We start from the raw sequence: 142,546 nt of genomic DNA, 5'->3' as shown, positions 1-142,546 counted from the left end.
TCTAGAGATAAATATAGTAACTAATGGGATATTATTCAACCCAGAACAGAAACACAGAGAGTAAAAGGGCAGAGATAGACTGAATCACTCCAGGTAGTTAGATAGCCTGATTCAGCTGATTCAGCTTGGCCTGATTCCTTCCCCATTTAGAAGAGAAGTTAAGAAGCACACTCCAATATTCTTTTTTTTTTTTCAAAAACACACTCATATCACCTTTTGAAAATTAATCTTCAGTTTACCTTGTATGCAAAAGATTTCAGGGGTTAGAAGCAAGATGTGATAGGAGTTGCCAGTGGGGAAGAGGTTCCTCAGTGGGAATGAAAGTCAATTTCCTGGAGTTTCCAGGGGAAGATACATCAGAATAGTAAAGACTATTTACCTTGGATGGCCAGAGATCTGGTAGACATTCTTAAATCCAGAAGGATCTTAGAAGTCAGATAAAAAAAGGAGTATATCTTCATACTAGAGGCTCAGTTTGGACAAGGGACGTTTCTATTTTGTTTCGTTTTTAACTTGTGACGTTTGGTTTTGCAGTCCCTGGGTAATGTGGAAATTTTCAGGAAATGAAGTTCTCAATAAAGCATTCTCTCATCCCAAGGGATTTGGTCTCTATCATCATTATATCCTAATTAAAACAAGGCAGAGACTATTTATTCCTGGATAGAATGGCCTTCTCTTGTCATCTATAACCAACACAGAGTGCTAAAAGCTCCTGGCCAATCAATTACATATTATTAAAATGTAATTAAAATTTTGTCACTGCGTTTTTTCAGACCTCTAAATATCCTTAAAATTAATGCTTTTTAGTGAGGTAGATGAACATTATAGTTTACTACAGACAATTTTCTTCTGCCTATTTCAGGGCAATTTAAAGAAAAATCATATCAACAGGGAACATATCTTTGCAGACATTAATTTCTTTTTAGTTTTTTTCTCGGTGTGGGATTCAGTCTAACAGGTTATCTGAATATATACATAATACTTCAGTTCTGAATATAAGAGATGGGATAATTTTATATCCATTTGTGGCTGGGTAGAGGTTTGGCTTGAGATCCAAGTATTGTAGTTTTGTACAGTATATTGATGTAAAAATTAACTAAAATTTCTGTATAGGTAATATATGCACATGGAGCAAAATTCCAAAGCAGTAAGAGAGTGTATACTGAAAATTCCCACCCTTATACAAGTTCTCCGGTTTCTACCCCTGAAGGCAAGCACTGTTACCAGCCTCTTGTGTTTCCTTTTATAGATCTTTCACAGTGCATTGATGGTGAAACAGATCTTTCCCCTTCTCTAGCTGGCATTCAGTACCTGGCAGCATGAAAATGCTGTGCTTTGAGGTGGAAAGTGATGCTCTAAGTAGTAGCATGGAATGGTGACTGCCCGTGCTCCTTCTCATATCCCTCCTTGGAAACCATACACTCAAAGCAGATCACATTTGTCCAAACTACTTCTAACTGGACATAACACTAACACAGATGCATTTATCAGAAATACACAGCAACAGAAACAGCTAACAGATTCATATATTAAATATTTACTTAGTTATGTATGTGAACAAGTAGATGCTTTTGCTAGCTGTTGAGCAGCTTCTGTTTTTATGCAGTGTGGACTCAGTCAGAGGTTGTTCACTCTTTTCCAAGGGATGGAGAAGGTGTCATCAGAGAGGTGCTGTGTAAATGACAGAAGGGAGAAACTTGCCTCGAAGGTGCAGAAAAGGCATTCCAGCAAGAGTTGTGGTCTGGGGGAAATCTTGAGATTGGAGTTTGGGATAAAAGAAAGAGGGAAATGTTGAATGGTGATTTGTGAAGAGCCGAGAAGATGGATTGAACTGGCTGGACAAGGCAGTGCAGTGAGAGTGAGGAAATATAGGATAAATGGCCATTTGCGTTTGTTTGTAGTGAAGTTTTTTTTTTTAATATTTATTCATTTATTTGGCTGCACCAGGTCTTAGTTGCAGCATGTGGGATCTAGTTCCCTGACCAGGGATCGAGCCTGGGGCCCCTGCATTGGGAGCTCAGAGTCTTAACCACTGGGCCAGCAGGGAAGTCCCTGTAGTGAAGTTTTATATAAGGATCTATGGGCAGAGGTCAGTCAGTCCCTCTATAGTTACTAAGCCCTCCATGTTACTAGCACTGCCATCATTCAGTCCAGAATTTTTCTCTCACAGAGGTATCAAAGAATAGATTGTAGAATAGTATGGTAGTTTCCCCCCAGTACGTTCTTCTACCGGTTATTTCTATTAACATTGTTGAGGTTAATTCTATTTCCTTAGCAGCCATAATTTTCCTTAATAACTTGTTATGGATCTATCACCCACACATTTATGTAAACAGTTTCTCATTGTCAGCACTCTTGGCACTCTGGGGGCAATAATCCTGTTAGGAGGCACTGTCCCTTGTATCGTAAGATGTTTGGCAGTGTCCCAGGCCTCGTACCACTTGATGTCAGTAGCACCCCACCCCCACTTGTGACAACTAAAAATGTCTTGACATTGACAAATGTCCCCTGGGGCAAAATCATCACCAGTGGGGACCCGATAATATAAAGCCTCATGAACTTAACATCATTTTTTGTTGTTCTGTAAAACCCCCCTTTTAAAAATTACCATTTATAAATGTTTATCAAAGTGATACATTCACGTGGACAAAAATGAAGTAGTGCCAAAGGACTTCCTTATAATAAAATGCAACTATCTCCTGCCACACTCCTCCCCGCTGTGGTCCTGTCCTCTGATGGTTACCACTCTAACTCTTTCTGGTTTGAGTTTTTCTAATGCTCCTGTTGTATCCATCAGCCTGTTTATCCATTCACTCAAACCGCATATTTATTGAACACTGCAATAGTGCTGGTATAACAACATACTACAGACTGGGAGGCTTAATCAGCCGAAATTTGTTCTCTCACAGTTCTGGAGCCTGGAGGTCCAAGATCAAGGTTCCAGAAAGCTTGGTTTCCTCTGAGGGCCATTTGGGAAAGATACGTTCCAGGCCTCTCTCCTTGGCTTAAAAATGGCCACCCTCTTGCTGCCTCTTCACGGGATTGTTCCTCTGTGCATGTGCACCTCTGGTGCTCTTCCTCTTCTTATAAGGATACCAGTCATCATGGATTAGGACTCTTCCAACAGCCTTGTTTTAATGTGATCACATCTTTAAAGACCTTATTTTCAAATACTGTTGTTGTTCAGTCACTAAGTCATGTCTGACTCTTTGCGACCCCATGGACTGCAGCACACCAGGCCTCCCTGTCCATCACCGACTCCCGGAGCTTGCTCAAACTCATGTCCATTGAGTCGGTGATGCCATCCAACCATCTCATCCTCTGTCGCCCCCTCCTCCTGCCTTCAATCTTTCCCAGTACCAGGGTCTTTTCCAATGAGTCAGCTCTTCGCATCAGGTGGCCAAAGTATTGGAGCTTCAGAATTTCAGTCCTTAAATATGGTTACATTCTGAAACAGTGGAGTTTGGGAGTCCAACATGTAAATTTTGGGAGCATGCAACTGAGTCCATACCAAGCACCTTCTGTGTGCCAGTCACTGTTCTCAGTACCTGGGATAGAGCAGTGAACAAAACACAAAACTCCCTGCTCTTATTGACTTTACATTTTGGTGGCAGAGAGCAACAATAAACAAGATAATTAAGATATACAGTATGTTAAATGACAGTAATTGTTGTGGAGAAAAATAAAGCAGGAAAAGGAGCTAGGGAGCTCTTAGAGGCAGAGTCTGCAATTTCAAATAGTGTAGGCAGGGAAAAAAATCTCTCTGAGAAGGGGACATTTGAATAAGGACCTGAAGGAAGTAAAAGATTAGGCCAGGCAAGTATCTGAAGAATACCCACTCCAGTATTCTTGCCTGGGAAATGCCATGGACAAGAGGAACCTGGCGAGCTACAGTCCATGGGGTCGCAAAGAGCCAGACACAGCTGAGTGACTGAACAAACAACAAATGCAAATATCTAGGGAAAGAGCAGACAGAAGAGCTGGTACAAAAGGGTCCTGCAGGAGGACATGTCCAGTTTGCTCAAGGAATGGCAGAGAGAGCTGACACAGCACCAGCAAGGGGTGTAGCAGGAGATGCAGGGCTTGGGGAGTGCTGAGACAGATGGCTGGGTGAGGTCTAGCAAGCCTGTGTAATGACTGGCTTTTGTTCCAAGTGAGATGGTGAGTTAGAAAAGCCTTTTCCCTCCCTGTGTTTCTCCTTTATTTGTCACATGACTGCCACACTCACAACATTTCTGACACCAGTTGTGTGCATGTGGGTCTCCCTACAATGAGCAACGCTCTGTGCCATTGTCTGGGAGTCCTACCCTTGAACTCAAGACCACACTTTCTACCTGGAGAGAGCATCAGATCCCACAGGTTAAGGGCTCAGTCCCGCAAAACTGCCGCCCTCCCCCGCCAAATTCAGATGGCGAGTCCAGGTTGTCACCTCTCCTTCTGTCTGTCGCTGCTGCTGCTAAGTCACTTCAGTCGTGTCCGACTCTGTGCGACCCCATCCCTGGGATTCTCCAGGCAAGAACACTGGAGTGGGTTGCCATTTCCTTCTCCAATGCATGAAAGTGAAAAGTGAAAGTGAAGTTGCTCAGTTGTGTCCGACTCTTCACGACCCCATAGACTGCAGCCCATCAGCCTCCTCTGTCCATGGGATTTTCCAGGCAAGAGTACTGGAGTGGGTTGTCATAGCCTTCTCCGCTCCTTCTGTCTGATGGGTTGTAAATCTGAGGTTCCTATGACCCTCTCCTTGGGTTCAATTAATTTGCTAGAGCGGCTCACAGAACTGTTCTAGCAGTTACAACTCATGTTCCTTATGTTTACCAGTTTATTATACAAGTATGTGATAAAAGATACCAATCACATAGGCATGATTGATTACTAACTCCAATTTCAGCCCTTCTCCTTTCTCAAGAGAATGGGAGGTGATGCCGAAAACCCCAAGTTTCTAATCATGATGTGGTCTTTTTGGTGACCAGTCGTCCTCCAGGAGCCCCCCAGATTTGCCTCATTAGAGCAAAAGACATTCCTATCACCCAGGAAATGACAAGGGTTTCAAGAGCTCTGTGTCAGGAACTGAGGTCAAAAGCCAAATATTAAAATGAAAGATGTTCCTAGTGTTCTTACCACTTAGGAATTTACATGAGTTTTATGAAGTCTTTGCCAGGAACTGGGAGACAGAGACCAATAAAAATTTTTCTGTTATTTCACAGATGGGAAGCCATTGGACAAGCTGCAGCTGGCAAGGTCTGAGTTAACTTTTAAAAGAGCCTCTTTAGCTGCTGTGTTAAATAGACTAAAAGGAGACAAGGGTGAAAGCAGAGAGATCAGTAAGGGGGGTGTAATCCATTTTCTCTTAGTGATATGCCTTTCTTTGATTTACCAGCTCTAGACATCATCTATCTAGTGACTTCCTGGTCTAACAAATGGGAATTTAGTTCACTTATGGGCTTCCCTGGTGGCTCAGATGGTAAAGAATCTGCCTGCAATGCAGGAAACCTGGGTTTGATCCCTGGGTTGGGAAGATCCCCTGGAGGAGGGCATGGAAACCCACTCCAGTATTCTTGCCTGGAGAATCCCCATGGACAGAGGAGCCTAGAGGGCTACAGTCCATGGGGTTGCAAAGAGTCTGACACAACTGAGTGACCAAGCACACACACAACTCACTTAAACTGCAGCAACCCCTTCTCTCTTTTCTCCTAATACATCACTCTTTTTGGTTCCTTTATTTAGTTCCCCTCTCAACTGACAACCATTTTAGTGTGTATCTTTGATGTTCACATATCTTTTTTGGTTATCTTTGTGCCTTTATATAAGACACATAAATATTTCTTGTTCCATCATCTATAGATAATATCTCTTGATTCTACACTTTCTAAAATTAGAATATTAGTGCCTCTATGCATCCTTCCACCTCCCCTAAATTTGTCTACTTTCCAATTTCTGTATACTGTGCTTTTAAATTATTTGTTAACATTTATCTTACATTTTGTAATTATAATTGTTTCCTGTGATTGTCTCTAGATTGGATTCCAAAGGTTGAAAAGCAATAAAGATAGTGTTTGTATCATTATGATTGTATACTTTTCAGTGTAGAGCTAAGAAATGGGCCTTGATTATATTTTCATGTTACAACTTCCATCAATTATTCTGTATCACTCCATGTTCTAGTTGGTCATCATTATTGGAAAATGACATTTTTAAACAGTTTTGTATTTTCGTTGAATTTTTTATGGCCCCCATTTTTTTTTTTTTTGCTGTGAGTTGACTAAACATGTGCTGTCTTTACCATATCTCTATTCTCCAACTTTCTCATTTTGTCTAGTGCTCAGAATAAATTCTATTCATCTAGATTCCCACTTTCTGTGTTAATTCTATCTGATTCTTCACATTTGATCCATGACTTCTTGTACAGATTTTATTTTTCTTGGATTTCTTCATTGCCTGTTTTTGGATTACTTCTTACCTTCTATGGTTTTATTGTATCCTAAATTTTCCTAGCTCTTAACCATATTATCTCTTTTTCCAACTTCCCTTTTCCCTGGATGCCTCTTTTTCTGTTATCTATGGTGTTTTTCTGGACTCCTTGGTTCCAAATCAGCGTGTATTCAGTCAATATCCTTTCCTCCAATTTCTGTCTTCCAAACATTTGTAAAATACAGTGTCATCTGAGTCCTTCTCTTCTTTGTTATGAGCTTATGCCTTTTCAATCCCTTTATTATAATTATAATAGTGTCTTAGGAGAGAGTGGATATAAATGCATGTGGTCTTTCTGCCATATTGAATGAGAGGTATACAGCCTTATAATATAAATCTTTCTTTTGTAACTAATTCAGACATGAAAGACATGTATAAAGTAAAACTTAGAAGTTTGTTCACCACTCCCACTTGCCAGGGACAACCACTGTTCAGTAAATATCCTTCCAGACTTTAAAAACTATACATATGATATATAAAGTCATACACATACAAAATGAGTTTTTTATTTTACAAAGTTTGTATTTTAGAAAAGTTTAGATACTTGGTTTTTAAACTTAATATATATTGGGCATTCTTGCTAGTCAGCAGATGCTTAATTTTTTAATGTAAAAATTGTTATTGAAATATATATATATATACCTACAGAAAGATGATAGTCTCCTCTTTCCTGTGTATACAGTTAATTAACTTTTGGTTGCTGCTAACTATTTCATTGACAAGCAATCTTATAGTGAATGTCTTTGTACATATATCTTTGAACACATGTGCTAGTATTTCTTAATAGAAGTAGGATTGTTGGGTCAATGGTTATACAATACGAAAATATTAAGAGACACTATTGAACAGCCCTACTGAAAGATTTTTCCAATCTATGCTTCTATCAACAGTATATGAGAGGGTACATCCTTCTGAGGCAAGCTCTCCTTAAAAGGTTGGAAACTGTGGTGCATGGTTGAGAATTGGACTCTGCCCTGTTTCATGTTTATCTTTAATGACTTCACATGAGCTACTCTGTTCTCCCTTAGAATACTTGAAGTTCTTTAGGGCCTGGGATCATGTCATTTAGTTCTTTGGTATTTCCCGTTGTGCCTGGTATAGGCTGAGCAAACTGTGGGTGCTTGCCACAATTTAATGATTGACCATAAACCAGTTTATAGTTTTAGGCTAACACAATCCCTTGAGGTCAGCTCGTGGAATGAGAGGGCTGGGCAGAGCAGGAGGCTAGGGCTGTGCTGGGTTTGTATCAGATGCTCTCACTTAGACATCAAGTTTAGACCATAATCTAGGGACCTAAGCTGTGAACACCTAGCACAATCCTTGGCTCAGAGGAGGTCCTTAATAAATGGTCTCCATTGATGTGATTATGACTCCAGTTTAGTGAAAGGGGGCTCAGCAGTAAAGAATCAGCCTGCCAATGCAGGGGACATGGATTTGATCCCTGGGTTGGGAAGATCCCCTAGAGAAGGGAATGGCTACCCACTCCAGTATTCTTGCCTGGGAAATCCTCCAGGCAGAGGAGCCTGGTGGGCTACAGTCCACGGGGTCACAAAGAGTGGGACACGAGTGAGCAACTAAACAACAATAAGAAGTCTTAGGATTAGTGTTGAGGGCTCTGGCCCAGCATCTAAAATCATTCTGGGTGGAGTCAAAGACCCAAAATCTAGAGATGAAATAAAATTCAAAACCAGCAAGAGCAGACAGGCATCAGAGGCAGGAGCAGAGACTGGGTTTGAGCAGTTTAGTTGCATTGTGATAGGATCTTCCTGGCACCCAGGCAGTTTTTACTGGACTTTTTGTATTGTATTTGTTATACAAATATTACCTATTTGTAAAATGTTTGGTTTTCACATGGTGGCATCCTAAAGGTGCTTCTCAGTCTCTGATAGGAGCCAACAATCCCAACACAGTGATGTGAAACACAGAAGGTGTGTAATGACAGAGATACCAGTGGTCTCTTACTAATTGAAACACAAAATATTCAGGCAATATTGAGGATTCACTGGAGATGATGGTGCTACAGAACAGCCACTCTACTAGACCAAGATTATAGCCCAAGCTTTTCCCAAGCAGTAGTAAGGTTCCCCGGGGATTGGGAAGCCAAGGGGCCAGTCAGAGATGGATTAATTTCAAGTGACAGATTTAGAGGGTCTGTAAACACACAGCACATGGATGACAAGGGTTCGACAAAGTGAAGAATGGGTCTGTTTCTTCTTACAGTTCTACCCCCAGTCATCAGTGCAGATAAAGGAGGGAGGTGGGAAATGGCAGTTACCTACAGATAAGATTAGAACATACATCATTGATTGTGTTTCTCCTATATGCCAGACATTTAGCATACATCATCTCCCACTCCCTTTATAACTCTGAAGTAGGCATTAGCTCTGTTTTACAGCTGAGGAAATCGACTCAGAAATGAGAAATTACTTGACATAATTTACACGAGCTCCTCAGTAGCAAAGTCAGGATTTGAACCTAAGTCCATCTGGCTATAAAGCAGAAGGGGACTTTTTAGTTATATGTGTAACACAGTCATTGAATTATCACTGTTTTTCCTAGGACAACATCAAGCCTAAGTACTGAACAAAATGAAGATGCTTGGCCTTTCTTTGTGTGGATTATGTCATATATAATAATGATTAGAATCACACCTACTTGGCTTTAAAACAGATGTTTTTCCAGTTTAAAAAAAAAAAAAAGCTTTGGAGCTTTCTACTATGCATACTCTTCTGCGTCGGGGAGAGCAGCCCAGCCCCCAGGGAAATAGCTATTGCTTAAGAACACTAAGTTGGTCCCTGTGGACAGGATGCCTGTGGTTCTTTCCTTTGTTCATCAATTCATTCTACAAATACATGTTTATTTATAGCCAGAAAGTAAGGAGAAGAGAGCAGGCCAGGTGGGTGAGCTGGGAAGGGATACTTGTGTGGGTAGGAGGGCAAGGCGGCCTGAAAGGGTTGAAGCTAAAGTAAACAGACAAAAAAACAAAAATGGGGCCAACAAGAGCTTAAATGCAGGATGGGAACTAAGTTCGGGGATCTGTTTTGGATACAGTACTGAAGGGGTCTCTGGGTGTTCACAGGAGAGATGTCTGGAGCAACACTAAGAGGCAAGCTGCAACTCCATGGAAGCACTCAGGATCTGAGGCCGTTGACACCTCCACACCATGAACACACGCAGGAACTGTCAATATGGAGACAGGTATTTTTAAAAAAGCACACCAGAATGTGTGTGACCACACAATGGAGGCCTACACCTTTATTCCATGCCGTTTCGAGTGCTCACCATGTGACTGCAACTCCGCTTCAAAGAAGCCAACACCCCTTTGGATGCCTAAAGTCTAGACGTTTGTGGAAAAGAGAAAAAGAGAAAACAATCTTCATTTATAGTCACACGGTAGTTAGGGATATGTATTAAGACCTTGGGGATAACATGAAACGATGTAATGATATAGAAGGAATTGGTATGGAGGGTTTGTTCATATCCATTTTCCTTATTTTTCTTTCAGAGGTGAGCACAAATGATAACAGATTGTAATAAAGCAAGCCTGACCTATACAGTCACTTGATAATCCCAGAGGGAATGTGACCCAGAGCAGGGAGGGGCAGAGCTCAGGAATGTGTTGCTGTGACTCATTCCAGGTCTCCCAGGACTTTACCTATACCTGAGACGTTTGGGTGCTGTGGAGGTTTATTTTTGTCCACTCCCCAATTGGAAGGATGAAAACTGGGGTGACTGTGAGACTCCTAAAGGCCTCTGGTACACACAGGCTTGGGAACCCAGGGCCTGATGGGCTGTTCCTCTCCTTTCCATACCAAGTGAATGCAATACCAGCAGCCTCCAGGATTTAAAGGGGAGGACTGGAGGCAATGATACTGACCACACGGTTCATAAAAACTACACCGATGATTATAATCAGCATGAGTGCTGGGGAACAATAAAAGCTTTATAAAGATGTACTTTCTCCTACAAATGAATTATAACACATCTCTCATAAGAGAATTACCTAGTGATTTTTTAATCCCTTAAAATTTTTGATTGAAGGGTACCATGAATGTGTCAAATGTAACTATCATTAGGTAGAATTTTGCTTCATAGCACACGGGATCCAAATCCCATAAAAGGAGAAATAGTTCTTGACCAGGCACGAGGTCCTTCAACTAACACAAAAAAATACTGCCTTGGGAAGAGCTTTGACAGTCTCTTTTGTATTCATTGCAAATACCTTCACCCCAGAGAAACTTTATTCAAGATTAGGAAAATAGCTGGCAGTCTGGGCGCTCTCCCCGACGGTGTGACAGGTAAGGAAAGACCACCTTCCACCCTCTCTCATATTTCCCCTTATATTTGGAAGCCAAGAGCCACACTAGCGGAAACAGACCCAGTGTCTTTTAAAGTCTGTTGTAGAATATCGATGCCGTGGTTTTCAACTGTTTTCCCCACTCCAATCTTATGCTAAAGGATGCGACTCACTCAGAGCAGTAGCAGTGGCTCATTGTGGTAATTAACTGCCCTGTCAGAGAGGTGGCAGAAAGATAGAATCAATGTGGTTGGTGGGTCGAGTTTCTGCCGCTCCCCTCTGAGCCCCACTCAGCACCTCATTATCACAAGCTCTTCAAATCTAATAGTCATTTACAAGCTTTTGAAGCAATCTTTACTTCATCACCTACCTGAAAGAATTTATGTCCTGTCAGCAGAGTTTCAGAGTCAATTTTTTGTTTACTGCAAAATGATTCTACCTTCTTGGGGACAGTTATCCCTTTCAAGTTCCGTTTTACATCTGTTTTGTTCCTAAAGCCAGAGATGCAGGCCAGGGCGACTGGAACAGAGGTGGGACCCCTACCTCGTGAATAGGACTTGGGAGGCAGAGGACTTATTTTTACGCGGGTACAGAGTAAAATCCCAAGTCGCAATTGATTTCATGTAAGTAAGGCTGGAGAGGCCCAGGGAGGACCCAGTTTGGGGTGAGCACCGGGATCTGTGAGCCAGGATTCCTTCAGCGTCTCATGGTATGTGTGGCGGGGAGGGGTGGGGGGCGGCAGGTCCCCCGTTCCTCCTAGTCCCATTGACACCACGCTTCATCCCAGTCCCTGCTGAACTATATTAATAGAAAGCGACACTTCACACATCGGTGCTCAGACCCCAAAGGGAGGCTGGCAAAGGCTTGGCAGGTGGGCACGAAGCGGGGAGATGGGTGGGGGAATGGGGCGGGGGCATCGTCGAGTGGCGTTATGCGCAGCCAATGGTAGCTCGGGGCAGGGGTGGCAGGGGCGGAGGCGCCGAGGCGGATCAGCCAATAGAGGGCTAGCAACTACTGGAACGACCTGGTGACGTGAGGAGCGTTCCATTCGGCCAGCGGTGGGCGGTTGCCACAGCTGGTTTAGGGCCCCGACCATTGGGGCCCCTTGTCAGGAGGAGGCAGCCTCCGGGCTGGGGAAAAGCCGCTGCCACCTCTGGCGGCCGACGCGGTCCCCTGGGACAGTGCACTTCCTGGCTTCCGTTCCCGGCCGAGTTCGCTCTCCGGGGTTCAGGTAACAAGGGGGTGGGTGGGGGTGGGGGTCTCTGGGGCTCGGCCGCGTGGTGGGTTGCAGCCCCCTCGGCTGCACCCGGACGCGCGGAGCCTGCTCTGCCCTTCTCGGCTCGGCGATTGCCGAGCCCCTGGCCGGGGGTGACTACACGTGGCGGGGCGTGTGTGAGTGTGTACGAGCGTGCGGAGGTGGCGCGCGTCCCATCCTGCCCGGGGCGGTGGTCGGCGGCGTGGCTGAGGCTGGGCGGGCCTCTCGAGGCCGCGCCCGCCGCCCGTCCGGGACTCGGGACTCGGGCCTCGGGCCCCGGGCCGCTGGGCTGGTCGCTGGTTCTCGACGGATTTTGATCTTTGTTCTCCCAGGCCCGGCTCCCCTTCCTGGTCTCTCCTCCCGCTGGGGCGGTTTATCAGGAGAAGATTGTTATCCAGGTTAGTTTTACACAAAGGAAGTGTTCCCTGCACCTCCGATGCCCCCTCCCCTTTCCCAAGCCTTCCACTTTCTCCTTTCCCTGCTCAGCTCCTAGTCTCTCTTTGGACCGTTGCCCTCTCCAGCCCAGTTGGTTATTTCTCATCAGTCAGTCGGGCTGCAGGTTTCCGCCTCTCTCTTGCCAGCGTGAGGCATGTGGTATCGGTAAATAGAGGCCACAGCACCACACCTGAGAGGAGACGGGTGACAGCGGTGAGAAAGGCTGGGCCTGGGGATTCAGGATGCTAAGTGGAGATGGTACTTCTGAAATGTCCCAGAAAGCACCCTTATGACTTCTCTTAACTGCTGCCACCCCCCACCCCCTGTCGGGCCCCTCCTCCTCCCAGCCATATCACAATCTCTCTGGCTTAAGTCAGCCTTTCACCTACAGGTCTGTAATGTGGTTTCATTAAGATTCCCACAAATGTTAGGCTAGGCCAGAAAAGTTGGTTCATTTCCCAGACTCAGGAAGTTAGGAGGGTTTGATTGGGGGAAATCTGTTTTGAGTAAATACAACCTGGGTTTGTGTACAGTGTCCAAAACCTCCTAGCTCTCCCAAAGGATGACTTGTTCCCTCGTGTGATTCAGATTCCAGTGGCTGATTGAAGAAAGAAGGTGAAGAAGTGGAGGAGGGGAGGGAATGGCCAGTAAGGATAGAAATTCCACTATTATTTTTAGAGTCTTCTTCATGATGATTATACAACAGTATGGTATAGTGGAGAGCGCCCTGGACTGAAAGTCAGCAGACCTGTTTTTTTGGCTTAGCTTCATGGCTTTGTTACCCAGAGAAGTGATTTCCCCCCTTCAGTCTTCAGTTTACTTATTTCCAAAACAAAGTAATTGGGGCTGTCACCTATAAAATCTCTTCCAGTTCCTAGTTCTGTGCTAATCAAATCATCAGTATTATACTGGAAGTAAAGGGATATATTTAAGATATACTAGCCTCTTTCTCTTTTTGAGACTCTTTAACCTTTTCTTCTTTTAGGGGACAAAGACAGATTGGAAATAAACTCTTCCATTTCTTCACTCTCAACCCTTGAGGCAGTGCTCATCTGCCTCTGGGAAAGGAAGATTGAACTGCATTTTCTTGTTCCTGCCTCATTTTTTTTCTTTTTGTGTTTTTCCTTAGGGCTAGAAATTGGACTTCTGATGATGTTTGACCCAGTGGCAGCAATAGCACACAACGTGATTTCAAAGCTGGGCTCAGCTTCTGTTTCTTCCCTCTTATAATCACAAACCCATTTTGGACCAGGAATTCCAATCATGTCTGTGATGGTGGTGAGAAAGAAGGTGACACGGAAATGGGAGAAACTCCCAGGCAGGAACACCTTCTGCTGTGATGGCCGCGTCATGATGGCCCGGCAAAAGGGCATCTTCTATTTGACCCTCTTCCTCATCCTGGGGACATGTACACTCTTCTTCGCCTTCGAGTGAGTTTCCATTGAGTATTGTTGCCTGATTATGGTTATTTCGGGTCCAGGGGAAGAACCTTCTTTCTGGGGAGTTTGTGGCTAGTCCTTGGATGGTTGTCACTGTCCTCTTGAGCAGTGTCTGTAGATCATGTCAACTGAATTCATTGCTTTGTATGTGCCTCCTTAAAAGACCAAGATGTTTGATAACCAATTTTATAGCACTGATTTGGGGCCACCCCTGGAACACTTAGAAAATAAAAGAATTCATCTTCATCACTCCCCTCCCCTTTTCAGTGGTCTACTTAGGTGGTTAGTGACAGATTGCCTCTTCTCCACCCCTCCTGAGCCTAGGAGCACTCCCTGTAGTCGTAACTCCACCCCATGATACTCACCTATTCTGTTATTCTGGGTCCTATTTCCTTAGGGCTCAGCTCTCAGCTAGCTGTTAAATTGAAAAGCCAACTGAATTGGGAACCTGCAGATTGGTTCCAGCCTCAGCTGTGCCACAGTCTAGCTGCGTATGTGGCACATATGTGCTTATTAAATGTGAGTTGCTCTTTCTTTCAGTCAAAATCACTCAACATAAACAACTCTCTATTCTGTGTGTGCCCGAAACCAGCCTTGGAGTTATTTTTTCTGTGATGTAACAGCTAGTACTAGAGGCAGTTTGAAATCTGTGTTGATCACTGCTCTAGGGAGGTGACCATTTGGCTACTGTGGTAGGACTCCTGGGTGTGCTGAGAATGTGGTACACTCCAGGGATGAGAGCAATGCTAATTGGTTTGGGATTATTATGAGGAAGGCCTTGAAGGAACCAAGAGATGTGTTTGTAGACTGTGAGCCACACCTAATATGAACCTGCTACAGTTCATGCACTCCAGTGACCTGGAAATGGAACTCCCCTCAGGGGGCGTGGCCATGGGATGGAGGAGGGGGCTTCTTGGCTTGCCTTTGTGGATAATTAAAATCAGCTCTGATCTTTGGGGGCTCATTTTTGTCTTTCTTCTGTAAGGGCTTTAGGCTTTCCCAGTGCATCAAGAGTGATTTTTGGGGGGCTGGTTTGCCAGACTTTGGGATAAGTGCAAATGGCTTGAGTAACAGCAGGGGAAGGAGGGGGATGTAGTTTATAACAGGGCCAGGAAAGTAAGGTCAGAGGACCTTTTTGTCAAAGGCACTTTTTTTGCTGCTGCTGCTACCAAGTTGTAAAATATTTGGCAAAATCAGACAAGTTGATCATGGCTTCTTAGCTGCTTTCCAGTCAGAGTTTCATGGCTGAAACTCTGTGTGTGTGTGTGTGTGTGTACTTTATGTGGTATAAGTGAGCGTGTGCAGGCGGGCAAGCATAAGTATAACATTTAAAAAAATATTTCCCCACTCCTCACTCTTGTCTCCAAGTTAGCTTTGTTCCTTCCTTGCTTGTTTATGGAAATGCAGAGCTGAACTCTGCTTTCTGTCATCCTCACTCCGTCCTCTGCTAAATCACTAGCTTTTTTTGCCTCTCTCCCCTCCCCAACTTGGGGCTAAATTTTTGTGGTTGAAACCATTCAAAACAGAGATGAGATTTGTTTCCAGGCCCTGAGTGAGCTGGTAATTCTGGGCCCAGGAACTCTCTGGTTTGACTGGCCAAGGCAAGTTGAAATTTTGAGCTACTGGCATTTGGCCATTTTTGTATCTGGGAGCCAGACAGAGTATGATTTGGATGTGTTCCCTTCGACCCTGAAGGCCTCTGAAGAAAACTGCCTATGGGATGAAGCTTATAATTAACCAAGTTACTGTTTGACAGAGGCAGGTTGGGTTTTCTGGTGAGATGACTTTTTTTCCCCAAGTTATTTCTTGCGCTTTGCCCTCAGATATGAAGGGTGAGGTTGTTTGTAAACTGCCTTGGGTTCCAGCTGTGTGTGTGTTAGAGTAAATAGTTTTGAAGGTAGGGCTGGGGGAGGGAGTAGGAAAGGGGGAAGGGAGAAGGAAGTAAAAGTGTTAGCTGAGAAGTGGAATGGGGAAGTTTACATCTGACCAAAGGGGAGAGGGCCCCAACAATGAATCCTTACTAAGAATGGTGGAATCTGTGTTTGTGAGCGTGTATGTGTGTGTGCATATATGTGTGCACATGTATGTATCTGTCTGTCAAATGTAGACACATGGGCACTCTAGGTGGCGGCTGCCTTGAGCCTAGCCACTGACAGGCTGTACAGAGGACACCAGCCTGCCTCTGAGGAATGAAATCTCTTTCTGGTCGACCTTTTTCTTTGGGGTCTATAATTTACTGTCCACCACACGGTGGAGGATAGGGTTTGGGGGCAGAATATGGGCTCCTTTGCTAGTATGAGAACTTACGGAGACCTCAGGAATTCACCTGGTTTAGTCCCCTGCTTTCAGGCAGTTGAGGGTGTCTGAACCAGCAGTGACAAAGGACTGTCTCTTTTCATGTTTAAATTGTCTAGGAGCATAGACTGTACATTCTCTGGCTGCTGCATTTTGGCCTTGAGGAAGAAAGTTCAGATCTTGAGGCACATCTGGACCTGCATTTTAGTAACAGGGTCCTGCTTGCAGCAGGTGTGGAGGAATGAGTGAGAGGTGATTTATAACCCCCTGTGGCACAGCCCTGGGTCGGCCAGATGGCTTGAGAAATCTGGTCAGGCGTGTGTGCGCCCCTTGATGAAAAACATGCAGTGTTAGTAGTGTCAGTGGACATCTTTTTATTTTTATTTTTGGATTTCACTTTTACATGTTTAGATTTCTCAAAGGAGGGACCTGTGATTTTTCAGTGGACAGACAGTAGGTTAACTACATAAAATGAGAAAAGGTGGTCCATACAGGTGCTCATTAGCTCTGTATTTTTAGAAGTGTTTCCAAAGAAGCTGGGTAGCCATCTCTCAGAGCTGCTGTCACAGAGTGAATTCCTGCCCCGAATGGGAAATAGGGCTAGATTATCACTAAGCCTCTAGCAGCTCTGAGAGTCTGAAATTCTATATAACTCTTGTGTCTGTCTGGGAGATTCTAATACACACATAGAAAAGGAGAGGATAGAAGATTACCAGTAGATAGCTGTATTTTAAATGTAATTGTATCTATTGTATCTATAGTAAATGTATTTGAATTTAGAAGCAGAGTATACATTGTACAGTGCTTAAAAAAAGAATTTCCTTGCAAGTAGAGATTATCATACTAAGTGAAGTAAGTCAGAAAGAGAAAGACAAATACCATATGATATCACTTATATATGTATACTCTAAAATGTGACACAAATGAACCTATCTACAAAACAAAAACAGACTCAGGGACATAGAGAAAAGACTTGTGGTTGTTATGGGGGATGGGGTTGGGGAAAGAATGGAGTAGGAGGTTGGGGTTAGCAGATGTAAGCTATTATATATAGAATGGATAAACAACAAGGTCCTACTGTATAGTACAGGGAACTGTATTCAATACCCTGGAATTAATCGTAATGGAAAAGAATGTATATATAATGGAATCACTTTGCTGTACAGCAGAAATTAACACAACATTGTAAATCAGCTATACTTTAATCAAGAGTATTCTAGTTAGAAAAAAAAGAGGAATTTCCTAATGTATTCTTAGGATGAGGTATTTAGGAAATGTGAGCTTTAAGCACATGAAGCATTCTCCGTCCTTTCTGCCCAAACTCTGTCCAGCTTGTGTGATGAACACATAACCAACAGCTTGGCCAGGAATGTCAGGACACTATAGCGGACTGACACTGACAACCTGTGAACTGTCCAACTACCGAAAGGCTATTGTGGTATTTAGTCAAATTCAACTTTCTGATAAAGCTTGGGGAAAAGACCAAGTGCACTGTGTTCTGAAAGTGGCTTCCTAGCTTTCTCTTTTAACTGTGTGACCAGATCACTACTGGGGTCAAGGTCTCTTGTGGCATGAATGATTGTGTGACTCTTGACCCCTGAAGTAGGAAGGCGTTTACTGCTGTGATCAGTGCTTATGCCTCACTGTGCCGTATCTAGCGGAAATTGTATCAAGGCATTATCAAACCCTGTTGGACTGACCCTCCTGGGTGCTTCTGATGTACAGAGGAGTCATTGAATTGGATGAACTGAAAAAAGCTTTGTAGCACTGCTTAGTAATTGTCCCACTTCTAGCCTATTCAGACTCTACCTCTTTTTCAAGTCCCTTCTTGAGTCTTCCTTCCTGAAATTTTTCTAGTAATTTCTGCATTCATAGGACTAATTGTACATACCAGTCATTTAACACATAATTACATGACATTTTTATATTTTTTTAATTCTGTGGATATTACAGTTTGCGTTCTTTCAGGGTCAGGGACTATCCTGTGTGTGTGTGGCCCCCACAGTGCCTTCTACTAGGCCTTACTAGAGTGTGTGATCAATAAATGTAGCTGAATCGATATATTCTGGATGCACTTAAAATGTAGCAGTCTTGACTCACAGAATCATAGAATGATAGATCTGAAAGGGGCCTTGGAGACCAACCCCATCCTTTTGCGAGTGATAAAACCAGGTCTACAGAAATAGATTTCATCAAGGTCAATCGGTCAGCCAGTGCCTTTATACGACACTACCTTTCATCTCATTGTTACCTTTTGAGTACGGAATCCTGAAGACATGCAGATTACTAAAGCTGTGCATAGTGCCAAATGCTGGGCTGGCATACTCTGGGGTCTTGCTAGCTGGTGTTTGTGTTGCCTTAGTGGATTCTAGGTTACCTTGGCATCCTTAACTCATGCTTCTACTGGCTCAGATGGTAAAGCATCTGCCCACAATGCTGGAGACCCAGGTTCAATCCCTTGGTTGGGAAGATCCCCTGGAGAAGGAAATGGCAACCCACTCCAGTATTCTTGCCTGGAAAATCCCCATGGACAGAGGACCCTGGTAGCCTACAGTCCATGGGGTTGCAAAGAGTCAAACACGACTGAGTGATTTCACTCACTAGAAAATGAAGGCATGTTTGTGGAAAACTGACTGTATTCTAGTATGGCATTCTGGTAGCCTTGCAGGAACAAGGAACTCCTTCCTTTAAGTGTGAACTTAAGGGAGTAAGCTTTTGCGTTACAAGGGATCATCACCCCTGTTGCTGCTCCTAGTCCCTGCTTCCAAGATGAGGACAGCTCCGAGAAAAATTAGGCAATGTGTGCTCCCTTACCATGTTACTCTGTGGGTGATGGTGATGAAAGGGGCACCGTGTCCCCATGGTCAGACAGAAGGGAAGAGGCAGTCTGATAACAAAGTTACCAGGTTTGAGGAGACACAGGGCTAGGTAGACCAAGGCCAAACTCTGACATGGAGCAATATCCCTGTCTATAGTGACAAAGTCCAGGTTCCTGAATTCCTTAGGTGAGATTAGAAAGAGCAAAAAGTGACTTTATCATGATCTCTAATCAAGAGAGTATTCTCTGAAGAATTGCCCTGTGGAGGTTCAGTCTTGTGCTTATCTAGCCCTATTCTGTGACTCTGCCAACCAAAGACAGTTTTAGAAAGGCAGTTGCCTCTTTGATCTCAATCTGTTACAGTACTTAGCCAAACTCAACTTCCTGATAAAGCAGGTCTCCTGGAGAAGGATTGGGCTGTGTCTCCTGAACAATGTGTTTCCCTTTAACAATTCTTTATGCTTCTGTCATTCAGAATTCATCTGTGTGTTTTCAGCCTTTACTACGTTTTGTGGTGATGAAGTTCACACCGTCAGTCTCCACTGAACGTAACTCCCATCTTTTGAGAATGTCTTAGTTGAGTATAATGATCGTCTACTTTGGGAAAAGTGAGCACAAAGGACAGGGGTGTCCCTAGCATGCCAACAACAGCTGAGATGTTTATTGAGGGAAAGGAGTCTTAAATCTTCCTCCTCAGAGATGCCAGAGCTGGTATTGTGTTTAACAAAAAAAAAGACCCTTTATGCCTCCTCCTGCGGTAGCAAGAGGCTAATGAATTCAGGATAATGAGGAAGATGTGTCTGGAATGGAGCAAGGAAGAGGCAAGAAAGAACCTATGATGATGATTAGATAAGGCCAGTTAAAGGAGGGCCTCAGAATACTGGCCTGAGGAGGTGGGGGCTTCCTATAGTAGGTAGCAGGGAACTGTTCTAAGTTCTTTATCAGAAAGATATTACAGTTGAAATTTGTTACTTGTTATTTTTGAAATTGGTTATATTTGTTATAATTGAAATGTGAAATTTATTATTACAACTGAAATTTGGCAACTACTTAGCAGGTTTGACTCTATAGATATTTTGGCCTTCCTCAGTGAGAGGATGGCTCGTTGCCTCAGAATTGAAAATGTCCTTGTTTGCTTAATTTTCCCATTGCTGCTGGAGCAAAACAGGGTTATGCATTTTCAAAACTCTGACCTTCACATAGCAGTAAATCTTGAAGCTGTTATTAAATTATGTTTTTAATGTCCAAGGAAACTTTGTCCCTCTTAGCAAACTCTGAATGTCATCAGCAAGAATGTTGAACTGGTCCTATGGGTGGTTCTACATGTTTACTGTGCTCTAGAGATAGAACATATGTATAAGGACAGATGGCTGCCCCTGTCAGGGAGGACTTACAGCAAAGGCTTATTTCTGTTATGTGGGCTCAAGGGCCATTGTGGAGCTCTAATCCTTGGAACTTCCTGCTGTGCCAAGCTTCCTTAAAGCCACCCTTAATGACTGCTATGGGAGCAGTTTCAAGCAGCCCCCAGATTCCCAAGAGAGCTCTTCTCTGACCACTTACAGTCCTTAGAGTCTGACTCACCATCCGTACACTTGATTATTGGTCTTATCTTATTTAGCTGTTTCATATGTTAGTTATGTTTCCCCAACAAAATTAAGTTCCATTTCTCTTGTCCTTCATTTGTTAGATCCATAAATACTTGTTGGCTGATTGTGCTGATAAAAGAACAGCAGCAAAAAACATAGCAAGTAAACCATTAGGGAGACAGAATCAGAGTACAGACCACTAGTGCACACTGCTGGTCTGTGAGGCAGCCCTGTCGTGGAATCTGTCTGGTTTCTTACAACTTCCACTCATGAATCTCTTTTGAAGTTTTTTGTGTGAATTGAAGTCTATGTCGTTATGATTGTCCTTCCAATGAACTCTGGTGTGCTAGAGATGGGGGATGGGATATGGCACGCCAGCCCAGCCTGGCACTGCTGGTTACTGCTGGTCAGTACCATCATGTGGCCCATGAGACATGTGGGAGTCCTGTCATGTAGTCCAGCTGTGGAAGCCTGAAGCCGATCAAGAGGTTGAAAGAAGATGGCTTAAAGTGATGATGTCTCTGCAGGTGGCAGAAATGGAGATTTGGTGGGGACATAGTTGCATTTATAAAATTCACAAGGGAGAAAAGTCACTTCTAACTGCCTGGTATTCTGAAGACAAAGGAGAGTTCTGTTTCAAGAAGTGTATGGATATCATTATTCATATCAATATAGATAGAAAGTACCACAGGGTTTCAAAGACAGTTTATATTTGTGGATGATAGATCCAGTCTTTTTCTAGGACAAATTAGTGATGTTTGAGGATACTCCTGACTTTTGAGGTTGATACTGGGAATTACCACCAAATCTTTGCATAGCTTATTCCTATTTAAGAGAGATCGCTAGCTTACTGCAATTATGGGACTAACCCAGGTGGGTATTAAAGGCAGACAGATGGGTTGTAGTTTGTGGTGGTCTTAGCCTCTGGCTTTCTTATTTCCTCTTATTCTGGGTAGAAAGGCCTGCTGGTCCCACATCTGCCTTCCCAGTCACACCCACTCACTAGTGACAACTGGCTGCCAGTAGCCTTGTCTCCGAAGAACAATACAATGGGCCTGTTGTGTACTTGTTGACACACAGAGTGGATTGTTTTAGCAGGTGCAGAAGATATTCTGTGTGGAGATTACAGAGACCTTTATCCTGGATGGTGAAGCATAATTCAAATCTAAGTTGTCCTTTGTCCGGTCAACAAGCAGGTGTTGAAATGAGACTTTAGTTAAGCTCGGTCCTTCAGGGTGTGGGGGCATCACTAATGTGTGTGTGTGTGTTCTATTCTCTCTGTATCTTTTCCCTCGAATAAAACAGTTTAAACTCCCTTTGATGGCCAATCAGATGGCTCTGATTTTTCTAAGGCTTTTCATTGGCAATGATACACCCAGGGCAGTCTGAATTCTGGAGATGTCACTTCTTTGTTTTCAAGAGTGATTTTAGAGATGGGCAGTGATGAGGAAGATGGCTATTTTCTGCCAGTGTGGTAATTTCACTTGGCTTGTCTCAGAGATGGAGCCTTGTGTTTCTCCTGTGTCCTTTTGGGTCCCTGATGAGTGCAGATGACTTTTCTGAATTCACTTCTTGATTATCTGTACTAGTGAAGGGGAGCAGTGGAAAAGAGGGTAAATCCACAAGCTCGTGCTCTGCAAGGACCTTCATTACCCTGAACTCAGTTAGCCAGACCCTACCCTTGGATTTTAGGAGAAGAAAGAAAATCATACAAAAGCAAGCTGAGAGCAAGGATTTTGTTAAAAAACAAACGAGCAGGCAAGCAAACAAAAAGCCACAGAAATCATTTGCAAATTCACTCCGTATGTTCACCTTCATGGCAAATTGCTCAGCCAAGCAGTACGGTTGGTTCTCACCCGCCATGCAGTTGAGTGTGTGGCAGGGAGGCAGGAGAAGGATCTCATGGGGATTGTTCCAAACGTGCAGTGAAGGTACAGCCTGGGGTTAAAGGTCTACTCCGAGTGGACAGCGGCGTGCTTAATTAATCCCCATGCTGATGAGGTAAGCCTTTTTCCTTAGCTTACTTTCTTCACTCTCCCTCTGGTCCTTGTTCATCTACTTATAGTTAGCTTCCAAGACAAGATTTCTGTGTTGAAGGAGGAAATATGCATCAGGAGAAGGAGAATAAAAATAGGTCAGTGATAACTCTCATCACATATTCCCATTTATTTGGTTTGATATTCAGTTCAACTGGACAAGTATTTGTTGATAGCTTCTTTGTTCCCATACTTGTATTAGGCTCAGGGAGATAGAGATCCATGATGATAATGCTAATAGCTGACATTTACTTAGCATTTACTATGTGTCAAGAGCAGTTCGAAGCATTTTATTTATATTCATGCTTTTGAGTCACACAACCACCCTATGAAATACTACTATTATCATCTTCATTTCATAGGTAAGGAGACAGAAGTTAACTCAGTTACCCCAACTAGGAGCTGGTAGAGCCAGAATTTAAACCCAGGCGTTCCCACTCCTAAAAGGCAAGGTTCTTGCTCTTTGGAAGTTTAATTGGGGGAGATGAAGTCAACGTAGTGAAAAACAGTGCAGTTTAGGATAGGCCTTTGGAAGAGGCAAGACCTCACTAAATCTCAGGTGCTTCAGCTATCACAGATGTAGTGTGAGAAATAGATGCTACAGTGCATCTGAAGAGCCAAGTGCATATGGTGTGTGCTCAATAAGTTGTGGTTGTAATGGTGACAGTGATGGCATTGCTGGCTTTGGATCGGAAAGGCCAGTAGAGCTGGGATATCCAGAGAGGGAGAGGAATGGCCTTCCAGGTGAGTTAAGGGGAAAGAGGGGAAGAAATATGATATTGAGAAGGGGTGCTAAAGAGATACAGTTTTCTTATTCACTTGCTTATGGTCACTGGTCACCTACTGGCTGAGCTAATTGAGGAAGGAAGAGGAGTGAGTGGATGTTGCAGAGTCAGGCAGCATCTCTGAAGCTTTTCAGTGGCCTTTGAGCATGCTGGACATACCATCTGTTTGACACTGGGACTCTGCTTCATGGCTGATCCTTATCTTTTCTTCCCCCTCCTTGAGCTCAGGCCCAATGTCAGATGAGTAAGTACAAAAAGCTCTAGACACTCCCAGAGTGAGAGCAACCTATGGTGCTTACAATCCAGGTTCAGTTACATGCCGGACCTTAACAAGTATGAGCCTTTGCTGAAGTGCATAGGAAATGTGGCTCCCAGCAGGCTGATGGGAGGGACTGGGCTTGGGGGTATCAGAGGTCCCTTAGACTATCTCCTGTATATTATAGGTAGCATCAATCAATGATGTATTTGTTGAGCTCCTAGTATGTGCAGAACTATATGTTAGGAGGTTTTGGTAATTTGAGAAAAGTAAACAATATGTCCCTGCCCTTGAAGTACTGTGATTTTGTTGTGGAGACCAGAGTGACATACTGGTAATAATTCGAGGTCGGTATTGGGTAGGAATAACCAAGTGTTCAATTGTCTGCTTTCTTCAGATGCCGCTACCTGGCTGTTCAGCTGTCTCCTGCCATCCCTGTGTTCGCTGCCATGCTATTCCTGTTCTCCATGGCTACCCTGCTGAGGACCAGCTTCAGTGATCCTGGAGTGATCCCTCGGGCCCTACCAGATGAAGCAGCTTTCATTGAAATGGAGATAGGTGGGTTTTCTGACCAGCTGGCAAGATGCTGTACAATGAGTGGCTTTGATTGGTAAGGGAGTGGAATCATAATTATAGTTGCAGATTAACACTCACTTCCAGTCATTTCCCCCAGAGATCCTGAATCTGAGATCATTACCACTCAGTAAAGAATGTGAACTTCATTCTTCCCTCTTTTGGGTTGCATTTCAGGAAGGATTTCTTACCAAGGTCCTGCTACACTGTTTCCAAGAGGATTTTATTTTTAATTAAAAAGATAAAAACTTTTTGGGGGTCATCAATTCATTTGATTTTTTTGAATGAAAACTATAAACCTTCTCGTCATAAAAATATTCTTATATGCATCATACACATACAGTTTTTTAATATTTATTTTTATTTATTTATTTGGCTGTGCTGGGTCTTAGTTGTGGCACATGGGATTTTTGTTGGGGCGTGGAAGATCTTTTTAGTTTTTGGCATGTGGGATCTAGTTCCCTGACCAGGAATTGAACCTGGGCCCCCTGCATTGGGAGCTCAGAGTCTTAACCACTGGACCACCAGGAAAGTCCCTGGATATAATTTCAGGACTTCATAGATCTTTTGAAGCACTCGCACAGGTTTCTAACTAAGAATTCCTGCTTTAGGGAAACACAGGATGAAGGGGGACATTTATGGTGCCAGGAACCATTGAGAATTCTAGAAATGGTAAAGGAAGTAGTTACAAGCTCATCACAGTGCAGTCTGCAGCTCAGGGTAGGGCTCTTTGGGACAGAGATGAAGTGCTGTACTAACCAGGAGCTAGCCAGGGTGCCTTCATGAATTGAAACAGAACATTCCAGAACTCGAGGAGGGGATATCCTAGGAGCTCACACTGCAAAAGAAGGCTCTGATGCCAGTACTCAGAGAGACTGGAGCCCACCAGATCCAATAGCAGTCGGTGCCTGCCTAAGTTGTTCTCAAGTCTGATACTCAAGTAGCTAGAGTCAGCATCCAAGTCACGTAGAGTAGAAGAAAGGGACCCAGGACTTCTAAGACTAAAAGCTGTGGCAATCCATGGTTAGCCTTTAGTTCCTTCTGGTGCTTTGTTGTTATTGTTGCTTGTTTGTTGGGATGTTATTAATAATAATATTATTTTATTTAATTAAAAAGATACAAACATGTTAGAGTTCTAATAGGTATTATATTGCATTTATATATTATTTTTGAGAGAATTTATATTTGTATAAATATTATATGCCTCTCCAAGAGGATAGTATATTTTTCTGTATTTTCAGACTGAATTTGTACCCTTTGATACAATTTTTATTGTTTGTAATTTAGTTTCTGTACTTCTCATCCTGAGTTTATTCCTAATGTTTATATGCGTGCTGTTGTCAAGGAAATGTTTTCTCCCAGTTCTAGTTGGTTTCTTCCCCACCCCCCCCCGCAGTTTTATTGAGATATAATTGACATGTGACATTGTGTAAGTTTAAGATGTGCAATGTTTTGATTAGATATTCTTGCTTGGAAAGCTTCCAGCTTTTGTATTTCTTTTGTTTATTTAACTGTGTTTATCTTGCTTCTTAGTGGATTTCTTTTCAAAAAATTTCAGCCTGTTTTAGTTGTGCTAAGGGGACATAGGTTTGCGCACATCTGCGCTCAGACTACTTAGGGATGCAGTGAGGGTGGGAGCTGTGGGAAGGAAACAGGTGGGGTTTGTTGGCACAGCTGGAGTTGGGGAAGACCTGGGCTAGTTAGCAGCAAGATAGGAAGGGACAGTTGTGAGTGTAGGGTTTGCTCTCTCTGGGTTATTCTTTTATCATCCTCTTTCCATTCACATGTGGAGAAACTGAAGGTCAAGGCAGTGCTTTGACGTGATCTTGCCTCTCACAGCAGACGGTTAGCAAGGTTAGCTCTGTTTTGCCAGATTGCTGGGCCCAGGGCCCAGTCTTGAGCTGTCAGGTTGTTACCTCTGCATTTAGCATGTTTCTCTCAATAGTAGAGTGTATTCTTGAGTTCATACATAGGTTTATGTTAACAAGTTTTTGTCAGCTTACATTTGGCCCTGTATTAGGTATGCGGTGAGTGGGGGCTGGGTAGGGGAGAGAAGAAGACATGTGGTCCCCTTGCATAGTAGCCCGCCTCACGGGGAGGGTGAGCCATGAACTCTGTCTCCCAGGTGCCTTCATGCAAAGCACATGCAGAGGAATGTTAAGGTGAAATGCTGGTACTTATATCATCCTCTAATGAATAGCTCTCCCCATTCTTTTAAGACTTATGTCACACTGTTATTGTTTGATTTCACAGCATCCACCCCACTCTGCAAAAAAAGGAAAAAAGTTCCATATGGCAGATATTTTTAAAATCAAAGTGAATTGAAAAAAATCTGTTTTTAGAATTACCCTGCACAGCAAGGGTGCAATGAGATAGGCACTCTCACATGCTACAGATGGGTGGGCATGCATTAAATTGATACAATCTGTCTGGGAGGCAGTTTGGCAATAAGTGACATGAGCTTTAAGGGTTCTTACCCTTTGACTCAGTAATTTCACTTCTCTCAGGATTAGCTAAAGGAAATAATCTGGGATGTACACAAATAATCGTAGAAGGATTTTTAATGCATCATTTTTTTTTCTTTTTCCTAGCTATTTTAATGACAGCAACTTAATATATTACTGCTCAGACTTCAACATGTTTTCCTTTTTTTCTTTATGCTTTAGCAATAAATTTTAACTCGTAAACATATTCTTGAGGAAAAGGAGGAGATTGTGATTAGGGTGGAGATCAAAGGGAACAAGCTTTGTCTTTAATGTTTTAAGTTTTTGCATACAACATCATTTAAATAGCAAAATTCCAGAGACAGCTTAAATGCCCAATAACATGGATTGGTTAAAATAATTGCAGTACATGCATATGATACAATATAGATAATGATGTTTTCAGAAAAAAACAACTGTGGAAAAATGCCCATTGTATAATGTTAAGTGAAAAATACAAGGTATAAAATTGTATCTATAATATAATCTCAAATTTAAAAAATTATGAATGTTTATCTGTTGAATAGAGGGAAATACACCAAAATGCATAAATATCCCTGAGTTGAGAGATTTTCAGTGATTTTTCTTATCTCCTATTTGTATTTTCTGTTTTTTCAAATTTTTTTGCAATAAGCATGTATTTTTAAATAATTGTTTTTATGATTCTAAATATTGCCAGTTTTTTCATGCATATATTTACTTTTGCAGTATGTTGTGAACATTTTCCTGTGTCATTTAAAATGCATACATCATTTAAAATGGCTACATAATATTTCATCCCATGTGTGTATCATAATTTACTTAACCAATCTACTACTATGATATTGATGTTATTTTCAGTCTTTCACTATTAAAAGGGAGTTCTGTGACAAATACTCTGCATTAACATCATTTGTACATCTCTTTGTAATTTGGTAAGTTCCTAAAAGTTGAATTGCTGGGTCAAAAGTATACACATTTAAAATTTTGGTAGTCACTGCCATATTGCTTACTGGTACCTCCTCCCCATCCTTGCCAACACTGAGTATTTTTCTTTCTAATATTTGTTAATATAGAAAGTGAAAATGGTAACTTTGTGTTAATTATTTATTTCTTTGGTTATAGGTAAAGTTGGATATTTTCATTTCATATATTTTTAGCCATTTTTATTTCTTCCTATATGAATGTTTTTCTTTGTTATCAGCCAAAAAGCTTGAAGAAACACTTTTTAACATGTAAACAAAATAATTGCATGGCACTCAGTGGAGTTTTGGGAAGATACTCTTGTGATGTTGAGAGTCTAGTCTGGAGATGACAGTGGGCCTAGGGAACCTTTGATTATTCTCATTGCTCTTGGAGAGGTGATATTAACTGTCTTTACTGATCTACAGAAGCTACCAATGGTGCAGTGCCCCAAGGCCAGCGACCACCCCCTCGTATCAAGAATTTCCAGATAAACAACCAGATTGTGAAACTGAAATACTGTTATACATGCAAGATCTTCCGGCCTCCCCGGGCCTCTCATTGCAGCATCTGTGACAACTGTGTGGGTGAGTAAAACCGAAGGGGCTTTGCCTGGGGAAAAGGCTGAGTTGAAGAGGATCAGAGTGATTTTTCTCAGGAAAAATCAGTGGAGATGGGAAGATAGATTTAGATAGAAAATGAGCTAGATTTAGTTAAGAAACTTGAGATAGGAAACAAGCTTCTGAACAGTTGTAAATCAACTGTACTTCTGTAGATCAGATCATAATTTAAATATCCTCTAGTCTAAAAATTAAAAAAAAAAAAACCTCTTGTAAATGAAGAGATAAACTTTACCTGTTTTTCAAATCTGAATTTTCCTCTGCTGAATCTGTTTCAAGTGGAGCCCACTTTACAGAGGGGGAGGAGAATCCTAGTCCACTGGAGGGCAGCATCGAGGAAGGAAGGGCTAAATAAGAAGTGGTGTTCCCAAGAAGAAAAAAGTTGCTAGCACTGATTGAATTTCTCGTATATATTAGGCACTGTGCTAAGTGCTTTCCCTTTCTCTCATTTAAGACTTATAAAAACACCATAAGATAGATATTATCCCCATTTTACAGATGAGGAAATAGGTGAAGCACCTTTGTGTATGTTTGTATGAAGCTGGAAAGGGTCTAATTCCAAAATCCTCATTTGTTGTTTCTCTGCTTCTGCTTCAAGTGTGGCAGGTGTATGTGTGCATAATATAGGGGTCTGTGCTTCTGCCTGCATATATATGTGACTTAATTGTAATCACTGCCTAGTGTATGCTGAGCCCTGGGAAAGATCAAAAACAGACAGTAAATACGTGTGTTGAAAGGCAGGTGTGTGCAGTTCCTTATATTATCAATATCAAATATTATCAATTATCAATATTATCAATTCTTCCAGCATTCTTTGCATGTGCCATGGAGTATGCCTGAGTACATTGCTTTCCTCTTATCAGCCAGTTCTTTTTAGATTAAGGGTGGGAAGATGTATCTTACTTTAAATGGTAAAAGCTATATGTAGATAGGATTTTTAGAAATTGAAACATTTTAAGTGAACCAGGAAACTTGATATTTCAAGAAAGTCTGATGTGACGGTTTTCAGAAAGAATTTCCTCTCCTTATTAATATTCTTAAACATAAAGAGCTCATGCAAGTTGATTTTTTAAGAACCCCTAATATTTCAGTAGAAATATGGACAGCGGATAAAACAGGAAATGCAATTACTTAGTTAACCTGAAAAAAGTGTTCATCTCTACTCAACATCAAAGAAAAAAATTAAAACAAGATCTTTTTAAATCTAGAAATTCATCAAGGATAACTTGATAATGCTTCATCCTACACTGGTGAGAGTATAAATTGGAACAAACTTTTTGGAAGGCAACCTAGTAAAATTCACGCCTTAGAACATGTATACTCTTTGATGCCACTAACTTCTTTTCTAGGGATCTGTCCTAAGAAAAGTAATTAGGGATATGGTAAATGATTTAGGTATGGACATATTTACCTCCAGATTATTATAATAATGAAAAATTGGAAAGAGCCTTATTGTTCACCAGTAGATAGATGGTCAAATAAATTGTGGGACTTTCATACAGTAGACTTCTGTCTATGGGAAAAGCTCATCCTAGAGAGAGGAATGAAATAAAATAGAAGATAGGCTACATTTATAGTGTGATCTCAGTTACCCATTGAAAAAATATAAGTATATATAAAGAATTATGCATGGAAGTACTCCAGAATGCTTATTGTCTATTATCTATAGGTTGTGGGGTTATAAGGGATTTTGTTTCCTTCATTAGAAAAAAATTATTTTCAAGTTTTCTACAATGAGCATGTACTAGTTGTATTATTAAAAAAAAGTGTGATTTTAATATAGTAAAAATATATCTGTATAAATATGTATTTTCCAATGTTTTTTATATGGCAGGTTTGTTTAAAGTAAGGCTATCTTTATTCCTTTTTCTGAAAAGATACTGCAGCCCTTTAATTAGGAGATGCACCATTCTTAACACTTATTTTTTTGACTGGTACACAGCTCATTGTGTTTTTAAAATGATGTATTTTATTCTTTGTGGGGTTTTTTGATTCATTAAAATAATACACATTCATTATAGAAAAGATGGATAGTACAGGTGTAAATAAAACTTAATCCCAAACTCACTCTCCATTTTGTTGTATTTCCTTCTAGTCTTTCTCTCATTTGTAAAATTGGATCATACATGATAGAGTTTTTAGTCCTGCCTTTGTCACTTAATGTTATATCCTGAGCATTTTTCTACATCTTTAATAAATGTTTTTTGAATATATTATTGTTATTATTTTGGCTTCACTGCATGGCCTGTGGGATCTTAGTTCCCCGACTAGGGACTGAACCCACATGACATCCCTGCACTGGAAGGCAGTGTCTTAACCACTGGACCACCAGGGAAGTCCTGGAATATGTTATTTTAAATGACTGCATAATCCATCATATGGCTATATTCTAGTCTATTTAGGCAATCTGCTATCAGTATATATTATTCACAATCCTATTTCATTCATTATTATAACACATTAATCAAAATTATTAAGTTTAGGGATGTGGTGAAATTGGAACCTTCATACTTTTCTGGTGGGAATATAAAATGGTGCTGCCACTGTGAAGAATACTTTGGCAGTTCTTCAAAAAGTTACAATTATATGGCTCAACAATTCCACTCCTGGATATATACCTGTATTAGTGTGCTTGGGCTGCCATAATAGAATACCACAGACTGAGTAACTTAAATAACAGAAATTAATTCTGTCATAGTGCTGGGTGTTAGTGGTCCAAAATCACAGAGCCAACTGGGTGGATTTCTGGTGAGGATTGCAGGCGGCCCCCTTCTGGCTGTGTCCTCACCTGGCCTTTTCTCTGTGCTCGCATACTTCTGGTGCTTCCTTTTCTTATAAGGCTACCAGTTGTATTGGATTAGGGCCCCACCCTTATGATCTCATTTAACTTTAGTTATCTCCTTAGAGGCCATATCTCCAAATACAGTCACACTGGAGCTTAGGGCTTCAACATGTGAATTTTAGGGAGGGGGGGATGACACAATTCTGTCCATAGCAATACCAAAAAGAATTGAAAAACAGAAACTCAAACATATTTGTACATCAGTGTTCACAATAGCCAAAAGATGGAGGCAATCGAAGTGTCCCTCAACAAATGAACAGATAAGCAAAAATGTGGTATAGCCATATGGAATATTTTCAGTCATAAGGAGGAATGAAGTGTCGATACATGCTACAACATGGATGAGTCTTGAAAACATGCTGAGTGAGAGAAGTCAGACGCAAAAGGCCATATATTGTATGATTCCACTTAAGTGAAATATCTAGAATAAGCAAATTCATAGAGATCGAAAGAAGATTAGAGGTTACCAGGGCTGGGAGAAGGGGAAAATGGAAAGTTACTACTTAATGAGTACAGAGTTTCTGTTTAGGGGTGATGAAAATTTTTGGAAATAAGTAGTTGTGATGGTTGCACAACACTGTGAATGTAATTAATGCCAGTAAATTTTACACTTAAAATAGGTTAAAATGGCAAATTGTATGTTTTATATATTTTACCACAATAAAAAATTTAATGAAAAAGTATTGACCCTAAATTCCTGTGCTCTTCTCTAGTTCCTTATGAGAAATTACTGAAAATGGATTTATTCTGCCAAAGGGATGTGAACATTATTAAGGCTCTTGATACATATGCCCAAATTGCTTTCCAGAAAGGTTCTATCAATTTGTAGTTCCACAAACAGTATATTATACATTTTACCCTGTTTTCACTAGCATTGAATATTATTTTATATATCCTTATTTTGATAGGCAAAAACTTTCTTATTGTTGTATTAGTATTGCACTGGCTTATTAATGAATCAGAAGACTTAATATATATTTATGTGGTATTATTAACTGTTTTGCTTTTTGACTATTTTCTTGAAGGAGTATTTGTATTTAATTATTGATTTATAAGGACTTTTAATACACTAAGTTACATAATTCAAATATATTCCTGTTGGGTTTTCTTCCTCTTTAATTTTCCTGATAGCATTTTTAACATATAGGAAATATTTTTTAAAGTGTATGAAGTTAAACCATTTCTTTGTCATCTGTGTTTTTTTCTGTTACTTTTATGCTTAGAAAGCCCTTCTCCATTCAGGAGACAAATGTTCACCTAGTATTTTTGTTTTTTTTAAGGTTTCACTTTGTTTTTACATTTAACTCTTTAATTCATCTAGAATTATTTTTGATAAATAGCGTGATGGGAAAAGATTGAACCTTATTTTCAGTCAAGTAACCAATTGTTTATGGAATGGTACTGCCTTTCATCGCTTTCACTTTCACCACTGGTTTTGTAGCACTGCCTTTCCCAGACAGAAGATTTTTATATATTCTATTTCTGGGCGATTTCCATTCCATTAAGCTATGCCACACCGTTTAAGGTGTATAATTTTTTACTAACTGGAGTTTAAGAAAAACCACACTACTCATTTTTCAAAATTCCCTTGGCTATTTATACTGATTTATTCTTCCTGCACTTAGTAGACTCATATACTAAGACTTTTCTTTGGAAAAACGAGCTCTGTGCTGTTAACTGACAGTGAGACAGATCACTTAACCCCTCAGTATCCCAGTTTCCTTATCTGTAAAATGGAGAAAAGATTATCTTCTTTTGCCCATCTTCCAGGGTGGTTGTGGGGATCGAAGGAGATGGCTGTGAAAACATTGCGAAAAATAAAAACCAGTATTTTTTACAGTTGCAGTACGCAAGGATCCTAGGGGTCTGGGAATTAGGTATGAAGTGGATGGTGGATGTTGTGCTTCGTTTTGGAGGCTTTGGCACTGGACTGTCTCTTTCTCCCACAGAGCGCTTCGACCATCACTGCCCCTGGGTGGGGAATTGTGTTGGAAAGAGGAACTACCGCTACTTCTACCTCTTCATCCTATCTCTCTCCCTCCTCACGATCTATGTCTTCGCCTTCAACATCGTCTATGTGGCCCTCAGTGAGTATACAGGGTAGTGTCTGTTGGAAGGGTGGGTGGGGGGAGAAGACTTGAGGACAGCTTAGGGGAGTGGTTCCATATCCTGGGGGCACTTTCCCATTGCAAAGGCACCTTAGGACCAGTTATAAGTGAGCACTACTGTCTGCTCCTGAGCAGAGCTCCAAACCTCAGGATTTACTGAGCATGTTGGCCTTCTCAGTGGCCCTCTGCTGGGTATCGGGACCATAATTACTGGTTTGTCCCTAGAGTACCTGGCATGTCCCAGGTGATCCCAAAGGCTGGGGATGTATTTTTGGTGTATGTGTCCTCTCTTCTGCCTCATAAGAACTGCTTGGCATCACGTGGTAGAAGGGGTTATACCAGAGAAATGTCTTAGTGGCTCATGGTCTGCTTTGGAAGATAGAAAACATACACTTGTGCACGTCTGCACATGCACACATCCCCACACATCCAATAACCCAAGGACAGACAGGATGTGGAGTTAAAGGAGTGGTCTTTCTCAGGGTAGCTCCCTGGGAAGAGATGAGTGCTGAGCTGGATTTTGGACAGTGGAGGGATATAGATTGGTGAAGAGAGGATTTTTCTTGGATATTCCTGGTTTCTTTCACCTATGAATGCATTTCCCCCTCCATGCCCATAGCTGGAGGTTAGGGAGAAGGGAGGGGAGCCAGATGCTGGGCTTGTGGCTGACTCTCTAGTCCAGTATTGGGTCCTGCGTTGGAAAGGTGAACCCTTTAGTCAAGAGAGCACCAACTTATAGGTGAGTCCCTTAACTGAATGAGGGCTTATCTCTTGCCAGCTTGTAACAAGGATGGGGGGGGGTGGAGAAAGTGAGTAGGCACTAGAGTATGTGGGTATTTTTTACTGAAGTTACTAATCTTTCTACTCCTCCTCCCAATTTCACAGAATCCTTGAAAATTGGCTTCCTGGAGACATTGAAAGAAACTCCTGGAACATATCCTCCCCTGGCAGTAGGTCCCTGTGCAGCCCTCTTAAACTACTTTTCAGCGTGCTTTCTGTCTGCAGTTCTCCACCATCTCATTTTTCAGACGTCAGAGACTGCCAATGTCTAAAATTGAAAAATGTAGTCTTAGTGGTAGCAACCAGAATGGAAAATGGCTGGGGCTGAAAGGGAGGTCTTTTTTTCACCCTTGCCTCCACTGCTTCCCTCCCAAGTCCTTCTGATCCCAGGCTCAGCCCTGCCTTCTCTAGTGGGCTGTACTTTGCTCTCAATAGACCTCTTGTGTCACTAGAAGTCCCACCTTCCTGTTACAGCTAAGGCTTATTTTGTACAGCAGTTACATTTTAGAGAAGGAGGTTCAACTGGGATTTCTAGAAATCACATTCTGGTTTTTTTTCCCACCAATTTTTTGTTTATAGAGTTTGTTTTCTGGTGGCAGAGATGACCATGGTTGTTTTGCTTTGGACCCCTCCTAAATGTCCCTTTCAAAGAGCCAGTGATGAATAAACAGACAAACATCTAAATACACTAAATCTGTTAGAGAGCTCCTTGTAGTGTATAAACAGGAGTCTGTTACTTTTCATGAGGGATACAGCCAGTGAGTTTAGAATTCATCCATTGTTATAAGTGGATATATATTTGTGATGTATGTTCCAAGGGGTAAAGATGGTGTGATTGGTGCCATGAGCATGGGCCGAGGCATTAAATCCCCTGGTGTGGCGTCTTCAACATTCCTTAACAACACCTCACTGTTCTAGAAGTACTCATTTGCTTCTTCACGCTCTGGTCCGTCGTGGGACTGACTGGATTCCACACTTTCCTTGTGGCTCTCAACCAGACAACCAATGAAGATGTGAGTCAGCTTTTCCTCTCCTCATCACATATTCTTCTACCAAAAGCCTATTCTCTAATTACCGGCTAGAGAGCTGTCTCCAGGGTCTGGGAGGTTGAGGCAGGCAGAAGCCAGGTGTGGGAGATGGTTAAACCAGGTGTGTAGAAGAACAAGCACACTGGTTTTTTGGGAGCTGAATGCCCATAGGGAATGAGGAAGAAGAGACTGAATGGTTGGGTAGGCACAGGTCTTCAGATGTTCATACATCCTTAAAAGTTAACTAACTGGGTTTGGAATGGAGAGGGACAGTTGCATTGAATTGCATCCTTGCTTTTATTTTATTTTTTTAAAATATTTATTTTTATTTATTTAACTTATTTAGCTGCACAGGGTCTTAGTTGCGGCACATGAAATCTTTTAGTTGTGGCATGTGGGATCTAGTTCCCTGACCAGGGATCGAACCTGGGCCCCCTGCATTGAGAGCTCATAGTCTTAGCCACTGGACCAGCAGGGAAATCCCTACATCCTTGCTTTTAAAAAGTTACTGATTAATCCATATTTATTGTAGAAAATCAGAAACTAAAGATAAACAAAAAATAGCAAATAAGTCCCTGTAATTTTACCTCCTAGGCCTCACCATTGTTATGATATGATCTGTAGTCTTCTAGACTTGTCTAGACTTGTTCCCATGTTTGTTTATGTGAGTATATTATGTTTTTTTTTCAGTCTGGATTTCTTTTTTTTCTTTTTTTAAAAATAAATTTATTTATTTTTATTGGAGGCTAATTACTTTACAATATTGTGGTTTTGCCATACATTGACATGAATATTATGTATTTTTAAATGGAAATAATATATAACGCTCAGGTATCTGCATTTTCAACTCTATTGTGAATACTTTTCCAAGGCTATGCATATACTTCTTTTTTTTTCTATTGTGGTAAAAGACATGTAGCATAAAATGCACCACCTTAAACCATTTTTAAGTGTACAATTCAGTGGCATTAGTACATTGACAGTGTTGTGCAACCATTGCTAACATCCATCTCTAGAACTTTTCCATCTTCCCATGCTCTATGTATTTCTTCAACCTAATGTTTAATGTAAGCCTTGGCTTTTATCTTTCAGATCAAAGGCTCATGGACAGGGAAGAATCGTGTCCAGAATCCCTATAGCCATGGCAACATTGTGAAGAACTGCTGTGAAGTGCTGTGTGGCCCCTTGCCCCCCAGGTACTCAAAGGACTGGAAGGTTCTGGAACTCTTGGGACAAGCAGTTAGACCCAATCCTGTCACCTGGTCTGATGCGTTCTTCTGAACATGGCCTCTTGGTGTCAAAAGAGGGCTTCCCAGGGATTGTCCCTGGGTGCCATATCTACATGGACCATAGACCACAGGCTGGTTGTTTTGAAGGAATGACCTTTCATTCTTATTTCATCTGTTTATTCCTTTGTTAATGTGGTATTCTATGATTTGTGGAAGAAAGAAGTGAATGGAAGGCAGGAGATGTGTGCTTGGATCAGGCTAGACTGCCGAAGGGCACACAGAAAGCAGATGTGGGTGGATGGACAGGTGGATGCAAAGTGTTTTGTTAACTCTGCTATCTCCTTCAGTGTGCTGGATCGAAGGGGTATTTTGCCACTGGAGGAAAGCGGAAGTCGACCCCCCAGTACTCAAGAGGCGAGTACCAGCCTTTTGCCTCAGGGCCCAGTAAGTGTTCCTGACTTTTTTTTTTAAAGCTTTTAGACTTTAAGACTGATTCTGTGGTAGAGGGTATAGGCTAAATTTATACCTTAGCGATATAATTAGGCAATTTTGTGTCCAATCATTCCAGCTTCCCTGTGTCTGCTTCTGTGCTGACATTTTCTTAAGATATTTTTGCCCTTGACATAGATTAAGATCTAGTCGTTTCTCCAACATTTTGTGCCAGCCAGTGTGCTAAGGATATACCAATGAACAAGGCACGCGATGTCCCTGCTCTTACAGACCTCATTGTGTAGTGGGGATGAGAGACAATAAAACAGGCTATTGGTACAATGACAAGTGTCTTGATGAGGGAAGAATAAAATGCTATAGGAGCAATGATAGTGGTCAGGGGAGTGGGTTGGAGTTAGTGGTGTGGTTACCTTGATAGAAGGGGGCTTCTTCTCTGGAATATGCAGGTGTTATGGAAACTCTCCCAGCTATGCTGCTCAGATATGCTTTAATAACGTATGTTCCTAAGAAGTTATTAGTTGAACTTTCTTTTTAAATAGTAGCTCTATTGAGATATGATTCAGATACCATAAAATCTCAGTTAAAAATGTAGGATTCACTGGTTTGTGATATATTCACAGAATTTTGCTATCATCACAGCAATCAATTTTAAAACGTTTTCATTGCCTTTCCCTCCCCCCCCAAAACCCTGTACCCATTAGCAGTCACTGTTCCTTTCCCCCCAGTTCCCTCAGCCCCATCCCTAGGCAACTGTTAATTTGTTTTCTTTTCCTGTAGACTTGTTTGTTCAGTATATTTCATGTAAATGCACTCGTATTATATGTGGTCTTTTGTGACTGTCCTCTTTCATTTAGGATTGTATTTTCAAGGTTCATCCATGTTGTAGCTTGTGGCAGTACTTTTTTCCTTTATATGGCTGGATAATATTCCATTATATGGATAGACCACATATTACTTATACGTTCATCAATTGATAGACATTTAGATTGTTTCCACCTTTTGGTTATTATGAATAATGCTGAAATTAGCATGTGTATGCAAGTTTTTACATGGACATATGTTTTCATTTCTCTTGGCTATATGCATGAAATTGAAATTACTGGGTCATATAATAATTTTATGTTTAACCTTTTGAGGAATGGCTGCACTGTTTTCCAGAGTGGCTGTACCATTTTCTCACCCCCACCAGTTGCATATGAGGGTTCCAGTTTCTCCATATTTTGGGCAACACTTGTTATTATCATCCACCATTTTGATTCTAGCCATCCTTGTGTGTGTGCAGCCATATATCATGGTAGTTTTGATTTGCATTTTACTGATGCATAATGATATTGAGCATCTTTTCATGAGTTTATTGGCCAGTTGTGTATCTTCTTCTTTGAAGAAGTGTCTATTCAGATCCTTTGTCCATTTTTAAATTGGATTGTTTGGGTTTTTTAAATTGTTGAGTTGTAAGAGTTCTTTATTCTGTATGTAAATCCCTTAGAGATTTGATTTGCAAAGATTCTCCCATTTTATATATTGTCTTTTCACTTGATGGTGTCCTTTCAAGCACAAAAGATTTCAGTTTTGTGTAGTCTAATTTATCTATTTTGGTTGTTGTTTTTGCTTGTGCTTGCATTGTCAGATCTAAGAAACCATTGCCTAATCCAAGGTCATGAAGATTTATACTCTGTTTTCTTCTAAGAGTTTTATAGTTTTAGCTCTTATATTTAGGTCTTTGATCCATTTTGAGTTATTTTGCATATTGTATGAGGTAGAGGGTTCAAGTTCTTTATTTTGCATATGGATATCCAGTTGTCTTGGCACAGTTTGTTGAAGATTATCCTTACTCTGTTGAATTGTTGTGGTACCCTTGTCAAAAATCAGTTGATCATAAATGTGAGAATCTGTTTCTGGACTTTCAGTCCTATTCCACTGATCAATAAGTTTATTCCTATGCCAGTATTGCACTATCTGGGTTACTGTAGCATTGTAGTAAGTTTTGAATTTATGAAGTGTGAGTCCTCCAAATTTATTCTTTATTTAATTGTTTTGGTTGTGGTTCCATATGACTCCTAGAATCAACTTATCAATTTCTGCAGATGTACCAGCTGAAATTTTGATGGGGATTGTATTGAATCACTCAGTCATGTCCGACTCTTTGCAACCCCACGGACAGTAGTCTGCACCAGGCTCCTCCGTCCATGGGATTTTCTAGGCAAGAGTACTGGAGTGGGTTGCCATTTCCTTCTCCAGGGAATCTTCCCGACCCAGGGATCGAACCCAGGTCTCCCGTGTTGTAGACAGCCGCTTTACCGTCTGAGCCACCAGGGAAGTAATTTGGAGAATATTATCATCCTAACATGATTAAGTCTTCTGAGCCAATAATATGGGCTTTAATCTCATTTATGTAGGTCTTTTAAAATTTCTTTCAACAATGTTTTGTAGTTTCCGGAGTATAAGTTTTATATTTCTTTTGTTACCCTTATTCATAAGTATTTTATTCTTTTTGATGTTATTATAATATAAATGGGCTTCCCTGGTGGCTCAGGTCATAAAGAATCCGCGTGCCCTGCGGGAGACCTGGGTTTGATCCCTGGGTTCAGAAGATCCCCTGGAGAAGGGAATGGCTACCCACTCCAGTATTCTTTCCTGGAGAATTCCATGGACAGAGGAGCCTGGCGGGCTACAGTCCATGAAGTCACGAAGAGTTGGACACGACTGAGAAACTTTCACTTTCACATAATATAAATGAAATTATTTTGGAGACTTCCCTGACTGTATCATTCAGGAGATATTTTTAAAGCAGATATACCATCTGAAGATTTAGCCACCCTACCCTCTTTGGTTTAGAATCACTGTTCTAGTGAGCCACCTATTAGGGCCCAAAAAAGATTGAGAGCCACTGTGTCAGACCTTGTGAGACATGTATGTTATAATATTCTGTTGTGAAAGAGGGAAGGTGATCTGTGTAATTATTTGTGGTCCTGTTTATTATTATCATGAATAATAATGGAAACATCTGTCCACAACAGGCAGTTAAGAGTAGAACTCAGACTTCAATTGCCTTCTGTTGAGAAGACAATAGTCTAGTTTTGGTTCTGAGTTTCGGGCTGGTGGGAGCATATCTCTAGCCATCAGTGTGGTTAATGGGTTCAGAGGATGAGTTCAGTGTCAATGGATTATCTCCACTTGGATTCTGTGGGAGACCTTTGTATTGACTTTGATATCTTTTCCTTCTCAGGCTCCAATAGACCATCTAAGCAATGAGATGCCAGAGGACACCAGCACTCCTGAAGAGATGCCACCCCCAGAGCCCCCAGAGCCCCCACAGGAGGTGATGGAAGCTGAGAAGTAGCCTATTATGGAAGAGACTTTTGTGTTTGATTAGGGCTGTGAGAGATTTAAGGGGAGAAGGTAAACCTGAGACAGAGAGAGAGTAAGCTGTTCCTCTCACTGTTTTTCTTTGGTCTTTATTCACCCTGTTGTAAACTGGCATTTTCTTGCTGCAAGCTTTTTTAATTTCTGGACTCTAAGCAGTCGCAGAAGATGTCAGTCACCTCTGGTAACTGGACAAATGGGTCCCTTGGGCCCTGGCACTGGTTTTCCATGGCCTCAGCCACGGAGTCTCTTTGGACTCCCCTCTCTTCCCTCCAGATCCCAGCTCTCTTGCTTGGGGTCACTGGCCCAATCCTGGGGTAAAGTTCCTTGAGACTGGCTCAAATCCCCTCAAGTTGCTGCATGTCACGAGTCCAGAGGCAGTCACAGAGACTGCTGGCCAGGGCATTCTACCTGGATTCTCGAGGCCTTCAGAATGGAGGAGGATGGAGAGTAGGGTTGGAGGATTCTCACGGCTCCAAAGTGCCAACATTGCCAGCAAATCCTTTCAGGAACGGGGCAGGTAGCTTCCAGTTGTTGTATTTATTCGTGTAGCTTCTCCTTTGTCCCCTGTCCACTCTCTTAACACCTAAGCCCCACTCTTTTCCCGTGAGATATATGTAAGTAGTTGCAGTATAGATAACAATTTACATTTCTTGTAGACTACCCAGAAACTTTTTACTACCTGTGCCATTCTCAATAAGAACTTATGAGATGCCAACGGCATGGCCCCTCGCACTCTCTGTCTCATCTCTCCTCCTCTCTCACTAGCCCCTTTTAATTTGCTTTCCTTTTGACTCTTGTTCCCGTTGGGAGCAGGAACGGCAGTAATAAAAGTCTGCACTTTGGTGGTTCCTTTTCCTCAGAGGAAGCCTGAGTGCTCACTTAAACACTACCCCCTCAGACTCCCTGTGTGAGGCCTGTAGAGGCCCTGTATGCACAAATGGGGAAACCAAGGCACAGAGAGGCTCTCCTCTCCTCTCCTCTCCCCCTGTATCCCCTCAAAACAAACAAAAAAAATAATACAAAAAAGAGGATAACAAGTACTTCCATTAGGCCTCGGCTGAGCGAGGAGGGAAAGCCCCGCACTGCTGCCCTCCCGGGTAACCCACTCCAAGGCCTTGGCCCATCTCGGGCTTGGTAACCACACCAGGGGCTTCCTCCAGGCCCCACTCTTCCAGCACTTCCACCGGCAGAGTCCCAGAGTCGCTTCACCCTGGGGGTGGGTTGTGGCCCCCAGTCAGCTCTGCTCAGGACCTGCTCTATTTCAGGGAAGAAAATTTATGTATTATATGTGGCTATATTTCCTAGAGCACCTGTGTTTTTCTCTTTCTAAGCCAGGGTCCTGTCTGGATGACTTCTGGGGAGGGGGGGAGTGTAAACCAGAACTTTTAATCTATTTGAAGGTGATTAAACTGTGTCTAATGCAAACTGCCTGCCTCCTCCTTCCCCTTCCACTTCAGGAACCACTGTGGGGTGTAAGTATCTTTGTGTGGCGGTGTTGAGGGGGTGGGGGTTGAAGGGGTTGCTTGTTACTACTACCCATACTTCCCTTTTCCAGGGGACCCTTGGGTTGGAGAGATTGCTCCCAAACTCTCCACTGATCGCTTTTACACTCTGGGTTGAAGTTTACCTTATTCTGAACTATGAAGAAAAGCCTTTCAAGGCCATGGACAGTGTTAGAAAGATTGGGAGGGTCAAGGGTTATATTAAAGTAACAGAACAAGTTCTTTATTAGGATATTGTTTTTATGCAGATGGATGGTTTTAATTGCAGATGAATCTTGGTTATTAAAGCAGGCTCATCAGCCCCCTGCCCCCGGAAATATTTTGTTAGTGATCTTTTACGAGTGATGGTATATATTTCTTTTTAAATGGTCTCTAATCAAAATTCCTTACCAATTCCTGTTTCATTCTCCCCAGTTAATCAAAAGTAATGAAACTTGACTGCTCCCAGATTTTTCTCTGTCTTCCTATTTTCCTTGTAGCAGGGTTTGAGGTTAGCAGTCCTTGGAGAGACAGAGAGACTGGGACTGTGACCGACTCTGATTCCTGTCCTATCTGCCTCTGCTTTCCCATTCTTTTTCTGGCTCTCTCGGTTTTGTCCTTGTAGTTAGATTTTAGTCAGTTCAAAATAAAGCCAAGCCTGGAAAGTTGGGAAGATACTAGATTTTTTTCAGTTAGCTTGCCACTCAGATGAAACTGTTTTTAGTCAGTTCTCAGCCCATCTTGTCTCAGCCCATGTCTTCTCTCCTCCTCCAATTTACCTCAGCCACTCTTCTGTTGACCCTTGGGTCCATTAGAGAAGCTGTCTTTTCCTGTGGTGAAGGGTCAAAATGGAAACCCCTTATCACTAGTATGAAATGATTTTTTTAAAGCTTCTGGTTTTCCCTACTCCCTGCCCTTGTTCTTTTCCTTTATAAATCTTCTATATTTAAGACCTTGGCCTGAAGATCTGTCCATTCATACCATGCACCAGCTGGGACTGTTCCTAGTCTGAGTTCTGATCAGAGTGGAGATTGATGAATTGGTCCTTCCCAGGGGAATAGGCTTTAAATTGTTTACTCTTTTCAATGGCTGACATTCTTTCCACCTCTCCCCTTCCTCCCCATTCCTTAAGTTCCTATGTTCCCCACTTCCCCAGGCCGGGATGGTTGGAATGAATCCAAAACCTCTGGGGGCTGGTGGAATTTGACCCTTTCGGGCCTTTTTATTTTTCATGTCCCTTCGGCCCTGGGGCCCCCTTCGCCCTAGATAAGAACACCATCTCCCCCTTTGCTTTTTTCACCAGTGGCAGCAGTGGGTTCTAAATCTATAGCAGCTAAACTCCATTCTTCCTGTCCTGACCTTCCTGCCTTTACCCATAAGTCCCTTTTTCCTGCTGAATGAATCTCGTTACCTTGTTGAGGGAAAAATAATTATTTTGTTTTTAAATCTGTTTTCTAACTTAAATGCAATTTAATATGTAAATCTCAGCACTTTTGTGTGAGCCTACAAATGTGTGTGTGTGTGTGTGTGTGTGTGTGTGTGTGTGTGTGTTGTGTGTGTATGGTGGGATTTTCACTCTCTGGTTTTTCTTAATAAAGAAATCCTTCTTTCCGGGGGGAAGCCAATTAATGAAGGAGACCTGAATAGTTGTAGAAATAGAGGGATGTCTGTTTCTTTGTGCTTCTGCCTCATTTCTTTACTTGTGCCTAGTGTGAATGACCAGACCCCTCCACCACCTTTTGACCCCCTCCCTTTTAGAGGGCCCTCAGCCTAGTGGGGCAGAGAGAGGGACCTGTACTGTGTCTGGTGCCCCTCTGGGACCACTTGGATTGGCTCAAGCGGTAACCTAGCAACCTAGCTCCCCTCTCTCTCCCCAAGGCCTGGCCCTGTTAGTCCTTTTCTTCCAGCTCAGTTCACTTTATACCTCTGAAGCTTGGGGCTGGGCTAGGGAAAATCACCAAGGGATCACAGTAAATGTTGTTTTTTTTTTTTAAAATAATTTTCTCTCGTGCCTTGGTGCTACTAAAGAAGACCAGTGCTTCCAATGATTCAAAAAGCATTTGTGTCACTTTTGAGAACACATTCTAGGAATTGCTTGCTGTTCTTTGGCAATATGCTTTAGAAATAGTTTCAAAGGCTACAACTGCAAATATCATTAGCTTTAAAGGATGCAAGGCCTACTCCCTAAAAAGGGAGTCATTGTGGATTTCATATTTTGGATAAATATGAAAGGGAAATGGGAACTAGAAATCTTCTGTAAACCGTCAGATGCCCTATAGGACATCAGTATAGGTAGAAAAACCTAGTACAACTATCTGGGCCTAATCATTACACAAATAAACACAAAACATATTTTTACAGCTTTAATATTATACACTGAATTTCCAGTAATGCAGCAATTGTGTAAATTGAGTAAAGATGGTCCTTTATTTTATTCAGAAATTTACCAAGAGTTGTGTCTTTTGAAAATCAGGTCACCAACAGGAGTGCCATTCATGGTTTTTTAAATCTCCAATATTTAGTCTTCCTTTGTAGCACTTTCATTTGCAGTGAATCTGCATGTGTAGTGGAAGCATTGGACTATTAGATCTTTTAGTATAGTCTTATGCAGGCATTTGCATCTGAAGTATAGTTATCTGATTCTAAATGACTTTCCTTTTGTTTCTTCTTTATACTATAGTTAGTGTATTATATTACTATTCTGGAAATTATGTGTATAAGCAGTTTATATTAACTATGAAATGCATTTCAGGCTAAGGGTATATTACAAAATATTATATATACCAAGGGAGGGTTGAAAACCCCTGAATTAGATTGTCTCAAAGGTCCCTTTCTACCTCTAAATATTTGGAAAATTTAGAAAATCAACAATGCCCCTCATCCCCTTATACCTTTAATGTGCTTTTTAAATTTTAAAAGTAACACATGTTGAAATTTTGAAAGCACAGGAATGTAAGAGGATTGAAAAAAATCACTCATAAACTTATCACCAAGTATATTAATCACTGTTAATGTTTTGGTTTATTTCTTTCTGGTCTTTTTTCTTGTGCATATATATATATATATATATATATACATACATACATATTTTTGAACATAACTGGAATTCAACTATCAATATAGTTTTGTAATCCAGCTTTTTTTACTTAGTATTTTTCATACCATTATAAATTATTTGAAAATGTTTCTTAATGACTCCATAATATAATATATATACAATCTTTCCCCTATTATCAGACATTTTTAAGGCATCTCCAATTTTTCCTTATTATAAATATTGCTATGATGAACTTCCTTATATATGGGCATATCTGTGATTATTTCTTTAGGATAAATTCCTAAAGGTGGAATTAACTGAGTTTGATGGCTCTTGATGTGTGCTATGCTCAGTCACTTTAGTTGTGTCCAACTCTTTGTGACCCCATGAACTGTAGCCTGCCAGAGTTCTCTGTCCATGGGATTTTTCCAGCAAGAATACTGGAGTGAGTTGCCATTTCCTCCTCCAATGGCTGTTGATTAAATATGGCCAAATTACTTTACAGAAAGGCTGACCCAGTTTGTCCTACCACCTCTGTATCAGAGAGCCTCCTTCAACACACCTTGTTTAAACATTTGATCATCTGATAGCTAGTTATTAACTGGTATCTCCATGCCTTCATTTCCTAATTCTTATTTCTTCCGTTAATAATGAGGTAAAACATTTTCTGCACCTCCCCTCTGCCTTATGTTTCTTGCCATTTTTATTCTGTGAATTGGCTAAGTCCTTTGTTTATCTTTCTTCTGCCATTAGGGGTTTTTCTTGTTGTTTAGTCACTAAGTCGTGTCCAACTCTTTTGTGACTCTTTGAACTGTAACCCACCAGGTTTCTCTGCCCATGGGATTCTCCAGGCAAGAGTACTGGACTGGGTTGTCATTAATAAATGGAAGCTTGGAGCTCATCATCCACCATAGGCCAGGAAGTAAGGGAGCCTTGAGTTAAAAGTGTCTTTACAACTCTGGAACACAGCATAGATTTACCACCCTAACATTCTATGTCTCTTCACTTTCTTCAAGCCCTCCCCCCCACTACCTTTTCTGCCAGCCACTGCCTGTCTTCAGCTATCTGACCATTCCAACTTGCCTGCATGGGTGGTAGTTTTGTGCCCCAACTAGAGACATGGTTGTCATAAAACCTGGCCTCTGTCCATGACATTCCTGAAAGGAAAACACAAATCAGTCATTGTAGTTCGTATTGCTTGTGCTCACTTTTGTGTGCCCTCTCTCTCTCAGCCGAAAGTACCATGACTTATCTAAGGTCACACGGACAGTTACTGGTAAACCAGAATCCAGATGTCCTCAGTCCCAGTCCAGAGAGTTTTCCAACATAACCCCCTACCCCTCAGTCGAGCAGGTGTAGACAGAGAAAGCGGCTTGAATAATTCCAAGTGTCACTGAAATGAAATGAGCCTTTCCTTTATTTAACATTCAATAAATACTTATTGAAAACTGACCACATTCTAGGGCTAACTTTGAGTGAGATTGCATTGTTGACCCCATTCTCTTGAGAGTTGAGAAGCAGCAATGATTTTAGGATTTTTTTTTTGCCATTTTGGATGAATTTTACCAATGATCTCTCTATTTTAGGCAGACAGAGGGCTGACTATATATAGTCGAGCTGGTCTGGGGGTAGTTGTTGGGTTTTTTTTTTAAACTTAAATCTCTTAAATCTCTCTTCAGACACCTGCACTTAGGTTGAACTGATGGTGGGGTTTCTTTAGCACAGAAAGTCAGGAAGTTGCCTAGTCGGGTTCCCACAGTCAAATCGCCTGTCCCTTTGTGAGGGCCATTGCCCCGGGCCCTTTCTGACGCTATCCCTGGCAGGTCCCAGAGGCAGTGGTATACAAATGCTATATTGGTAACTGTGAAGTTATAGGAAAAGGTGAAGTCTCCATATCAAGTGCTATAGAATTGCGTTTATTTAGGGCCTTCCTGGAGGAGGAGTGTCGGCTGGGTCTACAGGGGAGGCAGTTCCTTCCCACTTGATTGTGTTGTTTGTTGGCCAAGCAACATAGAATGTGGCTGACGTTGTGTGAGAAGTGAAGGTAGCCTTTATTGTGAAGGCGGGGTGGGAGAGCCACTTCTTTTCCCCAGCTGGGAAACCTCATACCTCATCCTGAATTTCCTGCCTGGGAGGCTGGTGGGAAGGCGGTGAACCTCACTGAGACTACCGTGATCAGGACCCGTTTTTCCCTTAACAGACCTCTGTTAGCTTGGTTTTATTGCCCGTGGTCTCCCATGGCTCCACTGAGGCCTCCACTTCTGTGAAAAGCCTTGGCAGGGTTCCTGTGAGTGAGAGTCAGAAACAGCAGCTGGGGCCAGTGTCAGACTACCTTGCTCTAGGGTCTGGGCAGGGACAAAAGAGGGAATTTGTGGAGGCAAGAGCTGTTGTGGGGGTAGGGGGTAGCTGATCAGGACCCACCTTGGGAAAGAGAGGTGGCGAGTGACAGGGGAGATGGTTTAGGAGGAACGTGCTGATACCCCCGCCTGCTTCCCCTAGCTGTTCAGCCTCTAATCCTCAACTAAGGAGGAGCTGGCTGGACTTGATGGTCTTTCTTTTTGAATCTGGCTTTTATCCACTTCTTTCTGGCAGCACATGGACGTCCAAGGGAGTTGCCTAAAGTAAGGCTGGTACCCAGGGCTAATCATCTTCCTATGGGCTGGGCACCGCAAGGGTTGCCCCGGGCCTCCCAGGTGGACTTTCTCCCGTCACCAGCCTCTCCACACACCAGAGCTGGAACCCCCTACCCTGAATGCTGGCACCCTCTGGAAGCTTCGAGATAGCTTGTCTCTGAGCTACAGCAGTTAGCCTGCAGACAAGCACATGTCAGCATGGCCTTTGTGCCCATTCTTGAGCTCAGTACCTTGATGGTTACAAAAAAACTAAAACTCCACGATTTATTGTCACTATGTGCCAGGAACTTTATACACTATCTCATTTCTCTCTCTGCCAACCCCAAGAGGTAGGTATTATTAGCTCACTTCTTTTTTGTTAAATTTAATTTTTATTTATTTTAAATTATTTTAAATTTGAGATTTAATTAACACGTAGCATTGTGTGAGTTTAAGGTGTATAAAATGTTCACTTGATATATTTATCACAATATAGATCATTATTTTTATTTTATAGAAAAGAAATATATGTGTATGTAATTACCTCAAATTGTGTAACTAACTAGTAAGTGGTGGAGCCAGGATTTGAAGACACTTAAGTAACTCCAAAGCCTTTGCTCTGGGTCACTGCACTAACTAGGGGTCCAAGGAGAGATGGGCCTTAAAGGGAGTGAAATGGAGGTCACAGGATGGTGACATGATATCATTCATTGTGCATTAATTTTGTGTGCAACACTATGCCAAGTATTTTGCATACACTACTTCATTCAATCTATATAACAGCCCCATCATGGGGGCTAGTACTATTATCCCCACTGTACTGATGTGGAAAGTAAGGTTCAAGGAGGTTTAACGATTTGTCCAGGATGATCCAGCTAATGAGTAAGAGACCCAAGACTTGAAGTCAGGTTGGCCAGAGCTGCTAACTACTAGTACTCTCCGTTCTGCCCTAGAAGAGCCTCCTCTGGCTGGAAGAACCCCATTGCCCTCCTTGGCCTAGGCCTCCCCCACCTTCCAAGGGGAGCTAGAGGCTATGGTTCCCTTGGCCTTTGACATCCTGGGCTGGGGTATCTGCTCTCCAGCTGTGAAGACTCCGTCTCCTAGACACCAGCCCTTGGTTTGCTGGGCCCGGGGCTCCACTTGACATCTTCTAGATGTCCCTGGGGCTGGACAGGAGCTTCCAGCAGCCCTGCCTGGACAAGGGGCTGCAGGCTGTGGGCTGCAGACCTACAGAGGTGCACTGCCTTTCTCCCCCACAGGCCCTGGCCTGTAGTCTACATTTCCTCATTGCCCTACTTCACGGCCCGCTCCCTAAATCTGATGATCATTGGAGCCCTTGCACAACTACCTACTTTCAGCCTATATTCGGCTTACAGACCAAACTGAAGCCCAGTATAGCTGTGAGACACCTTCCCATCCCCCACTCCAGGGCGGGGCAAGATTTCAAAACATCATGTTCTCAGTCATTCCTCTTTTTCTGAAGTTTTCCTTTCCCCAGATGGGAGTTAATAGGGGGTTTGAAAACTGTAAGACTCTCCTCTGATAGGCTCCCCTTGGTGTATATGGATTTTAAGTACTTTGGGTCTTATTCACCCCCACTCCCCATCTTTCCAAAAGCCTGCAAAGAAAGGCAGCAGGGCAACGACTTGCTGCTACCCTAAATTGGAGGCTTAGGCCTGTTAGTTCCATTGTTTTCAAAAATTAAAATATTGGTCCTTTTTTATAGATACAAAAATCATTGTTTTGAAATTCAAATAAGACAAGAATGTATTAGGTGAATACTCTCTTGCTCACTCCCCTAATCCCACCCACCCTCCTCACAAGATCACCACTGGTTAACCATTTGGTGCAGATTTTTCTGGTCTTTATTCTTGTGTATATTTCCTTTTCATAAATAAAAATGGAATCACTCTATAAATAAGGTTTATTACTCACTTTCCCCCCATGATATTGCACAGACTTCTTTTACAAGAACGTTTGTACGTTATTTGTATAATTTTAGCATTTCAAGTTAAACAATAAAAAAAAATCACAGATTTTTCCTGTGTCATCATATTTTTCTACATTGTGTTTAATGATGTTGTAATGAATGAACCATAATATATCTAACTAATTCCCCATTTGCATTGTTTTCAATTTTTTACGCGAAGCTGTCATGAATATCTTTGTCCATATATCTGTGGCACTCATGTGGCTCTTTGGAATCCTAGGAAGGGAATGGCTGGGTCAAAGGATGTCAGAGGCACATCACAGAGGATAGACTGCCCTCTGGAGGGCTGGTGAGGCTTTGAAAGCTTGTTGGGTTTCCCACTCAACCTGTTTCCTCTGTAAATTGGGAAGATGATGGAAGATATCCCCTCAGAGGGAGGGGATAGCAGGAGGATGCATGCAAAGCCCGTGTTGCTTTCGAAATGACAGCAACTATTCAGTACCCCTCGGGCAGTGAGGCCATTTGGGCTGCCCAGCCACTCACAGTAGTTGGATGAATGTAACTGGGAACAAAGCATGGAAGCAGAGTGGCCTCATCCTCACTCTGGTGGGAGCTCACATTCCAGTTTGCCGTCCCTAAAGCAGTTAAATTTGGAGAAGCAAAGCCAAGGGTCCTATTCTCCAGTCCACCTCCCAGGGGACAGTGGAGCTTCAGTGGGTACATGGTAGGACCCGAGAAGAGGTGACGTTGGAGAAAAGGCCATGCTGACTGCCAGTCTCCCCCTCTTGGACCCTGGACAGCCCCCAGGACAGGCTCCTCAGTCACTGGGGGTGGGGAATGAATAGTTCTAGGAAGGAGAGAGCTATTGCCCCCCACCCTCAGACCTGAGCAAGGTTGGTGGCCACAGGAGCCTGGGCTCTGAGGAGGGTTGGTTAGCCATCAGCAGGATCAAGGGCATGAGCATCTTTGGGGCAGGGACAGATGGCCCTGACAGTGAAGGAAATTCTGCTGAGTCCAGCTTTGAAGGAGACTGATCTGTTCCATCCCCCGACACCCTGCCCCTTACCTTCCCACCTCCTCCATAGGAAAGACAGCAGGAGACAGTAATTTAGTTCTACCACTTTATTGCTACCAACCCATTTCCCTCCACCCTCGTGCACACATGCTCAGTCATGTAATCCCATGGACTTCAGCCCTCCAGACTCCTCCGTCCATGGACTTTTCCAGGCAAGAATACTGGAGTGGGTTGCCATTTCCTTCTCCAGGGGATCTTCCCAACCCAGGGACCAAAACCCGTGTCTCCTGCATTGGTAGGCAGATTCTTTACCACTGAGGCACCTTGGAAGCACCCCCCTCCCACCTCCCTCATATTTACACTGAAACCGTCCCCCCAGGATGGCTTCTACCAGAGTTTCTGGGTCCAAGTGGGTCTGCTTTGCATACAGTTCAAGACATGGTGTTTGCTCTCAGGCCAGCTGGGCCCTGGGAAAGTTATTCTGGGAATTCTGGGCACAAACTTGGTACTGGGGTCAAGGGAGGCCCCCTACCAACAGACACTCTCTCCCTTCTGGAGCTCAAGGTCCATCAAAACCTTTAGCAGAGTAAAGGTGGAGTAGCAGACTCCACAATATTAAGCTTTGTGCTTTCTTTGCTTGTAAGGACCCAAGTGAGAGGCCAAATCTGGGCCTGGACCTCTGAGGGGCCAGTCTGTCCTTGGAAGCCAGGTCTGGCTCAGCCTTGGGGAAGTGTCATTTGAGGGCCTGGGAGGGTGCTTATTGGGGTGTGGGCATTGACTTAAGCTGGGGCAGTTGCAGCTTGGTTTGAGTTATATGGGAAGGTATGGAACGGATGAGCTGGAGCCATTTCACTTGGGAGCCCAAAGCCCCTCCAGCCCTCTCAGTAAACCCCACCGGTGTCCTGGGCCATAGTAACAGGACAGCAGACATTTAACCATCACAGAATGTCAGATTAGCAAGGCCCTCAGAAACTATACATTCTCATCCTGACCCATCCTAGACCGAGACTGAAGAAAGCACTCGGTTCAAGTGGCACAATGATTTAGTGGCTAAACCTGTAAGAAAATTAAGGTGAAGGAAAGTAGGAAAGATACATACATGTGGCTTTCTTCAAACCTTTGAGAATCTGGATTCATCTGTGATCAGTTAAGAGTCCTTTGCAATGGTCACCTTTCCCAGGGTGTTGAGATTGGACCTGAACCACTGGCTTGGCCCCCTTTTCAGGATCATCACAACAAAGGAAAATGGTGTGGAGGCAAGGAGAGTTTGGAGGCCTTTGTGGCCTCTTGGTCCCCCCCTCCTTGCCTTGGCCACAGCTGGAAGAGCTGTGCTGTCAGTAGCTGGTGGAGGGAGGCAGCCAGGCTCGTGTGGCCTGTCATGCACTCCAGTTGCATCTGTAAGGCCCGACCAGCCTCTGCTGCCCTAGGGGCCCCTGGGGGAGCAGGGCAGGGATCAGTGCCAGTCCTCCGGCCTAGGGCCACCACGGGAGGCCAGGTCCATCCCTGCTCCGGCCTCAAGGGGCCCCAGACAGGGAGAGGCCATGCAGTTGCTCCTCAGTGCCCGCCAGCTCTGCCTCATCACGCCCGCTCTCGGAGCCCTCGAAGCAGCCAGAGTCGCGTGGGATGTCCACCTTGGGCTCTGCCACTGTGCTCACCGCTGGCTCCTGGCCACTCTCCATGCCCTCTTCTGCCTCCTCGCTGCCAGCTGCCAGAGGCCAGGGAGGAAGAGGAATTTGGGGGGGTTGCTCAGGCTTTAGTGGCGAGGGGGCTTCAGAAATCCCAGGGGTCCCTTGTGGGTGGAGACCCTGGGAAGCCCACTGGAGGCTGTCTCTCCCTTTGGGGGCCAACCACCACCCTCCCCCTGCCCCGAGTACTGTCCAGGCCAGCTCTCCTGTCCAGGAGTGCAAACGTTTTAAGCACTGAGCTAGTAGCCAGGAAGCCTGCTCTTGCATCCTGGCCCCATCATTACCCCATGCTGAGGCCTGGAGTCTGTGCCTCACCTCTTCTGGCCCCAAGTCTCTCCCTTTGATCTCACAGGATGTTGTAGAGGTCGAGAAAACTCAACTGTTCCTAAAACCCCTTCTCCTCATAAGCTCTGCCCAGAGATGGGAATTCAAGTGTAGAAAGGGCCTGCCCACTGCAGAGGGGCACCAGGGCAGGACTGGGGCAGGCCTCCCCGCCCCCCACCCCCCACTCCTAAGCCCACTCACTGTCGTAGTCCAGCAGCAGCTCGGCGGCCGTGAGCAGCTTGGCCCGATGCTGCGGGTCCATGATGTTCAGCTCATTGAGGTGTGTTTCCCGTAGCTCTTTGAAATCCTCCAGCGTCTGGTAGCCATTGAGCAGCAAGGTGGATGTGTGCTCCTGTGGGCAGAGGCAGGCCACTTACCAGCCACCCCCACCGAGAACCCATCTCTCCAACTGGAACTGACTTGCCCTGGCCCCCATCCCTTGCTCCTAGACATGCACACAGGCCCCCCATTCAAACCTCAAGGCCGATGCGCTCCAGCAGCTCATGCAGAGTCTTGGGCTTGGGTCTCTTGCCCTTGCTCTGTCGGCGGCTGGGGCGGGCAGGTCCCACAGCCTCCTCGGGCAGCACATCCACGTAGATGAACTTGAAAGAGCCCAGCCTGCCGTTGAGCAGACCCAGCCATGTGCCCACGGGCGGCTTTTCAATGATCTGGATCACGTCTCCTTTCTGTGGGAGGAAAAGAGAGTAGAACGGATGGAGGATGAGGAGGCCCCTTGACCTCTTGCTGACACCACCTTACCCTGGCTCATTGCAGCCTCCTGTATGGGTACAGCCTGCCAGGTTCAGCAGAGGCCTGAATGTTAACCTACCTGCAGTTTCAAAGAGTCATGGTCATAGGGGCTGGGAGTGAAGTCGGTGTGCACTCGTGCCCGGCCACAGAAGGGGCCCGTGTACTGCGGTGCGGTCGATTCCTCCCCAAGGTTTCCAGGACCTGAGCTGGGGCTGCAGAGTTCACTGCCTGCAGGAAATGGGGTGGGGAGGAAGGTCATCTTTGTCCCCAGGACAGCTGGGGCAGTGCCCAGCTGGTACCTTCCAGGGGGTCTGGCTAGAAATCCCAAGGGAAGAAAACTGAGCTCCAAGAAGTCTCACACTGCAGAAGTGATTCTGAGCCAACCTCTCCGCCACCCTAACGAGCATAGCTTCAGGGGCCCCAGGCAGGAAAATAGTTGACCATAAGAGGATCAAAGACTGGGCAAATTGGGACGGTCTCTAGAAACCAACTGGACCAACAGCCCAATGAGCAGATGAGGAAAACTGAGACCAGACAGGCTAAGTGAACTGCCCAAGGTGTCTCACCTTATAATTGGCAGCCCTGGGTCTATTAGACTCTAGGCTTCCCGACTCCCACTCCAGGGTTCCTGGAAGTCACCTCCCACCAAGAAGCCACAGCGTGCACCAACATTTTTTCTTTGTCTACTTAGTAAGACTCGGTGTCTAGCTACAACATCACATGGAAACTCAGATTCTTTCTGAGAAGGGCAGGATGAATGGCAGAAGTGACTTTTAGTGGGGGTAAGGAGGTGTCTTTGGAGCAAGAGAAACATCAGAGAACTTGGAACTAATCATAAGAGTGAGAAAGGCAGTGCCTCTGTAGGTCTGCAGCCCACAGCCTGCAGAACCTTGTCCAGGCAGGGCTGCTGAAAGCTCCTGTCCAGCTCCAGGGACATCTAGAAGATGCCAAGTGGAGCCCCGGGCCCAGCAAACCAAGGGCTCGTGTCCAGAAGGTGGAGTCTTCACAGCAGGAGAGCCAATACCCTGACCCCCGGCCTGGGATGTCAGAGGCCCAGGGAGCCCATAGCCTCTAGCTCCCCTTGGAAGGTGGGAGAGGCCTAGACCAAGAGGGCAATAAGGTTCTTCCAGTTAGTGGAGGCTCCTGGAGGTCAGAACTAAATTCAAGACTGGGTCACCTTGGGCAAGTCACTTAACTTGCCTGAGCCTCAGTTTTCACATCAACGAAGTGGGGATAATAATAGTATTGCCCCATGAGATCATTGCTGCTGCTGCTAAGTCGCTTCAGTCGTGTCCGACTCTGTGCGACCCCATAGACAGCAGCCCACCAGGCTCCCCTGTCCCTAGGATTCTCCAGGCAAGAACACTGGAATGGGTTGCCATTGCCTTCTCCAATGCATGAAAGTGAAAAGTGAAAATGAAGTCGCTCAGTTGTGTCCGACTCTTAGCGACCCCGTGGACTGCAGCCTACTGGGCTCCTTCATCCATGGGATTTTCCAGGCAAGAGTATTGGAGTGGGGTGCCATTGCCTTCTCCACATGAGATTGTTAGGAAGATTTAATTTTAAGAGACTGGGAAAGGTCCCAGCAGATTAACAGGAAAGATTCATTTCTCTAACTACTCCCTCCCAGACAGTCACCTGTATGGTGTTCACCCTGTCCTTTACTCCAGGGTCAGCAAGTGTGCCCCCACCTCCCACACTCACCTGTGGATGCCTGGCGGCTGAGAGCTGGGAGCTCCCGCTCCTCCTGCTCAGAAAAAGCCAGCGCCATCTTCTCAGGGCCGGGGCTGTCCAGGCTGCAGTCTGGAGACGTTGGGGATGCTGAGCCCTCCTCCAGAGTATCTCCCTGGAGGGGAGGAGAGGCAGGAAGCCCTGAGTAGCCTCAGTTGTGGTGCCCGTGGGGCCACCCCCGGTGCAGAGGAAGTGAGCCGGGGCTCCCGGGAGAGCTGGGGTCTGGCTGCCACCCCAACCATGCCTCTTGCAAGGCTGCAGGGCACCCTCTGGGCCCTAGTTTCCTCTTCTGTGAAGTGGGATTGAGAGTGCTTGCTCTGCCCATGGAATGAGGCTCCCTTGGTGCCATGTGAATGTGCCGTGTCAGCCTGAAGTGCCCATGTACACACAGAAAAAGTCTCGGTGCTGGAGTCTGAACTCAGAGGTATAACTAGCGCATAGCCAGGCAGGTCACAGTGCTGAAGAGACTCACTACTTTTAACTATGTTCCTGTGTGCGACACAGAGGATTTCAGGTCATCCTCACTCGAGGACAGGTGCTTGGTCCTCCCAAGCTGACAGGTGAGAAGTCATGGAGGAACGTTCCCAAGGCCATGCAGGAACTCACAGCCCGGTCAGCCTGACTCCACAGCTCTTGGACCTCCCCAGTCCTCAGTGCAGTTGTAACTCTTTCACTAGTGACTGAGTGGGAATAAAGCCCTGAGTTGTAGGGGTTGCCAGCTTCTGTGTTGCAAATACTTCCCACAGTGGCCAACAGATCTACCGCCGTGGTGGGCCCTAAATGAGCCGCGTGCATGCATTCTCAGTCATGTGAAACTCTTTGTGACCCCACGGACTGTAACCTACCAGGCTCCTCTGTCCACGGGATAGCCCAGGCAAGAATACTGGAGTGGGTTGCCATGCCCTTCTCCAGGGGTTCTTCCTGACCCAGGGATCGAACCCGCATCTCCTATGACTCCTGCATTGGCAGACAGAATCTTTACCACTGCACCACCAGGGAAGCCAGCATGAGCAGCAGCATTGGCTATTTGCACCCACCAGTCACTGGGATAAGGGCACAGAGCACAGTGAAAGGTAGGACAAGAGTTAGGAAGTGAATTTTGAAAACTGACTTTACTCTATTTCTTCTTAAAATAATTGATTTAATTCTAAGTTGGTATAAATTAATTTTCAATAATGCTTGTATCTCACACCTGGCTCACTTGTATCTCACACCTGGCTCATGAAATTACTGAAACTTTGAGCAACTGCTGTCTTGAGCTGGCAGGAGTCCGCGAGCGGGAGCTAACTCCAGCACACTACTGCCAGGGCGTCTCCTCCGAGAGCCAGGAGCAAAGCAGACGCCTGGTGTGACCTCAGCTACTTGGATGTGCCTGCCCCACAGCTGTCTGTCTTGCCTTCCCTCCCTGGGCCAAGGCCAGCCTTTTTTTTTTTTTTTTTTTTAAGTCTTTTTATTTTGTGTTGGAATATAGCCAATTAACAATGTTGTGATCGTTTGAGGTGGACAGCAAAGGGACTCAGCTATACATAAATGTATTCTACCCCAAACCCCCTCCCCAAGGCCAGCCTTCTCGATTTTCTTTCTTCGGGCTTCTTTGAATCAAGCCTTCCCAATCCCAGTGGCTCGTTTCAAGTAAAACTTGGTGGTGGATGAATATGCCCCACGCTAACTCATCTCCTCAGGCCTGTCTCCCGAGGAAGCTTTGTTTCCCAGACCTTCATCCCTCCTCAGACCCCACTCCTGCTCCCTCAGGACCATGCCTTCCTGCTTGACTGGGGGAGATCCCTTCCCATGGTGACCTTCCTGCTTGTATGGGGCCAGGCAGTGTGCCCAGGGAGCGGCTCTCCTGACAGCCATGCTCACCCCCTACTAGACCGCTGCTTGTCCTTGTGGCCCCCCCTACCCACGGCGTCCCTGGGTCGCAGGCCTCACCATCTCCTCCGACAGGGCCTTCACCATCTTCTTGCCCGTCTTCCTGTTCATGGTTCGGGAAATCACTGCCCTCCACTTTTTCCCCAGCTTCTTGCCGCTCTTCTCGGCATCCTCTGGGGTTGGCACACCTGACTCATCTTCTGGAATCTGTGACAAGAAATGTGGAGATTTGGGAACCCAGGTGGCCATGTCTGGGTCCATGACTTGGGAGCAGAAGGAGGCCCTGGGGTCCAGGTAGACCCTGGAGGGGTGGGAAGGAGAGGTCCCCATCCTTATTTTAGCCCCAGACCTATCCTTGGCCCTATTTATATTGTAAATTTGCAAATGAAAAGAATGCAGGTGAAGCTTTAGGGCCCAGAATTTTGGTGGGTGCGGAGGTAGGCCCATTGTATTTAAAAAGACTTTGCCTCCACAATCCTAAAATCCTCTTTCCCCTTCCTCCCTTCCTCCCCTCCACTCCCCAACCCAGGGCCCGCAGCCAGATCCCCCAAGGAGGCTCTGAAACTCACATTATCATCCAGATTAAATTCCTTCTCGCTCACCACAGGGGAGCTGGGTTTGGATTTGGCAAAATCTTTGAAGCTGCTGGAGCGCTGAAGGGAGAGCTGGGAGAAGCAGAGGTGTTGCCAGGAGTTAAATTGCGTTGCATTACAATTGTGATCTGTAAGGAGCACAGAGCTGTTCTTGCTCCCAACACAGGGCATGTAACCCAGGGCTGGGCCCAGCGCTGAGGAGGTGACGCTGCAAGTCCTCATCCTGCTCGTCAGCAGTGAGTGGGCCCCTGAAGCAGGCTCCTCACCTCAGGAGCCTCAACCCGGTCCACAGGCTGAGCCCACTGTTCTACCAGTACCTTCATTCTGGTCCCCACAACCCTGTAGTAAAAGACTAAATGTGTCTGAGAAAATGCGTGTCTACTACTGGAGACCTACCTCCTCATGTACAACAGCATCACCTCTATTCATATAGTAGAGCAAACCCTCCAAAACCCCGCAGCCCGGCCTCCAGGCTCTTTCTTCCCCAGGCGTGGTTTCCTGTGACTGATCGTGGGAAACACACTGGGGCCTCCAGCCTGACACATCAGTGTCCCAAGAAGAAAGAGGGCCGTGACACATCGGTGTCCCATCCAAGGGCCAGTAAGACTTGGCATTACGAGTTCTAGAAAGCCATGGTACAGACTGAATGAGAGAAGGTTTGGGACACCAATGATTGTTTCTAACATAGTAAAACAACGCTGCCATTTTCTGTCTTCATCTCTGCTTTTAATCTCAGCTGCTAATGAGCTGGCTAATCTACGCACTTGCCAGTGTTCAGATTTGTTGTTTAGTCACTAAATCCTGTCCGATTCATTGTGACCCCCATGGGACCCTTATGGACTGTAGCCCACCAGGCTCCTCTGTCCAAGGCTCAACCTATTGTTTGTGCTGTGAATGTAAACTGTCGCCCATCTCCCCTGCATCAGCAAACAAAGGATGCAGTGGTCATCCAACCATCAGTCACCCCATGGTGAGCCTGAAGGCACCAGGATGGAGATTGGCTGCCGGCTGCCAGGCCCTTAGCCGCTTCGGCCACCACTGATGATGCTCCCTGAGGGGACACAGGATGGGAAAGAACACAATACTGGCCCTTATCTTTGCATAGCAAGGGAATGATTTCAATAAGCACAGACTCTTGCATCTTCCCATAACACAGAGAAGTGCTAAATTTATGTACTTGGGTTGTCTAGTTTCCTTTAACTAACAGTAGTCTTTTGATATTCTGACTACCTGATCTTTGTTACAAAACTCCTTTGTATTCTGGCTCCTCCCTTACCTCTTGGGAGCAGTCCTTCGGAACTGAGAGGCTCCCCCCATTCCCCAACCCCCCCCCCCAAGTCCTCAGAAAGTCCACTCAATAAACCATAATTCTCAACTTTTAGGTTATGCATTTTTTTTCAGTCAACAGCGCTGATAAGCCTGTTTTCAGGAAATGAGCTTTCTTAACTGCACATGCATGCACATGGTGAGATAGCAGGAGAAAGTGGGGCCAGGTAAGGAGAGCCGACTTGAGACACAAGAAGGGGAGGCTGAACCCGAATCAAGATCAACAGTCAAGACCAGAGGTGCACACAGGAACCAGGGTTCACAGATGGCCAGACAGATAGAGTGGGGTCGGCTGCAGACACCAGAGATAAGGGCTTGAGGAACCGAAGCCCCAAACCTGCACAAAGTTGAAAGTTTCACATCCTCTTTCCTACGAAAGGGGGGTCCAGTGACAATCCCCCAGGGCAGGGGCAGTATCACACCCCCCCATACACACAGTCTGTCCCCCGCTTCCAGGGACTACAGTGGAACACTTCAGTTCCCTTGGTCTTGACCAAGAGCAAGTCGGTAATCAGAAGCTGCGGTCACATCTTCCAAGAGGTCACAGCAAGCTAGCGGACCAGAAACCAAGTCAGCGGTCAGGTCAAGCAGATACCACCACCATGAAGGCCTCCTGGGTGAGGTGCCTGCACCCTTAGGGAGAAAGCCCCTTGCATGTGATGCTGGGGAGCTGGGAAAGGGGACTGAGTGGTACAGGGCATGGCGGTGGGGTGACCGCTCCTATTCCCATGCATCTCCTCCATCTTCCTTCCCTGGTTTTCCCTACCCACTATTCTTTCCTCTTTTTCTCCCTTGTTCTCCCCTTCTCTCCTCCACCTTCCGTTCATTTCCCCCCTCTTGTATAGCTAGGATGCAGCTGCCTGGATAACTTCCTCCTCTTATTGCCTGGAAAAGAGGGAACAGAGAGAGGGTGGGCACCAGGCTGGCCTGGGCCCAAGGAGGGTAGGCTGGGCGCCTATATTTAGGCCGATCAGGCCTATTGTGGCTTTCCCTTCACCAAGCCCGAGTCTGGTCTGCAGACCAGGAGGCTGAGAGTCGCCCCTGAAGCCCCAGGGACCAGTGAGCCTGGAAAGCCCGCAGCAGGGAAGGCGTGGGGCCGGAAGTGGGCTTTGTTGAAGAAGAGTAAGCTGACCGCCAGGCTCCCCTCTAATTGCAGTTCTTTCCTTTTCCTGTCATTAATCTGCCGTCGTCGGGGTTTGGGGGTGGCTGGGAGGGCGGCTTTTGGCTCCTGGGACCTCTGTCCCAGCTTTAGCTCGAAATGGCAAAAAACAATCTAAAAGGCCCATGGGGACCACGCTGGAACGTGTGCCTGGCCAGCTGCTCCTCAACCCTGGCCTGGGTACACAGAAAAGACTAGAAAAATTCTTCAGGGGACTAAGGATAAGGGTCTTTTGCCCCACCCACCTCTAAACTCAGGAGCACCCCAAATATCCTGAATGCCTTTCAGTGAGTCTGAAGTGATCTCCTACCCAGGTATGAGTGGAAATCCTTGAGCCCTTTTGGATCTTCTGCCTGGCCTCCCTTTAGAGGCCTTCCTGGGGGTCCTGGGCAGGAGGTGGTACCGTACACTGTAAGCCCCATTTTCTTTCTTTCTTTTTTTTTTTTTGTAAGCCCCATTTTCATGTCTAAGGGGAGTATGTGGGCCTCTCGGAAAGAACTACTGTTTGGGCGTCACACATTGCTGAGTGTGACCTTCGGTAAGTTTCTTTATCTTCCCCAAACCTCAGTCTCTTTATTTGGCATCAGCTGGCAAGAGTTCACATCTTGCTTCTGCCATGGAGCAGCTGTGTAAAGCTGGGTGAATTTCTCAACTTCTCTGGGCTTCTGTTTCCTCATGGGTGAAATGAAGATCACAGCACCCATCTCACTGGGTTGTTGTGAGGCGGAGAGGGGTGAGCATGGGACACGGCAGCTCCTCACGGCTCCTACCCCTCACCTTCCCTACAATCAACCGTAGCTTTTCCCATCCTTCAGAACCCAGTTTAACTGGAAACAACTCAAACACTCATCAGCTGTAGGGAGGACCTGTGAACTGTAGCAGGGGATAGCACACGGCAATGAACTTCGTGCAACTCTCCCCAGCAATATGGTGACGCTCAGAGCTACACTGTTGGGCAGAAGGGACCTGCCACCAGGGTACACTATATGGCTCCCTGTACAGAAAGTTCAAAACTAATCCATGCAGTTGGAAGTCAGGAGAGTGGTTGGTTACCTTTGGGGGAAAGGGGGCATGCAGTGACTGGCAGGGGCATGAGGGAAACTTCTGGAGTGCTGGAAGTGTTCCGTGTGATCCAGGGGCTGCCTACATGGTGATGTTCACTTTACAGAAATCCATCGAGTGTTATGTTTGTGATGTACACACTTCTTTGTATGGATATTATACTTCAATAAAAAGGATTTTCAAATCTAGTTTTAAAGGCGCCGCCCCCCTGCAGGAAGCTTCCCCCATCGCCCCCTCAGAGCCTCACCCTGCTGGGCCTGGCATCTTCTTCCCAGCTTTCTAAGCAAGCGCAGCTTTCCAGTATCCCCCCAACCCCATCCCAGGTGTCTCTGCTGCTATGCTCTCTGCTCCTTCAGCGTACCGGTCACATACTGAGCACCCTCTGGGCTCTGGACACTGGCCTGTGCATGTGTGGGATCCAGTAACGAGAGGTCGAGTACCTCCCCTATGCCTGGTGCCTTGCTAAGCACTGTGTGTGTGTGTCCACTCACTTCAGCCTCCCTGCAGCCCCGTCTTACACCCACTCTTTCCAGCTGGGCACACTGAGACTGGGAGAAATGAAGCATCCTAGATGGAGTGACACAGTAGATGGAGGCCAGCGTAAAACCCATGTCTGCGAGTCTGGAAGCTTCTGCTTGTTTCTGTGCTCAGAGCTCATGAAGTTGCCCCCTCATACAGAAGTGGATTAAGGGTAATGACGACTGCAGGTGGGATTTGGAAGAAGCTACAAGGAGAGTAGGTGGGAGCATGGAGGGAGAAGGGCTCCAGGAGGCATGTTTAAGACGGGCTGTCCTGGGGATCCAGGATTGCTCCAGGTGCAGCTGGGAAGGGTTTGGTCAAGAGTGATGATGGAATGTTGGGTACGCCAGTGCATGGGGTGAATGGTGGAGCAGAAAAGGCCACGGAAGGCCCTTGCCAGCCATGGTGTTAGCCTGTGGGCAATGAGGAGCCATGGGACATATGAAGTGCATGCTAGTGGCAGGGGTGGGAGGTGGCACACCAAGGTGTGCTGTAGGAAGGAAGCCAGCAAAAGTAATGTGCCAGGATTGCGGAAGAGAGAGGCAGGGAGAGACTGGAAGGAGTGGACAAGTGACCCCTCAGTTGGGAGCCTTGATTCCTCTCCATTTTCCCTGGTGGCAGGTCTGGGATGTAGCGAAGAGTAGGTGTGCGATGGGGTAGGACTATCCTTAGGGGAGGCAGGTCCTAGGTCAAACTCCTGTCCACTGCCTACATTCCAACAGATCAGATAGAGTGCAAAGAGATGCTTTGATGGAGGCAAGAGTCTCCAAAAGACAGCCAATGGGTATTGCCTCCCCCAACCTCCCTCCTCCCTCAACCTGGGCATCTCCTCAGTCCTTCATGACACATACATCCTGACCCCACTACCCTGGAAGATTTGTTCCTGACTCTGCTCGGGGCTCCTTGGAAGGTCACTCAGTCCATAGCCATCTGGGCCCGCCCTGCAGAGCCCTTCTGCTGATAGGTTGAGTCTTTTATGCTCATCAGACTTCTCCAGTGCTTTTGAGATCAGTAGGGAGACAAGAGTAGAGGGAGAAGGGGTTAAGACTCTGGACACTGACAGATCTTGGCTTTACTTCCTGCTTCACTCCCTGCTTCACTCCCAGCTTCCTAGCTGTATGTCCTTGAGTAAGTCACTTCACCTCTCTGCGCCTTGGCCGTAAAGTAAAAACAACACTGGCCCCCACCTCACAAGGCTGTTGTGAAGAGCCAACGGGCTAAGAGATGAGTGTACAGCATAGCGCCCAGCATCTGGTGAGCTACGAGGTCTTGTTTTCTCCACTTCAGGGCTGGGGCAGAGGCTTGTTTTTGGCAGTGGGCTCTCTGCCCCCACCCACGGCTTCAGCGTGCACCCCTTCGTGTGCACAGGCACACATGTGATAGCGCACTCGCATGTACTGTTGTACTCGCATGTACTGTATGTACAGGTGATCCATACAACCTCCTGAGGTGGGGAGGTCAGGACCTATCCCTCTTTATCAAGGTCCCCAGCACATCCTTCACTTTCTCCACACTAGCCTTTGCGCTATTCCCTCCACCACGTCACCTTGGCCTCTGAGCGGCAGGGACATGCCCAAGTCACAGAGCTGGAGCTATGCCGCTGCCTCCTGGCCTGGGGAAGCTGCTGTGCCCACCTTCTGGAAAGCTGGCTTGTCTAAGAGTGCTTCCAGGGGATGCGGCTGGGAGAGTGGCTCTGGGGGCTGGCCCAGGCTCTGCTGGGCTGAGGCAGGGTTTGCGGGCCGATGCTGCCCTAGAGGACATGGCCCTCAGAGGGCTGTGACAGCCTGGACTCTCCTGGGAGAGGCCTGTGGGAAATCCCAGAAACCCACCAAACCCAGAATCTGGATGATGGAAGTGGGGAGAAAAAAACGGGACTTCTGGTTCCTGTGAGCCTCCAGGCACCTCCACCTGAGGCGGCACAGGCTGCCCGTGTGGAAGTGTCAGCTCTTTCTCAGACTCTTTTCTCCGCTCAGCTCCCCTGTGGTTTGAGGCCCAGCAGTGTCTCAGGCGGTCTCCGTTTCCCACCCCCATCAGCCCAAAAGCAAGGGGAAGTGGACCCACTCGCTGAGGAGGGTCAGCCAATGGCAAGTCTGCCAGGTTAGTCTGCCAGGGCTGGCAGCGTGTAGGGCTTGGACAGGGGTGACAGAGCCTGTGTGAAGAGTCGTGACTCTCTTTCCCACCCACCCACCTCCACTGCAACCTCAGCGAAGCGGCTGGGGTGGGGGAGAATACAGCCGGAAGTGGCAGCCACCCCAGGACTTGAGGGGGAGCAGGATATACACCCCAGTGCCCTGAGGCTCGGCTTCTCAGCTGGTTCGGTCTTTGCCTGGGAGCCGTTCCTCTGACAAAGGGGCTCCCCCACGGAGCACCTGGGCTAGGCTCCAGGGGAAAGCAGCAGGGCACCATGGAGGCCTGGAGGCCCTAGACCTTGGCCTGTGGCTATGCCGAGCCTCTCCGACCTGCTTCAGGCCTAGTTGGGATGGTCCTAGGATCCTGCTGGGTGTGTGGGATGTACCTGCTGATAGTTGGGGAGAATCTGACAATTGAGTCCAAGATTGAAGTCTAGAAATCCTCAAATTCAACTAAAGAAACCTAAATGTGGCAGAGCCTTCAAGGAATCTTCTAGGCTGGCCTCAAAACTCCAGGAAGATGAGCAGCTGCTTTTCTTCCTGGCCTTTAAAATATGCCCACTCCCCGCCCACAGAATTTTTCCCCCTCAGTCCTCACTCCCACGCCTCATCTCAGCAGCTTCATTTCTCATTCTTCACAAATAATTTCTCCCCGGCTCGGAAGAACCTGCATGCCCCCTGCAACTCACTGCAGGTTTGGAGGCCCTTTCCCTGAATCTGGAAATCTGGGCTGCATCTTCATGTGGCCCCCTCTCCTGTGGGCCCCCAGGAGCTACAACAAAGCTGAATGAAGATGGCCAAGCTCAGGCTAGGCCCAAAGGGCGAGGGCTCTGGGAGCATCATGGCTCCTGTCTGGGCAGCCCAGTGGAGCCCTGTGAGTGAGATGGCTCCTGAGAGGCAGGCTCGTGAGGGACTGCTGTAGGGGAGAGACTATGCTAAATACAGTCTTAGGCTTCAACTTGAGAATTGTATTCTGTAAATTCTTAAATTCTAGTCTAAGATTCTAGTCCCCAATTTTAAGTCTCTTACCGTGGTAGGGTTGAATCCTGCAACTCAAGGCTTCCGAGAGTATATTCTATAAATCTGTTTCTCTACAATTTGGGAAGTCTCTCCTGGACTTCTGTTACTAGTCCCATGCCCTTGGGAGAATGGCCCTCACCTACAGACTCAACAGAAGGTCTTTGGCTCTTCCCACTTCTGTGAGTTCTGGAGAGGATGGGCTGAGAGAGCAGAGGGAAGGAAGCAACAAGTTCCCAAAGATGCTCCTCACCTTTTTCTTCTGAGTAGGCTCCTTCTCGCTGGCGTTGGAGGGCTTACGGCGCAACATGGTCCTCTATCCTGGTGATACTCCGTGCCTGCTCTCCTAGGTGTCGAGACGCGGAGGCCTCTTGCTCAGCCTCACCAGTACCGTCCAGGGGGCACGGCATGGACTGAGCCTGTGGCTGCCACTCTGACTGCCGCACTGGCAGCTTGGGGGTGCGGGCCATGGACACCCGGCGGCAGCGGCATACAGGAAGCCCCGTCACGTGACCTACTCTTACAGCAATCGCAGCCCCTGCCGGCCCCTGGGGAGGAAGGAAGTCCCAGCTTCAGTCTCCAGAGATTCTGATGCAGACGGCTTTTGGGTTGAACAAGCAGAGAAAAGTCCCTACCCTGCCATCTCATGGCAATCCTTGCCAGTCCTTCGGCCAATCAACCTGATGTTATACAGCCTACTCAAGCCTTTTATCTCACTGATCAGAATCCAGATACTGGAAGTGGGACCACCTCTCTGCTGGTGTTGGGCCAATGCTCCCAGTCACCTTGTATCACCAAGATCATCACTGCGATCACAACCTCTACCATCACCCTAGAGTCATCACTCCTATCTACAGCCATCACCTTACAGATCAGCCCTGAAGTCATCCCCACTGCCGTCAGTACCTCTACAGCCATTATTGCTAGAACAACCACAGCCATCAACCCTACAGTCATCATCACTGCCTCTGTGACTATCACAACCGTTATCCTTTCAGCTGTTACCCTTACAGACATTACAACCAGTCATCCCCATGACACTCTTCCCCATACGACCATCACCTCTACTACCATGACCACTTTCCTGCAGCCAACACCTCTGGGCTCTCATCCCTGCCGTCAACATACCTGGGTCATCTGTCTGTATCTGCCTCCCGACTGCCACTGTCACCCATGCAGCTATCATCCTCTTAGCTACCACCCTTCCAGACACTATCACTAGAGCCAGTCGTGCCCAGTGATGCCCTCACCCCTACAACCGTAACTCCTAGAGCCACGTACCCTCCCTCATCATCACCCTGCAGCTGTCATCCCCACCACCACCGGCACACCTCCAGCCATCCTCACCAGAGCAGTCACACCCAGAGTCAACATCCCTTGGCCATCACCACTTATATTTATCACCACCAAGTCATCATCACGAAAAAAAAAAAGCAATTGCAAGTCAGTCCACACCACCAGCAAACGTCCCTTTTGGCAGGCATTTCTCAAACGTCTATGTGCTAAGTTTAGAATGTTCACTTTGTGGGTCTTTGGTGGCAGACATTTTAATAACGTTAATGAAAATCTTATCACAAAAGCGATTCATATGCATCATATACAATTTAGAAAAGAAGGATAAACAAAAAGAACAAAGTTCAAATATCCTTTTCTGTTCTCTCTCTCTCTCTCTCTCTCTCTCTCTCTCTGCAGTACAATTTGCATAGAAAGCAGATTAGTGGTTTGGGAGGTTGGGGAAGAAAGGGAGAGATCAGGAAGGACCCAAGGATGCTTTGGGGGGTGATGGATAGTTCACATTCTTGGTCGTGGAGATGGTTCATCATTGTATACAAATGTAAAAACTCAACAAACTGTATACTTTTCAAAAGTGCAACTTGTTGTAGTTCAATTATACCTAAATAAAGTTGGTTTTAAATTTTCAAAAGTTCAAGTCCCACTTCACACAATGCATTGGTATCTGCTTGTCAAGCTGACCACAGTATCAAGATTTTTCTGGTGCTATGCACGTTCTGCTAGAGGTGATTTGTAATGGCGGCCGGGAAACCCAGGCATAATGCACCACGATTATTTCACCAGGCCTCTACAGATGAATTTATGTTGGCTTGATATTTTGACTCTTCATCGTACATCCTTAAAGGAAATATTTATTTATTTTTTCCTTAGGATACATTTTCAGAAGGGGAATCCTTGGGGGGAAAGATGTGCCCCTTTTAAGGCTTTCCATTACGGGGCACTTGTGAAATCCGAGGTTGTTCCCAAGATGTTCTGTTGACTTCCTCCCCCTACTCTCCAGCCTGCCCTATGCCCTCCCACCATCCACCGGTGGGGGTGAGCTCAGTAAAGCCTAGGTCCTCCCCCCCCCCCCCCCCCCCAAGCTGAAAGCATACTTCTTTGGCTCCATCCTACTCAGCCTTCCCGGTAGACTCGCAAAAAGACCAGCACCCTCAGCTCGCACTCCTTCGCCTACCCTCCCCGGGGCCTGCGCTTTCCAGCCCTAAAGTCCCTCCCAGGCCGACCCCGGGCCGCGGGAACTGCTGAGCCGCGGTGCGCAGTGTGGGGGACTCGGCGGGCCTTGGGGGACGGCGATCGGGGGCGCCGGACGCGGGACCCGCGGCTGCGGGGCTTGGGGCACCTGGGGCTCGGGCGGCCGGAGCGGAGCAGCGGGGGAGGAGCCGCTGGCCCAACCTTCCCGGCCCGCGCCGCGAGCGCGCGTCCCGGGCCCGCGCAGGATGTGCAGGCTTCCTGTTTGCTCAGCCCGGGCCGCGAGCCGAGCTCACACACTAACCGCAGAGTCTTCAAAGGCAGCCACCTCAGCCCGGCGCTGGGCGCCCGCGACCGCCTCGTCGAGGCCCGGAGAAGGCAGAGGAGTGGGGGAGGGGGTGAAGGGGCCTCGAGAGAAGTACAGCGGGGCGACCCGCCCCCGGCACAGAAGGGAGCGGGGGTTTTCAGCCCTTTCCCTCTGGCTTCTTTTCAGATCTCTCTCTTCTGGTCCGCTGTGTCCACTCAGGGAGTCCTGGGCTCCCTCCTCCGCACTTGCCTTCTCGGAACGTTAGTCCCAGCAGACTGCCCTGGCCCCGGTCCCATTAGGTCAGGCCCCGGCTGGCTAATGGGCCCTAAACACGTTTTTAATAGGTGTTGCCTTCTGGGCAACACATTTGTATTTTATAGTTTCTGTTCCAGGTACACAAAGCCGTCAGTTGAAAACGCGATCCAGGTCAGTAGTTCAGGGAACAAGGCCACCTCCAACTTGATAATGAGCTGGCAAACAGGACCCAGGATGGAGCTCTCTGCCCAGAGCTTTGTGCCAGGCATTCTGAGGAGATGTGAGATAGTAGCTCTCAGGGTCCCTTGCACCTGGGAGCTTCCATCCCAGGTAGGGGCGGCACGCTTACATCTGCCCAGCACTGTTCTTTGCCAAGCACGACAGGAGGCACTTCCAAAACATTTAATGCCACCACAGGCCCCGCCATCCCCAACCAGGGTAAGCAGTTTAAATTGGGGTTATTATGGCAAAGATATGTATAGTATAATAGGTGGGGCAGGAGTATTGTGGTGTGTGTGTGTGTGTGTGTGTGTGTGTGTGTGTGTGTGTGTGTGTGTTGTGGGGTAGGGGGAGTATTCCACAAATAGTGAGATCTTCAGAGGGCAGATCCAGGGCTCCCATAGACACTAAGGTCATTGTAGACTGCATTCACAAAGAACAGCCCCCCACTTGCACCTCATCCCAAGAGATTCTAATTTGCTAGATGATCATGGTTGGAATATTTGTAGCTGATGCGACCCAGACATGTATGAATGCATCCGTCACTCTGCAAATGGGTACAATCCTGCTGTGAGAGAGTAAGAGTTTACATAAGTGATATCTAAATTTGGAAAACTTCCCAAATGATTCTGATTCTCACCTCTCCCTGACACCCACATGCATCCAGTTGAAAATAAGAACACTATGTGGCAGGCAGTGGGCTCTACAACAACCCTATAAAGCAGCCACTGCTGTTATCCTCATTTCCAGGGAAGAAGCCAAGACTCAGAGGGGTTCAGCAAACTGTGTATGCCAACACAGCTAGGAAGTAATGGAGCTGACTTAAACACAGGCTTAGTCTGGGTTCAAGGTCCGTGCTATTAACCACTAGGTTCAAGTGCCTCTGATATAGAGTTTCTGAACAAGAAGGTGAGAGAATTGTCACCTTATCCTGGTTGGGGTACCACAGGGCCACCTTGAAACAAAGGGGGGTGAAGAGGATGCAGAGGGCATCTGGGAGGGGCATCATATACACAACAGCTGGAGAGTTAGGGTTGATTAAATGCAGGCGATCTACAGGGGCATCCTTGTCAACCTAGGGAGTATTCACATCTGCAATACCTGGCTTAGAGGGTTGGGATGGGGAAGCAATCAACTTCAAACAGCTGTTGTATAGATGAAAGGGCAGTATTCTAGGTGGCCAGGAATGATGGGGAAGAGATAAATGGAAGATTTGGGTTCATTTCATGGAAGACATTTTTTGATATTCAGATGGTACTAGCTCAGCCCTGGTAAATAGTGATCTTCCTGTCTCTAGAAACATTCAAGCAGAGACCACGCAGTTCCTTGGAAATACCTGGGCATTTCCAAGGTAAAGTCCATCTTGGAAGTCAGAGCTGTTGTCACACTTCATGGTGGTCATTTTAGGTGGGGTCAGGGGCAAGGAGAGCAGAAGTGCAAGTGAGAGGAGGGCAGAAGAGAGCCAGGAGCCTGGGCAGGAAGCCACCATCCCCGCACACATAGACAGCACATGGGGAGCTTGCAGCTCTGGGAAGGCCGGGGAGCCCCTGGCAGCAGGGGCTGATGGGAGGGAAAGACAGTCATCTCTGAATCTCTGAACTCGTGATAAGGTCTGGGTTTAAAAACAAAAAAACACCTGCAGGCAGCTGTGGCAATTACCATCAGAGGAAGAGGCTGGGCTCTATGACCTTGGGCAAGTGACTTTGGGCCATGAGCTCTAATGAAGAGAATGACAATGATAATGTGGGCCTTGCATGGGGGTTGGAGGGGAGGAGTGTGGTGTGTGTGTGTGTGTGTTTATGCCTGTGTGTGTGTGTATAAGTATAACCAGCGTTACTCAGACGACACTTATAGAGAAAGTGCTCTTGGCCCAGCGTCCACTGCTTGGAAAGCTTGGTCCCTGCTGGGTGACTCCACCTCAGTTCCCTCCAGGCTCCACCCAGAGTTTCTCCTCCAGCCTTGGCACCTACTCCTACATCTTATCTGGACCCCAGCTAAAATCTCCGCTTCGTGACCTGGTAGCCCATATCCTGCGTGTCTCCACCTTGTCAAGGGCAGGGTCCTTCAGCCCAAGCATTCTAGAACACAGGAGGTGTGACAAGCAAGAAGTCCTAGGACTACTCAGGACCACTGGGAGGGAAATCAGCCTTTCAGCTTCAGGGTCTTGCCATGGACCACTGGGGCTTTCTCAACCACCAGCCTACCTCACTTGAACTGCTTGCTCAGTTCCTGTTTCACAAAGAAACTAGGAAGTGAAGAGATGGGCCGGCGTCGGGGCAAGGGTTGGCTGGGTGGGGCGGGGCTGGGGAGTGCCTCCCACTCCCCGCTGAGAGAACCTTGAGGGACAAGATGGACAGAGAGGAAACGGTTGTTATTGAATCTTTCATATTTCTATTTTTTGGCACCAAGAGGGTCCAATCACTGAATGAGGAAGTACCCAGCGAGTTGGTAACGTTCACTGCTGACGTGGTTTAGCGGGGTGAAGGGTGGCTAGCCCTGCCCCTTCTGTGGTTCTAGCCCATGAACAGCTGGAGCAGCTGGCGGGCAAGTGAGAGAGGACTAAGTCATAATTTTGAAAATAAACCGTTTAGAGTCTCTGTTTACATATGCAGGTATGTCATCTAACCCACGTTCTTTTGTATTCCAGAAAGGATATAAAGGGTCAAAAATGGAGGTCAATCCCATCATCACCACAGCCGTTACAGCTGTGTGACCTCAAAGAGGTCTCCGTGCACCTCAGTTTGCTCATTAGCACCAGTAGGGGAGTAACTGAGGCCCACCTTGGGAGTCGGAGGGGAGCTAGCTCAGAGCTGAGTCAGGAGTACTGGGGGCTTCGTCTGAGCTCCTACCCCAAAGAACAGTGTCACCTTGGGCAAGTCCCTTCTTTTTTCTGGGCTGCTGTTGCAGTTTCCCCATCTGGATACTGAAAGGGTCAAACCTGCTTTTTGTTTATTTGGTCCTGGAGCTATTAGTCAGGACTGGCTATGGCATTTGTGGGGCCTCATGCACACTGAAAGGCTGGGTTTATTCAGTTGCTAAGTCGAGTCTGACGCTTTGCGACCTGACCTCGTGGACTGCAGCATGCCAGGCTTCCCTGTCCTTCACTCTCTTCCCAGAGTTAGCTCGGAGTCATGTCCATTGAGTCTGTGATGCCATCCAACCATCCCCTTGTTAAAAAAAAATCTTAAAAGATTTCAAGATGATGACATCAGAATATCACATCAGGTGTGGGGCCTTTCTAAGCACAAGGCCTCAGGCAACTGCACAGATCAGTCAGTCAGAATGTGGCCCTGCAATTGCTTCCAATACAACTGTATGGGAAGCCCCTTCGGCTGCTTTTTTCTTTTTAATTGAAGTACAGTTGATTGACAACATAGCATCGGTTTCAGGTGAATTGGCACTCTTTGCCCTGTGGCATTTCTGAGGAGCCCTGGGCTCCAGGGAGCATAGCTCGGAAAACACAGAGACTTGTTCAAAAGCCTGTCTAGTTTTGACAATTTACATGTAAAAATTGAGCCCAAACCTTTTCTTACCTCCCTCCAAAGGTGGGCAGATGATGGTGTTTTCATCTGTGAGGCTTCCTGGCTTACAGGGCGCTGTCACATCCGGATCTCATGGGCCTCTCATCATAACCCCATGAGTAAGGCGGGCCAGGGAGTTTACAGCAGGGATAACTGAAGACCAGAGAGGTGCGGTGACTTGAGCAAGGCCACACAGCTGGTACAAGAACTCTAGAATCCTAACTCCTAGGAAAAGGGAGTTTTCCACATGGCCCGCTCCACAGTGGCGCTTGGCAGGTGAGGAGGGGTTTGGTAAGCTCTATCCTCCAGTATAAAAACCAAGGACCAGAGCCCAAGGGGGCATTTATTTATCTTTGGTTCCTAATGATATCTCAAGCGCCCTGTGTTAGCCCTGCTGTGAGCCCTGAACGTCTCCCTGCCTGATCCAGAGGGAAGCCCTTGAAGCAGGATGCTCTGTGGGCTGGGCATCTGAGGCCCAGGAAGGGAGGTGGTGAGGGGCTGTAGCCCCCTCTGTAGCCAGGATTCTGGGGCCAGGGTTCTCAATCCCAAAATGGTGGATTGGAACAGGCAGTTAAGTTGTGGGGAGATGAGGCAAAGCCCTGGGTCTTGCGCGAAAGGGAGGAAAGGGGTGTGAGCTGCCTAGGGTGAAAGCCTTGTGAGGGGGTCTTGGCCAGGGACTCGGGCCCCTCTGCTGCCCAGGAACCCCAGGAGCAAGTGTCAGGGGTCAAAGGTAAAGGCCAGGGCGGGCAGGCCCTGGGGAAGCAGGATGGTGTGAAGAATGTGAGGTAAGTCCCAACTCACCAGCCGTGTGATCGTGGTTGAACCTGTTTTCTCATCTGTCAAACAGTGAGAACCAGAACTTTTTCCCCTTTTTAAGGGAATGGGTCCTGGAGTCCTTTGCTTGGTTTAAATCCTGCTCTTTTCATTTCCTTGACAAGTGACCTTGACAACTTGGTTAATCTCTATGAACCTAGCTTCTGGTCTCTCACTTGTAAAATGGAAACAATAGAAGTACCTTCTCAGAGGTTATGGGGATGAAATGGGAAAATGTGATAATGTATGGTACACTTAAAAATTTAAGAGTAGATCTCACTTTTAATGTTCTTAGCACAATAAAATTGAAAAAATGTAAAAAACATGGTAAACACTCAGTGGATGGTAGGTTTGATGACCATGATGGCGACTCATTTTATTATGACTACCTGTCTTTGTGGGGTGAGCTTGTGAGGGAGCAAATGACTCAGAAAACAGGGGCCCACCATGGGGTGCTACAGGCTGTCAGTGAGGATGGCTCAGAGCTGGGGCCTTTGGGTGCAAGCACTGGTGGTGATAACTGTCACAGGTCACCCTCACACTTGGCAAGCTAGGCTTGGTGGTCCCACCCGGGGGACTCCTCAGCCGGGTGCCCTTGCTCAGCACTCTGCCCCAGAGTTCTCCTTTTCTCCTCCCCTGACTGTGCTCCCTTGGCACTGGCCCCAAATTTCCAGGACCACCTTTGACAAGTCCCCCAGCATGGGGCTTCCCTGGTTCTGTCAACAAAGCTACAACCTTTACCACAGGAGGTGGTTGGCTGGGCGTGGCATGCATGCGAATCCACGTACACGCACGCATGCTCACTTGCATCTTCTCAAGCACATGTGGTCCCCAACCGAGCTTCTGGGAGCCTCACATCCCCGCCCCCACCTCACCTCCTCCCCTTCCTCCCCCACCACAAAAGCCACAGGTAACAGCAGTCCCTGGCTGCACAGCAGACAATGCAAAACCCAGAGGCAGGATTCATTGCCGGGCTGTTTCAAGCCTTTAGCAGGATGTGAGCCCAGGTGGCTAACGGTTCGTTTGGCCAGGGACAGCCCTTCCCTATCATCCCCCCTGCCCCAGCCGCTGGTTCGGCGAACCTGGAAAGGGCTAGCAGGTAGGCTATGGCATTCTGCATGGTACCAAGGGGCAAAAGATCGGACTGCTGACCCATTCTGGTCCCACCATATTCCCACCAAACACAGTGTGTCCTTGGGCAGGTCTTACCCCATCTGGAACTCAGTTCTATCTGTAAAATGGGGAGACCAGATTTCACTTACACAGGCTAATGACCATCCAAGGATGCTGGAGGATTTTTCAGCATGGTCCCAGTGGCTGTGCTTTGGAAAGCTCACTGGGTGACCCACATGCTGGGAAGTCCGGGGTAGTGATTGGGTAGAGTTGCTCAGGTTGTTACCAACTTCGAGTAGGGCCACATTCCAGAGTCCCCTCCTAGCCCCTGGGTAGATTCCTATGGCTTAACTCCGTATGCTGTCAGTAGGCATGGAGCCCACCCAGGGTTTAGGAGTGATGTGTTTACACATGGGTGGGTAGGGGGGCTGGTCTGTCTGACCCCAGAGTGGCAGTAACACAGCCAAAGGACTCAGCCGCCATCCCTTCCTCTCCCTCCAGGGGCGCAGCAGCCTGGAGGCAGCAATTGTTCCTTCAGCCTGTGGACTGCAGCCAGGAGGCCACTGTAGGGTCAGGGCCAGGGCGGGAGGCCAGTGGCGGCCTCAAGGGTGCGGGAATACCGACAAGTCAGGAGCCAGTGTAGGTCAGGCTGTATCCAGCAGGTGTGACAGAGTGGGGCTCTCACAGGGCCTTGGAGCTCCTGGGAGGTAGGGTGCTGTCTTGTATTGATCTTTTGAAGCTGGGAAAAAGGTGGGTAACAGGCTCTGCCAAGTCAGTGGCTGGTCTGCTGGACTCATAGGAGGAAAGGGGACCACCTGGCTCTTGTATCCAGGGGCTAGGGGTTGGGAGCTGAGGGTGAAATGTCCCAGCCTGAGGGTGGGAGTATAGGGCAGAGAGGGGCTGGGGGGAGGTGCTGACAGTGACCAAGAAGCCGCACACCCCTAGGGCTTGGTTCTGGAGAAGGAGGCTGAGGGCAGTGGTTTCCAGGCAATGGGTCAGCGGGGGCTCTTGGGGCATGGGTGTTGTGGGGTGAGGGGAGTTGAGTGAGAGGGTCAGGCAGGGAGTCTCAGACACTAGACACTCCAGCCTAGGATAGTGAGAACAGAGACAGTCACCAGAGGGGCCAAGGAGGCGGTGGACGCCGCCCTGGCGGTCAGGGGCTCTGTGTGCCGCTGTAGCCACGAGAACTCCTCCTGAAGCTGGCGCCGCTGCAGCTCCGGGCCCACCTTCTCACGGATGATTTGGTAGTAGCGGTTCAGGTACTGGAGCTGCAAGACATAGGAGGGGTGAGGGCCTCCCAGGCCAAGGTGTGGGAGCTCGGTGACACCGAGTTCCACTCCGGCCCAGGTCCCCAGCCATCCTCAGGTGAGCAGGGGAGGGATGCCCCAGTGTGAGTCTACAGGTGCCACTGGTGTGGACCCTCCCAAAGTGAGGGAAGGGGCAGAGGGTCTTAGGGTAGAGGGATCAGAGGTGAGAGAGGGCCAGGGCCAGGGAGAAGGCAGTCAGTGGCTCAAGGGCTGGAGATAAGACAGTGCTGAGGGGTGCCCGCTCACCTGCTCAGGGGACAGCAGGCTGACATCAATGAGGTTCCGGTCGTAGGGTACCAAGGATACAACTTCAAAGGTCAGGTAGGTCCCTGGGTACTGGGGGACCCACCAATAAAGGAGGAAAGGAGGAAGTGAGCAAGGCTAAATGGAGAGAGAGAACACTCCACCCAGAAGCCCAGGGCACGGGGAACTGGCCTTGTCAAGCCTGAGCCCCGACAGTGCCCCCTTGGCCACCCCTGTGTCCACCACTTCGCCACCTGCCTTTGGTGCTTCCCTCATGATTCCTGAAGTTTAGACTTCGGCCTATGTTTCTCAGATGTAGAGATCGAATTTCCATCTCTACGTCTCTCTATCTGTCTATCCGTATCTCTGTTTCTATCAATTGATGTATCTATGGAGACAAACATAAAGAAGAAGAAATAGCCCATAATTCCCATCTCCCAGAGAGCTCTTGCTTGTATGTGCTTAGAAAATTCAAACTACAAAAAGATACTCAATAAAAATGGAAAGAGTCCTCCTTGCCCGGTTTCTTTCCTGAAAACATTTTTGGCATATATAATATATATACACGTGTATTCTAAAAAAATTCAAGCCTAATGGATGCTACTATACACTTTCCTGCACCTTCCCCCACTCTGTCCTCCCCACAGTAAACTTAGGAGAGTGCTCCATATTAGCATAGGAGCATCTACCTCCTTCTTTTCAAGGGCCCATAGTATGTGGATGATAATTTATTTAACCAATGATGGATATTTGGGCTGTTTCCATTTTTTAAACTATTACTGTGAATGCTACAATCAACATCATCATATAAATATCTTTATACAAAAGTGACATTTTGGGACTATACCCAGAAGGTACATATCTGGCAGTGGGAAGGCTGAGACAAAAAGTACAGGCATTTTTAGTATAAATTTTGATAGATATTATCAAAATGCCTTCCTGAAAGGTTTTAGCTATTTGTAACTACCCAAGACACATATGAGAGTGTCCTTTTCACCACAAACTCACAAGCACTGGGTATCATCAAAGTCTTTTGCTTTTGTCAATCAGGTGGTATTCCATTGTCACTTTGATTTGTATCTTTTTAACAATAAAGGTGAGCATCCTTTCGAATTTATGGACCATTTGTGTTGATTTTAGTTAATTGCCTCTTTATGTCTTTTAACCATTTTTTCTGTCTTCCTTATTTTGGTCTTACTAATTTTTTTTAAGTCACTCAGTCGTGTCCAACTCTTTGTGACCCCATGGACTATACAGGGGGTATAGTCCCTGTATATGGACTATATAGTCCATGGAATTCTCCAGGACAGAATACTGGAGTGGGTAGCATTTCCCTTTTCCAGGGGATTTTCCCAACCCAGGGATTGAACCCAATCCTCCTGCATTGCAGGTGGATTCTTTACCAGCTGAGCCACAAGGGAAGCCTGGCCTTATTTTTAAAAGCTTGTAAAAGAAGGACATCCCCCTTTTTTCAGATATACATGCTAAACTTGTCATACATCTTTTGACTTCATTTTGGCATTGTTCCCATATAGACGTTCTTTGTTTAACTGAGTTGGGGTTATAAAGGCCCCTTTCTGCCCTGGGATTATAAATGAATTCATATAGGTTTTCTTCTAGATCTTTTATGGTTTCACCTTTAAACCCTGATCCATTTGCAATTTTTTTTTTTTTAGTGTAACAAGGAGGTTCTTCAGTTTAATTCCCCCAACCAAATGATTTGCCATTTGTCTCCCTTGCCCAGTGATCAAACGATCTCTCTTCTTGACTGTTTTGAGGCAACAGCTTTATAGTAAACTAAATTCCCATCTTGTTTGTGGAAATTAGAGGGTCTATTTCTGGACTAACTATTCAGTCCCACTGTTCCATCTGTCTTTCCCATCTCTAGTGTCTTACTGTTTTAGTGATGGCAGCTTTGTAGTGTGGGCTAGTATCTGCAAGAGCTAGTTTCCCTTATTGTTCTTTTCCAGAATTATCCTAGCTACTGAGCTATCTTTGTATGTTTATCTTTACAAATAAACTTTACTATCATTTTGTGAAGTTACAAAAGCATCCAGTTAACGTTGAAATTGTGGTTGTCTTGAATTTATAGATTAATTTAGGGGGAAATGACATCTTCATAATATTGAGGCTTATTTCCAGAGAGCACCATTTACTTAAATCTTTTTTTATGTCCCTCAGTAGAGATTTTCTGCACGTAAGTCTTTTAAAGTTTATATCTAGGTATTTTATCTTCTTGGTTGTTATTATACAGCATCTTTATACCTAACAAGCTCCCCTGGTACTTATTATGTGCATGAAGAACCAATGATTTAGGGCAGGGCTACTGATTCATTTGGCTCAGAATGAGACCTGGGCATTGGCTTGAAAAAAAACTCCAGATGATTCAAATATTCTAATGTGCTAACAGGTTTGAGAAATTGATTTATGGAATTATTCTGGTGCTAAGGAAGACTCTAAAGAAATTCATGCCCATACATTGAGTTCTCCTTTGACTTTCCTCACCCCCGATGCAGCCCAAAGTCCCTGCCACGCTGTCCACCTCTCCAGCCTGTCTTTACCTTGGTCTTTGCTTCTACCACAAGGGCCACATCTTCCAGACGGATCCCAAATTCTCCATCCAGATAGTAGCCAGGTTCTGGGAGACAGAAGAGATGCTGGTGACTTTAAGTAGGGGGAAGACCCAAGCCCAGGTTTCCTGAACTGAATGAGGAGTGGCAGTCCTACCACTTGTTAGATGTTAGAAGGGGCTTGGTGTTATGGTGGGACAGCTTATTTGGGACTGGGGAGGTGGGTGAGGGAGTACAGCAGTGGAGTCTGGGCGGGCCTGTGCGGGGTTGTGCTCCCTGAAGGCTGGCATTTGCTAGAATGAAGTCGTGGAGGAGCCCAAGAACCATACCAATGGAAGTGAACATGCCCTTGGCCATGGCAATGTTGTTGGACTGGAATCCGACTGGCCCTGGAAAGGGAGAGAGGGAGAGGCAAGGCCAGTATCAGCTCTCCTGCACTCACCAGCATGGCATCTAGCAGGTTCCATGGCATCTAGCAGGTTCTGGGGAAGAGCAGGTAACTGGGTACCCCCAGCAGCATGCATCCACCACATCCTCGTCTACCAGTGACTGGTATGGACCAGGTTGGCTCTGGCTTTTATTTCTCTGGGGTCTAGGCCAGTCAGCCACTGTGTCTTGACCTGCCTCTCTTTTTTTCTGGTGCTGTCCTAGATGCCAGTTGGAGTGGCCAATTGCCAGCATTTCTTACTTACCCTGTGGAGCACCAACTTCCCACCAGCTGGGTCCCCTGGCCTAGGTCACTGCCCCTCCATGGGTCCTAGTCCTTTCCATACCTGTGAAATACTCCACCTCTCTCATAAGAGGCGGGACTGCAGGGGAGTGCCAAAGAGATACGTACATTCATGCACACATAGGAAGTTGCCAATGCCGTGGCCTGTCCCGTGACCATAATTGAGCCCAACATCCCACAAGGCTTTTCGGGCAAAGGCCTCCACCATTCGCCCTGGAAGAGAGATGACCTCCAGTCAATTGGCTGGACGCCATAGTATTGGCTTTGCCCCTTCTGGCTAACTTTTCCCAGACTAACCACCAGGATGGTACATGAGGAGAGGGGCCCGAGAGGCAGGTAGGCATGCCCTGTCTCCAGTCTATTCTACACTGTACCCATTACCTGGACCTCCCCATGTGTCAAGACACCCGCTTCCTCCCGGAATCCTCCCATGACTGCTGTAGCACAGTGACTGCCCCTGCCTCTGAGCTCGAGGCCTGGCTCTCCCACGAACCCTCTGTGTGACCTCGGGCAAGTGGCTTTCTCTCTCTGGGCTGGATTGGATCTATACAGTGAAGGGGGGTATGACATAACCCCTGCCCCGGTGGCCTCCCAGGGTCTGGCTGCAGTGGGATCAGGGCCTGAGGCTCTGGGTCAAGCCTGGTTTCCAAAACCCACCTGAGGTAGCAGCTGGGAAGACGAGTCTGGACAGGTCGATATTTCCTATCAACACACGGGTGTATGCCTCCTGATGGAGAGAAGGCGACAAAATGTGCACGAAGCCCGAGTGGCTAGAAACTCATATGTGGGCCCAGGTGAGTGTGGGGGAATATGGGGGGGCCCATGCATGCTTGTGTGTGGGCACATGGGTTCTGGAAGATGGCCAGAGGAGGCTGAGGGGTGCCTGCCCAAAGCTGGGTCTTGGTCCACGTGGTTCCCTTTGGCTGGTCTAGGTAGGGGGTGAGCTGAGGCTGTGACAGTAAGGGTTTGGAAGGCAAACTCCCTGGGCTAGAATCCTAACATGGCCACTCACAAACTTGACCTTGATCAAGTGTTTTGAGCTTCTCCGTGCCTCAGTTTCGTGGTCTGTAATGGGATGATCATAGTACCAGCTCAGAAGGTCATTGGGAGGAGCGGGTAGACTCGTGCATGTAGGGTGCTCTCAACAAAGTAAATGGGTCAAATAGAGGTCAGCGGCCCTCACTGCCCTTATCATGATCACCCTTGAGTTTTCTCACGGCCTTATGGTTAAGTTGAGGCCTGATAATGGGCAGGTTAGTCTTGCTCTGTTGGGGCTGTTACCTTGTGGAAAGAGGGAGGGAGGCGTCTTCTCCCAGTCACTCCCGGTGGTGATGTGGTGAGTCCCCTTCACCACACACATACACACACACACTCCCACACACACAGGGCTTGTCATCTTGAGCATGACAGCCTGGGGCAGTGGATCTACCCACTAAACTGAGCTCCTGGAGGCCTGACCAATGTTTGTTTTCTCTGTCTCTCTGTTTCAGGTACAATGTCTGAGCCACAGTCCACCTGCTGAATGCACGAATGTGGTCCCAGAGGTGCACAGACCGTGTCCCCACACCTACCCCCAGCGGACCAGCCCTCATTGCTTCCTGAACAGTGAAGTCCCTTTCCACCTCTGAGACTGTGCTGGTGCCAGATTTTTCCCCCTGGAATGGAATGCCTGTCTTCCTCCTTTCTGCTCAGCACAGGGCTCGGCTCATAGACTGCACTAAATAAATATTCATTGAGTTTCTGAAATGGGATGATGATAAGCTTGGACTGAGGCCCTGCTGGGGACCTGAAGTATCTCTGGGGAAGTAGTCCGGGGCACTGGGTTTCCTGGTACTAATTTGCTGTGTGACCTGTGGTGAACTACTTAACCTCCCTGGGCTTCGGTTTCAGCCTCTGTATGATCAAACAGCTCTTGCAGGAGTAGTTGCTTGGGTGTCCCTTAGGTGAGTGTGGGCAGGGAAATCTGGTCTGATGCCTACCTTTTGGAAAGCTGAGGGGGTACCCCAGTGGACTGTCCTGGTGATGTCTGTTGTCCCGTCCCTGTGGAGAAGGGCAATCATCAGGTCCAGCTCGGGTGAACACTTTGGGGTAGGGATGGTGGCCATGTTCTTCTGGAGTGTTCACCACTGGTGTCTGAGTGGCAGGACTGGGATGGGGGTGGGGAAGAAGGCCAAGGGAAGAAGATGGCAGCCATGATGCAGTTCCCATCCTCAGCATGTGCGCCTGAAGGAGCTCTGCAAAGTTGTCAGGAATCCTGAGTCCCCACATACATCCTCTACTCCAATCCCACCCAGTTTGACCAAAAGTTTCCTTGGGCCAGTCTGGCTCTAAAAGAAAGGCTCCCTCCAGGCTTCCTGTGAGGCAGGAAGGGATTGTCCCACTCTTACAGATGAGGAAACTGAGAGATCATAACACTCTTACACATTCATACACTTATTTACTATTTACAGAATGAGGGATGCAGAACAAACCTCATTATCCCCATTTCACAGGAGAGGCAACTAAGGCCATGAGGCCCTCTCCCGCACTGGCCTCGGGGAGGCCAGGCTTGGCTCAAGCAGTGGCTTTATACAGTTCTCTCCATTGTAAACATTAATCTGCCCCAGGGATTTGCTCAGTGAACTGAAGCTGCCAGAAGGCAAACAGTCTGACTGCCAACCACCACCTGCAGTCGTTACCCCAGAATGGCCCCTGTGGCCACCCCCCACCCCCGGGGAAGTGGGGAATGGTCCCAGGGCCTTTGGGACTCCAGCTCAGGAGCAGGTCACAGGATGTGGCTGACTTCTTCAGGAGGAGAGAAGAGGAAGTGAGGTGACCGTTTCCCTGGCCTCACCCAGCTCGAGAACGCCCCGATCCAGCAACACGCAGAGAATTCACTTCCCCTTTGCACATCAGCCATCTCAAGTCTGCACTGCGCCATACTGGTGACTGCAAAGGCTGCTAGGCTGAGCGCCTGCCAGGCTGGCTCCCAGTGAAGGGCCTTTGTCATTAGCACATTCACCACAGGATAGAGGATGGGAAACGATTCCTGGCTCCTGCATCAGTTCAGCACATCCCTTCCTTTCCCCCAAGTTTCCCAGAGTCCATCTGCTTCCTAGATGAGAACGGAAAATCTTCCAGCCTATTTCAACTCAGCTCCCATGTGAATGATTGGTCATACATTTGGAAGGAATGGGCTTAGCCTATTCTCATGGCTATTGTGGGCTTCCCTGGTAGCTCAGCTGGAAAAGAATCTGCCTGCCATGCAGGAGACCTGGGTTCGATTCCTGAGTTGGGAAGATCCCCTGGAGGAGGGCATGGCAACCCACTCCAGTATTCCGTAAAGGGGCTTCCCAGGTGGTGTTAGTGTTAGAGAACCCATCTGTCAATGCAGGAGACATAAGAGATGCGAGTTCGATCCCTGGGTCAGGAAGATCCTCTGGAGGAGAATATGGCAGCCCATGCCAGTATTCTTGCCTGCAGAATCCCACGGACAGAGGAGCCTGGTGGGCTACAGTCCATGTGGTCGCAAAGAGTCAGACATGACTGCATCGACTTAGTACGCATGGCTATCATGTCTAGGTGTTCAGGTTGTGCACTGTACAAAAGTAACACATCTTAAAAAAATGACACTCACCAAATGGGTATATACTAATTTCAGTGAGAGCACATAGATGGACACGCAGATTGTGGAGTCCTGGAGCAGGCGACAGTGCGCTCCCACATAACCCTATCTGTGGTCATGCACATACTCAGAACACACACACGTCTACTCACAAACATATCCCATGCTGATGGGAGTGCCTTGTCCCAACTGTGCTGCTGGTTGTCCTCTGATGCTGCGTCACTCACCTGCCTACTTCTCCTGAAGGTCCGATCCTGCTCCCACTCCACATGATGCAGTCACCTCACCAAGCATGCAGTGAGGGGCAGGGTGGGGGTAGGCACTGTGCTGTCACGGCATGCAGGTTGTGTCCAGGGTATTCGGGTGAGAATACGGGCATACTGTTTGCACAGTCAAGCAGGGCAGTTCGGACTGTGTAATAATGTTCAGGCTTAAAAATACCTTTTACTTGCACAAGGGGAGTCTTTTCCTGATTCTTACAGGGTGGCATCTGTGGGCAGCCCCACTTCTGGCCTCTGTTGGTTGCCCACTGGGCAGGGATTCCCACGTGTGAAAATGGGCAGGCTACTTAGGCAATTCAATCCAGGCCTCTCCTTTCTCAGATGCAGGATCCACGCCCAAGAAGGGAAACCTTTGGCCGGTTCTTGTCTGAGTTGACACAGCCGGGCCAGGGCGGGGACGAGGTGGAGTACATACCAGTATTGTCCCCCAGAATCCAGCAGGTACATCTCGTCAGAGGACAGCTTGCGGTGCAGCTCTTTGGTGGGGCTGGGAAGGGGAGAGATGCTGAGGAAGGAACAGCCTAACAACTGAGCCAGGTAGGGAGGGGTCCTGAGTGAAAGCAGGGGAACCCCTTCCTCCCTGTGGGTCGGCTTTTTAACTAACTCCTTTGGGGACGTCATCATCTCCCAAAGGGCCCTGGAAGACTAATGAGCTTCTGCTGCTAATGTCTTCAGCGCACATCTGTGTATCCTACATCTCCCCAGGCCAGGTCCTGGTCCCCAGGGAGGGAGAAAGGAAAGAGCCCTGAATGTGGGAGATGAGAGGGCCTTAGCAAGCACCCAGTCCAGCCATCTTTTACATCAGGAGGCCCCTCGGGAAAGCCATGAGGGAACTGGGCCTGGACCCAGATGCTCAGTCTAGAGCTTTCTCTAACTTCCTGCTGCCTCTGGGAGCAGAGGGCCCCAAGAAGCCAGGGCACAGGAAGGGAGGGAACTCAAGGGTGCGGCTGGAGAGCAGCAGTTGGTAGAGCTGAGGAGTTCCTACCCTGCTCCTCTTAGTAGGGAGAGGGGGCTGGACCAAGGCAGCTGAAGGCTTGGGGCCACCAGGAGAAGGAAGTCTGGGATACGCTAGGCCAACCACTGGAAGGTCTTTGCCCTCTCCCAATTTTGCCCTTGCCAGCCTGAGGCATCTGGTGAGCTTGACCACTCCCCTTGCCCAATCTCACCAGGCTGGCTGCAGGTGTTTGTCTTCAATGGAGCCAAACATCTGCCCAGCCTATATCTGGGGCCCACCTTGGTTGGTTCAGGGAGAGTGAATGGGCCCTTCTTCCCCACATGTTTGTGAGCTTTAAGAATTAAATAACTCACAGGAAGCAAAGGAAAAACATTCAGCAGCAGTCCCACCATCTGCCTTCCAGATCCTTCTGCCCTAAGTGCTCATAAAGTCCTAGCCTCCTGGGCAGTGAAATTACTCAAGTCTTTTAATTCAAAGTAGACTCCCCACACCTGACTGGGCTCTATGCCCCACCCCCAGCTCCCACAGTGCTAAAGACCTCAAAGCTTAAATGTGGACTCAAGTCCTCCACAGGGCCCCAGAAAATTCTTCCTCCTGAAGTACCTATAGTGGGCCAGGGCAGCATTCAGGCCACTTGCAGAGATGGTTTCAAAACTGGATCCGGAGAAGAAATCTTCCTCTCTGGAAAGGACAAGGCAGGAATGGTCAATGAATGGGCTCAGGGACTAGGCTGGGCCCAGGAGAGCTAGCAAAGGCAAGTGAAAAGTCATGTTTGCCTCTACCTTGGCAAGGCTCCATCTGGCTTTCCCAGTCCCACCTCCTGTCCTTTTCTAAGCCCTGACCTGTCACTTATAGACCACTCAAGGTCAGAGAAGGAGAGACTGCAGACACCAATTATTCCTCCTCCACCTTCATTTTACAGATGGGGAAACCAAGGCTTTGTGTCCCAAAGTGAGTTCCTAGTAAAGCAAGAGTGAAGAAACCTAACTCCCTGTATCTGAAAACTCCCCCAGCCCAGGAGCAGCATTTTGGGCTAATTATGCCCTCAGGAAACCTCCCTCCTCAGTCTGATATTCTCAAGTGATCCAAGGTCCTACAGGCCTGAGCTGGCCTCCCCTCAGAAAAGCCCGTGCCTGAAGCAGACACTAGGGGGCGCTGTTGGGTTGTGGCCCTTCTAGGTGTCCAGCTCTCAGCAGAGTTGGGGAATGTCATCCAATACCCCTGCCCAGCTTCCTGACCACTCAAGAACCTGTCACTTCTTATTCCAGAGAGCCCTCAAATACAAGGAGGGTCTTCCTTCCCCAGTAAGTAAGGAGACCAGGCTCCCCTCCCTGCCCCCACTCCCACACTTAGACAGTCAGCTGAAAAGGATGGCTGTGGTCATTCACCCTCGGAACTTCTCCAGTTGTTCTGCCCCTGAGAACTCATCCACGGTGCCTTGGGGCACATTCTTCTCCAGCCAGACCAAGTAGCGGATCACAGCCACAGCATCCCGCACCTGGAGCAGGGCAAGCAGAAAGGCAGACCGAGGAACGGTCTCAGCTGGAGCTCCAGGATGCAGGAGATGATGGGGTGACTGCTCTGGGAGCTGAGCTTTAAAAACGTGAGGGTTTAACTGGCTATGTGATACTATTAAGGGATTCTTATTCACGTCTATATACATGATCAGAGTATGGTCATGTTTTGAAAAGAGTTCTTGTCTTGTCAGAGATACTGAAATGTTGCTAGAAGAAACACTGTGATAGATGGCACTTGCTTTAAAATCATCCAGCAGCAGAGGATGGGGAGTGGAGGTAATGACTGTGGGGTTGTAGAGGAAATGAGATTGGCCTTGAGTTGATGATTATTGAAGCTGGATGATAGTGACGGGATCACTAAGCTATTTCCTCTACTTTTGTACATGCTTAACATTTTCCACAAGAAAAGTTTTAAAAAATGAGGCAGCATATCCCAATTTTAACAGGAATATCCAAAGGGGCAAGCCATCCTCTCCCCAGGGTGAAGAAATTATAATAGCTAACACATTTAAGACTTGGGGTGTGCCACGTGGCGGTACTAAAAGCTATCTACATATTTAATATATATAAGTACATAACTGTATTTATACACATAGAACTCTATAATTATTATATAAGTATCATATGCTCACATAATTATATATTTATAGGTATATTTTGCACATATACATAAATGTATATAAATTTATATATGTATACTGTATATATTTAGGGTTTCTGAGGTAGTGCAGTGGTAAAGAACCTGCCTGCCAATGCAGGAGATGCAAGAGATGCAGGTTCAATCCCTGGGTTGGGAAGATCCCCTGGAGGAGGAAATGAAAACCTATTCCAGTATTCTTGCCTGGTGGGCTACAGTTCAATAATAAACATATTATCTATTATTTATACTATATAATGTAGATATATATATATATCTTTAATTATTATAACAATCCTCTGCTGCAGGTTACAGCTATGATCCTCATCTTACAGAGGAGGTAACTGAGGCCCAGAGAGGTGAAGTGACTTACCTAAGGTCACACAGCTAGGAGGTGGCTAGAGGAACTAGGATTTGAACTCAGACACTGTAGCTCCGGGGCTCAGGTTCTAAACCACTGAACCAAGCTGTGAGTGAGGGGGTGGAGCATAAATGGGTGTCCAGGAGTTTGGTGTCCACTTTGTGTTTCACTAACGGCCTTCTTGAGGCTTCTCCCCCATGGTCTCCTTTCTAACCCACAGACTGGGAGCTCCCCAGAGGCCTGTGTGTCTGCCTGCCCACGGACTTACATGACTGGCCCTGAGGAGGGTTTGCTCCTTGCTGTTTTTCAGCGCCTTGGTCACCATCACTGGAGAGTAGGTGTCTGCTAGAAGCTTCGCCTGTGAGGAGCAGAGAGGAGATGGTCTGGGAGCCCAGTCTAGGGCATGGTGGGGTTTGAAAAGGATTGGCAGGAAATCCTGGCTGAGATGAGAGTTGCCATTTCCTGGAGCGGCAGTACCCTTCCTGTGTGTGCTTTCTGACCATGCGGGGCTTTCCTAGTCTTCTCTGTCCAGCCTAACCTTCCCTCCCTCCCTCCCTCCCTTGCTTCCTCCTCCCTCCCTGGTCCTGGATCCCCACAGTGCTCTGAGATGGATGCGAGCCTGGCCCTTGCCAGTTGTGGGCTGTTCGGACAGTCTATTTCCTGCACATCTCATATCATGACAGCTGCCACTTACTGAGAGCCTGCACTGCTGCAGGCACTGGGCTTTATATGCACAGTCTCCTTTTAAGCTCCTCAGAGCAACTCTTTTGAGGTGGTGACTCTTAGTGCCACTTTACAGATGAGGAAGCAGAGGTCTAGACTGACGAAGTCACTCATCCAAGGTCCTGGCACAGTTGGTTCTCCGCCTCTCGTTTGGTGACCTCAGAGCCTCTGCTCCCCCAGCCTCTGTGACAATGTCTGGGCTCTCTGTGGACAATGTCCTGCTGCTGCCTCTCCTGTCTCTTTCCAGGGTGACCTACAAGGGGACTCACTGCACCACTGCTGACTGACCAACTGCCAGAATGGCCAAGGGGCTGTCCCCCCTTCCCTGTTAGATTGAGACTTATCGGGGCTCTTGGTGGGGATGGGGGGATGGTGCCTGGCATGAGCCGGGGCCTGGCAAACCCACCTTGGGTATCACTTCATAGAGCCCATATGAGGTATAGCTGGTCCCGATCCAGACCTTCATGTCTCCTGAGGTGTAAGCCTGGACACTGTCACGGACTTGGCCGTAGTCTTCGACTTGCACACACAGGGGACCCGTGCAGCCAGAGTTCAGGTACTGCAAGGTCTCAGAGCTAAAGCGACTCTTGTTTGCAAATAACCTGGGTTGATAGGGAAGACCAGGAGGGTCCAGAATTCTCTAAGGACAATGCAAAAGACCAGAGGCCCTGTGTTCCTGGAGGTCACAGGTGGCCCGCACCAGGCAACTGTGCAGAGCGGATTTGGAGTATGTGGGAACAGAGATCAAGGGGGTCAGGAAAAGGTGATCAGAGGCTTCCTAGAGGGTCCTGCGGGGGCAGGCATCCCACTTCTGGGAAGGCTGCAGGTCGGGGCTGTGAGGAGTTGGAGGAAGTCAATGACCACAAGCCAAGGACAAGTCCTACCTGATGGAGGAGTCGGTGAGCAGCGTGTAGGAATAGAAGAAGGGATTATAAGGGATGTCACTGCCACGCAGGTTGAAGAGCCCTGGGGAAGAGAATGGATGGGGCCTACTTGAAGCTGACCTGCCTGAGGCAATTACAAGTGGCGCCTTTTACCCTCTTGCTTGCTTTGGCCCCCAAAGATCCCCAGCAGCATGCCTACCCGCATCCCCTACCCCTGAATGTTTCTCAGTCTTTCTGAAGAGGGGCAGGTCTTTGAAGCACTAATGAGCTCTAGGGACTCTTTCTCCCAGGAAAAGCAGATACCCAGCCAGTAGTCTGTGCCGGGTGTCAGTGGGCTTCCAGCCCAGAGCTGGGGTCGGGTGAGCCATGCTGGGACAGAGTAGGGCTGCACGGGGTGCTAAAGCTGGGCGTGTGAGCGCCCTGGACTCATGGCCAGGCGGTAAGAGGTGTTTGCTGGGCCTCCTCCCCTTCATGAGACAGAAACCTCTATTGCTTTGGTCTCCTGGTCCTCCAATGGCCTGCAGGCTGGCCCCAGATCACATGGGGCTTCCTGGTTTCGTTACTGGGTAGGCATGAGCTACTGCCCTCACCTCAGTTCCTGTGGGCCAAGGCCAAAGAGCTCTCAGAACCCACAGGTACATGGTCATTGCTGCAGGGCTCAGGAAGCTTGGGGGTTCCAGGGGAAGCCAGGCCCTCCCTGCACCCACAGATCTATACTCACAGGCTGTCTCATCCAGTGCGGACAGAAGGACAGCAGTTGGGGCCTCAGGATGCTTCTGCATCTGGCTACGGATGCCAGCTACTTTCTCCTGCCAGGTGCTCCCTGGAAATGAAAGAGCCCAAAGAAAGCATGAGTGACCTACCTTCTCTTTGCCACTCTGTTCCTGAGAGGGCTCCCTTAGGGCAATAGGCAATAGTTTTCCATTCCTTTAAAAAGCAATAGAACCCTTTCTTTAACCAGACTCTTACTTGTGTAGTCAGTAAGGACATGGGGCTCTTGATCCAGACTGTTTGGGTTCAAATTCCAGCTCTGTGATTACTTGCTGGGTGACCTTGGGAAAATTATTGCTCTGTGCCCTATTTTGCACATCTGTAAAGTGGAGACGGATTATAATAATAGTGTCTACCTCAATAGAGTTGTTGTGAAGGTCGAATTAACTAAGATCTGTAATGTATGTAGAATGGTGTCTTGCTGTATAGAAAGTCTGGTATAACTTTCTGAGTAATAAATAGGCATGCAGAAGAGAGATCAGCAGAGCAGCCTGAGGTGAAGGGCAAATGGATAGGGCTCGGCTATGTTTAGTCCTCTTCTCTGCAGTAACCCCAGCACTTACTAGAGCCACTTGGGTCTGAGCTAAACATTCTGTGTACATTGTTTTAATCCTTACTTGGCCCATTTTACAGATAAGGAAATTGAGGCTTTAGAGAGGTAAAGTGATTTATCTATGGTTTCCATAGCTGGCAAGGGGTGGAACTGAGACTTGACCCCAGGTCTGTCTGACTACATGGCCTGCACTCTTACTGGTACAGACACTGGATGACCTTGCTAACTTTGTTAGTCTCCACCTTGTCCTTAAACTTTGTGTCACAGAGCTGTCCTTTTGGAGATGCTTGTATACTGGTTCTAGGACTTCGATTTTCGTCTTTTTTTCTTACTCCCTGCAATCCCTCTAAAGAGTCTGCCCCTCTGCAGGGCCAGGAATTTGCTGGCGGAAGATCATAAGCATGAAGGGTTCTAGCTGGGCTTGGAGATTAGCATAAATAACATAATTCAATTTAAAAAATCTTTATGCAAACAGGTAAAACTATTCAACAAGAACCAAAGCTTTGGGTTTAATACTTTTTTTTTTTAAGGTTGATTCTATTTTACTGTGGTAAAATACACATACCATGAAATGTATCATTTTAACCATTTTAAAGTGCACAACTCAGTGACTTTAAGAACATTCACAAGATTGTGCAACCACCACCACTAATCCCAGAACATTCTTATCATCCCAAAAGGAAACCCTGCCCTCCAGCTGTCCCCCTCATTCATTTCTCCCCCCAGCTCCAGCAACCACTGATCTGCTTTCTGTCTCCATGGACTTGCCTATGCTGGATATTTTACACAGATGCAATCATACGACATGGGGCCTTCGCTGGCTTCTTTCACTTAGAATAATGTTTTCAAGGTTCATGGATGTGATACATTTTTGAGACGACAAATGAAAGCCAACTTCAATGGCTCAATACACAGAGGTATCTTTGAGTAACTACTTTTCATGTTCTTTACTTCATCCCCTTTAAAACCTGTGAGTGACTGGAGAGAAAGTCTCTCTTATACGCTTAGAAAGACTCTGTTCTTGGGCTTCCAGGCCCAATTCTGGCTCCACATGGCCTTTCCTTGAAGACTAGCAGCCTGCAATGGCTCGGTTTCCTTTCACTTGTGGGAAGTGATAAAACCCATGTGAATTCTTTCCCAGCCCCTGGAAGGTTTTCCCTCTTTATCCTCTCCTCTTTCTGATGGAACTGCAGCCTTCTTTATTTGAATGGGATGAGTTTTATTTATGATGGAACCGTCTTGGATAGCAAGTTTCTTTAAAAACTGTGTCAAGCAGCAGAAAGATTCTGCAAGTTACATCAGAATGGATAAAGAAAATTGGACCCAATTGTGACTTGTTTCATCAGACCCACGATTTTGAAATTTCTCTCTTGTTTTCCAGATTCCTTTCCAAATAAGAAGTGTACGTAGACCTGTGTATGGAAATGGGCCTCTCAGATTGCCCAATGTTCCCAGGAATCCAAGTCAAGGGCTTGTATCAGAATTCCTAAGAAGGTAGGGAGTGGTGGCGGTCAAGATATTGATTCATAATCAGTAGCCTGGGTCCGGTCAGGAGCTTAGTTACTACTTACAAGAATCATACAGCATACTGTTCTCTTATGACATATTTAGATAGTGTCAGTGGGGTCAAGATTTTTGATGTTAGAACTTTAGGGGGTCAGTTAACTTTCCTTTGTGGTTTGGCCAAAACTTGAATCTTAATCTGTGCCACAGACTGACCTTGAGTTTAGTTTATGCTTCCTTTGTCCATACCAGCCCATCTGACCCCAGCCATCTTACATCTGAAATCCTCATCACAGGAGGGCCAGAAGTCAAGCTCTGAATGATTCAATACAAAGCAGTCTTCAGTACCAGAGAAGCAAGTCATGTTTTTTCTCTCTATAAAGGGGCAGGGATTTTTTCATCATTCTCTGACTCCCTTGTTTCCTCCCTTCCTGTTCCCTCCTGCTTTATTCCAGCATTTTCTAAGTATGGTCTGAGGACCCTCTGATTCAGAATCTCTGAGGAGAGGGGGCCTAGAAACCTGCATTAAAGGTGCACATGAAACCACTGCTTTGGAACCTCTTAGGATGAATTTTTCAGCCAAAGGAGTAGCACTGTGCGGGTCGGGGCTGCTTCAAGCTGGGAAAGAGGACCAGTGTAGGAAATTACCTGTGAATGCCTCCTGCAGGGCATAAATGGGCTCATTTGGCACTGGAGGCCTCTCTGACCCCCACACCAGGTCCACAAGGTTGACAGTGATGGACACCAGCTCTCTGTCATAGTCTTGTAGGGCCACGTCATAACTCTCCCAGGAGTCTACAGAGACAGGAAGGAGTTCAGACTTGAGGAAAAATTGTGACTAGGGCAAAGTTAGCTCTTGTCCCCTCTGTCTCTCATTCCACTCCTGCAGCCTGGCTGCCAGAGCCTGTCCAAGAAGTCTGAACCTTCTGAGCTCTGCCCTCTCACCTTCTTCCTTCACTTTTCAAAGCTCAGTTGCCCTGAGCCCACCACAATGCTGCCCACAGGCAGCTGGCTAAGCTCATCTTTTTTAAGTGTCAATGGCTGTGGGGCCCTCTTTTCAGTCCTGTCTGCATGCCACAGCCCAAAGGAATGGTGAGGTTCAGGCCACTGGAAAGGCTGGCAGAGAAGCCAGGTCTGAAGTGGGAGCCTTCCAGTACATATACATGAGGATGCCACCGCTGGGGGCAGGCTGGCCAGTGGTGGGGGCACCAGGGCTCAAGGATCCATGTTCCTAGAGGGGAGAAGAGGGGACTGTGTTGCTGCTTCTTTTATTTTTTGGCCATGCCACACAGCACGGGGATCTTAGTTCCCAGACCAGGGATTGAACCCATGCCCCTTGCAGTGGAAGTGCAGAGTCTTAACCACTGAATTACCAGAGAAGTCCCAGGGACTGTGCTTCTTTTCTCAGAAACCCTTCCATCTCCTCCAACCCTTCCAAGCTGCCTTCCAGAAGAGGGCTCTCAAGTGATTTTAGTGCTCTGATCAGTAGAGTTCCAGGGTACAGAGGATGGTTCTAGGTTGAAGACCATCTTAGCCTACTTGTTGATTAGGTCTTAACAATTCCCTGAGTCTTCTAGTTTGGGTCTCTGCCCTCCTGACTTTTAAAAAACTCTATTTATTATTTTAAATGTATTTTCATTACACAATCCTGGAATACAGCCTTGTTGCAAAATACTCTGCAACCACAAGTTCAAACACTCTATTTTTAGAGTCCCCCTGCACCTCCCTCTGCCAGAATGTGTTTCTTTACATCCCGAGGGCCTGAGACTCCCTCACTGGTGTGGACACACACGGGAACTGAGGGAAGAACCTACCGATGGAGAAGAGGAAGGGGTCAACGCCCACACGTGCTCCGACAGGAATCTCGGTGAGGAGCCAGGTAACAACGGGAGTGGTGCCAACTGAAAGACAAGAAGGGACATTGAGGTTACCACAGCCCTGCAGCCGGGCTTCTGTCTGTGACAGTCCTGTCAGGTCTGTCCTCCATGATATCCATCTCAAAGGTTAGGGATGGCTCCAAATTTCCTGAGCTCCTCACAGCAGCCCAGAATGGCCTTGCAGGCACCCCCTCACCTGTACCTTCCCCAGCGGAGTCTCTTACCTTCCTTATGAAGCTCCCAGTTGCAGTCCATTTGCCGCTCAGCCTGCGTCCAATAGCGGCTGTCGGTCCAGAGAGAGGCTTTCCCCATGGTCACCACTGCGACTCCTGGGGCAGAAGAGACTCTTGAAGGGGAGGGTGACAGTGCAGAGCATGGCTTTAGTTAGCTCATGCGTGATGTGGTGCAGTGTCACAAGGGACCTCTGGAAAGAGTCTCTCTCCTCCCCTGGAAGGAAGTGAGCCAGGATATGTTAAAGAGAGTGTTGGGGGGAAGGCTGATGCGGACACTAACCCAGGGGCTTTGCTGAGGACAGGCAGAGAAGCCAAACCTGGTGACTTTGGCAAACAGAAGAAGGGCCAATGATAGGCAAGCCAGGCAGTTAGAAGCCCAGGTGAGGGATGTTTAAGCATCAGCAAGGGAAGCTTAGGTTTCACTCAAGGAGTCAGGATCAGGGTTAGAGGCCCATTCCAAAACCGGTACCCCAGAAAGGGTCTCTATGTCTGTATCTCATTGGACCACGTGAGGTGATGCTGTCCATAAAGGGCCCAGCAAAGTAAAACCTTGTCCCCAAATGAGCCATCGGGTGAAAGAAGTCAGTGGCTAGATATAGAGGTAGCAACTGACCCAGAAATGGAGCCCAGGGAGTGTGAGGCTGGGCCTGGCTGTGAGCACAGGAAAGAAGTCAAGAGGACCATTTGCCTCATGCAGAAGTGTGGCTGGTCGGCTTTAAGATGTGCTCTGGTGACCCTTTTAGGAGTAATCGAGGGGAGACAGAGAGAGTAGCAGGGGCCTCTGGACACTAAGTCCTGGGGTCCTGGCTGCTAAGAATTAGTCACATTAGGGCCTCTCTGACCACTCTTGGTCTCCCAACAGAAGCAATGAGGGGCAGGTAATAACTGTTACCTGCAGACCCTGTAAAGCCTGTAATCCACACACGCCTCTGGTCATATTCACCAATGTACTCGCTCTAGGAAATCAACAACACTGTCATTAGTCTCCTTCATGGAGTCACACCCCACCTGGAAGGCCCCCAACCACATCCCAGTTGTTTCTGTCTAGTCAGAATCAATCAGTCCTACAAGCCTGAGCACACTGGACACCTCTTCCAGGAAGCCCTCTGGAACTTCCCCAGCTCTCAGGATCTTTCCTTCTTTGAACAACTGTATTTCTTGGCATTGAAACCCCACAGTCCTGCACTGGATTGTTTTGCCAAGAAGTTTTGTCTCCCCAGCCAGGATGCAAATTCTCTACAGCTGGGATCATGCCTTTTTGTTTTACTGGGTTCTCCCCTCCAGTCGTCCCCCTCCCCAGTCTAGCACAGTAGAATGGGTATATCATAAATAACTTCTGCAGAGAGCTTTACACATTATTGTATTTTGGTCCCCATAATTCTTGGAGACAGATCTCATTATTCCCGTTTTGCAGTAGAGAAAACTGAGGCTCTGAGAAGTTCAGATCCTTACCCAAGCTTCTTAGCCCTTTTCAGCAGGTGGGGAAACTAATTCAAGTAATGGTATTGACACTAAAAATGCCTTCTCTTCCAACTGGGTAGGTGCTGGCAGGGTGAATGAGGTGGAGGCTGAGCCAAGGTGGGCAAGAGTGGGATGGGTGGGCAGCTCTGGTTCAGACCAGCATCTTCCTTGACTACTCCCCCTCTTCCAGCCTGTACCACATAGTCTTGGACGTGAGATTATTTCAGTGCTCCATCCATCAGCTGATGGGAAGGGCTGAGCCAGAAGGCAGCTCAGGGTTCCTCTAATTCAATTTCCAGGCTATATTCTAACCTCCTAAGGCAGGGGTATTCTAAACATTCATTCTGGATCCACCATCTAGGAACTGATCAAAATTGTTCTGAAGTTGTTTATAGTTTCATGGCCTGAGGTCAAGGAAATTGGGCAATGTCTTCTGTTCTATGTAAAGGAATACATTCTTTCAGTTGCCCTAAAACACCCATGTCCAGGTTCCCCACTTCCTTTCCTTTGCCTGTCAAACCCTTTCTCTGTCTTCCATCTTCTGAGTCTCAACAGTCCTGTTTGTGGCCTCGGTAGCAGAGAGGGTGGGGGTTGGGGGGAAGAGCCATCCCTCACCATGTGGGCATCCGTGTCGGGGACGATGTAGGCAGAGAGATTCTGGGTGTACATCTGCTGGCGGAGGGCTGTGAGCCGCGCTGTGGTATTGACCGCAGTAACTGGAAGGTACTGACAGGTGACAGGAAGACACCAAGACACACACACACAGACACACAGACACACACACATTGCTTTGAGAAAATGCAGGGGCCTCCAGCCTCCCTTTAGGTAGGGGTTGGGGGTGCATAGGCTGGGCCAGCCTGGACGGAGAAGGGGCAGCAGCGGATGTTACGGATTATTCTAGATTAAAGTGCCTGGGTCAAGTGTAGATGGAGGTGTTTACGAGTTTGGAGAGGGACTTTCTGTGACAGTAATGAGACCTGAGGTGGGGAGGGGCGGGTAAGAACTGTAGGGGTCTGAGCCCTGGCATTGGGCCAGGCCAGGGAATGGCCCCTCTTTGGATACCAGTTTAGCAAATAAACATACAGGATGTTCACCAAGTCACATTTGAATTTCAGGTCAACAATGAATCATGTTTTAGTATAAGGAAGTCCCATGTACTATTTGGGCATATTTATATTAAAAACATGATTCACTATCAGCAAATCAGATGTAATTGGGCTGTCCTGTATTTCAGCTGGCAGCCCTACCTTGTTAAAGGTTATTTGATCTTAAAAATAAAAAGTGTGGGTTTTTTGTTTGGTTTTGCCTTGTACTCAAGGACACATCCGTGTTGGTTGTAATATAAAAGTGCCCACCGACCTGCCTGCCCCAGGGGTCACATACAGTGGGCACGGCACGCACATGTGTCTCATGTGTCTTGAGACTGTAGTGACCTGCTGGCAGGCCCGCAAGCCCTCGCCGACTGGGCTGCTCCGGCCTGGGCCGCTCTTTCACACTCTCAACTAGCTGTGGAAAGAATTGCTCTGGTCTCCAGGTAGGAGCTGACGACCGTTCAGCTCCAATGTGCTGGGCCAGTCTTCACACCCGAGGCCTCCCTTTCTTGACCTTCCGCTGGCTCTTCTAGCCCTCAGTCTTCCGCCCTCCTCCCGGTTCCTCCAGAACTGTTGTTTTCTTTCCTCCCATCCTCCTCCTGGCCTCTGCCTAGACTCAGCTGATGGCTAGCTAGGGGCCTCCCGCCTCCTTACCGCCCCTCCTCCCACCGCCCTCCCGCTCCCAGGGGCTGCCCAGGCCCGGGCCTGGAGGGAAGGAGATAACCTGCCGTGGGAATGGCTGAGAGGGCGGGATGGGGGCGGATGTCAGACACCTGAGAATGTGCAGCCCGCCCCGCGGGAGGTTAATCAGAAACTGTGGCCCCCGGGTCCGGAAATCGCGAGGAAGGCTGGCAGAGGGCGAGGCTAGCAGCTGGGCCCGTGGGGGATGGGCAGGAAGGTGGGAGCGGTGGGGCGGGGCGAAGGGAGGGCCTCACCGGAGGGCTGATGGAACAGTTTCTCACGTCGTCTCTCTGGTCCAGTGACTTTGGGTGGCCCCAGGCATAAGCTAGAAACCGGAGAAAAATCCAGGGTCACTCGGAGACCAGATAGGTCCTAAACAGCACGGGGACATGTTCCCCCAACCCCCTCCGAACCCCGGCAGAGCCGCCATCCTTTGTAGCACTGAGATGCTGTCCAACTCTACTTGAGGATAAAAATAATCACATTTCATAGGAAATCAGGCTGAATTGCATGGCACCCTGGGTCACAATCAAAGAAACCTGTTTCATCGACAAGTGATTGCCACTTTTGGATGGGTTTTAGTGCTCATTAAATCAATTTTTCCCTTCTAATCTAATTGGGTCTTTTCAGGGTCTACCGAACTGGAAAAGTTGTGTGTAAATTAAATTTTTGTAATCAGATTTTCCCTTAAATGCTCTAGAGGATCTCGCTAAATAATCACCCCACCTTCGTTTTACCCTTCTATAAATCTAATTATATATATATTGGGTTTACTTAAATTCAAGGCCCACTTATACCATTTCTACACTCCAAATCACTGCGGCTCATTCCAGGCCACAGAAGACAAGCCATCCCAGGCTGACATCGTCCCCTGGTGGGGTAAGGTGGGTTAGCATTTAAAGAGCTCCTACTGTGTGCTAGACCCTGAACTCCGCTACTTATTTATATAGTATTAGATTACGGCCCCATCTGCAGTAACAGAGAAATCTGAACGAACTTTTTGGCCAGCTCTATATATCATCTGATACTTGCAACAACCCTGTGAGTTGGGTATTATTGTCTGCTTTCTACAGAGGAGGAAGTCGAAGCCCAGATACATTTAGTTACTCACCCGTTTTGCCACAGTGAGTCTGTGGCAGAGCAGGGAGTTGAACCTGGGCCATCTGAGTACAAAAGAGCCAACCATGGAAGGCTGGTGTCCCACAAGGGACAGAACATATGGAGACTTAGTTTCCATTTTAGGCTCTGCCACGGGCTTCCCTTGTAGCTTAGTTGGTAAAGAATCTGCCGGCAATTTTGCAGGAGACCCAGTTTTGATCCCTGGGTTGGGAAGATTCCCCTGGAGAAGGAAATAGCAACCCACTCCAGTATCCTTGCCTGGAAAAGTTCATGGCCAGAGGAGCCTGGTGGGCTGTAGTCCACGGGGTTGCAAAGAGTCGGGCATGACTGAGCGACTAACACTTCCTTACTTACTTACTTGAGACTCTGCCACAAATTTGGTGTGTCCCAAGAAGAGTTGCCCAGTATTCATGGAGCAAACGTTTCCTAAGTGCCTGCTGTGTGCCAGGTCCTGGGCTAGCTCCTGCAGGCTCTGGGCCTTTGCACCCTAAAAGTCCAGTGGTCTCTGATAGGCCTTCCCTCCAGCCCCCCATGTTTTGGGGGAATCCTTTCTGAGGGGGTTGAGCCACAGATGGAAGGAGCACAGCTGGGTTCTAACACTGTCAATGCCACGCCTGGCTGTCTCTCTCAGTCACATAAACTCAAGGGGGAGATGAGACCCACCCTGTTGATTTCGAAAGTGAATACTTGTTTCCACAGGAACAGATCTGGCAAAATGGTGGGGCTAAGACAACCTACATAAGAAGCAAGACACAGCCAACCCGTGTCCCTCCAGATACCCCAATTACTGTTCTCTGAGGCCTGGGCTGTGACTCACAAGGGCCAGCTCTGCCGCCTGTGGTCCCTGGCACAGGGCCTGGCACTGGGGAGGTGTCAGGAGCTGGGTACTGAATGAATGAGCAGGGACCTGCTGCCACAGAGCAAAGGGAAGGGGGCCTCCCTAAGGTCAGTGTGGAGTGGGTGTGGAGGATGTTGAGGTGGGCACTTGGCTGTGAACAAAGAGAACAAACAGGACACCATAATGGTGACAAAGACCAAACTGTAGTCAGGCTCCTCCAAGCCCTCTTCTCCATTAGGCCTGGAGTTCCACCTCCATCCTGTCCTTACTGAGCCTGCATGCCCAGCCTTAGCAAGAGTCCTGGTAAGTCACTTTAGAGAGAATCACTCACCTTTTGTATCTTATCAGCCTTGAAATCTGATCAAATTCCTCATCTCCCACCCTTGATATCTGATCACCCCGCCTTCAGCAAGAATCCTATGAAGTCAATTTAGTAAAAATCGCTTCACCCTTGATGTCTCCTCTTGGTAGTTTTACATCATCCACTGACCCCCCTCACTCTACTTAAGAAGTTCTCATCCATCTGAACCCCTCACTCTGCTCAAGAAGTTCTCATCCATCTTTACTGTTTTCAGAGTTGAGCCCTTTCTCCCCTATTGCAGTGCCCCTATTGCAGTAGAGGGTTTCCTTGCTAGCTCAGTGGGTAAAGAATCTGCCTGCAATTCAGGAGACTTGGGTTTGATCCCTGGGTCAGGGAGAGCCCCTGGAGAAGAAAATGGCAACCCACTGCACTATTCTTGCTGGGAGAATTCCACGGACAGAGGAGCCTGGCGGGCTACAGTCCATGGGGTCGCAAAGAGTCAGATAAGACTGAGTGATTAACAATTTAGGGCTTCCCTGGTAGCTCAGACAGTAAAGAATCCGCCTGCAATGCAGGAGACCCAGGTTCCACCCCTTGGTTGGGAAGACGCCCTGGAGAAGGAAACGGCTACCCACTCCAGTATTCTTGCTAGGGTCGCAAAGAGCTGGACATGGCTGAGTGACTAAATCTTAGCTTATTGCAATAAAGTGAAAGTGAAGTTGCTCAGTCGTGTCCTACTCTTTGCGACCCCATGGACTGTAACCTACCAGGTTCCTCTGTCCATGGGATTTTCCAGGCAAGAATACTGGAGTTGGTTGCCATTTCTTTCTCCAGGAGATCTTCCCGACCCAGGGATTGAACCCAGGTCTCCTGCATTGTAGGCAGACGCTTTACTGTCTGAGCCACCAGGGAAGCCCAGTAGTTGGACTATAAGTCCAATAGTCTTATTGCAATAGTTTTGAATAAAATCTTCCTTACTCTTTTAATAAGTGCCAGAATCATTTTTTCTTTAACAGGTGGGAATGGAAAAGGGGCCAAACCAGACTTGAGATGGGTCTTGAGGGTCCCCAGGACTGTCCTGCGGTTACTCTTGCTCGACAGAGAGAGGAATCAAGAAAAGAGAGACAACCTGGGCCCAACCTTCATGCCAACCCTTTCTGAGCCCAGAGGGGGGAGGCCAGGATGCACATACCACAGAGGAGGACAAGCCAGGGGTGGCCACCCCAGCGAGCCCGGGCCATGGGGTCTTCAGATGCTGGTGCTGGGTGAATGCAGGGTCAAGGGAGAGTGGACAAGGCTGTTTCCTTGGCCTCTTCCTCTAGGCCTTTCCGGGGCAGCAGCAGCCAGAGGGTGGGGGCTGGCAATGGGGAGGAGGTGTCCAGCTGGTAGATGGAGAGTCTTCCTCTGGTCTTTCGTTTCTGAGGATTCCAGGAGTCGGGCTGGGTCAAGAAGACTCAACTGCTCCAGGCAGCCTCTGCTGGCTCCCAGTCATCCAGAATAGGGTATGAGCCCGCCCCGGGCAGAGTCCAAAGATCTGAGACAGAGGAGCAGCAGCTGGTCTCAATCAGCCTGCTTCTCCCAACCCCCTTTTCAGCAGCCAGCCCCGGCCATTCCCGAATTCTGTCCCCCTCCCTCCTGCAAGCTGTTTCCCATTAGCTCCCCCACCCGGGCTCTGGCTACGGCCCCACTTTTGCTTCGAGATGGAGATGCATGTTTATCCTTCCGCCTCTTCTGAGCTGGCCTGACTCAGAAAAAGCCAGTGTCCTCTCTCCCTAGTGCCTGCAAAGCACCACAGCACCCTCAGGAAAGTTAGTTATGGCTGGAGATTGACTTTCCTGAACTGAGGGCTGAATCACCTCAGGAAAGCCCCTTCTGCAGAAGTGGCAGCAGCCACTGGCCAAGGGGAAGATTCCCTTCTCTTGGGATGACCGGGATGGTGGCATCCATTCAGCTGCTAGTGCCATCTACACCTGAGGGAACGAAGTCCTGTTTGGAGGGATCAGGGGATGACATTGAAGAGGGAACACCCAGAAAGAGGAGTTTGGGACTTGTTGAAGGAAGGGAGTCTAAATGAGTGAGGGAGTTCAGGAAACTCCATCTCCAGGAATAAAAGTAGAGGCAGAGCCCAGGGCCTCAGAGGACAGACCAGGACTGGAGCTGAGGTTATGCCGAAGACCAAAGGACTGGGGAAATGCCCCCTCAAAGGCAGTTCCCTCTCCTGTGCACTGTATTTGCCATCCTCACTGCAAGCAGGTAGACTTCATGGGTCACACAGGGGAGGGGCCCTAAAGACAGTCTTCTAGGACAAACAGCCCTGCCTGGATCAATGGCCTAGGAGCCAGACTGCCAGGGCTTCCATCCCAGCTCTGTCACCTACTAGCCTCATAGAGGTTTAGTCACTAAGTCGTGCCTGACTCTTGTGACCCCGAGGACTGTAGCCCACCTGGCTCCTCTGTCCTTGGGATTTCCAAGTCAAGAAAACTAGAGTGGTTTGCCATTTCCTTCTCTAGGTGATCTTCCCAACCCAGGGATCAAACCTGTGTCTCTTGCATCACAAGTGAATTCTTTACTGCTGAGCCACCAGGGAAGGCTTTACCACTAGCCTCATGGTCTTGGGCAAATGATGCCACTTCTCTGAGCCCACAGTTTCATCACCTGTGAAATGGGTAATAATTGTAGTATCTTCCTAGGGATATGATGAGGACAACATGCATTCATGACTGTGAAGCTCTCAGAATGTGCATTGCCACAAGGAGTAAATGCTGTCTAAGTGTTTGTTAAACCAAATGCATAACTAGAACTCAAACCATTCTCATCTGTACCTGGTGCTCTCTGCCCCTGGTGTCTAGTACTGCTGAAATGGCAGTTAATGTTTTAGCAAAGATCAGCTGGAAAAAAATAACCTGACCAGACATCCCTCCCCCATCTTCTGGACTCTGCCCTGGGATGGTCCCAGGGCTGCACACAGGACTCAGCCCTCTGATTTTGTCCCCACGGTCCCTGTCTTGGCCCTGGTGGTAAAGATGACCTCATCTACCTTCACCCTCAGCTCCTCCCTTATCTCAAAAGCAATGTCTTTACTCATCAGTTTGGGGACTTGAACCCGCATTGGCAATAGACCTGATGTGGAAAAGAGTGATTCAGGGTGGAGAGGGTGAATGGCCAAGACTCTGTATCAGTGCTGTTCAGATGATCCGTTGCTCACTGGAGTCTGGCCGTGACAGCGCAGGCAGCCAAGTCGTCCGAGTCCAGCTGAAAGGCCAAATTCTGAAATGGGAGAAGGTGTTCTTCAGGGTCCTTCCTGTCCATATCTCTTTTTTGGCACCCTGATCCCACCTTAGGCTTGCCACTCTGCGTTTTGACCTGGATCCGCCTGATCTGGGCACCCAGGATGGCCTGACGTCATCAGAATGTACGTTCATAAATTGCATCTTCTCCCACTGGGTGAAAATAGATGCCCCGAGTCACTGTCCTGATCACTACCACAACCCATCTCATGTGTGAGACAGAAAAATGCATGTAAAGTGACTAGCGTGCCAGGAGGTCTAGCACCAGGGTAGCAAGCAGTCCTGCTGTGGGACTCTCTGGAAGAGTGGAATCCAAGGATGGCCCGAGAGCGAAGGAGAGCCAGAGCTGCAGAGAGCATCCTGGCAGCCTCTCGCAGTACCAGTGGGGTGAGCTTTGGCAGGAGAGGTGTGGAAACAGCCCCGCAGGCAGTGGTCATGGGGGTCAGGGGCAGATTGGTGGTGCTGACATAAATAACAGCTCAAGAGATTACAGACAGGTGGCACCATGGCCTGGAGCAGCCTGTGGCAGCCAGAAAGTCAGAGACCCAAGGGTGCGCGCTTGGAGCATTGTGAAACAGCATGCTGGGGATGTCCCAAGATATTGAGGATGAAGCCTGAAAGGGGACCTGTGTTCCTGCGGTTCTGCAGGTGGGAGGGGACTTCGGATCTAACTGCTGATGTGACCTCTGAGGTGAGAGACCAGCCCCCCTTGCCATGTGAGTGGAGCCCATGTCTGCTGCTTCCCAGCCCCTTTCCACTCTTCCATCATGTGAGTCCACCATCTTGCGAGACAGGGTGGTCCTTACCTGCAGAAGAGGAGGCAGGCTGGAGAAAAATAGTGGTGTGGCCCAGGTCCAAGCAGATCAGTGGCAGAACTGGGACTCAAATCTGGGTTTGGGGGCTTCAAAGCCCCTGCTTCCTCCATTAGACCTTACAGTCACCCCCATCTGAAATTCCTCTATGGCTCCCACTGTCCTCAGGACAGAAGTCAGTCTCTCCAGCTGAGCTGTCAAGGCCTTCCTCCCTGATATGTCCCATCACCCACCTCTTTTTGCCCACATTCTCTCCAACCATCAGAGGCTAGTTCAAAGGTCACCTTGCCCAGCAGTCCTGACCCCTATCTCAAATTCATCCCTCCATTGTGGAGGCTCCCAAAGCATTTCATTTGAGCTTCTATATTAAAAGCTTGCATTGACCCTTTGCTTTCTCAACTCTCTCTTCCTAGGTCACCATCCCTGAGGGCAAAATCTTGCTTTTATAAACCACTGTATGCACCAAGTCATCCAAGACAGAGCCCAGCAAAGAGTGGGCTCAAAACCATGGCAACCAGCTCCTGGCTGCCTTTCCCCCACATGTCTGCTTTTACTATGGGTGACATCAAGGTTCCTGTCCATGATCCACTTCATGTCCTAGTTTTTCAAGTTCAGAACTCTTTCTCCTCCATTCCTCTTCAACCCCCACCCCCCATCCAAAGCAGCATTCTCTGGCCTCATCATTTCTTGGGATCGCCATCCTCTGATATGAACTCTGACCTCCCATTTTGTGACCACATCCTCTTACCCTTCTGGCAATAGTCCTCCCTCCCTCACTTCTATTACACCTGCTTTTCAACTTCACCAAAACTTCCTGTCACTTACCCTATGCTCTTCCTCTCCATTTACCAGCATCCCTTGGTCTCTCTTCCCTCCTTAGGTTCAAATGATGTAACCCATCACTCCAACCTTTTTACCAGCACATTTAACTCTCCTGTCCCTTCCTCCTTCCACCACATCCATCCTGCCAATCTCCATGCTCAAGCAAAGTGTGCTTCTATTGCAGGGCCTTTGCATACACTGTTCCACTAATAGGCATGCTCTTTTTTCAAATATCAACATGGCTCACTCTACTTCATTCAAACTTCCGTTCACATGTCACCTCTGCAGAGAGGCTTTCTCTAATCTCATTATCTAAACAGTACCTCTGTCATTCTGTATTCCCTTATTCTGCTTTATCTTCAGAGCGTTTACCTGACATTGTACTTTGTATCTGTTTATTTTTGTTCATCTCTCTCACTAGTATGCAAGCTCCACGAGAGCAGGGACCCTGCTTATTTTGTTCACTGCTGTATCCCAGAGCCCAGAACACTGCCTAGCACTTAGTGGGCACTCAAATATTTAATGACTGAGTGAACCCCAGGGCTTTTGAACCATGTGTCTTCTCCACAGGAGAAAATATCACAACTCTATTGGTTGGAGCCACTCCAAACGCATGGTGTCCAACCTCAGCAGGTCTCTCGATGCTTCCTGGCAATCCTTTTACTTGTCCTGCCTTAGCTCCCTTTCTTGTTCCCATATCTAGAAGTAGAAAAGTGTACATTTTTCACTTTAATAGATTCTGCCGAATTGCCTTCCAAGAACAGCTGTACCAGTTCACACTCCTACCAACAGGGTATGAAAATAACTGTTTCTACAATCTCATCAACACTGGATCTCACCAATGTTTTATTTTTTATTTTGATGTGAACCATTTTTAAAGACTTTTTTGAATTTGTTACAATATTGCTTCTGTTTTATATTTTGGTTTTTTTGGCACCAAGTCATGCAGGATCTTAGCTTCCCAACCAGGGATCAAACCCAGACCCCCTGCATTGGAAAGTGAAGTCTTAACCACTGGGCTGCCATTACCAGAGTCCACACTCTCTGCTCACTGCAGGATAGGCCAATAAATCTGAGAGACCAGGGCTTGAGGCAAGGAATACAACTTTATTTGGAAAGCCACCATCTCAAAAGAACCATCTTGTTGGGGCCTGGATGCCAAGTTCTTTTATGAATCAGAGATGGGGGGAGGTGAGGAAACAAAGTAAAAAGACCATTTAATCCTCTAGGAGATATCCTTCAAATAAAATCTAGAATGGCAAGCCTCAGGCAGGAGGATGTGTTACTTTCACTTCCTTACAGCCATTTCACGGGTGGTGTGAAATGGAGTATCTTCTATCACATCATCAAACAAAGATGCCACATCTGTCTGCGATTCAGGCCTCCCCAAATGTGAATTTCTGAGCCATGCCAGTGAACAGCAGAAGAGGGGCGCAGTTCCATTTGTCACACAAAGAATTCAAGAATGTCACAGCCCTTCACAGGTGGGTGGGTTTAGGTTATCTCCCTGAGGCAGGTCATTATGTATGCCTATAATAACAAAAGTGGCAAAATAAGGGTTACTTACACTCACAGAAGCAGATCCAGGGTGAACTCAAAATTAACCCTTACAGTTACGCTGCCAGGGAAGTCCCTCATCAATGTTTTAAAATTTTGTCAGTTTGATGGGTGAAAATTGGCCTCACATTCTTTTGTTTATGCTTACCTGATTGCTAGTAAAGGTTAATTATATTTTTATATGCCTTATATGCTTTTATTTGCCCTTCACTTTTTTCATTCTGAGTACCAAGGAAAGCCTTGGCTCATTTTCCTATTGGGTGGTTTGTCCTTTTCTTATTGATTAAAAAAAAAAAAATCTTTGAGACTTACCTGGTGGTTCAGTGGTTAAGACTCCAAGCTTCCACTGCAGGGGGCATAGGTTCAGTGTCTGGTGAGGGAACTAAGATCTCACATGCTGCATGACATGGCTCAAAAAGAGATCTTTATATACTTTGCATATTTTTCCATTATCGGTTTGACATATGACAAATATTTATAAACCACAAATATTTTCTTCCTTTTAGCTTTGTCTGTTTTTATTTAAAAGACTTAGATTTTTTATGTAATCAAAAAAATCTATCAAGGGATTATTTTATAATTTCTAGAATTTGTGACTTACTTGAAAAGGAAATGTTATCTCATATTTTCTTCAGAGTTTTAGATTATTTTTTATGAGTGCATGTGTGCTTATAGCTCATTATTTCATCTGGAATTTATGTTTGGATATGGTAATGTTAGGGGAAGCACACTGATTGAAACCACCCACCCTGGCCAGGCGCCATAGTAACCATTTGCATTAGTTGTTTTATGACAGGAGGTCCTGGTAAGGAACAGGGAACTAATAAGCCTCCACCAACCAGAAGAGTTCGGGAAAGGTCAAAAGGAGACACCACCTGTCTGACCACCTCCCCAAATCCTTCTCTCTGGCATCCATCTGGGCTGAACAAGGGTGCACCACCAGGAAGGACTCTGAGTCAGAATAATTGACTAAGGACAACCTGGAAACGAATCCCATCACCGTAAAACCCGAGACTGCCAGCCATGTGACAGAACTGTTCTCCTAGGTTCCCTTACCCTCCTGTTCTCCACCCGGGTGCCCTTTCCCAATAAAATCTCTTGCTCTGTCAGCATATGTCTCCTCGGACAGTTCATTTCCAAGTGTTACACAAGAGCCCGGTTTCGGGCCCTGGAAGGGGTACCCCTTCCTGCAACAAACGGCGACTCTGGTGAGAGGAGGATTGGAGACTGATCCCCTCCTCTTGGCAGAGAACTCGAATTCTGGTCTGATTTCTGGGAGGACTGAGTTTCAGTCCTCCCTTCTCTGGAGGCCCAGGGTAAAGTTCCGTAACGCCTGGGTATCTACAGGTGGCAGGAGAAGTCTGTAAGGCCACCCCTTTGTCCCCCTCTCCCGCCTCCTCCCCCTTCTTTCAACCTGGCTTCCTTTCCTCCCTTTGAAATCTTTGAAGACCTGAGATATTTTCCTTTGCTCTGTTAGTTCTTGGATCTGAAGTTCTGTGTCTCTATAGGAGGTTTTCTGAGAGACTGTATTCTTGTATTTAAGGGAGTGTCTGATGAGGACTGCCAGGTTTATATGTGTGTGTTTTAACTGTGTGTTCTGTGTTGTGATTTTTCATGGCCATTTTGCTTTGTTTGGCCACCATTTGGTTTAGACCTGCCGCCATTTTGTTAAAACTTGATTTTCTTTCCCTGTGCCTTGAGACCAGGGCTCTCAGGAACACTTATCTAGACCATCTCTAACTCCTGAGACTGAGGGAAAAGGGGGAAAAGCCTTTAAATTTTGTATTTATTTCAACTTTTTAAATAAACTAGTAAATTTTATATTGTAATATCTAATTCATGACTAAACTTAGAAAATGAAGCTAGATCTTGCACTGTGTCTGTCTAAATATGTCTTGGTATGTCTTTGTCTCTGGGTAATATTTTCTAAGTTAATTTGTAAATGAGCTCTATTGAATTGGCTTTAAGAAAAGTAAGCACTTACAAATCAAATAATTCTAAATTAAACAATAAATTCCAGGTTCATGTGAACTGGGAAATATTCAGTATTAAATATCTGATATTAATGTTTGTTTGCTGACCTATCTAATATAGACATGTCTTAGAATAATTAACATTAAGTAAAATATTTTCATTGTACCTAGGTTTAATATAAATTAAATATTATATCTGTTACAAGTTTGTCAACAAGGAAATTACCTCGAGTGAAGAAACTTCTAAAAAATTGTAAATCAGATATGGGATTTATATAAACTCTATTAAGAATAATTATTCTTTAGGAATATCTGTCTAAAATAGTCTCTCCAGATTGGTGTAACTTGAATTTCTAAGGGTTGTGCTAAGTGTGCTAAGTGTTGGAAGTCTATTGAATAGTTAGGTCATTTCCAAATAAAACAAGATTTTGAAACATTTACTACTAAACACTAATTTTCTTCTACAGAGAAACTGAAGACATTTGGGACTATAAATGAATAATGTTTGGTGCCATCCTAAAATGTTCTAAGAAAGCAAAGGTTTTAGAAATTATCACTGGTATTTATGCTCACCAATCTATAAAATGCTAATATAAAAGTTAGTTCTTGGTTGCTAAAGGAAAGTAGGAAGTGTGTTTTCAGTAAAAAAAAAAGGGGGGGGGGTATGAAAAAGTACTAAAAAGAGTTATGCTGATCAGGATTTTCTAAAATTGGATTACAGTTAGTTAGATAAATGGATTTTGTTAGGAATGACAGCCATAAGAAAACTGGTTAGAGCCAACTAGGTCCAAGATGGTGGAGCTGACTTTCACTAGACCTTGAACCTTGGTATTTACACCCATTGTGACATATCAACAAGCTAAATGATACACCCATCAGTTCAGTTCAGTTCAGTTCAGTTCAGTCGCTCAATACACCCATCAACATTGACTAAATCTGACCAAATGTTCTAAATGCTTTTAATTGATCTTTTTGATAAAACTTCCTAAATCAAATTCTTTTGAAGTTCCTTTGACCTCTAGCTAACTTTGGGGTGCTTCAGAGGGCCCCTGAAACATCCCAAAGAGAGATATTCAACTATGTTTATTTGGTTGGTTAAATTACATGAAAAAGATTATCAAATGAGTAATAAATCTGCTCATGTTATAATGTATGGTAAAATTACTAATACAGATATCCTAGAAATTATATGGAGTTCTTAACGTTTTGATATGTCTTGGTATTCTAATGAAAAACCTGATGACTTCACAAAAGTTAACAAAGGACTGAATGAACCAGTGAATATGCTTATTTGTATTTCACCTGTTTTACAAAATTGCTGTTTCTTACACTGCCAAATGCGTGTCTGAGGCCTCTAATAGAATAATATATAGTCCCATATGAGATCGATGATGGTAACAGTGTAACTCTAGATATGGGAAGAATCAACAGAAGGAAATATTTTCCTGGACCAAGAGGCTAGTAAGATGAGTTCCAATTCTTGCATCTTCTCATACCTAGAAAAACACTGACATCATTAATGGTGACATCTGCTTTGGCTATTAAGGAAAATTTTACAATTAAAAGTCAAAATAGAGTAGCTATGGTTCAGATATCCTGGGAAATAACTAGGTGATACTATGGCTGTAATTTCAGATTAGATGTTGTACTGCTAAACACTTGAGTTTTCTGAGTCGTGTCAGGCTTAGATGCCACCATTCTCAAAACAATGTCTGCTGGAAGTTAGTAACTGCAACCTTACTTTTTATAAAACTAGGCAACTGGCTACCTGGCTACAAGTCTCTCTGAAGTGCCAGGTCCAGACTGGGTTTCAGGCCTATTCTTCTAAAAAGAAATAAGATTTATTTTGTCTATTAAAATTCCAGTTATCCCTCATCCAGCTACTTCTAATTGGGCCTGTTACAACAAAATGGCAGACCAAGGGATTGATATTTTAATCATACAAGGCTCAGATCTAGGACTTGGAACTCAGGAATACTTCCAATTCAGTGTCTATTCTCCAAGCTGAGGCAGTCCTATGCCCCATTTTGACAGGAAGTTATCACAGTCATAGCTGCCCTGTTCCCTAAATTAAAACTGAGCAGGACTCTGTGGGGCTCTGGAGTGCAGATCTGTTGTGTGTTCTCCATTTTTTTTCTGTAGGATATAGGCTTCATTCAGCCTCCTTGACCTTCCGTGAGTTCCAAAGCGTGGATTCAAACAATTGCTAATCAGGGAAGGGAGGGGATACAGAAACAGGAGAATCAAATGGTGGTACAGCCCTGAGACAGGGTCCTGGTTCCTACTCAAAGAAATATGCATAACAATGTCTTTGAGTTCTACAGAACTGGAGCCCCCTCCCAGGTGGAGGATGGTAACTTCAGACTAAATACAAGATTCCTGGAGCATAGCTCTGTTGCTTCACCACCAACCAATCAAAAAAAAAAGTCACAAACCCTGTAGCCCTCACCCCAAATGTTGCTTCCTGTTTCTGGGGACCAGTGATGACCATCCTGTTAGGTCTCCTGTTTGGCCCCTTTCTATTTCATCTCTGAGAGAAGCCAACAGTTTCAAACTAAATTGCTGTTATTACAAGGGTGAATTCTGGTTTCAGGCAAAAAAAAAATACCTTGACTTAGATCAGGTAGAGAGAGACTTCTGCTCGGCTAGGCAGACCTACACCCATGCACAGCAGGAAGAAGTTACAGAAGAAAGAGACCTCCGTCCCAATTCCCAAGAAGTATCTTGAGTATGAAGTCTCTCGGGGGGAGTTGTTAGGGGAAGCACACTGATTGAAACCACCCACCCTGGTCAGGCACCGTAGTAACCATTTGCATGAGTTGTTTTATGACAGGAGGTCCTGGTAAGGAACAGAGAATTAATAAGCCTCCACCAACCAGAAGGGTTCGGGAAAGGTCAAAAGGAGACACCACCTGTCTGACCACCTCCCAAAATCCTTCTCTGGCATCCATCTGGGCTGAACAAGGGTGCACCACCAGGAAGGACTCTGAGTCAGAATGATTGGCTAAGGACAACCTGGAAATGAATCCCATCACCGTAAAACCCGAGACTGCCAGCCATGTGACAGAACTGTTCTCCTGGGTTCCCATGCCCTCCTGCTCTCCACCTGGGCGCCCTTTCCCAATAAAATCTCTTGCTCTGTCAGCATATGTCTCCTCGGACAGTTCATTTCCGAGTGTTAGACAAGAGCCCAGTTTCGGGCCCTGGAAGGGGTACCCCTTCCTGCAACAGTAAGAGGTACAAATCCAATAGTACTGTGGCTTTCCCCTCCCCCCAGTTTGAGAACTAATTGTCACAACACCATTTATTGACTAGTATATGTGTGTGCGTGCTCAGTCACTTCGGTCATGTCTGACTCTTTGCGACCCCACGGACTGTAGCCTGACAGGTTCCTCTGTCCATCGGATTCTCCAGGCAAGAATACTGGAGTGGGTTGCCATGCCCTCCTCCAGGATCTTCCTGACCCAGGGATCGAACCTGGGTCTCCCAAATGGCAGGCAGATTCTTTACCATCTGAGCCACCAGGGAAGCCCATTGACTAGTATACCTTTCCTCACTGATTTGCAACGCCTTTTTAGTGTGTATTGTATTCTCATACATACTTTGGACTGTACTAGACTCTGTTTTGTTCCATTGATCTGTTTGTTACTGTGTCATCACACTCTTTAAAAAAATTTTTTTAAATTTATCTTTGGCTGCTTTGGGTCTTAGTTGCTGCCTGTGAAATTTCTCTAGTTGTGGCTAGCAGGGGCTACTCATCACTGTGGTGCATGAGCTTCCCATTGGGGTGACTTCTCTTATAGTGGAGCACAGGCTCTAGAGTTTGAGGGCTCAGTAGTTGTGGCACATGGGCTTAGTTGCCCATTGACACGTGGCATTTTCCCAGACCAGAGATGGAACCCATGTCTCCTGCCTTGGCAGGCGGATTCTTAACCACTGGACCACCAGGGAAGTCCCACACTCTTTTAATTAGTAGAATCTGTGTTGCGTTTTGAGAGTTGGTAGTGCAAGCCTTCCCCCTCCCAGCCCTTTTCAAATACTTTTGTCATAATTACACATTTTCTGCTCTACATGATCTCAAGATCAGCTCCTCAAGTCCCTTAAAAATCTATGTCATGATTCAAGTTGAGATTGCCTTAAATGTATGGGTTAATCCGGGGGAAGTGTCTGTCTTTCTTTTTTTTTTTTTTTCCCCCAAGTGTCTGTCTTTCTAAGGTGACTTCTTTTTATTCTGGAGCATTTCATGTCTTTTCATTGATTCAGGTATTTTATGCCTTTTGGTTATGTTTTCCATCCTGATCCTCCTCCACTGGGGCCCAATTTTAGCCCCTACCACTCCACTCCAGCTGCTCTTGTTAGAGTCAGCCATAAGCTTTGGAGATTTGGGTGTTCCCCCACGGAGACTGGGGGACTGTGTCTACTCCCTTTGAAGCTGAACAGGTTTTTGTGACAATTTTGGCCAATAGCATGTGATGAAAGTGACACCATGTGGCTTCTGAGGTGAGGTCAGAAAAGGCTATAAGGCTCCTGCCCTATTTGTTGGAACATTTTTTTAATGGAGGTGAAATTCACATAATATATAATTAATCATTTTAAAGTGAGCAATTCAGTGACATTTAGTACATTTACAGCATTGTGCAACCACCATCTTTATCTAGTTCAAAACATTTCCACCACTCCAAGATGAAACCCCACACCCTTTAAACAGTTACACCCCATTCCTCCCTCTCATCTTCCCATGCTTGGCAACCACTAATCTACTTTCTCTCTTTGTAGATTTACATATTCTGGAAATTTCAAATAAATGGAATCATACATTATGTGATCTTTTGTGTCTGACTTCGTTCACTTAGCATAATGTCTTCCAGGTTCATGCAAGTTGGATCAATAGCTTGTATCAGTACTTCATTCTTTTTATGGTTGAGTAATATTTCACTGTATAGATATCACAATTTGCTCATCCATTCATCCATAGATCCAATCCAAATTTGGGTTATTTCCACCTTTTGGCCATTGTGAAGAGTTCTGCCAGGAACATTCATGTGCAAGTTTTTGTTTAACATCTGTTTTTAATTCTTCTGTGCCTATGCCTAGGAGTGGTTAGAATTGCTGTATCATATGGTAATTATGTTTAACTTTTCAAGGAATCACCAAAGTATTTTTCACACCATTTTACCTTCCTATTAGCAATGTTTGAGAGTTTCAGTTTCTCCACAGCCTTGTCAGCACTTGTTATTTTCCATTTTTAAAATTAGAGACATGCTAATGGGAGTGTGAAGTGGTAGCTCATGGCTCTGATTCACATTTTCCTAATGACTGATAATGCTGAGCATCTCTTCAAGTGCCTTTTGGCTATTTGTATATCTTCTTGTAAAAATGCCTATTCAAGTCTCTTACTTATTTCAAAATTTGTTTGTTGAATTATAAGAGTTTTTATATATTCTGGACACTAAACCCTTATCAGATTCATGGTTTGCAAAAATCTTCTCCCATTCTGTAGGTTACCTTTTCACCTTCTTGATATGCCCTTTGATGAACAAAAGTTTTACATTGTGATGAAATTCAATTAATCTATTTTTTTCTTTTGTTGCTTGTGCTTTTGGTGTCACAGCTAAAAATCCATTGTCAAATCTGGGAGGTCATGAAAATTTACCTCTATGTTTTGTTCTAAGGGTTTTATAATTATTTCTTTTATATTTACATCATTGATTCATTTTGAGTTAATTTTTATGTAATAGTCTTGGTGTCCTTATTGAAAATGTATTGGTCATAGATATGTGTTTATTTCTGGACTCTCAGTTTTATCTTATTGGCTTATATGTGTGTATTTATGCCAGTATCACACTGCTTTAGTTACTCTAGCTTTCTAGTAAGTTTAGAAAATGGGAAATGTGAGTACTTCAATTTTATTCTTTCTCAAGTTTGTTTTAACTCTCAAGGCTCCTTATGATTCTACATGAATTCGATCCTCAGCTTTCCCGGTTCTGCAAAATAGGCCATTAGAATTTTTTAAAATTAATTTTTATTGGAGTATAGTTGCTTTACAATGTTGTGTTCGTTTCTTCTGTACAGCAAAGTGAATCAGCTATATATACACATATACTACCTTTTTTTGTGATTTCCTTCCTGTTTAGGTCACCACAGAGCTTTGAGTAGAGTTCCTGTGCTGGACAGTAGGTTTTATACATAGTAGGTCACAAAGAGTCAGACACAACTGGGCGACTGAGCAACAACAACAAGAAGTGTGTATATGTCAATCCCAACCTCCCAGTTCATCCCACCCCTCTCTTTCCCTCTTGGTGTTCAAATGTTCGTTCTCTATGTGTCTCTATTTATGAAAAGGCCACTGGAATTTTGACAGGAATCGTGTTGATCACTTTGGACAGTATTGCCATCTTAATAGTATTAAATCTTCTAATCATGGAACACAGAATATCTTTCCATTTATTTAGGTGTTCTTTAATTCTTGTAAGCAATGTTTTGTACTTTTCAGTATACATGTCTTTTACTTCATTGGCTATATTTACTGAAATATACTGTATCTTTTTTTTTATATATACTGTATCTTTTTGCATGCTATTATAATTGAAATTATTTTCTTAAGTTCTTCTAGGATTGTTTGTTTCTGGCATATACAAATACAGGAGCCTCACTTTGGAAGGCTTCAGCTGCCGTGTCAGCAGCCCACCTATATCCTGAGACCTCCACACCGTAAGAAAGCTTAAGGTAGCCCATGCAGACACGTGGTTTGGAGGGGCCCTGAGACCACATGGAGAAAGAGAGCTGCCTGGCTAGGCCTCAGCTGCTCCACCGCCTCTGTTACCCAGTGTTCTAGCTCCAGTCACTCTTTAGCTCAATTGTGCGAGAGACCCTGAGCCTGACTGCTCAGTGCCCCAAATTCCCAATGCATGCAAACTACAAAAGCGAATAGGATAGATAATACAGTGATTTTTGTTGTTTTAAGCCGTTAAGTTTTAGAGTGACTTTCTTTAAAGAAAAAAAAAACAACATAGCAATAGATAACCAGAATGCCTTCTAATGACAAAATTTGAAAGACCATTTTAAGGGCGCTGACCTCTCTGTGGTAGTTGATCTAGTAGAAATGTCCCCTCCTTTAAACGTTCCCTTTCTTTGATGTCCTTGACAATTTTTCCTGGTTTTCCATGATTGCTTCTTAGTCCTCTGCCTACACTCCTTTATATTCCCCACCTTAAATTTTGATGCCTTGCCCTCAGCCATCTTCTTTTCTCTTGTATGTCGCTCTCCCTGGACAATCTCACTAATCTACCAAGGGGATGCCAGTCCACACCTCTTTTCTGAGCTCAAGACTCATAAAACCAATTACCCCCAGACCGTTTCCACTTGGATCTCTCACCCTCACCATTTCCAAAATGGATCTCTTCATTTCTCCTGTACCCCAACAGGTTTCTCATCCAGCATCTCCAAGTTCCCAACTCTGTGACTGGCATCCCTAGGCACCCAGTTGCCACAGCCAGAACATTGACAACCACTTCAGACCCTTCCCTCCCCCCTGCCCTCACAGTCAGTCAGGTACCATATTTTGTCAATTCCACCTCCTAATACTTTTGAAGATCTTTGTGGTTGTCTTCTGAAGCATCTGCAGTCTCCGCTGATCAGCACAGACAAATCAGAACTGACATACCCAAGCCCCAGCTGCTGTGGTCCATGAGCTTGGAGCTGTTTCCTTCAGCCAAGACGGTGAGCTGCTCGAGCAGCTCCAAAGTCTGTGTTCTCACCCACTGACCATGATGTGGAGGCCAGTTTGAGGGAAAGAGAGCAGAGGCAGGCAAAACAGTTATGATTGGTGGCAATTGCTCCATCTCTGCCATTCCCTGGCTCTGTGACCTCAGGCAAGACATTCACTTCTCTGAGCCTCAATTTCTTCTGTAAAATGGAGATAACAATAAGTTTTAAAAATTATTTATTTATTTGGTTGCGCCGGGTCTTAGTTGTCACACGTAGGAGCTTTGATCTTGGTTGCAGCATGGGGGATCTTTAGTTATGGCATGTGAGGAGATAATGATTTTACCTATTTACGAGGTTGTGGCCAGGATTCATGAAGATAATGCATATGCAACATTTAGCACAGTGCCCCGCATACAGCAAGGGCTCAGGATCAATAAATGACTGTGGAACCTTCAAGAAGGAGGCATAGGTGGGAACATGGCTGTCTCGAGCAGCTCGCTTTCTTTGCTGAAAACAGCAGCTCCAAACTCATGGACCATGGCAGCTGTGGCTTGGGAACGTTGTCGGGTCTGAATAGGAAAGACTAAGTGCGTGTTCGTGTTGATTAGGGTTGAGGGCAAATGTTGCAGAAGACATTAGCATTGTGCTCCTGAGCACAGCTAGGGGCTGGAGAGACTGAACCTGCCCAAGTGGAGCCTGCATGCCTGGGGCTAGACAGCAGAGGGCAGCAGAGGTTGATTCTATTACAGTTCCCTGGGTTGGAGTTGGGGTGGTGAAGAGAAACCTAAAAGAGTGCTCGAGATCCTAATTCCAAACTGGGCTGGGGAAGCGGTTCAGAGAAGAGACATGCTCTCGGGATCACTCTCCCTTAGGCTCTGGAATGAATATGATTCATGAAGTAGGGCAGCTTTCAAGGGGCCGAAAAAGCTTGAATTTAGGGGTGGAACTTAAGTGATTAAGTTGGGATGGTCTCAAAGTATATTAAAGAAATGCATCTATCCTAGTCTTGTGTCCATTTGCCTTCTCCCTTTTCTTGGAATTCCCACTGGTCCTTCTAAGGGCAGAATTATCAACTAGGGACCCTAGAGGGTGAAGACACCCTTATCTGTGTTCGGTGATGAATTTGTAGTATAGGTAGGGACCACATTCCTAAGGTAGGGATGAAAGAAACCTCAGGTTCATGAGAAGGGAAACCAAAACCTAGAGAGACGAAATGACTTGCCCGACGTTACATAGCTAAGATTCAATGTCAAAGCCAATCCTCACTGAGACCCTACAGGTACTGCCGCACACCTTACACACATGACCTCACTTAAGCCTCACAGTAACCTTATGAGGCCAAATCGGATGTTTTCTTATCACAGGAAACTGAAGCTCAGAAAGGCTAAGCCATTTGCCCGAGGTGCAGCTAGGACATAAACCCAGGCAGCCTGATCCTCGGGCTGTTCAATTAACCACCTTGTTCTGCTACTCGTCTAGACCAAGGGTTAGGTCTCCAGACTCCCAAATCAGGGCTTTTCATCACTATTCTACATTGTCTTGGTTGGAAATCTGATTTTATAAGTAAAATCCTGGTCTTAAGTATAATAACAAGGCGGTTTGCTTCTTTAAGTGGATTTTCAGTTAATTCTTTTGTAAGGTAAATACTCCCATTGAAAAAAAATCTCCTCTCATCCATATTTACCTTCTCTGTGATGTTCCTATATTGTGTGAACTGTCTGGGGAATGTGTGTTTGGTATGCTTCCTACAGAGCATTAATGTCAATACGTGTTCTGCTTTAAGTGGCGTCTTTCTCAGCCTGCTCTGGCTTTCCTGGGACACCTTCCTATATCAGACTGTCCAGCGTAGGTCCAGGAACAGTGAAAGAAAGTTAGTGAAAGCAATGAGATTTTGGGAGGATGATCATCTCATTTTGTTTTCCTTGTACTATTGCTTGTTGTCGGCCGAGCAGCCATTCTTATGCTTATTCAGTATCTGTCTGCATGGAGGCATGCAGAAACACATTCATTCATTCATTCAATACTTGCTGATCACCTATTCTGTGCCAAGCACTATGCTAGATTCTGGGGATACCATGATGAGCAAAGTGAACACTGTCCCTGCCTTCATGGAATTTTAAGTCTAGATGCACAATACGTGCCCCTCTCACTGGGACTGGTCATCTCCCACCTTCTCCATCCCCACCGCCTCAGCTTGAGCTCTTGCCATCTGTCTCTTCCTTGGGTCCCTGCAGCTGGCCTGCCATCTCTGCCTCCTTCCAACCCCCACCCCAGCCTGCACAGAGCAGACAGCAGCAGACGGACTCCACCTTTGAAAACATCCCTTTCAACATGTCACATCCTTCCCTGCTCAACCTGCTCAAAATCTTTCAATGACTCCCCGTTTCCTGTCAAATGGGATCCAAATTCCTTCACCATCTGGCCAGAGTCAAGCAATTCCGCGAGCCCATCCTGCCCTATCCCCCTCCCCTCTCTTATTTCCTACCTGTTCCTCTGCTCTAGGGAGGGTCTTCTTACTGTCCCTATACACTGCTGCCTCATTCCGCGGCCACACTGCACTTCCATCTCTGACAATCCCATCCAACCTTCAGAGGTACCACGGCCTGCAGGATGCTTGCCCTAAAATATCCCACCCTTTTCTGCTGCCTTTCTCTGTGATCCTGGGTTCAAGGCCTGGCTGGTGTGAGAATCAGACAAGAGCCATCATGGGCAAATGCTTTGCATTGCCTAATGTGAGGCTGTCTTCATGTGGGTTCTCACAGCTACCATTTATTGAGCATGTGTTCTCTGCCAGACAGTGGGGCTCAGTGGTTTGCAGGCATCATCTCACTGAATTCTCTATGAAACAGATAATATTTATTAGACCCATCATTCAGATAAAGAAACTGAGGCTCAGAGAGGTTAGCGATCTAGCCCGAGACTGCACTTCAATATTGGTCCATCTGGGGAGCCTGTGCTTTTTCAGGAGATGGTCCATTGGACTGAGCCAGATTGAATCTCAACTCTGTTCTTTTTAGCTCCCTGTGGTTCAACATGAGATGGCCTTGAAGGTATTTTACACTTGGCTTTTAAAAAGTTCTACTGATATTTCCACTGCTCCTGACTCTATTTTATTGTTATTTTATTGCTGTAAACCACCTGAAATCTTTAGGAAACAAGGTGTAAGTAATTCAATTTGAAGCAAATAGGATGTATTTCTTCTGTCTCCACTCCCAGCATCCAGGGGAGAGGTGGGTACCAGTACTGCGGGTGAGCATCATCTCACTCTGGGCTCTTGGCAGCCTTGAGGAAAAGGCAATACAAGTCAAAAGCCAAAGGTCAGTTCCTTCTGTGAGATAAAGGGCGCAGAGTCGGTGCCAGGTCCTCTAGCAAAATGCTAAGCTGTGGCACGGACTCTACTTCCTTCCCTGGTTTTATTTTTAAGGAACCATCAGGTGGTGGTGGATGATTCATGCTTTACTTACTCTTCTTGTTTATTTCCCTTCTTCGACCTTCAGATTTTTTTCCTCTTAATGTTTGTTCCGGGTTTTGACAAAGCGCTGAGGTACTTGACTTGCGTTGGTAACTTTTTTCCCCTTAATGTCTTCTCAGGAATAAAAATGAAAGGAAGTGACAGTATTCCAAAACTATCTTTTATTCCATCAGTGGATAGATTGCACCTGCTACTCCTAAGATCACTCTATGATTGTTTCCTTTTACAGTAAAACCTCATTAGAAGACACTCCATGAGTACCAAATGCAGGTGGCTTGGGCCTTACCTGGTCTTACTTTGCTCACTCTCAGCAGCAAGAGTTATCTGAATAAATGGGCTCCATGCACTGAGTTTCCATACTTCAAGGCAACAAACTTTGTTATTCCTTTGGCAGCATCATTGGGGAGTCTTTTCATTCAGTCTCCTAAGAGCTCGATTAGGTTACAGTTTGTTAGCCTACTTGGAGTGATTGTGAATTATTCAAAGCAATAAAGCTTCATTTCTTTATAAGTAACCTACAATACAAATGATTCACTAATTTGAAGGGCTACCTCCAATTAGTTTGAGTAAGTGAAGTTGGACTGCATTCAATAGCAATTTATTGATTTCTTTCATCATAGAAATCGCTCTCACTAGGCAAGAACACTTTTTAACAACCCCAGCACTGTGGGAAGACAGGGTCCCCCTCAGAGACAAAGATGTGCTGGCCACTAACCTGTCCTTGAGTTGCAATGTTAGTAACAGGGATCCCTTTCAACTGATACATCCATATACTTTTTTTTTTTTTTTTAATGATTTTCTCTATTTATGGTTGTGCAGGGTCTTCATGCTGCGTGGGCTTTTCTCTAGTTGTGGCAAGCAGGGGCTACTCTCTAGTGCTGGTGCATTGGCTTCTCACCACAGTGGCTCCTCTTGTTCCAGATCACGGGCTCTGGTGCCCACAGACCTCAGTAGTTGCTCTAGAGCACCGGCCCAGTGGCTGTAATGCAAGGGCTTAGCTGCTCTGCCACATGGGGTCTTCCCAGACCGCGGATGGAACTCGCATCCCCTGCTTTGGCAGGGGGGGCGATTGTTTACCACTGAGCCTCCAGGAAAGCCCTTGGGCATATTTTAGATTCTAGTTTTCCACGCTCCTATCTGGTGAGAGAGGCCTGGGAGCTGGGAGTCCTCAGCCACAGTCCTGGCTCCGTCATCAAAAGCTCTGGGGCCTCCGGCGAGCGTCTGCTCCTCCCTTAGTCGTGTCCAACTCTTTGCGACCCTGAGGACTGTAGCCCGCCAGACTCCTCTGTCCATGGGATTTCCCAGGCGAGAATACTGGAGTGGGTTGCCATTTCCTTCTCCCATATACTTGTTTTTAAAACAATATTTAGGTATTTGACTGTGCCGGGTCTTAGTTGTAGTACACTGGATCTTATTTTTATTATTTTAATCTCTTAATTTATTTCTTTACAGTCGTGCTGGGTATTTGTTGCTGTGCGGGCTTTTCTCTAGTTGTGGAGAGCGGGGGCTACTCTCTAGTTGCGGTGCAGTTTTCTCACTGCGGTGGCTTCTCCTGTTGTGGAGCACAGGCTTTAGGGCTCTCAGGTTTAGCTGCCCCACAGCCTGTGGGGTCTTCCCAGATCAGGGCTCGAACCTGTGTCCCCTGCAGTGGAAACATGGAATCTTAACCACTGAACCACCAGCAAAGTTCCACGATGGATCTTTAATTGTGGCATGCAAGCTCACAGTTGTGGCATGTGTGGGATCTAGTTCCTGGACCAGGGACTGAACCCAGGCCCCCTGCATTGGGAGCTCAGAGTCTTAGCCCCTGGACTACCAGGGAAGTCCCCACATCCATATAAAATGTGTCTGAAATTCATGGTCAGTATGTGGCTGGGATGGAGGATTGGTTCTCTGTGATACTGACCAAGTTGCTTTATGTCTCTAGGTTTGAGTTTCCTCATTCTGTGACAGTATACTTAGCCTGTGAATGTGATTAGGGACAGTCCGTGGCCAGGGTTAGGACTCGACCCTGTGGATGAAGAACTAAGCAAAGGGGTCTTCCTTTTCCAATTCTGACTGCTTGCTCATATGCAGCTTGATGCTCTACCCCCTGAGCTTAAGATAAAAGACACTAGACAGCTAGAGGAGACTAGAATTAGAGGCCAAAGACATTCAGGAAGGTGGGAAAAGATGCTGGATAACTCTTCTTCCCTGCCCAGTACTTAAGCACTTTTTATGAAGAAGGCAAGAAGGAGAGGGTCACTTCCACAATCACTGGTGTTGGCAAGGCCTTCTCAGATTCCAAATACATATCTGAAATGGGTGCCTTTGCTGTGAATTCCTCCCTGGGAGGCTCTGGCCATGGGGAGCTGCTGGAACTTGTTTCAGCAAAGCTGTCTTTTCTCTGCCTATAGTCAGGGTGGGGAGGAAGGGAGATGGGCTGGGCCACCTTGGCCATGTTTGACTTACTGAATGACAATAGAATTCCTGCCCAGAATGCTAGGGAAATGGGTTTCTCTGATCTCCTGGGAGGAATTGTAATCACCAAGTTTTGAAAAGCCTAGGGAATCTGTAACTGAAGTCTGCCTTTCTTTGGGGACAGGAAGAGACAGACACGGAGGGTGAGACTGATAAGTTCAAGGGCGTGAAGCACTATTTCCCTGGCAGGATGCTGGGGCTGGCCTGGAGAAGAGGAGGTGGTGGTAGTGGGGGAATCTATCCTCCTTGATTTAAATGCTCAGAGCCACCTTAGGAGGTGGCCTTTATTATCTCCACTCTACAGATCAGGAAACCGAGGCACAGAGAGAAACAGAGATCACACAACTGGTGAGTTACAGAGCTGACATTTGAACCGAGGACTGACTCCAGAGCCTCCAGCTGTGGTTACTGGGAAGATCAAGTCCACCCGGAATAGCAGGGAAACATGGAGAAGAAAGGATGGGCTGGGTTTATGGTAGCATGGCACCTCAAGGGCCCTGAGATGGCCTCCACACCAAGAGGCAGTACAGTGTCGTGGGGAAGATCATACATCGGTGAGCCAACAGTCCCAGTCACTCATCTGGGTTCAAATCCCAGATCTGCTGCTCCCTGGCTTGTGACCTTGAGCAAGTTTCTTGACCTCTCCATAACTCAGCTGCTTCATCTGTGAGATAGGGATGTAGGGGTAATCATAGAACCCACTTGCTGGGGTTGTTGTGAGGACTGAACGAATCAATACAGGATTGAATCAATCAATGCCTGACATCCCAGTGAGGACCACCTAGCTAGTTCGCATCTTGTGTGGCAATGAATGTGCGCATAAGGGTTAGGGCTGTGGTTGGCTGGGGGCTCTTTGAGCCCTAGTACCTCCCTGCAACCCACTTTGGGGTTCCTGTGAGATGTAAACCAGGCAGTGCAGAAAGAGAAGGGCGCACAGTGAGTCCTGGATTCCCCACAGCTGTTTTTGCATAATTACATCAGCCTCTTGCAACTCACCCTAGAATCCACATTCTCCTGTTGACCTCAGTCTGGGAGTTCAAACATTAAATGGGTGGATCATTGGCAAGGGATGCGGAACACCCTTTGCTATGCAAAGAATGTTTTAAAGTTAATTTTTATCGAGTAGAGTTGAATTACAATGTTGTGTTCTCTTCAGGTATACAGCAAAGTGAATCTGTTACACAAATACTTATATCCGCTTGATTTAGATTCTTTTCCCATATAGGCCATTACACAGTATTGAGTAGAGTTTCCTGTGGCTCAGTGGTAAAGAATCCATCTGCAATGCAGGAGACCCAGGTTTTATCCCTGGAAAAGGGAATGGCAACCCACTCCAGTATTCTTGTCTGGGAAATCTCCATGGACAGAGGAGCCTGGTGGGCTATAGTCCATGGAGTCCCTAAGAATTGGATACGACTTAGCGACTAAACAACAATAACAACAACCCTGTGCTATACAGTAGATCCTTATTAGTTAGTTATTTTACACACTGTTGTTGTTTAGTCACTAGGATGTTTCTGACTCCTGTAGCCCACCAGGCTCCTCTGTCCATGGGATTTCCCAGGCAAGAATACTGGAGTGGGTTGCCATTTCCTTCTCCAGGGGATCTTCCTGACCCAGGGACTGACCTCAAGTTTCCCGCATTGGCAGGCATATTTTTTTTTTACCACTAAGCCACCAGGGAATCACTATTTAACATGGCAAATAGATGGGGAAACAGTGGAAACAGTGGCTGACTTTTTTTTGGGTGGGGGGGGGCTCCAAAATCACTGCAGAAGGTGACTGCAGCCATGAAATCAAAAGATGCTTGCTCCTTGGAAGGAAAGTTATGACCAACCTAGACAGCATATTAAAAAGCAGAGACATTACTTTGCCAACAAAGGTCCATCTAGTCAAGGCTATGGTTTTTCCAGTAGTCATGTGTAGATGTGAGAGGTGGACTATAAAGAAAGCTCAGAGCCAAAGAATTGATGCTTTTGAACTGTGGTGTTGGAGAAGACTCTTGAGAGTCCCTTGGCCTGCAAGGAGATCTAACCAGTCCATCCTAAAGAAAATCAGTCCTGAGTATTCATTGGAAGGACTGATGTTGAAGCTGAAACTCCAATACTTTGGCCACCTGATGCAAAGAGCTGACTCATTTGAAAAGACCCTGATGCTGGGAATGACTAAGGTGGGAGGAGAAGGGGACAGCAGAGGATGAGATGGTTGGATAGCATCACCGACTCAGTGGACATGACTTTGAGTACGCTCCGGGAGTTGGTGATGGATAGGGAGGCCTGGTGTGCTGCAGTCCATGGGGTCGCAAAGAGTCGGACACGACTGAGCGACTGAACTGAACTGAACTGAGTGTGAAAATGTCAATCCCAACCTTCCAATTTATCTCTCCCATTCCTCTTACCTCCAGGTAACCATAAGTTTGTTAAGAATTTCATTTTTAATGCAATTGACCTTAGGCTTTGCTGATAGATAGTGATGATGGAGAGAGGCCATGGCCTCAGGTACCAGTGGGCCCAGATCCAGAGCTTCAAGAATCCAAGGCTTGAAAGGTGGTAGAGCCCATAGGGACCAATAGCTCAGCTTCCAGAGCCAGACCCGCCTGGGGCCAGTCCTCCATCTTGCGCAGACTGTGTGGCCTGGGGCAAGTGACTTCACCTCTCTGGGCATCGGTTTTCCCATCTGGGCTGCTGTAGGATTAACTACATGCACACATGTAGAGAGCTTAGAGCGGTGCCTGGCACGTAGTATGAGTATTGTTGATTTATTTCCCGAGAAACCAAGGAGACAAGTAAGAGAAGAAGGAAGGCAAGCACTCCTCCCCACCCTTTCCCCTTCCCCACTGGCTGGAAGATGCTCTGGTCCAAATGGGACATTGAAGCCAAAATAGCACAATAAAGGAGAGGAAGCGCTCGGGGGAGCAGATGGGCTCCCCATTGCCTCCCATGGAATGTGCTGAGTCTTCAGGAACGTCTTTGGCAGTCACTTCACACAATCACGGAGCAAAGGGAAATGATCAAGTCTGTCACCAGGGTCAGTGCCAATTTATTTAAGAAAGTGGTGAGGCTGAAAAGGAGGATGTAGGGAATGGGAGGCCCCCGGCATTCTTGGAAGCAGTTTGCAAAACGGCAGCGATCCCAGGTGAATGGGGAAACCACCCCTCCACACACACCCTTCCACAGTCCCCAAGGGAGCAACCTTGAGGCTGGGCTTGGAGGCTGCGAGCCAGGCCTGGGAGAGGGGCTGGCGGCCTGCATGGGCTGAGTCCAGTTGGGGCTCTCATGCTTTCTTTCTTCTATTCAGCAAACTGGTAACAAATGCCCACTGTGTGCCAGGCACTGGGCCAGGAGCCATGGGAGATGCTGGGAAGAATAATACAGGTGAGGTCCTTGCCCTGGGAAAACTCACAGAGGACAGAGGTGATGCTCATTATACCTGGGGAAAGTATCTGAGAAATACTGAAGGGTCAGGGACCAAACTGCCACCCCTTCTCCAGGGAGTTTACCTGGAAAAAAGGGGATGTCTGGAAACGATAATGCTTAACATGGAATAACCTCCTTTGCTGGAATTAGCGGGGGAGTTATTTCCTGGGGAGTGGAGGGGCCATATCAGACTGTAAACTCATTAAAGAAGAGGCTTATGCTTTTGTCAACCCCTGGACCAGTCATTAGCCTTGCTTTAAACCTAAAGAGACCCATAGGCAGAGCATTTAGACATGCCATGCTCACAAGGCCAGGTGCTCCCCCATTCTTGAATATCTTAAAACATCTGAGTTGGATCAGTGTAAACAGTGATTGAGCATGAATCATAGAAAGGTGCATGGATGTCATATAACCCAGTGGTTCTCAAAGTGTGGTCCTTGGACCAGTAACATCAGCATCATCTGAAAAATTGTTAGAAAGGCAAATTATTGGCCCCATTCCATATGTACTGAATCAGAAACTCAGGCAGAGGGTCCCAAAAAGTTGTATTTTGCAACCCCCCTAGGGGATGCTGATGCATATTCAAGTCTAGAGACCAGTACTCTAACCCAGGGGTCTTTAAAAGGGAATCTCCGCTGCCATGGAGGTTCTGGGGGCAACTCTCGGGAGGAGAGGAGTAGCTCAATTTTCATCTGCTTTATATGTTGAGCTGTTCTGTTGGGCTTTGTTTAAAGAAAGTACTTCAGACTGAAAAAGTTTGAAAGCCATGACTCCACTTCAACTATCCTGCCTCATCACCTGTACAGATGGGAACCCAGAGGCCCAGAAAGGGAAGGCTCCAGGAAGCAGGACGGACTAGCAGCCAGGCCTCCTGACCCTTAGCCTAGGGTGCTTTGCGGCGTATCAGGCAACCCCCTCATGAGAGAGGAAAGAGGAAGCCTAGCCTTTGAGCCATCTGTTAGTGAGATCCTGGGGTCTGTCTGCTTCTCTTTCTAGTTATGCCAGGATAGGCCAGGGGCTTCAGGAGTTCTTGCAGGAAGCCCTTCCGGTTCATCTTTCATCCTGTGGCCCAGGCTCCGTAGCCCCAGACTCCCTCGTGGCCAGCCTGACTCTCCCGCCCCCAATGCCAACACTCATCTCAAGATGGAACATCACGGGAAGGGGGGTCTGCCTGAGCTTCCAACCTCTCCCTCTATCCCCCAGCCCACCCTCTCAGGCCCACCTGATGTCTGAGACCCTGTCCAAGTCTGCATTTCCCTGCCTCCATTCCTTGCCCACCCCAGTCCCAGGCCTGCTCCATCATTGCCATCATGCTATGAACTGGGGTCACTGGGAGCTCCTCCTGGGAGGTCACTGTATTCTACACCATGGCTCTCCCTTCCCAGCCCCCAACAGCGTCAGGCCTGTGGTGCCAACAGGCAGCTCCTGGGGCAGGGGAGATGCTGCTGAGCTTGGGGTCTCTGCTACTTGCTGCTGGCTCCTCCCCAGACCCAAAGACCCAGCTGGCACAACTCACCCACTTCTGCCTATGCCCTTTCAGATGCCAGGCATCACCTCTGACTTAGGATTTGACCTCCTGCCAACTTCTATGGCTTTCTCCAGGGCCATCAGTGCAGCCATCTCCACAGTGCAAGGGAGAACGCAGCGGCTCCTCAAGGTGCCAACTGAGGACAACACTGAGGTGGGGCAAGAGTCTCAAACCGCTGAGTGTACGTGAACAAAGTCAAGGCCGAGGCAGTGTGGTGTGTGAGTCAGCTGCTTGGCTCTTCCCTTCTGGATGTGTGCATATGTGTGGGGGGTGGATTCTGGAGGAGGGAGAGAATGAAGAGAAATTGGAAACATGACCACTAAAAGACTAACATTCATAGACCCAGCCAGCTCATCCCTCCTGCAAGAGTGCTTGAAACCCTAGCCAGGCCCGCCCCTGGCCGACCTCTTGGCCTCTGTGGACTGGCTTATAGCAGGAATTTCACAGCTGATGAAGCTGGGCAGAGTGAGGGCAATAGCCCCGGCTCTGGAGTCAGAGGCATGGACATTCACATCTGAGCTCCGTCCCTCACTAGGTGATCAACTTCCGTGAGGGACTCCACCTCTTTGAACTCTAGTTTCCTTAGCTCCCTCAAAGGGATGGTAATATTAGGTTGAACCATATGAAAATGCTATTTTGTAGGTTAAGAAAGGTTGAAAAGTGCCAATGTCATATTGGTTCAACCTAATAGCCCCTTTCTTCCAGTGTTATTGTGCAGATGAAATAAAGGCAAGATACAAAATTGTTTATCCCAGTGCCCACTGGGATAAGTGGGCACTAAAGTGTCCACTGACTAATAAGTGCCCACTAAAGGGTAGTGGTGATGATGATGAAGACAGTGGGTATCTGACACCTAATATTGGCCACAGACTGAGGCCCAGGTCTGGCCATCTCACAAATGCAGGTCTTGGATAAACCGAAATATATCAGTGACATAATCTGAGGGGTTAAAATGGAACCTTGGCCAAATACTCCTCCTCTCTGGTCTGGTTCAGCTCTTAAAATTTCTTGATTATTATAGGTCACTCTTGTGGTGAAGCCACTCTCCAATGATGGCTCCCAATTAAGAGTCACAAAAGAGGAATAGAGTCAATCAGTGACTCATTCATTCAACAACAGGATCAAGAGCCTATTATGTGTCAGACACTGTGCTGTGTGGAAGAAGCTATGGTACCGGCCCTGGAAGAATTTGCAATTTGGTAGAGGAGAAAACCCCAGCACAGTCCACTGCTGACAAGTGTCATTGTCATGAAAAGTGTGTCCCATGACTTGTAGGAGTACTGAGAAGGGATCAACCAACTCTGGGGATCCAAGAAGGCTACATAAAAACAAGTGTCATGCCAGATGGACCTTAAAAGATAGGAATTCCTTGGATGGAGAAGGTGAGGCACTAGAAGGACATTTCAAGCAGGGGAAACCTGACATGTAGAGAAACAGGTTTACAAGGTGGAGTGATTGAAGTTCAGTGCGTCTGGAGCATGGGGTGGGGAAGGGAGTCTCAGAAGCTGAGGCTGAAGGGGTAGGTCAGGGCTGAGTTAGGAAGTGTGTGGTAGGCCCACCTAAAGGGCTTGAATGTGATCCTGTGGGCAGTTGAGAACCAACAGATAAGGGTTTCCCAGAGTGTGCAAACAGATAACTATCTGATTCTGTCTAGAGTAGGTCCTGGGAATCTGACATAGAAGGGGTTTTTTAATTGTTAGTAATAATTCTCAAGTTTATTGCGGCATGATTTATATATAATGGAAGGCACCTATTGTAAGTGTACAGTTCAGTGAGTTTTGACAAATAGATATTATACCCACGTAACCAGTACTATCTTAGACTTGGGCAAATGGGGTCCCTGCTACACACCCTGCATCTCAAGGGTGGGGGACTATGCTTTGCAACACCTTCATTACAATTTTCCAAGGTCCTCTTTTGTGCCTGGTCAGGGGTCAGCAGTATCATCTGGATGGGGCTGGCCAGAGTACAGAATGGGTTGCAGGGTGGCGGGAGACCAGTTTCTCCCCTTCAAGACACACTTTGAACCTCTGGACCCTTACCCCTCCTGCGTGGGCCCCCCAAGGATACCCCCCCAATACCCCAAGGAACTTCAGGATTCTCACCTGTGGGATCATCTATGGCACTCACATTCTTGGGACCTGGTTTCCGGAGGGCAGCATGGCAAGGAGATTGATCCACCAGCCACTGCAGTGTTTCTTTGACACAATGCATGAAACGGGGCAACCAGCTGACACAGTGGTTTTGGATGATTCCGATAGTCCCTATAGACAGGGGCCATGCAAAGTGTATTTTCCCAGGTTCTGAGCACCCAGGGAGTGGCCACGGTAAAATCACCACTGCAATCAGGATTGACAATATTTTCCTCACGGTAAAAAGTTTTCTTGAACACCTTTGCAATCAGTCTCACTCCCACTCTCTGATTTTCCCTGATTACCACTGTCCTACTCTCTGTCACTTTAGGTTAGTTTTTCCTATTTTAGAATTTCAAATAAATGGAATCATATAATATCTAGTCTTTGTGTCAGGTTTCTTTCAGTTAGCATAGTGCTTTTGAGGTTTTCCATGGTGTAGCATATATCAGTAGTTTGTTCCTTTTTGTTGCTGACTATCCATTGTATTAATATACCATTATATAGGTTGCATACCAATACAATTTGTAATGTATATTGATATGCCATTGCATCGATATACCATCAGTCCACTGTATAGATATACCACAATTCATTTATCTATTCACCCATTACTGGTCATCTAGCCTGTTTCCATTTTTTTTTTATAAAGCTACTTTGAAGAAGGCTTTCTGTGGGCATATGTTTTAATTTATCTTGGACAAATACCTAAGAATGGAATTACTGGGCCAAAGCATTGGCTTATCTTTAATTTTATGAGAAACTATTGAACTGACTTCCACAATGGTTGCACCATTTTATACTTCAGTCAGCTATGTAAGAGAGTTCCCACTGCTTCCACTTGGTATAGTAATTTTTTTTTTTAATTTTCAGCCATTCTAATGGATGTGTACTGGTATCTTATGGTGGCTTTAATTTGCATTTCACTGACTAACTAATGAAGTTGAGCATCTTTATATGTGTTTATCGGTCATTTGTATGTCATCTGGTATGAAGTATCTGTTCTTTAGGTATAATTTGCAGACAATAAAATTTTCCCATTAAAAGTGTGCAATTCAATGAGTTTTGACGAATGTATGTGTATGTGTGTGTGTGCGTGTGTGTGTGTTAGTTGCTCAGTCATGTCCAACTCTTTGTAATCCCATGGACTGTAGGCCACCAGGCTCCTCTGTCCATGGAATCCTCCAGGCAAGAATACGGGAGTGGGTAGCCATTTCCTTCTCCAGGGTATCTTCCTAACCCAGAGATCGAATCCAAGTCTCCTGAATTGCAGGTGGATTCTTCACTGTCTGAGCCACCAGGAAAGCCCTGACATACAACCACATAACTAGTACTACCAATCTAGAAATTTATCAGTAGTACTGATCTTTTCAAAGCACCAGCTTTTGGTTTCATTGAATTTCTTTCTTTTTTTTTTTTTGGAGGGAGTGTGCTGTTTCATTGATATTTGCACTTACTTTTATTATTTCCTTCCTTCTACTTACTTTGGGCTTAATTTTCTCTTCTTTTTTCTAGCTTCTTAAATTTGAAGCTGAGGTCATTGAAATATCCTCCTAACTACTGTTTTAGGGGTGTCTCACAAATTTTATGTGTTGTTTTCATTTTCTTTTGTTTAAAATTACTTTCCAGTTCCCTTTTGATTTATACTTTAACCCATGGATTATTTACAAGCGCGTCATCTAATTTCCAAACAGTTAAGGATTTTCTGACATCTTTTCATTATTGATTTCTAATTTAATTATGTTGAGGTCAGAGAACATATTCTTTTTCATTTCAATCCTTTAAAATTTATTGAGACTCATTTCATGGCCCAGCATGTGGTCTATCCTAGAGAATGTTCCACTGTGTTCAGAGAAGACTGTGTATTCTGCAGATGTTGGGTGCAGTGTTTTGTTCATGTCAATTAGGTCAAGTTGACTGATAGTGTTGTTCAAGTCTTTTACATCATCATGGATTTCCTGTTTACTTTTATCAGTTACTGAGAGAGAACTGTTGAATTCTCCAACTATAATTATGACTTTAAATACCTCTTGTTTCAGATCTGCAGTTTTAGCTTCATGTATTTTTGAAGTTTGTTATTAGGTACTTAAATGTTTAAGAATGTTATATTATTCTGATGAGGCGACCCTTTTATCATTATAAATGTCTTTACTCTTGGTAATATTCTGTATCTTGAAGCTTACTTTGAAGTTAATATAGCCATCAGTGGTATATCTTTATCTATCATTTTAGTTTTAACCTGCATCTTCATACTTGAAATATATGTCATATAGACAGCAAAAAAATTGAGGTTAATTTTATTTTTAATACATTAGGATGATGTCCAATACTTTGGCTACCTGATGCGAAGAACTGACTCATTGGAAAAGACCCTGAGGCTGGGAAAGATTGAAGGCAGGAGGAGAAGGGGACGACAGAGGACGAGATGGTTGGATGGTATCACGGACTCAACGGACAGGAGTCTGAGCAAGCTCTAGGAATTGGTGATGGGCAGGGAAGCCTGGCATGCTGCAGTCCATGGGGTCACAAAGAGTCAAACATGACTGAGTGATTGAACAACAGGATGATCTCCTTTAATAGTACTGCTTAGAGTATATTTACATTTAAGGTAGCTGGTGTTATGGCTGGCTTTAGGTCACCCATTTCTCTATTTGTTTCCTATTCTTCTCATCTATACTTCATTGGCTTTTGCCTTTTTCTCTGCCTTGTTTTATAGTATCTTTTGAAAAAAATTTGTTTTGAAATAATTACAGATTTATGGAAGAGTTGCAAAGATAGTACAAAGTGTTCTCAAATACTTTTTATCTAACCTTCTTTACTGTTCACATCTTACATAAACATGCTAGTGTATTTATCAAAAACTAAGAAATTCACATTGGTACAGTATGATTAACTAAACTACAGATTTCATTTGGATTTTCCCTTTTCTATTCCAGGACCCCATCCAGGATCCTACAGTTCAGCTATTCATCATGTCTCCTTAGGTTCCCCCTGGTTGTGGCAGTTTCTCAGATATTTCTGGTTTTTGATGACCTGAACAGTTTTTAGGAGTACTGGTCAGGTATTCTATAGTGTTAAGTTGCTTCAACCGAGACTGAGTCTTTGAGACCCTATGGATTGTAACCTGCCAGCCTTCTCTGTCCATGGGATTCTCCAGGAAAGAATACTGGAATGGGTTGCCATGCCCTTATCCAGGGGACCTGCCGAACCTGGGAATCGAACCCGTGTCTCTTCTGTCTTCTGCATTGGCAGGTGGTTTCTTTATCACTAGCGCCACCTGGGAAGCCTGTTCCTCAGTTTGGGTTTGTCTGGTGTTTTCTCTTGATTAGTCTGTGGTTATGAATTTGGGGCAAGAATACCACTGAGGGGATGTGCCCTGTCATCCTGTTATATCAGGGGATACATGAAATTAATGTGACTTACTGGTGATGTTAACCTTCATTACTTGGTTAAGATGGCTATTTGTCAGATTTCTAAACTATAAAGCTACTGTTTTTCCCTTTTCAAAAAATTTAAATTATATGCAAGTCACTAAATTCAGCCTACACCCAAGGGGAGGGGAATTCAGCTTCACCTCCTGGAGGGACAAGCATCTAGGAATAATCGAAATCTTTTATCTTCTATTTTATCTCCACCATTGGCTGCTTAGCTGTAATTAGTGGTTTTTGGAGTTTCTCCAGGGCTTAAAGCAAACATTTTTATCTGAAAAAAACAAAAGCATTAATTCAAAAAGACACCTGAACCCCAATATTCATAGCAGCATTATTTACAATTGCCAAAATATGGAAGTTACCCACATGTCCATTAGATGAGTGGATAAGATATAGTGTGTGTATATGTATGTGTGTGTATATATATATATATATATATATATATATATATACACACACACACACACACACAATGGAATATTACTCAGCCATTAAGAAACCAAAATTTTGCCATTTGCAGCTATATGAATGGACTTGAAGGGTCTTGTGGTAAGTGAAATACATCAGAGAAAGACAAATACCATATAAGTATGCTGTCACTTATATGTGGTATCTAAAAAATACAACAAACTAGTGAATTTAATAAAAAAAAGAAGCAAACTCACAGATAGAACAAACTAGTAGTTACCAGTGGGGAGAGGGAAGGGGGAGAGGCAAGATAGAGGTAGGGGAGTAAGAGGTATGAACTATTAGGTATAGAATAAGCTACAAGCACATGTTGTACAACACAGAGAATACAGCCAATATTTTATAATAACTATAAATGGAGTATAACTTTTAAAATTTGTGACTCACTAAACTGTGTACCTGTAACTTACATAATATCATACAACTGTATTTCAACTAAAAAATCAAATCAAATCAAATAAGCACTTTTAACTTATCATAATCCATCTTCAAATTCTGTTATATGACTTCATGTACAAGTAAGAACCTTAACACAGCATGCTTTGATTTCTCCTATCCTTTGTGGTATTGTTTTAATGCATTTTGCTTCTACATATATTATAAACCTCCAAATACATTGTTATTGCTTTAAACACTCATTTAGATCTTTGGAATAATTAATCCAGGTGCAATTCGCAGAACATAAAATTAACTATTTTAAAGTGAACAATTCAGTGGCATTTAGTAGTCAATGATCTTTTTTTTTTATTTTTTATTAGTTGGAGGCTAATTACTTCACAACATTTCAGTGGGTTTTGTCATACATTGATATGAATCAGCCATAGAGTTACACGTATTCCCCATCCTGATCCCGCCTCCCACCTCCCTCTCCACCCGATTCCTCTGGGTCTTCCCAGTGCACCAGGCCCGAGCGCTTGTCTCATGCATCCCACCTGGGCTGGTGATCTGTTTCACCATGGATAATATACACGCTGTTCTTTCGAAACATCCCACCCTCACCTTCTCCCACAGAGTTCAAAAGTCTGTTCTGTACTTCTGTGTCTCTTTTTCTGTTTTGCATATAGGGTTATCATTACCGTCTTTCTAAATTCCATATATATGTGTTAGTATGCTGTAATGTTCTTTATCTTTCTGGCTTACTTCACTCTGTATAATGGGCTCCAGTTAAAGAAAAACAATTTAAAGGTTGAAAACAAGTCTTTTCATATTTATCCACGTTTACCATATATGGTGCTCATCATTGCTTTTCGTAAGTCTGACTTTCCATCCGGTATCATTATCCTTTAATCTGAATAATTTCCTTTAACATTTCTTGTAATATATAGACCTTTGAATATTTTAAAGATGTCACCTGATGTCTTCTGGCTTGGAACATTTTGGTTGAGAAATCGTGGTAATCTTTAGGTTGGTGTCCCGGTATGTAAACGTGTCTTTTTCTAGGGATGTTAGCATTTTCTCTTTAGCTGTGGTTTTCAGCAATTTTCTATGATGTGCCTTGGTATGATTTTCTTCATTTTTACCTTTCCTGAGGTTTGTTGAGCTTCTTGAATTTTTAGTTTATTGTTTTCATAAGATTTGCCAAAATTTCAGCCATTATGTATTCCAATATTTCTTTTTGCCTGTAGCTCCTCCTGGAACAATAAATACACATATGTTAATATCTGTGGTATTGAAACACAGGTCACTGAGGCTCTGCTAACATTAAAAAAGTTTTATAGACATATAATTCATATACTATACAATTCACACATTTAAAGTATAGAATGCAAAGGCTTTTAGTTATAAATAGATATGTGTAGCCATTACCATAGTCAATTTTAGAATATTTTCATCATCTCCAATGAAATTCCATATGCTGGCTATCCCCCACCCCTAAGCAATCACTAATCTACTTTCTATCTGTACAGTGTTGCCTATTCTGGAAATTTCAAATAAATGCAATAATATAAATTGTGGCCTTTTGTGGCTGGTTTCTATCACTCTGCATAATGTTTTCAATGTTTTTCCATATGGTAGTATATATCAATACTTCATGACTTTTTATAGACAGACAGGGAGGCCTGGCAATGCTGCGGTTCATGGGGTCACAAAGAGTTGGACACAACCGAGCGACTGAACTGAACTGAATATGCCTTTGTATGAATACACCACATTTTGTTACCCATTCATTCTGTTAACTTTTAATCAGCCTTTTTTTCCTCTCTGTGATTCATTTTGGATAGTTTCTATTGCTATTTCTTCTACTTCACTGATATTTTCTCCTGTACTGTCTAATCTGCTATTAGGCCCATTTAGTGAATTTTTTATTTCAAATATTGTATTTTTCACCTATGCATTTAAAATATATTTTAAAATATTTTAAAATATATAATTTACTCTTCCCTTCAGTGGCCATCGCTGAAGCGCCAGTGGCCAAAATGAAGTTCAATTCCTTTGTGACTTCTGACCGAAGCAAGAGTAGAAAAATGCATTTCAATGCACCTTCCCATATTCGCAGGAAAATTATGTCTTCTCCTTTTTCTAAAGAGCTAAGACAGAAGTACGACGTTCGATCTATGCCCATCCGAAAGGATGATGAAGTTCGGGTTGTACGAGGGCACTACAAAGGGCAGCAAATTGGCAAAGTAGTCCAGATTTACAGGAAGAAATATGTCATCTACATTGAATGAATGCAGCGGGAGAAGGCTAACGGCACTACTGTCCATGTGGGCATTCACCCCAGCAAGGTGGTTATCACCAGACTAAAACTGGACAAAGACCGCAAAAAGATCCTCGAACGTAAAGCCAAATCTCGCCAAGTAGGAAAGGAAAAGGGCAAATATAAGGAAGAAACAATTGAGAAGATGCAGGAATAAAGTCATCTTGTCTACAGCTTTCATTAAAAACTGTTAAAATGAAAATATATATATATATATATAATTTAAAAGTTTAAATATATAATTTAAAAGTTAACAATTTAAAGTTAAAAATAGAACTACCATATGATCTAGTAATCCTACTTCTGAGTATATATCCAAAAGAAGTGAAATCAGAATCTCAAGAAAATATCTGCAGCCCATGTTCATTGTGGCATCATTCACAATAGCCAAGATACGGAAATGACCTAATTATCTGTTGATGGATGAATGACATAAATGGATAAGGAAAATGTGATAGATATAGGTATATCACATTGCTATCTCTTTTTTCTTTATTTCTATAGTATTTATTTATTTTAATTGGATGCTAATTACTTTACAATGTTATGGTGGTTTTTGCCATACATTCACATGAATCAGCCATGGGTGTACATGTGTTCCCCATCCTGAACCTCCCTCCCCATCCCATCCCTCAGGTTCATCCCAGTGCACCAGCCCTGAGCACCCTGTCTCATGCATCGAACATGGACTGGCAATCTATTTCACATATGATAATATGCATGTTTCAGTGGTATTTTTTAAATGAATCTCAAGCATGTCTTTTTGTGCTTGCCTACTTCAGTACGTGTCTCTATATCAAGTCATGAGGCTATATATTTTAATATGTACTATTCATCAATTTAAAAAATGAATAAGTAATAAGCACATTAAGTATATAAATTAACATTTCTTTCCTCACCATTTTCATGTTTCCCTTTAAATCCTTGGATATATTTATATTAGGCGTTTAATTAATGAAAGTACTCTGTCATTCCTGGCTCTGTTTCTACTGACTGACTTTTGCCCTGGCTGTGAAAGCAGCACATTTTCCTGCTTCCTTACATGTCTAGTAATTTTTTTATTGGATCTTAAATACTGTGAATGTTTGAGCATCTGGATTTCATGTCTTCCTTTAACTCTGTTCTGGAAGTCAGTTAAGTTTCTTGCACATCAGCCCGAGCTTTTCCAGACTTGTTTTTTGGTTTCATCACAGCAGATCTAGAGTAGCATTTATTGCTGGGCTGTGTGTGCTGTGCTTAGTCACTGAATTGTGTCTGACTCTTTTGCAACCCCATTGATTGTAGCCCACCAGACTCCTATGTTCATGGAGATCCTCTAGGCAAGAATACTGGAGTGGGTTGCCATGCCCTCCTCCAGGGGATCTTCCCGACCCAGGGATCGAACCCAGGTCTCCCGCATTGCAGGCGGATTCTTTATTGTCTGAGCCACCAGGGAAGCCCAAGAATACTGGAGTGGGTAGCCTATCCTTTCTCCAGGGGATCTTCCTGACCCAGGAATCGAACCTGGCCTAGCTTATCCTTATTGCTGAGGTATGATATTTCTTGGGGTTTCTCCTGAATGCCCTGGATTTTCAAAAGGTTTCTTTATGCTGGCTGGTGGGAAACTGAATGTCTTTCAAACCTGTGAGAGCTCTGGGAATGTCAGCTTACAGCTTTGTGGTAGTTCTTTGCCTGACTTTGTGGCATTCCATCCTATGTGTGAATAGCTTAGTGTCAAGCAATCCAATCAAGTCCCCATGCAGATATCTAGAACTCTTTCTCTGTGTTGCTCCCTCCTTTCCAGTCCTCTGCCCTGCAAATTCCAGATTCCTCAGTCTCCCAAACTCTAATGTCTTTCTTTTAACTCACAGAGACCACTGTGCTCTTCAAGGGTTTTTCCTTCTCACTGCACGGTCCAGAAAGTGCCTCCAGACAGAAACCAAGGGCTGTCACAGACTACACCTTATTTATTTCCCTTCTCTCAGAGATCACTGCCTGTTGTCCAATATCTAAAAACAGCTGTTTCATATAGTTCAGTTTTCTAGGTTTTTTTTTTGTTGTTGTTGTTGTTGTTTAACAGCAAGAGAAAAAGTTTGATACAATTTGCTCCAACATGTTTGGCATCAGAAGTCACAGTAGAGATTTTTAAGCAGGGATATGATCATATTTGTTTTGAAGGAAAACCTGGTGGCCATCTGAGAGTCTCTTGAATGGACAAGAGGTAATACCTAGACAGAAAGACAGAATAGATTATTTAAGCTGTCTGTGAAGGAGCCGATGGCGGTCTGAATGGGAAGAGCAGCAGGGAAACTGGAGAGGTGTGAAGACATGTGAAGTGGGACTGGCAAGATTTGCTGATAGACTGGATGTACATGACAGGTGAAATAAGGGGTTCAAGATGAACCCCACTTATGGTAGTGCCATTTACTGAGACTGCAGAAGAAGAAGCTTTGTTTTTCTTTTTTTAAAGAAGTATATTGTCTGTAGTGAGTTCAGTTGTGGACATGTGGAATTTGAGTCGCTGGTGAGCTGCCCTACCAGAGGAGGCAGTTAGATATGTAAAATTCAGAGGAGAGCTGGTGGCTGAAAAAATCAATGTGGGGTTTATGGCATATACATGACATGGTAAATGAGGCCACGGGAATGGGTGAAATTGTCCAGGGAGGGGGTGTCCAGTGACCAGAGAAGGCAGCCCTAGACAGAGTGAATGTCTTAATTTCTACCAGAGACCTGGATGCTGAGAGAATGGGCCACAGCTCAGGGAAGTTTTGATGGGGAGGAAATGGGATCAAGTGGGAGCCCTGCTGGTCCTGCCCCTGGAGAAGAAGCCCTGGGGAGTACTGCCTGGGGGCTCAGGGCCCAGGGATGGGAGTAGGAGTGCTAGGAGAGAAATCACCAGGCCCCAAGGCACATTCTGCTCACTTCAGTGTTCCTTTGGTTTCTGTCTGGCCCTGCCTGTCTCACCTCCAGGCACTACCATTAACAGTAGGACAAAGAAATGGAAAACTAGGGCAAAGAAATGCATAATAGAAATAGAAATAGTTTCTAAACCCCAAAGTAGGAGAAAACCTCAACTGGTATTTTGGAGGCGACAGGCAGCAGTTGCCACTCCGTCTCCACAGGCCAGCATTGTCAACTTGGCCCTGCGCCCTGCAGCTGGGCCCTGTGGCCTGGCCCCACTCCAACCCGCCCACATATCTTCTCCCCCACTTCTGGCACTGGGAACCATGCCAGCGCCTCCCCAGGCAGCCCGCCATGTGGCCAAGCCTAGGGAGCAGAGTAGGAGGACTTCGGAGTGACTGGGACAGGGAGAAGCAGAAAGGCCACCGCTCTGGGTGGTGCTGGCAGGGATAGTGAGCCCAGTCCTGTGTGCCCACCCTCAGTGGTCTCCCTGACTCTTCTCACCTAACCTCACTCATGCCTCCTGGAACTAAGGAACTAGCCATGGTGTCACTGCACAATTCTGACTCGAATTCATTCTCTGTTGGCCTATTGTTCTCCCATTGGCTCTTGTCTGTCTCCTCAGTGGGCTGGGGGGCCCTCCCAGGCCCGGGACCCGCCAGCAGTTGCTGTTTGCTTGACTTCTCCACAGTCCACCTTGCTTGGAAACATGCCAGGGCCACGCTGAAGGGATCCTTCTTCATCAGCTTTGCCGTCAACTTTGCAGTCAACTCAGATACATGACCTGCTGACTGACTTGTGATGAACTGCAGCGTTCCTTTGAACTGGGGAGCCTCTTGGGGCACGTACAATAGGACCTGGTTCCCCCTGGTTTCATTTGCACTCAACTTCTCAAGGGCATGGCTTTTGGATAGAGCAAGGTATAGCTGGATTTCTTTTCTTTTTTTTTTTAGGCCCTGCTGTGGGTCATGTGGGATCTTAGTTCTCCAACCAGGGATTGAACCTGTGCCCCTTGCATTGGGAGCACAGAGTCTTAACCACTGGACTGCCAGGGAAGTCCCTGGATTTCTTTTTTTGAATTAAAATAAATAGTTGGCATTGAAACATGTATACTACTATATGTGAAATAGATTGCCAGTCCAGGTTCAATGCATGAGACAGGGTGCTCAGGTTACCCTGGGATGACCCTGAGGGATGGGGGGGGATGTGGGAGAGGGGTTCAGGATGGGAAACATGTGTACACCCATGGCTGATTCACGTCAATGTATGGCAAAAACCACTACAATATTGTAAAGTAATTAGCCTCCAATTAAAATAAATAAATAAATTTAAATAAATAAATAGTTAGGGGCCCTTCCAGACCATCAGCAGTGAGCCCATACTCATCCCCTCCCCCAGACTTGGGAAAACAATGCTCTCTCTCCAGTGGGTACTGGACCTTCTGGGCTGCAGGGGGCATGTGTATCTACGAGGCTACACATCTTGATCCACTGCATCTTTGACTTCTGTCAGTGGAGGTCCTCAGAGAAGCAGACATCAAGATAAGATTAAATGTGCAAGTGCGGTCTTGGGGGAGACCCCTGTGAAGGATGCAGGGGAAGAAGTAGAAGCAGGCAGGGAGCATCTTCCCATCCCAGTGCAGGACTGATCCCTGAGAAAGGAGAGGAGGAAGGAAGGAGGCACGATGTGAGGCTGCTCACATTGCAGCCTGGTTCTGAGAAAGTTTAGATCACCGGGAATTACTTGAGCAAGGCTTGCTTATTGGAGGAATCTCGTCCCAGGGATGGACTGGGATTGGCATCCTTGCTGGACTTAGTCATTGGCTGGGAGCAGCCTGGGGGGAATTTGGCCTTGATATAAACACTACCGTGGATCCCAAAGTGGAGCCCCTGGGGCTGTTGGTGACCTCTGCGTCCCACAGGAGCAGGTTTTCTTGAGGTGAACTCTGAGCGGCACATCTCCATGCCCACCTCACCCTCCCTGCAGCCTCCTGGGCTTCTCCTCTTTGCCACCTTGCCTGGGACCAGTCTTCACTGGTTTGTTCCCAAGGCAATCGTTTCTTCCCTTCCAGCCAGACTCAGGGCCAGACAATCTGCCTGGGCCTCCTCAAGCTCCACAGTAGGGTCCAGGCCCCCAATCCCTGCCTGGGCAGAGAGCCGCTTGGAGCAGGCTGGGAGCAGGGGCCAGTGGGGAGGGGCTGGGTGCTTTGGTTCACCCACCGGCCAGGTGGTCAGTGCAGAGACATTAACAACAGCTCCCAAAGGAAGGCTGCTGCTACTTCTGTCCTTGTTCTGCACCCTCTGTTCTCAGGTAGATATGGAAACCCAATCCTTCTTCCCTAGGCCTTCAAGGAAGCCATGACCCGTTCCTCGGGGAATTACAGATGAACGGCTCTCTGCATGCTCTTGGCCCACCTATGTTGCTTGTGGTGGGAAAAGGGTAAAGGAGTGGGCCAGTGGGCAGTGGGCAGCTGACAAGAGCTAATGGAAGAACCAACCAGGATCCTGAGAGAAAATATTTCCTCTGGAAGGATGGCCATGACGCCGGCCCAGCCGGTGGTTTCTCCTGGCCCAAGCACCAGTCTGCTTTGGTGGTAGGCCCCCAGGATCTGGTCTAATGCCTGGGACAGACACAGTGGGTGCCCAGAACCTGTGGGTGGAACAAGTGTCTTCTCCTGGTTTGCCCTCCAGTGATCCCCTTTACCCTCCATTAGAATGTCAAGTTCATGAGAGCAGGAACTTCGTGTTTTCCCTGCAATATCTTAGCTCAGAGCTGGCACTCAACAAAGAATGTCCATTGGGTTCCAGAGCCCTTCTCCCAGGGGCACAAGAAGGAGGAAAGTGTAGGCCCAGCCCACGAGAACTCGCAGTCTTCTGGGGAAACACAGCCTTGCAGGCAGCAGATGGTGAGCCTGGATTTACTCTGAAGCAGCTAGACATAAGGACCAATTTAAAAGAAAGCTCTGAGCAAGAACATAGCTGACCACAGCTGGTTGGCGGAGACTTTGGTGTGGAGGGGGACACTGGAATGACTGAGGTGACAAGAGCTGGCTGAAGCCAGCTGCCGCACATTTCCTTTCTAGGCTTCTTATTTAAGGGGAACACATGTTCTGACCCAGAACTCTGGACACATGGCTTGGATGTGGGAAAGTGGGACTGGCCTGGAAAATCCGATAGGATGCTTCCTAGTCTCGTGCTGGAACTGCTCTTGGTAAAGAAGAGCCCAGATGGCGGCCTGTCTCTCTGCTGGTGGCTGGGCCAAATTCCCAGGCAATGGGTCTCACCCGTAGGCCTGTCTTTGGCTCTTTTGCTGGAGGTTGGCAGAAGTCAAGTATATCGAGGAAAGAGAAAGGCTTCTTGGACCCACGAGAGGGCAGCAGTACAGTCTCTGCCCCTGCCACCCACCAGAGGTGCATCCTTAACGTGACAGCACATCCTTTCAAGTTCTTCAGCCTTGATCCGTCAAGAGAGAACACCTTATTCATTCGCACATTGCCTTTGGACTCCAAGCTGTCACTGCCAGCCTGAGTCTGTAAGTGCCCAGAGGGCAGGTTCCAATGCCCTGTCATTTGCTAGGAGATTATTCTGTTCAACTTCAGATTCACTAAGGGCTCATAACTGAATGAGAAGGAATTAATGAACAAATTCCACTCCCCTCAGATGTCATAAGGCTCTTCTTCCTATGTTGGGAATGGTATGGACCTGAAACTTTCACACTCCATCTCAACAGGCAGACTAGAGTTGGGGTTTAGGTTGAGGTTAGGGTTATGGTTGGATTAGGGCTTAGTCCATGGCTGAAGTGAAGTCGCTCAGTCGTGTCCGACTCTTTGCAACCCCATAGACTGTAGCCTTCCAGGCTCCTCAGTCCATGGCATTTTCCAGGCAGCAGTACTGGAGTGGGTTGCCATTTCCTTCTCCAGGGGATCGTCCCAACCCAGGGATTGAACCCGGGTCTCCCGCATTGTAGGTAGATGCTTTGAGCCACCAGGGAAGCCCAGTCCATGGCTAGGGCTAGAATAAAAGAAGTAGTCTCCACTGGGATGGAATCCAGTCTTTCCCCCTCCTCCCCGCCCCACTGGCCATATCACCCAAGGTTGCTTTATAAATGTTTGAGGAAAAGGTCAAAGTTCAAATTTTTAGCTGGAATTAAAGGTATGGCAGTCTCCATTAATGCAAGAGTTATAGGTGGAGCAAGATTCAACCAAGTCATGGGGTCACACAGAGTCAGACACGACTGAGCAACTGAACAACAACAACAAAGATTCAGCCATGATTGGCTGTAAATGTGGCGGTGGCAGTTCTTTCAGGAGCTGAGGCTTGGCAGAGAGCAATGTTTGGAGGAGGGAATGGATTTGCCTGGAGCGGGCAGGTTCTGAGGGGAAGACCTACGGAGGGATACCTTGGTGAGGGCTCCAGCAGACAGTCTTTGGTTTCCTCCTCCTCTTCCTCTTGGCTGACACCATGTGATAAGAATTGTGCTTATTCTTTCACAAACATTATCTTATTTTGTCCACAGGACACTCTACAAGGAAAGTCTGATATCATCCCATTTCACAGATGAGGAAACTGAGGCTGAAGAATGTTAGGTAACTAGTTTACGAGTTCAGAACGGAGCTAGGAGTGGGACCTGGGTCTGTCTGACTCCAGAGACTTTATTACTGCCACCTGCTGACTGAAGTTTCTCTTGGGGTCTAGGCTTGCTGTGGGTGTCCATGGGACAGGTGATACTTCTGATGCAGAACTGTCCCAAGCCTGACTCATTCATAACACCCTTCTGTCCAGTGCCCCTACAGCTCAACTCCCCTGGAGCCCTTTGGGCCTCCTGGGAATTCCAGCAGGTCCACGTGGGCAGGAGCTTGCTCCCCAGGGTATGTGATATCTCTACAGACTCACCCCAAAACGACTGGGATGGGACCAGCCTCCAAGCCCCTGCCCTATCCTGCCCCTCTGCCTCTCTTAGCCCTGCTGTTCTCTGCAGGCTTCCTGCCTCCTGATAACTGTGGGAGGAACTGGCAGCTTGTGCATGAGGTTAGCTGGCCCCCATCCAGGCTGAATTTCACTTGGTTATTTCCTCACCATATTTCTAACCTCCTCTAGAGACTCAATCTCGGTCTTGGCTGATTCTGAGCAGTCCAGTTGTTAGCTTCTCTGTGGATTTCATTAGTATCTTGTTTATTGGCATCTTACAAAGTTTTTAATGAAGGTGTTCCTGGAGACTGAGCCTGGAGTGGATCACTCCAGTTGGTCAGAGTTTGGTATTAATAAAGCCAAGCATGTGGGTTCAGGCACACCAGGCCTGCTGAGCGGCGCTGGGCTGCCAACCATAGGCTGAGGCTAAGCCCACAGGCTGACTTTGGGGACCTGGACCCCAGGTGACAGTGGGTGTGGAAAGTCATACTAATAAACAAACCAGAGTACCTGTAGAGATGCTGCCTTAGAAGTTTGGCCCCAGGTGTCTGCCTCCTCCCCCACCTCCCTGCCATCATTACACAGGCTTTAATGCAGCCCCGCACCCTCCTGCATTGGGAAGATCATGGAGTGATGGTGTGCAGAGGGGAACTGGTCTGGACCCTGCTCCCTATCCTTGCACTGGCAAGGCCCTGTGGTTGCAGTGTCATGGCAAATCACTGGGGGAGGGGTTTGCTGCCAGACCTGCATGGGAACTTTCTTCTCTGCCCCTCCTTCTCCTTCTCCCACCTGAACTGACCCAAACTGGACCCTCAAGGAGTACAGATGGCTCACCTGTGGTGTTGATGGCTCCTCTGGTTGGAAAGGGCCACATCTGCCTCATTTCCAAGATGGCATAGGAAAGTGGGATGGAACCCTGGTGACCTTGTTGCCCTGTGTGCCTAGCTCTCTCTGCTCCAGCAGCGGAAATGGCTGGGTGGGCACTGAGGGGCCATGATCCCTCCCCAGGACCCTCTGGGCCCATTTACAAGGCCCCATAGGGTAAAACTTGTGGCTGGAAAACAATGACAAGCATCCTGGCTGCTGGAAGGCTGGGTCCACACTGTCACCCTTGTTAGCCTGGATTCTCCCCTAATAAAAGGGCCCCTGTATTCTGGGACAGTAAATTTATTTTGCAGCCTCTATAAGTTTGTAGACTATGGCTTCTATTATGCTTATGATTTTTCTATTACTATTTCTCTCTACCTCCTACCTCTGCCAGCAGCAGGGGCTGAGTATAAGGGAGACAGATAGCAGAGTCCAAGGGCCACTCCACCAAAGGCTGATCAGCTTCACCTTTGGTTCATCTGTGGTGCCAGGCTGCTATGTCACCCAATTCCAGGGGTGGGGGGGGGGTCATGATATGTGCAACATGATGAGTGCTATGGACTGCATGTTTGTGTCCCCCTGAAATTCATATGTTGAAACTCTAATCCCCAGTGTGATGTTATGAGGAGGTGGGACCTTTGGAAGGTGATTAGGTCATGAGGGTGGATCCCACATGAACGTGATTAGTGTCCTCATAGGAGACAGAAGAAGGGAGCTTGTTTCTTGTTTCTTTCTCTGTTCTCTGTTGTGTGAGGATATAATGAGAAGACAGCCAACCGAAAATCAGGGACGGGACCTTCACAAAGAACTAGACCATGATGGCACTGTGACCTCGAACTTCTGGCCT

General features: G+C 46.2%; 3 protein-coding genes, 1 long non-coding RNA gene, 1 other non-coding gene and 1 pseudogene across 6 annotated transcripts; 3 read left to right on the top strand and 3 right to left on the bottom strand.

Moving 5' to 3' along the window:
* The first annotated feature begins 13,672 nt into the window (after window positions 1-13,672).
* Window positions 13,673-41,910, top strand: ZDHHC9 (zinc finger DHHC-type palmitoyltransferase 9). The gene is made up of 9 exons (XM_061136984.1): window positions 13,673-13,885; window positions 24,068-24,228; window positions 28,097-28,255; window positions 33,080-33,217; window positions 34,124-34,172; window positions 34,929-35,031; window positions 36,139-36,242; window positions 36,623-36,719; window positions 39,952-41,910. The coding sequence occupies exons 1-9, from the start codon at window positions 13,719-13,721 to the stop codon at window positions 40,063-40,065; spliced, it is 1,092 nt and encodes a 363-aa protein (XP_060992967.1). The 5' UTR covers window positions 13,673-13,718; the 3' UTR covers window positions 40,066-41,910.
* TRNAG-CCC (transfer RNA glycine (anticodon CCC)) lies at window positions 24,702-24,774 on the bottom strand. The gene has a single exon. It is a non-coding gene; the product is annotated as a tRNA-Gly (tRNA).
* Window positions 41,911-51,191: 9,281 nt separating the features above from the next.
* SASH3 (SAM and SH3 domain containing 3) lies at window positions 51,192-64,999 on the bottom strand. Its single transcript, XM_061136983.1, has 8 exons — window positions 64,587-64,999; window positions 57,098-57,193; window positions 56,589-56,735; window positions 54,630-54,771; window positions 53,005-53,153; window positions 52,652-52,861; window positions 52,377-52,527; window positions 51,192-51,871 (listed from the first exon to the last, which is right to left on the bottom strand). The coding sequence occupies exons 1-8, from the start codon at window positions 64,641-64,643 to the stop codon at window positions 51,681-51,683; spliced, it is 1,143 nt and encodes a 380-aa protein (XP_060992966.1). The 5' UTR covers window positions 64,644-64,999; the 3' UTR covers window positions 51,192-51,680.
* Window positions 65,000-71,195: 6,196 nt separating this feature from the next.
* On the top strand, window positions 71,196-79,638 carry LOC133053102 (uncharacterized). Its single transcript, XR_009692089.1, has 2 exons — window positions 71,196-71,392; window positions 79,383-79,638. It is a non-coding gene; the product is annotated as an uncharacterized LOC133053102 (long non-coding RNA).
* Window positions 72,192-98,783, bottom strand: XPNPEP2 (X-prolyl aminopeptidase 2). Of its 2 annotated transcripts, XM_061137934.1 has the most exons (22): window positions 98,475-98,783; window positions 95,279-95,349; window positions 93,868-93,978; window positions 92,684-92,747; window positions 91,783-91,887; window positions 91,496-91,582; window positions 90,330-90,476; window positions 89,958-90,056; window positions 87,576-87,677; window positions 86,855-86,936; window positions 86,377-86,572; window positions 85,516-85,605; window positions 84,121-84,230; window positions 83,336-83,413; window positions 82,193-82,264; window positions 79,872-79,932; window positions 78,550-78,619; window positions 78,001-78,105; window positions 77,492-77,551; window positions 77,154-77,230; window positions 74,596-74,685; window positions 72,192-74,310 (listed from the first exon to the last, which is right to left on the bottom strand). In XM_061137934.1, exons 1-22 carry the CDS (start codon window positions 98,521-98,523, stop codon window positions 74,116-74,118), a joined length of 2,121 nt encoding a protein of 706 aa, XP_060993917.1. In that variant the 5' UTR covers window positions 98,524-98,783; the 3' UTR covers window positions 72,192-74,115. The 2 variants fall into 2 exon arrangements, with proteins under 2 accessions (XP_060993917.1, XP_060993918.1); XM_061137935.1 differs by lacking the exon at window positions 89,958-90,056 and having other exon boundaries at window positions 98,475-98,781.
* Window positions 98,784-132,764: 33,981 nt separating this feature from the next.
* On the top strand, window positions 132,765-133,241 carry LOC133051744 (large ribosomal subunit protein uL24-like; annotated as a pseudogene).
* Window positions 133,242-142,546: the final 9,305 nt, after the last annotated feature.

The sequence above is a fragment of the Dama dama genome, chromosome X, assembly GCF_033118175.1.
Source record: "Dama dama isolate Ldn47 chromosome X, ASM3311817v1, whole genome shotgun sequence".
NCBI lineage: Eukaryota > Metazoa > Chordata > Mammalia > Artiodactyla > Cervidae > Dama > Dama dama.
This window is presented reverse-complemented; position numbering and strand designations above follow the sequence as displayed.

Excerpts from the sequence above, each read along its gene's own strand:
- SASH3 (XM_061136983.1), bottom strand. The coding sequence starts at position 64,643 with ATGTTGCGCCGTAAGCCCTCCAACGCCAGCGAGAAGGAGCCTACTCAG. Across the intron at positions 56,736-57,097 it reads AATTTAATCTGGATGATAAT|ATTCCAGAAGATGAGTCAGG; the intron begins GTGAGTTTCAGA and ends TTCTTGTCACAG. Across the intron at positions 54,772-56,588 it reads AGGCCCTGTCGGAGGAGATG|GGAGATACTCTGGAGGAGGG; the intron begins GTGAGGCCTGCG and ends CCTCCCCTCCAG.
- ZDHHC9 (XM_061136984.1), top strand. The coding sequence starts at position 13,719 with ATGTCTGTGATGGTGGTGAGAAAGAAGGTGACACGGAAATGGGAGAAA. Across the intron at positions 24,229-28,096 it reads TTTCATTGAAATGGAGATAG|AAGCTACCAATGGTGCAGTG; the intron begins GTGGGTTTTCTG and ends ACTGATCTACAG. Across the intron at positions 35,032-36,138 it reads ACCAGACAACCAATGAAGAT|ATCAAAGGCTCATGGACAGG; the intron begins GTGAGTCAGCTT and ends TTTATCTTTCAG.
- XPNPEP2 (XM_061137934.1), bottom strand. The coding sequence starts at position 98,523 with ATGGCCCGGGCTCGCTGGGGTGGCCACCCCTGGCTTGTCCTCCTCTGT. Across the intron at positions 84,231-85,515 it reads CCCTCCTCAGGGCCAGTCAT|GTGCGGGATGCTGTGGCTGT; the intron begins GTAAGTCCGTGG and ends GCCCTGCTCCAG. Across the intron at positions 79,933-82,192 it reads GATTCTGGGGGACAATACTG|GGACGGGACAACAGACATCA; the intron begins GTATGTACTCCA and ends CCTTCTCCACAG.